Genomic DNA, 105,222 nt, shown 5'->3' with positions numbered 1-105,222 from the left:
ACTCCATTCCGTGCCCTGCTCTAGCTGTGCAGCACCTGCCCCAGCCCTAACCCTATTCTCTCCCTCACTGTGGGGGCCTCGACCTGCCCTCCTCCCTCATGCCTCTTGCCCCCCACAGACTTACCAGCTGGACACTGCTCTCCAAGTTGCCTGGCTGCACTTCTGGCCACAAGCATGCTGCAGCTGCACACATGCATTTGGCTGTGACATGGGGCCATCCCAGGGCCAGTCATAGTACCAGCCCGCCTACCCATCAGGGCAGACCACCCCAATTCACCCACCACGCTTTGATGTAAAAATATCAGTTGTAAAATATGGGAGGCTGCTCATTTAATGCCATGATGCCTAGGGCATTACATACAGCTTCAGCTTTTCCTTAACCATGTCCCATACCTCACAGATGGCACTTGGCCTCTGGCCCAAGTTTGGCCTCATGTCCCCCCAACTCATGCACACATGCTCTGGGCTTCCTGCCTCTCATTAGGCTCCTAGCCCTTCTCACTCTACCCCTCTCTGGGGCCACTACTCTGGCTCCTCACTGGGGCTGCAGGTGTCTGTCAACATACCTGGACCCCACTCTCAGCCTATGGCCCACTCAGGCATATGTAGACATACCTGTACCTCACTCTCCTGGCCCCCCACTAAGCCTCACTTGTTCAGGCTTTGGGCCTTCCTGGTCCTTGCATTGTCACCCAAGCCTTGGGCCTCAGACCCTCCTGGCCTCCATGTTGTTGCCCAAGCCTGTTGCTTTTCTGTCAGGATGTGCTCCCTTAGCCTTTCCCCTCCATAGGGTCACCCACAAGGGAGCAGGGGCTGAGGCTTTCTGGCACCCCATACTCCCTGTTTAGTAAGAAGGCACTGGAGTAGCACTTCCCAAGGACTGCCCTGCCACTGGCAGCCACACCACACCCATTCTCCCCAGCAGGGTGTAGTTTTAGGTCATTCCCCAGGACCAATGCACACCTACCTACCCTGGTCTTATTCCCTCACTGGGCTCCTGGGTGTTGTACCTGGGCTGCTATCTCCCCTGGGCCCTCTGTTACAGCCTCCATCTCATGACTTCCTTTCACTGGGCTCATCTCTCTTTTTTTCAGATTCCTCCCATCAGGAGGCTGGGTTTCAGCTTCCCTCATTTCAGCCTATCTTCCCTTTGGCAGTGATATCTCCCACATCAAAGGGACCTTCAGCCTGTTTTCAGCTCTGGACCCACCTTCAGGCCAGTCAGGGTGCCAGATAGCTCTCTGCAGTCCTGGCCTGCCCCTCACAGCAGGCTTACTAGCCCTTCAGCCCTGGCCCCTTTGCTTTGACCAGTCAGGATTCCCTGGTATCAGTACAGCAGCAGCTGACCTTCCTACTCAGCAGCAGACCCTGCTGAGTCCCACCATAAAGCCGTCCTTTCCTGGGCTGGCTGAGAGATCTTACATGAGGCATCCCTTGGCCCACCCCTCCCAGTTTTAACCAGGGGCTTGCCTAGCCCCCATGTAAGCCTACAGCTCCAAACCCCTTCTGCAAGGCTGGCCTTAGGTCTTCCATAGGCCAGGAGCCTTGTCCCCAGGAACCTCCTCCTTCCCCATAGTTCCTACCCTGACCCCCCCCAGGTGTTGAACCCCCTTCTACCCAATGTTAACCCAGCAGCACCCTACAACAACTGCCTACTTTGCCCCTCAGGGCCCACTCTTATGCTGAGGCAATCCAATCAGGCAACCTCCTCATTGTCCTGTGACTGTCTGATTGGCTCTGCAGTCACCTGCAGGCTGCCTCACAGCCTGCTCAGGCCCTTAAAGTGGCAAGCACCCACAGGTACGCTGCCACAGTGGCATTTATTGGTGACATTATTGGCCACCTCAGCCAAAAAAGCCGATTGCAGGTAATGTTAAATTTATCAGTGCCGATACAATATGGACTGGTGTATCAATGCAACTCTATGTAGAACCGCAACACAAGGTCTTGCATTAACTGCTGTTTCAGACTTCCCTATGATGCTTTCTGTTTTGAACCCCAAGTCCCCATTTTTACATTCTACAAGTGTCCTTAAAAGTGCTGCTTCTGTAGATAAATTAGGTATAATCTTTATAAGATAACTAACCCTGCCCAAAAAATACTATATGTCAGGGCTGTCAAACTGGCAGCTTATGGGCTGCATATGGCCTGTGAGTGATTAAGTCAGGGAAGCTCAACTCCCAGCCCATAACACAGATCTGGGTCTGTGGGAAACCCAGTGGGTTGTGGCCCTGAGCACTAGATGGGCATGTTGGACAGTACAGGGCTTTAGGAAGGGGTGTGCCTAGATTGGATGTAGGCTCCTGCAATGAGGGTTGGGAGATCCTGCACATGAGAGGCAGGTACCCCATATAGTGTTGCCCAGGAGCCCTTGGTTCACCCTGGTGTAGCCTGCAGGCATGCAACCCCTGCTGAAGCAGCTTGTGAGTGTGGCTCCCTCTGGGACAGCCCAGAGAGCATTCGTCCCCCAGCCACTTAGAAGTTGGATAAACCTGTTGGGTAGCCTTGCCCCTGCCCCTGCCCCAGCCCCACTCCCTCCCTCACTATGGAGATCTCGATTTGCCCTCCCCACACCCCTTCCCTCCCCCTACGCCCCTCCTCTGCAACAGACCTATCAGCCAGGAGCTGCCCTCCAAGCTACTGGGCTACATATTGGCAATCAGATTGGTATAGGCTGATGTGACTGGTTAATAATCAGCTATTGGTATTGGCCCAAAAAATCTTTTAAAAGTGCACCCCTAGTTCTACACACCAGGAAAGCCTGTAAGAATATTAACTGATGCACAGGTTGAGAAAGAGCTTTTAAGATCTGTTTGCTTGTGAATGATTTAATCCATATATTTATGGGCAGCCAGTGGAAGTTGAAACAGATCACAATCCCCTGATAGCCTTATTTGGCAAACCTCTAAATGATTGTGCCATAAGGATTCAAAGATTGATGATAAAACTGCAGAAAGATTGATCAATTCGAAGATTGATGATAAAACATGCTTTGATGGTGACCTATACCAGGTAAATCCATGTTTACTGCAGATGCACTTTCTAGAGCAGTGCCTTTTATGAACAACACAGAGCAGACTTTGGAGAAAGAGCTGGAAACTTATATAGATCTTATTGTAATGTTACTTTCTGTAGCTATCCACCAACTGGAATAAATAATAGGGGGAACATAGAAAGACAAAACACTGGGAGCTCTTAGTGAAAACATTCCTAAAGGGTGGCCTGAAGAAAAAAAGTAGTTGTTGCTTGCTCCAGCATCAGTGACTATTAAAACAATAGACATGAACTCCTGGTGATTGATAGAATGATTTTCAAAGGCATCAAGATTATGATAGCATGACTGTGGAAAAGATACTGCAGAAAATCCATGAGAATCACTTAGGAATTGAGAAGTGTTAAAAATATACATAGGAGGTATATTGGTTGTGAATCAATCAGGACTTTGCTTTGAAATCTTTTTTAATGCCTGAAATAAAAGCCATAAAAACAGGTAGAAACAATGAAGCCACACCCACTCCCACAAAGGGTTTATGAGAAGGTAGGTACTGATGTACTTACCTGGGATGCAATAGCTTATTAATAGTTACAGTTTAATGTTTTAATATCCAGAAATTTGCACCCTGAGCATTAGAAGTAGCAAACTCTGTGAGAGACAGCATGAAGGGAATAGTTGTGAGACATGGAATTCTGAATTGTTTAGTGACAATGGGCTGCAGTTTCCAGTGCACACTTTCAACAGTTTGCCAGATTAGTTTTGTTATATGCGTCCAAATGACCCCCAGTGAAACTGATTTAGAAAAAAGTTGCTGTTGACAATAAAGAACCTCCTGGAAAAGGCCATTGGCAGCAGGAGTGATTTGTACACAGCTTTACTGATTTATCAAAGTACACTTCCGGCAAATGGCATCACTCTGGCTCAGCTGTTGATGGGGAGAAGCATCAAATCATATTTACCTATTAATGAGGCTTTGCTGACATCTCATGATGGCCAGATGGTGCAGCAGAGGAAGGCCGGCAGATGTGGAAGTGGACTTATTATTTTAACAAAAGGGCCTGTGACTTTCCAGTGCTTAATCCAGATAATAAAGTCTGCTTGAGGAATCACACTTCTAACGCTTGGGTCCTGAAGGGTATCACTGAGGAACAACTGCATCCAAGATCTTATGTAGTTCACACTGACCAAAGGATAGAGTTCAGCAAAATACAAGGGACCTAAGAGTAATACCTGAAGGTCTGGGCATACTGACAGCTGATAATGACTCTGACAATTCCCAACTGGATAACTGCTTGTTACCAGACACTGTAGAAAATGACAAGCAAAAAGAAAGCTACTCAGATGCAACTGAAAAGCTAATGCTGAGATCAGCAAAGAATAGCAACTGTCCTGACAGATTCATAAGAACTTGTTAATGTACCCAGAGACAGAGTTACTTAGCAAAGTGATGGGTAAAGACTCACTCAAAAGTGATGTACTGATAACCTCCTCTCTGTACAGCAAAAGTGCCAAACACACTTGGAGCTCCAAGCTGAAGCCAGACCATGGGTCTCTCTGCAGGCTGGGTCCAGGCCAGGCCACTGCCCCAGTGGTGGCAGGGAGTCTGGCAACATTGAGGGGTCTGGTGGTAGGGGTAGTGATGAGAAGTCCAGAGGCTACAAGGGGTCCAGTGGTGGTGACAAGGTGTCAGGGAGAGGGTTCTGCGAGCAGCGGGAACAGTCCAATGGTGGCAGAGGGTCTGGAAGAGAGGTCTGGGCATGGTACTGGCCACATCCAGTGGGGCCAAAGGCAGGCCAGGAGTCTACTGTCCGGTAAACTGCTGGTAGTCTGGTGGCCTGGATAAAGCAGTTCCATGTGCCAAATTTGGCTCATGGGCCGTATGTTTGACACCCCTGATCTGGAGCATTGCCATAGTGAAAGTATAGATTATGGAATTTGATATATGTGAATGGTTATGTCTCTGTTTAGCAGGGAAGGTGTAGTGATATGTAAATGAAAGATTAGAATTTAGAGATCATGCCTTCTAAAGGATAGTGTTGTGAGTGCGGGAATTGGGAGATAAACCCTGGGAAATGGAACAGCTGAAGCAGCTTGAAGCAGTTCTTCATGTTTAATAATAAAAGGTTTTGTTACCACCCCCTCTCCCCTTCATTTAAATTCTTGTTGTCTCAAATCCCTGAAAGACGTACACTTTTTTTTTTGCTGGCACCTTGTTTTGCATGGCCTTAAAGGGACAGCACGTTCTGTCACATGGTATTGCACACTTTGGGCTTTGGCACAGGTTACCTTAAAAATGTAATAAAGGCTTTTAAAATGAGAGCAGCCATTGGTTAAGGAGTCTTAAACTGTTATAAGTACCCTCTAAATGTTTCAAAGATGTTCTACTACAGCTGAGGTTTGCCTTTGATTCTTTTGCCCAGGTCATTCCACGGTATTGTATGTATGCTCTGCGGAAATAAAATGCCTTACTTTCATTCCTCCAGCATCTCAGGATGCACAGGTCCCAACCACGCTACCCCTTCCTGCCCATCAAAACTCTAGTGGTCCACCATGCGGAGAACAGTCCTGTCAGTACTTAATTGCAGAGACCGTGTAGTCCAGTTGCAAGGTCTCACTGCCCGGGGGCTCCACACTGAGCACAGCCACTGGGGCTCTATTCAAGCGAAATGGTGCGGCAGGGGGAAGCTTCCTTGTCTCAGCAACATGGTCTCTCTGCCTCAGGCTCCATGCTGAGTATAGAGCTGCTGGGCCTCAATCGGCTGGAGAGCATGCGGCACAGGGACCCTGGGGCCTGCAGCTGTTAAGTCCTGCAGGGAAACCCTGGGGCTAGGGAAAGGATGATTTCCCTGGCTCCAGAGTCTCATCTCCCAGGGGCTCCACACTAAGTGAAGGGCTGCCAGACTTAAGTGCATCAGGACCCTGAAGCTGGGGCAGCATTTTCCCCCTGGGTCCTGGGCCTTGTCTTACTGCCTCTCAATGGTTCCACACCTGGGGTCTGGGGGCTATCCTGTCTGAGATGATGGGGAAGCATGCTTCCTGTGCCTAATCGCCTCCAGCCTTCCATAGCCCTCATCTGGGACCAGACTTGATGGTATTTGAGGGAAAGCTGCCCCCCTCCACTTGGCAGGCCAGGGGAGCACATGGAAAAAGGGCCATTTCCCTGTATGAAACTTTCAGTTAACCTCAGGTAAAGTGAATTTAATTGAAGTTTTCCCACACTTTGCATTAAGCTTAAAGTTACAGGCAGCCCCAAGCAAAGCTAGTGGGGCTGGGATGGGCTGGGGGGCCTGAGGTCCTGTTTGGCAGGGATCTTCACTGGTAGTTGGTGTGAAGCCAGCTGCCTGAGCTCCACATACCAGCCCACTCCCTCCCAGGATGGATGGGACCATGGAGGACTTGGGAGGAAAGCTGGGGCCCCGAAACCTGCTCACCTGGAATGGGATCACTAGTGGCTCAGCAGGGTTTGGTTGCAGGCAGCTGGTTCTTGCCGGCTCTCTCCCACTCCTCCGACCAGGACAGGAACCAATGGAACCCCATGCCTCAGCAGCCCCATTTTAGTCTGCATGACCCCCTACCCTAATCCAGTCCTGGTCCCCCTAGCTTTCCCCAGAGAAAGCAAGCACTGGGGGGCTTATTGGAACAAGCTGGTGCAGGCCCAGCCAGCTTGGCTTGGCGAGGGGGGTTCTCCAGGGCCCAGACCTCTACCTTCACCCGCAATTCATTAACACATGACATAAGAGTCTTTATTGTCTTCAGTACTTTTATTTCATTTTAATTAAAATGCTTTAAATACATAAAAATGCTTTACCTCAAAGGATTTGTGCAGACCTAGGTGAGCTGATGCAACTGCGGAGAAGACAAGTACTTGAAGAAGACAGACCAACAGACTGCCTCAGTGATCTGTGCTTGCTCCGACTTTGTACAGCCTCTACACCCATGACCTACCCAAACCCAGTCATGGAAATTCATCTATGCTGATGACATCTGCTTTGGATTCCAGGTCCGGACTTTCTGAGCTAGGACACTCTCTGAACAGTGATGTTGCAAAGTTGTCTGACTACTGCAAGACATGATACCTCCAGCCAGGAGTCAGCAGGACAGTTTCCAGTGTTTTCCACCTACACGCTGCCAATGCTGCCTGGGAACTGAGCATCTACCTGAATGGCCAAAGGCTGAGGCATTCCATGAGAAGCCGATTTCCCACCAGGTTCAGAGCTGTGGAACCAGGGATACAGGTGCTAGGGAAAGAGTAGGGAGGGGTTGGCAAGCAAGCTGGTGGGCTTGCTGGAGCTGGGAGAAGTAGCAAAGACCTGCAGAGGGAAGCCCCTGTCTGAGCTGGGAAGGCTTCAGCTGCAGGGTCAGAGACCTGCAGAGGCTAGCCTCCGTGCAGGGGTGGATGTGCTGGGAGGGGGAGACAGTCCAGAGAGGGAGTGGGTTGTGAGTACACACCAATGCTGGTTTGTTTAAGGGGACACCTAATCACTAGTGTTCGCAGGAAGTGTATTTCCATACAAAAATAAAAGGGAGCCTATTGCCTGCAGCTGCTGTTCAGAGCCTGTTTCGCTGTGCTACCAGGAAGGAGACCATTTTCCCTTGAGCAGCGGAAGCCTCCTCTGCTATCTAGTGGTGGATCATAGTTATAGCTGTGCTGACATTTATTGTTATGGGAAGTGGATTGCAATTAGAAGGAAATCAATTGAGTAATGGGGGCCGGGGGAGGGGTGGGGTGGGGACTTTGGGTTATAACCAGGTCAGTGTAATTATCGAGGTTGTTTAACACAAGTGGGACCACCCAGTGTGTTGGAATTAACCACCTAATGTTGCAGTTGTAAATTTTATCCAAATAGCTGGTTTTATTATTAACTATTGTTATTATATTTTTTCTTTTATTTCCAATCCATATATAGATTATTTCTTTATTATATATAACCAATGTATTCATTGGGTTTGGAGTGAATTCCTGGGCGGTGAGGGTGAGGGACACTTCTGTCCATGGGACACCTCAGTCAACAGATTTGCTTGAGGGGGCTCCCAGGGCTACTGGCACCAGGGTTGCCAGGTGTCATCTAAATTTACAGCCCAAGGTCACTTCAAAACTAAACAATTTTTTAAAACTGAAAACAATCACATTTTTATCAATAAGTTGACATTCACACTAGGCAATGAATGCTATGGACACTAGTCCCTGCTTTAAGTTCCTAAACAGTGACAGTAATGAATGTCACTCATAACATAATGATACAGTATGTTGTTATACTTCTACTGTTTAGGTAGGCCCAGTGGGGCAGACAGGCTTTCTTTGGTTTATTGTGTGCATTGTGTACTCTCCATTTTGTTACCCACCCTGCAGGAGCTTAATAAAGAGAGAAGAATAGCTTCCCTGGCCCTGCTCATGCCTCTCACTTCCCCTCCAACCTTCCCAGCCCTGCTGGTGCCCCTCACCCTCCACCCACAGCCCCTGCTCCCCCAGCCCTTCTGGAGGCAGCCCCCAGATGCCAGGGCTATGGACGTGGGTCCGCAGCCCCCCTGTTCCCGCTCCCTCCTGTTGCTTGCTGTAGGGTTGGGCAGGGCAGCTCCCTGCTATTGCACACACTCCTGGGGGGTCCATGCCCCCCAGATCTGTGTGCGTGGCAGTCACAGGTTGTGGGCTTGGGCTTCCACTCTATTTTCCTCACCCAGGTGAACAGTGGGGCCACATGGAGAAGGTGCTTGCCTGGCACTACCTTGGCAACGTGCCCGTGCCGCTTCTTGCAGTGCAGAGCTCACAGCCTCTCTGCACGGCCCAGTGGCTGTTCCCAGCTGCAGAGGCACCCGAGGGAGGGAAGCATGGCAGCAGGGAATGGCAGCTGCTCACTGCTCCTCTCTCCACCCTGTTTCTCTGCCCCGGGCTTCTGCAGCCTGGTGGGTGCAATCCAGAATGGCTGGGGACATACAGAGAACCTGTGAACTCGCAGCTGCAAGCAGAGGCATGCACAGGAGCCCCGGGACCCAAGCACCCCCCAGCTGGGCAGCAACCCCAGCCCTGCCCAGCTCCCTCCCTAAAGAGACCTCAATCCCCCTCTTCTCCTCCCCACTTATCTGCCAGAGTTGCCCTCGAGGCTGCCTGGGGCTATGTGCACATACTGGCCATGCACGTGGCATGGTGCCCCCTGCTCACCGCTTTCCTTCTGCTTCCTCCCAGCTCCCTGCACAGGCTGGAACTCCACCAGCCTGCGGGGAGCTCATTGCCAGTGGACTTCATTATAAAGGAGCTTCGCTCCCAGAGGATTCGTTAACCAAGGTATTACTCTAACGAAAATTATGTAAAAAAAACCCCTCAGCTGAAAAAAAAGCCCCTTTAACCACATTTTCAAACTAGCCCAATTTGGACATTGACTGGCACCCTGAGGACCCAAAATCCAGCGGATCACCTGGCCTAGCGTGCCAGCATGGGTTACACTGACTGTCTGTGTCCTGTGACATGCAGTGAGCATGCTGGTTCTAAGCCTTGTGCCCTGGCTGCTGCTACTCCTCCCCATCCCAGCCAGCACAACCTCTGCTGCCCCCAACTCAACTTCCCCTCTTCCAGCCCCATCCCAATTCACTGAGACACATACAGGATTTTAATCCTTCAATTTTTTAAAAATCTTTTCCCTCTTATGTAATTTCACTGCTTTCTCTTTACTGTCTCTCCCCCTGCCCCTCTTCAAACAGTTTTTCAAGATTCCTCCGTCCCTCTACTCTCGCTGGGCTCCTGCTGGCTGTGGAGGGAGGGAAGCCACGGACCTCATGCTGGCTTCTCCATCTCAAGCTATATGCCACCCTTCCCCCTCCTCTCCCACCCCTAGGAAGGAATAGTCCTGACTCCATCCACATTCTGGCTAGTCTTGGCACCAGCAGCTAGAAGGCTGGTGACTGATGCAGGTGCAGGATCAGGCTTCACCAGGCCTCTAGCAGCAAGTCACAGACATGCAGACCTGAAACAACATGAAGCCCTCACCTGAGACTACTCTAAAAATGCCATAATTAATGACATCACAACACAGGTAACCTATGCCAGAGCCCTTTGACTGCTTCCTGACTTGCTGCTTGAATCCTGATCCTGAATCTGCAGCAATCAGCATTGAAGAGTCCAGATCCCATAGGCAGCAGGGTACTCAGTACTGTAATTCGGGGGGGAGGGTGAGGAGGAGGCACAGCAAAAAATAGCTACAGTCACAGAGGTTGCTGATCACATTGCACCAACTCCATCTGAAACAATGACATAGCTCCATTTCAACCAACACAATTAACTGCCACGCAAAGGGCCTGTAGCATACCTATCTGAGTTGTTTCGTGTCTGAGAACTGTAATTTTGGTGCCAGTCTTGAAACCCTACTGCATGAAAATCTCACGTGTGAAGTGTGCGATGCAGCCCTGCTTGAAGCCAAACATTTGCCACTGCTCAGCAGGAAGCACTTATTCATGAGGCTGCATCTCTCTGTGCAAAGGAGATCCAAACATTGTCCACAAAAAGTACATCAGCTGACACTCACCAAGGGCAATCCAAAGGGAATTCAACAAAGAAGTCACTACCTGTGAACAAGAAAATAAATTCTTCACCCCATGTAAACTCTTTCAGTACTGCCTGAATAGAAATGACACTGCCCTTCTTGGGCAGTTGATTTTAAAGTTTGGGTGGAACAGGAATCAAAGTGGGGTGTAGCTGTACCACTGCACACCCTGAAAATCCACTCTTGCACCATATGTGTTTGTGGCAACCATCAATCCTCCTGGATCATGGTGCATGCACAAAAGCTACCCAGACCTCCAATGCATATGCCTGGGCAGGAATTTTTTTTGGAGGAGTGGCGGTTCCTGCACCATCTAGACTAACTAGATGAGCTTAGGGGTCAGGGAACTCACCTGGACAGGCTGTGTACCAGACTTGCTGTCAGGATTATTTCTGTTTTTGTCAAGTGTTAATGTCACATATGATTCATAAGAAGTCCAGGCAACAGGATTCAAAACCCAGGGCTCCAACTTCCCGGATGAAGAGAGATGTAGGTTTAAATGTTTTCAGCTGGAGGAGGGCCTAAAACCCAGATTTCCTGCTTCTTGGGTGAATGCTTTGGGTTGTTATAAAGAAGGCTGATATTACCATTGGTTTTGTCTGAAAACAATTAGCTTCACTCAGTTATTCACCTAGATTATCTTTAGTTTGTATCCCACCCTCAATACTTAGTGGCCCCATTTCTTTTTTCCTTGTTCTAATCTTATTTATATGCCTTGCTACATCTCCTGTAGAGAGAGACTGGGTTAAGTTCTGCAGCAGGAGGTTTAACATTCCTTTAGTAGGTTTATCATCAATGACTATGATAGGAACATAACTGGAGAAGAGAAATGATGACTGGTAGGCTCACTTGGGGGCACTGTCCCTCAGGTGTTGTTACGTGGAGCAAAAACACCCCTTTGAATTGAAATTTGACCTCTCACAACATACTCACTCCTAAGAACTAAGGCCAAGCTCTTAAGAAATCAGGGACCATCCTTAGTCAATTAGGTAAACTGATGTCCAAAAGTACTGATCCCTGAATAGTTTTGAGTTATCCAAGATGTGTGGGAGACAGGGAGAATATCTGTGCCAGCTGGCATGATTGATGGACCAGATGCTGTTGTGCTATGCATGGCACAAAGCCTGCTGTGTAGGGATTCAATTGTTCCCCACCTTCCTTGTTATACAGATTGGACTGATATGTGTTTGCACATTCCTTTACTTCCTGTCACATATGGTTTCTAAAGAACTGTTTTAATTGACAGGATGTGCACGCATTACTAATTCTTCTGCTCAGGCCTACTGTGGTTATTTTTGCTTCACATTAAGGTTTCTTGATTGGCTTCCCTTGCTGGTATGGCTCTATGAAGGCAAAACATCAGCAGCACATTTTAGAAGCGGCACACCTATCTAGAGGGGGTTTGTTGTTACCATCTGTGGCCTGAGGTCTGTTTATCCTGCATGCAGATTTTATGTGCTTTACAGAGCTCAAAAAACCCCTGTCCTACCCCTTGCCTTCCTATTGCCACCAAAGTTTAGAGCCTAGGGAGCCAAAACTGACCCCTGCTACTCTCTTTTCCTTTTGCAATGAATAATGCTTTTGTTTATTTTACAGCTCTCCCAGGTTATCAACTACTAGCATCATGATTGTGTTTTGGAGTTCAATAAATCACATAGAGACAACACTGCTGGGTGCCTACTGCCAGTCACAGTAAGACTTGCTCACAGTTCTTGGAGATATTGCAATGGAAACAACTTGAATGGGAGCAGACTATGTTACAGAGGAAGGCTGCTAGTATGTGGCAGGGAATGGGAGGCTGTTACATATGGATGTGATAGAATTTTTACATCTTAAATCAAGACTTTTTTAAAAATACTGGCTTTAGTTCAGGGACATGGGGAAGCCTGGGAAAAGTACCTTGGCCTGTGTTGTGCAGGTGATCAGACTAGATCAGTGTTTCTCAACCCATGGGTCGCGACCTAAAAGTGGGTTGCAAGAATATATGACAGGGTCATGGATACACTTTAAAAAATGATCGACAAGCTTTAAGAATGGATTCTCCTTTAAAGGAGAAAAATGCTTGGCACGTGTGTCGGGGGTTGCTGACCCCTGCAGTAGATGGTCAGTGGATCTTTTGGGTCTTAAGCTCTGCAGTACTGCTCCAGAACAGCTGAAGACTCCATGGAGTCTTGTCGGGCCCCATTGAAGAAACCTGTGCAGCTGGGGGTGCTCAAGTGCTCACCTCTATCATAGAGGTATTTTTGGAGAGGGGGCTAGATGTTGCAGATAAACAAGAATCCTGGTTTTCTCTGATAAAAAAAAAAATCCCCAATTTTCAGATTAAAAAAGTAACCCCAAATCCACGTTTTTCCACAATCAAAATGAAACACCACTATATATACATCTATGTATTAGTGGTGTTTTACTTTAATCACAGAAAAATGTGGATTTTTCCAAAATCTGAAGACTGTTTTTTTTTTTAATCAGAGAAAACCAGGATCCCTGCTGATAAATGGGAGGGGGCTCCTTCGTGGCATTCACAGTATGCTGCTTCCATCACTTCTTGTTAACATAGCTCTTGTTTCCAGTTAATTCCCAACTCCTTCTCTTGTAGCAACCAGAGCACAAAGGGTGCTGTTACAGGTTACCTTTAAACCAGGTGTGGGCAGTTATTTCATAGATTTCATAGACATTAGGGCTGGAAGGGACCTCGGGAGATCATCGAGTCCAGCCCCCTGCCCAAAGGGCAGGAAGTCAGCTGGGGTCATAGGATCCCAGCAAGATAAGCATCCAATTTACTCTTGAAGGTGTTCAGTGTAGGTGCTTGAACCACCTCCACTGGCAGACTGTTCCAGAGCTTGGGGGCTCAGACAGTAAAGAAATTCTTCCTTATGTCCAGCCTGAAACGGTCTTGCAGGAGTTTGTGACCGTTCGACCTCGTCATCCCTTGGGGCGCTCTGGTGAACAGATGTTCCCCCAGATCCTGGTGGTCACCCCTGATAAACTTATAGGTGGCCATCAGATCACCCCTGAGCCTGCGCTTTTCCAGGCTAAAGAGTCCCGTGGCTCTCAGCCTGTCATCGTAAGATCTGTTTTCCTGACCTCCGATCATGCGCGTGGCTCTCCTCTGGACTCTCTCAAGCTTCTCCACATCCTTTTTGAATTGTGGAGCCCAAAACTGGACGCAGTACTCCAGCTGCGGGCTCACCAAGGCTGAGTACAAGCGGAGAATGACGTCCCGGGATTTGCTCGAGAAGCATCTATGGATGCACGCCAGCATTTTGGTCGCTTTACTAGCCGCAGCATCGCATTGGAGGCTCATGTTCATCTTGTGGTCAATGATGACCCCCAAGTCTTTTTCTTCTGTAGTGCTAACCAACGTAGCACTGCCGAGCCTATAAGGGTGCTGCAGGTTTTTCCTCCCAAGGTGGAGAACCTTGCATTTTTCGGTGTTAAACACCATCAGGTTCTCGTCTGCCCATTTGCTGAGCTTGTCCAGGTCAGCCTGGATCACCCGCCTATCCTCTGGCATGGATGCTTTGCCCCAAAGTTTGGTGTCATCGGCGAACTTGGCCATCCACTCCTGACTCCAATGTCCACATCATTAATGAAGATGTTGAACAGTATGGGTCCCAGGACAGAGCCTTGAGGGACCCCACTGGTCACAGGGCACCACGATGAGTGACTGCCATCAATCACAACCCTCTGGGTCCAACCACGAAGCCAATTTCCCAGCCAGCGGATCGTGGTGGAGCCAAGGCCACAACTGGCCAGTTTGGCCAAGAGGTGATCATGGGATACCAGATCAAAAGCTTTTTTGAAGTCAAGATATATGACATCAATCTCTTCTCCCTTGTCCAGGTGATAGGTCACCTGGTCATAGAAGGAAATGAGATTGGTCAAACAAGACCTACCCGCAACAAACCCGTGCTGGCTGTCCCTTAGGATGTTAGCCTGGGCCAGTCCCTCAAGGATGGCCTCCTTAATAAACTTTTCTAAGAGCTTCCCCAGGATAGAAGTCAGGCTAATGGGCCTGTAGTTAGCCGGATCCACTCTCCTCCCTTTCTTGAAGATCGGCACCACATTGGCCTTCTTCCAGTCTTCGGGCACTACACCAGAGCGCCAGGAGTTTTCAAAGACCCGTGCCAGGGGCTGGGCTATGACGCTCGCCAGCTCCTTGAGTACCCTGGGGTGCAGGTTGTCAGGGCCAGCTGACTTGAAGGTATCCAGCTTCTCAAGGTGTTCCTTCACGAGGTCAGCATTGATGGAGGGTAGGGGATCCCCCTCACCCAGATTTCCCTGTCCCATAGCAGGCATGGGCATCCCGTGTGACTGATGAAAGACTGACGCAAAGTACCTATTTAATAGGTTGGCTTTTTCCTGGGCATCAGTTGTCAGTTGCCCCATCTGGTTTAGCAGGGGTCCAACATTGCCCTTGCTTTTCCTCTGGCTCCCCACATACCTGAAAAAGGACTTTTTGTTGTCCTTGATGCCTGAAGCTAGTTGGAGTTCAGTTGCAGCCTTGGCTTTCCTGGTTTGCTCCCTGCAGGACCGGACCAGTGCGGAGTAATCCTCCTTGGAGGTGAATCCCGTCCTCCATCCTTTGTAGGCTTTCCTTTTTAGCCACAGTAGGTCCGCTAGGTCTCTGGAGAGCCAGGGGGGCTGCTGTGCCTTCTTGCTGCCTTTCCTCCGTGTTGGAATAGATTTAGCTTGTGCACTGAGGATCGCTTCCTTGAGAAGCAACCACTCTTCTTGAACTCCCATCTCTCTGGGGTCATGGTCCCTGAGGGCCTGACCGACTAGCCTCTTGAGCTTGTCAAAGTCGGCTTTTCTGAAGTCAAGGACTTCTGTGTTGCTGACTGACTTGCCAGCTTTACGGTGGATGGTGAAGGTGATCAGCTCGTGGTCGCTGTCACCCAACTTCCCATCGATCACTAGGACGCCGATTAGGTCATCCCCCGTAGCCAGTACCAGGTCAAGCAGCACTTTGCCTCTCGTTGGCCCATAGACCTCTTGTGTGCCCATAGACCAGTTATGTGGGCCGGAGGACTACTTCAAGAGTTTTGGTGGGGTGTTGTGGGGTGGAGGTGGTGGTGCTGAACCACCTTGGCATGGGGGACGGGAGGAAGCAATTGATCCTATCCAGCCTGGGCCCATCTGCCCTGCACCCACCACCAGGAGCACCAGAGTGGGTGGGCAGGATCTCCAGAGTGTGATTGGCCAGGCGGATGGGATGGGGCTGTGGGTGGGCGGGGAGCAGCATCTGAGAATGAGATGGATGGACCAGCGGGGCTGAGGACAGCATGAGGCCAGGCCCTGGGGCAGAACTGCGATCTGCTCCCCTCCTGTCCCTGCAGTGGGTGCCAATTCCACTGGCAGGGACGTGTGAGGAGCAGACTGTATTTTGGCCACCCCTGCTTTAAATTTGCATAAAGACACTTAAAACAGAAACATTCACCCATTAAAGGGTATTAACTTGTGCTAAGCACCCTCTGAATGTTTTAAAGGTATGCTACTTCAGGAGAGCATGATTTTTGATCCCTGTTACCCAGGTTGTTCCAGGGTATTGTTAGTCTACTCTGGGGTGGTAAAATGCTCTATTTTCATTCCTCCAGCATCCCAGGATGCCCCATTCATGGCCCTTCCCACTCCTTTGCTCCATGGGCAAACTTCCAGCCAACCTGAGCTCTCCTGCCCAGAGTGGTGGTGCTGGACCAAGGCCAACATCCCCTCCTGCCCCAGGGGGTGTAGCCCCAGCACATCTCTATCAATTCAAGCACCCGGGTGCAGCTCACCAATGTGCTGCTTGTTCTAGCACCCCATACAAAAAGCAACAGAAATCCTACTAACTACCTCTGTGAAGAGAATGAAAACCATTCTCAGCTAGGTCTCAGCTCTGCCCTGGTGCCCAATCTCCCTGACCCCCACAACCCAATCCCAATTCATTGAAACATGTACAAGATTTTGGTCCTTTATTTCAATTCTTCCCCCCACCCACACTCCTTTCTCTTTACGTCTCCCCCCTGCCTGTTCAGTTTCAATTATTATTTTCCCTCCCTCAAGACTATCCCCCTCCCACTGCTGGCTCCTGCAGCTGTGGAGAGAGGGAAGCCATAGCCTTCCATGGTGGTTTCTCCACTTCTGAGCTATATGCAACCCTCCACCCTCCTCTCCCAGCCCAGACGGGGAATAGAGTCCTGGCTCCTGTCCATGACTCTGCTTGCCAGGCCCTCTGATGGCAAGTTACGGTTGCACAGATCAGAGATGGCATTAAACCTTAACCTGTGACTGCTCTGAAATTATTCTCACTTTATGATGGCATAGATTTCCATGGATTTAGAATGTTTTAAAGGTAACATGTAACAGTATATGGGACTCCTCACATGATTGGAGCCTAGCCATAGAGGGCTATGCCCTGCATAGATGGGACTGGGTAGGGAAGAAAAGTGGAGGTGTAGCTCTCTATGTGAAGGAGAAGTACACCTCCTTGGAGACCATCAGCTCCAAAGAAGAATGGATTGAAACTCTCTGGGTCAAGCTGCAGTAGGGGGAGTGGGGAATAAGACTTAACTGTAGGTGTACACTACATACCACCAAACCAGGGGAGGAGCTTGATTTGGAGTTCTCTGGAGAACTGGCAGAGGCTGCACGTACATGGGACATGGTTGTCATGGGTGACTTCAATTACCCAGACATCTCTTGGGAGGAACGCTCGGCTAAGTCGGATTGGTCACGTTCCTTCCTGACCTGCATCAAAGAGCTCGTCCTGGCTCAGGAGGTGCACGGGCCAACCAGAGGTAATGTTTTCCTAGATTTGGTTCTGGCCAAAGGAGATGACCTGGTGACTGACTTAAATATAAAGGGTAGTCTGGGCAACAGAAACCATGAAACCATTATGTTCACTGTCTGTTGGAAGGCAGACAAATCAGATAGCAGGGTTGAAGTTTTGGACTTCAAAAGTGCAAATTTCAACAAGCTCAGGTCACTAGTAGGGGTAGCATTGTGGGACCAGGGACCAAAGGTGAAAGGAGTGCATGAAGCGTGGTCATTCCTTAAGGACATGATCCTTGAAGCACAAAGAAAGTTCATCCCCATGCAGAGGAAAGGTAGCAGAAGAGCTGGGAAGCCCTCTTGGCTAAACAGGGAAACCGTGGTCCTCCTCAGAAAGAAGAGGCATACAAACAATGGAAGTTTGGGACGGGCCCCAAGGAGGACTATACAGCAACAGCCCGCACTTGAAGGGAACAGATTAGGCTAAGGCAGTGACTGAACTTGAATTAGGAACGGGAATCAAGGACAACAAGAAGTCCTTCTTTAGGTACATAGGGTACAGGAGGAAAACAAATGGGAGCAGCGGCCCCCACTGAACAACTCAGGACAGCTGGTTACTGGCACTCAAAAGAAAAGTGAACTCCTGAATGACTACATTTCTTTGGTATTTCACCGGGCCAAGGGGAAAATCATGCCAGAGAGGCTACAGAATGAGCAGGGCAGGAATGACCACCTTCCTACTATTGCTGTAGAACTGGTGTGTGGCCAATTAAACAAATTAGACATATATAAGTCAGCAGGACTGGATGAATTCCATCTGAGACTGCTGAAGAAGCTGGCTGAAGTCATTGCATAACCCCTGGTGAAACTCTGCCAAAACTCATAGTGCACCAGGGAGGTCCCTGAGGGCTGGAAGAGGGCCAATGTTGTACCCATCTTCAAGAAGGGGAAGAGGGAGGACCCGGGTAACTAGAGGCCAATTAGCTTAACTTCTATCCCAGGGAAAATCCTGGAAAAATCATTAAGGGGTCTATGTGCAACAGGCTTGAAGAAGGTAGGATTCTGAATGACAGCCAGCATGGCTTTGTCTGGGGCAGGTCTGGTCTAGGGAGTAAAAGAAAGGCTCAGGGCAGCATAGAAGCTAGCAAGTTGGGCGGATTGGAACCAGATGAAGTTCAATATTGAGAAATGTAAAGTGCTCCACCTGGGGACGAACGACCCCCTTCACACCTACGGGCTTCCCAAACTGACCAGCACCATTAATGAAAGGGACATGAGGGTAATAATAGACCATGGTATGAATATGAGCAGGCAGTGCGATGCTGTAACCAGCAAGGCTAATAATACTCGGGAGTGCATCAATCGATGCGTCTCCAGCAAAACCAAGGAAGTGATTTTCCCATTCTACTCGGCATTGGTGTGACCCCAGCTGGAATACTGCATCCAGTTTTGGGCGCCACACTTTACCAAGGATGTGGTAAAGCTTGAGAGAGTCTGGAAACAGGCCATCCATATGATCAGAAGCGTACATGGCAAGCCACATAAGGAAAGGCTGAGGGACCTGGGACTCTTCAGCCTGGAAAAGAGAAGGCTGAGAGGGGACTTGGTAGCAGCTTACTGCTATACTCAGGGAGTACATCAAGGGCTCGGTGAGCAACTGTTCACCAGGGCAGCCTTGGGAAAAACCAGGAGTAATGGCCACAAACTCCTGGAAGACTGTTTTAGGCTCAACATTAGGAAAAACTTCTTCACAGTTAGTGTGTCCAGATTGTGGAATAGGCTCCCTCCAGAGGTGGTGCAATCACCTACCCTGGAAATCTTCAAGAGGAGACTACACAGTCAACTTGCTGGGGTCACCTGACCCCAGTTGTTTTTCCTACCTGGTGCAGGGGGCTGGATCCAATGATCTTCCAAGATCCCTTCCAGCCTGATAATCTATAAATCTCATCTGCCCCCTCCCCACACAAAAATATGGGGGGCATGTGACTCCCCCATGCCTTCCCACAGGAGTGCATGCAGCTGTGGGCAGCTGTCCCCCCTGCAGCCCTGCTGGCCAGGCTCTGTGGCTGTGTATTCCCACCCTGGTCCCAGGCCCCATGCACCACCCCAGATAGACAGACTCCCAGCCCTGCCCCACTCCTTTCCTCCTTCCTTCACCATGGGGGGCCTCAATCTGCCCTTCTCCCCCACTCCTCATAGACTTATCTGGAGGGTCCTGTGGGAGCTGCTCTCTACACTGCCTGACTGCATGTACATGTGCATGTGCAAACGCATTTGGCGCTCCCTGCCTGATCACCCTCTTCTCGCTCCCCCCAACCCCAAGCAGCCCCTTGCAGGCTGGAACTCTGCCAGCCTGCAAGGGGAAACCCACTGTTTCCCTGTTTTTGTCCTTTATAGGAGAAAAACCATTTTTTTCCCATGTTGAACGGAAAACCTGGATTCCTGTTTAAGTGACTCTTAATTAGCAACTTAACCCCTCTGTACTGCTGCCCTGGTCCCTATTTCTCTCTTTCATTTCCCCTCTCAGTCTTTTAACAGGTTTAGGGTTGCCTGTTACATCCCCCCACCTCTTTTTCTTTCTTTGTTAGGGGTTTTTTTTGGTGCTTTGCTTGTCCTTCTTCATACCTTCTGGAAAAAAAGTCAGTGTTCAAGTTGTCTCTCTCTGGCCTATGCTCAACCCTAAAGCAATGTGGCTGCAGGCTTAAATACCTTCTAGTGAGCCAGACATTGTCCATTTTCATTTGTTGGAGCCACTGTACAGGGGCATGATCTGTTGCCATGGTAAAGCACCTGCCCAACAGGTAATATCTTAAGGTCTCTACCACTGATTTTATAAGTACACGTTAGGGTTGTGTGAAACTTTGGGTGGAAATTCAATTGTGAGGAGATTCGACTCAATTTGGTGGCCAAATCTCTGAATCCGAATCGAATCAGGGGACCAATTAAAAGGTCTGAATCAATTCAAAGCTCTCTGAATATTCGGAAAAGATTCAGAGAGCTTTGATGATTCAGGCAGTCCCTGGTGGCTGCTGCAGCTGGACTCCGAGCTGGTAAGTAGGTGCAGGGAAGGTGGGGCTGGCCTGGGCAGGGCATCCATGGTGGAGCTGGGGGAGCAGGGGGAGAGGTCAGGGGGCTCATGCAGAGCTCCCCATGCAGTGTGGGGCATTGGGGGTAGTGATGATCACCACCTTCACCTGGCAGCACACACTGAGCTGGGTTTTTTTTTAAAAGTGCTGGGAGCTGGGGTGGGCAGGGCAGCCTAGGGCTGGGGGGATGGGCCTGGCTGATTCAGAGATTCGACTGTAGCTAAATCTCTGAATCAGATTCAGCTGAATTGATTCAGGACAGTGATTCAAGTCACTGAGGCCCGGGTGAAGGAGATTCCTTGCCCTCCATCGAAACTGACCTCGTGAAGGAACACCTCGACAGGCTGGATACCTTCAAGACAGCTGTCCCTGATGGGTTACACCCAAGGGTACTCAGGGAGCTGGCAAGCATCATAGCTCGCCCTTGGCATGGATATTTGAGAACTCCTGGCGCTCTGGTGCAGTGCCCGAAGACTGGAAGAAGGCCAATGTGGTGCCTATCTTCAAGAAAGGGAGGAAAGTGGATCTGGCGAACTACAGGCCCATCAGCCTGACCTCTATCCTGGGGGAGGTCTTGGAAGAGATTATCAAGGAGGCCATCCTTAACAGACTAGCTGAAGGCAATATCCTAAGGGATAGCCAGCACGGGTTTGTTGCGGGTAGGTCTTGCTTGACCAATCTCATTTCCTTTTACGACCAGGTGACCTATCACCTGGACAAGGGGGAAGAGATCGACGTCATATACCTCAACTTTAAAATAGCCTTCGATCTGGTATCCCACAATCACCTCTTGGCTAAACTGGCTAACTGTGGCTTTGACGTCACCACAATCCGCTGGCTGGGGAACTGGCTCCATGGTAGGACCCAGAGTGTGGTGGTCAATGGGAGTCAATCGTCTTGGTGCGCTGTGACCAGTGGGGTCCCACAAGGCTCTGTCTTGGGCCTATACTGTTTAACATCTTCATTAATGATGTAGACATTGGTGTCAGAAGCGGACTGGCCAAGGTGGCCGACGACACCAAATTCTGGGGTAAAGCATCCATACCTGAGGACAGGAGGGTAATCCGGACTCATGGGATGAGTGGACGAGAACCTGATGGTGTTCAACACCGAAAAATGCAAGGTTCTCCACCTTGGGAGGAAAATCCTGCAGCATCCTTATAGGCTTGGCAGTGCTACACTGGCTAGCACTATGGATGAAAGGGAGTTGGGGGTCATCGACCACAAGATGAACATGAGCCTTCAGCGTGATGCTGCGGCTAGTGAAGCGACCAAAACGCTGGCTTGCATCCATAGATGCTTCTCAAGCAAATCCCAGGATGTCGTTCTCCTGCTGTACTTGACCTTGGTGAGGCCGCAGCTGGAGTACTGCATCCAGTTTTGGGCTCCACAATTCAAAAGGATGTGGAGAAGCTTGAGAGGGTGCAGAGGAGAGCCACGCGCATGATCAGAGGTCAGGAAAACAGACCTTACGACGACAGGCTGAAAGCAATGGGGCTATTCAGCCTGGAAAAGCGCAGGCTCAGGGGTGATCTGGTGGCTACCTATAAGTTTATCAGAGGTGTTCACCAGGATCTGGGGGAATGACTGTTCACCAGAGCGCCCCAAGGGATGACAAGATTGAACTGTCACAAACTCCACTGTGACCAATTCAGGCTGACGTAAGAAAGAACTTCTTCACTGTCTCAGCCCCTAAGGTTTGGAATAGACTACCGCTGGAGGCAGTTCAAGCACCCACTTTGAACACCTTCAAGACACATTTGGATGCTTATCTTGCTGGGATCCTATGATCCCTGCTGACTTCCTGCCCCTGGGGCAGGGGGCTGGACTCAATGATCCTCTGGGGTCCCTTCCAGCCCAACTGTCTATGAAATCGAATTACTGTCCCCCAAATTGGCTGAGTCCAAAGTGAATACTAGCCGCTTTGCACAGGCCTAATAAACTTTCTGTCTCGATTGTAGTGTAGGTCTCTTCATGTGGGTGCAGTTTTTGGATGATAGAAAGGACAGGAAGAGTGCCCAGTAGTTTATGAGTCAAGACTGCGCCAATGGCTATATAAGAGGTATTTGTCTCTACCACAATGGTTTATTAAAAACTGGTGTGTATAGAAGAGGCAACCAACAAACAGCTTCCTTCACATCTTGGAAAACTTTCTCAGCCTCTAGTGTCCATCTCACCTTGGTTGGGGCAGCAGCTCATGTGAGTTTAGTCAAGGTATCATCAGTTCTGCAAAATTAGGTAAGAATTTCTGATAATAGTCACCCAGTCCTAAAAAAGCCCTCACTTGCTTCTTAGTAGGTGTGTGAAGTGGGCCCTATTTGATTCTGATTCAGCCCGAATCAGGGACAGTGATTTGATTCATTGACTCAGATCACACTGTCCCTGATTTGGTTCAGCCAGATCCAAATCTGAAGATATGATGCCGATTTGGAGAACGAGCAATTCGGATATAGACACAGCTTTAAAAGTTTTTTCTACATACCTTAAGGTACCAGCGCATCTTGTGGTCGCTGTGATGCTGGGGCACAAGGAGCATCCCACAGCAGTGCAGGGGGTGGGGGTAGGGGGGGCAGCTCTATAATGTCCACCACCACCCTCTCAAATGGCATTTTAATCAGTAAATTGAATGGGACATCGTTTCTTATGTGAGTATTCTGTAATTGCTTATGGTTGGGTGTTATCTTCTGACAAACTGGACATCATGCACAATATTCCCCAACCTCGTGCAATAGTCTTGGCCAATATAATCTTTCCCTGATTCTGGCTTCAGTTTTACCTCTCTCCAGGTGTCTTCCTATTGGTAACTCATGAGACATCTCCTGTAGAGCCCATCAATATCACTGTGGTACCAGCAGTTGTTCTACCTCCTCTCCTTCTATTTTTCTCTGCTCAGTTTGGTAGAGGAGGTTGTTTCTTCCTGTAAGCTGTGGGATTGTTGTCACCAGCTCTGGGCTTAGTATCCCTCTGTTGCATCAGGCCAGGTGCTTGCAAAATGTGCATTTAAATCAATCCTCCCAGCTTTGTTCTAGCTGGAAGTATCCATCCTCCAAGAGGGTGCCTATATCCAGCCTTGCTGAGGGGGTCTTTGCCATCAGAGGTTCTGGAGCCTCTTCAGCCCATCTTTCTAGGGGGTTAGCCTGGATACCCTCCTCGTGCATCTCCCATGTTTCTTCCTGGGTGATGGCCTGCAGTACTTCATGGAGCCTCAGTCAGTCACGGTCTGAGCAAGATCACTGGGTAAACAAGCTTTCGAGACACGCAGGCTAGAATTGTGCATATGTAACCACTCACCCTTGGGGCCACCCACACCTCATCATAGGGGCATGTTTCTCCATGTAAGCGTGTGATGATGGCTCATCTGTCCACACCACTCTGATCCATCCTCAGGACCAAGTTCTACTCTACCATTGTTTGGATGCATCTGGAGTCTACTACTGTCATTACCTTCTGGCCTTCTACAACCTCGATTACAGGTTTAAAAGTGCTTTTGACTTGTCTCAGGTCTCTTCCCAGCTTCACTTCACTGTAACTACAATCCGTTTTCTCCATGTCCTGGTGTATTCCCACCTTTCTTCATTGTATTATCATATGTGTTTGCACTGGCTATCTTCCTGTTTTATGCTCTGGATACATGTGGACATAAAGACCATTATACAATAGCATTCAAATTCCCACCTCAGGGTCCAATCATAGAAATATAGAAAATTAGGGTTGGAAAGGACCTCAGAAGGTCCAGTCCAACCCCTTGCTCAAAGCAGAACCATCCCGAATTAGATCATCCCAGCCAAGGCTTTGTTTAGCTGGGTCTTAAAAACCTCTAAGGATGGAGTTTCCACAACCTCTCTGGGTAACCTGTTCCAGTGCTTTACTATCCACGGCAGGCAGCAGCTGTCCAGAGCCTGGGCCAGATGCGGCAGGCAACCAGGAGGCTGCAACTGGTACAACAGGGTCCAGAGACCTGGCCTGTGGCCTCTGTGGCCAGCAGCAACTATACATGCACCTCAGGGCGCACCTGGAGCTCTTGCCCCTCAGTTCCCTGAATGAGTCAAGGTCTGCTTTTAAGTCCAGGGTCCTTACTCTGCTGCTCTTCTTCCTTCCTTTCCTCAGGATCCTGAACTCAGTCATCTTATGGTCACTGCTGCCCAAGCGGCCATCCACTTCTGTTCCCCACCATTCCCCAGGATGTCCAGCCTGCCTTTTTATATTTAGCAGTCCTCATATTCCTTGAAGATTTAGCTAAGGTGTTCTTTGCTGTTAGGGACTTTGTTCTATAGTAAGATCTGAATCTTGCACTTGTGATTCTCATGGACCTATCTTTTAAGCAGGTGTGAACATGCTCCTTGCTCCACCCTTCCAGGGAAGTGATATTTTTGGTGGGGATTACCTCTACAAGGAGAGCTGCGTGCTCCCAGCCTTCATGGTGGATCAATGGTTCTTGCCTCACATGGTCACCAAATTCTACTTGAATAAACACATTTCCTTATCAGAGTGTATTGGCCTACTACTTACACAGGTCCATGCCTTTTTTTAAGTCCCTATGGTACTTTGTAGCTATCGCTGAAATAATCTAAAGGCTTAGCAATGTGAGTCCAGGGATTATCCAGATGGATATCAAGCTTTGTAAAATTATGCTAGGAACATGCCAAAGGGGAAGGGGCAGCTGTTAGTGATTTATGTCCACTCCACTAGAATCCAGGCCAACTCCACAGGCTTCTTTTGAAGTGACTGATACCTGTACCTATTGCTCAAATCTGACCTTAGTGAAGTACTACCCAATTGTGGAGGCCACTCAAACAGATACCATGCCCACAATCCTCCAGTCACTATTAACCTAAGAGGATTTTCCTCCATAGCACTACCTATGCAATCTCCAGATGCATAGGTAATGCTATGGAGTTACCCACAAATGAGAATATGTATGCAGAGAAGTGCTGAGTAATTGAATTTCTTTTGAGAACTGTTGTGCAGATACTCATTTGAACTATACCCACTTTCCCCTCTTCCTTGGAGTCACAGACTTAATCAACTCTAGCTGAGAAGAACCTAAGGAAGTACATATTGCCCTATATTTTCTCAGCCTAGGGCCCTGTCTGCTGGGGCAGTGCTGGAATGCTCCAGATGCCACTAGGGCAAAAAAGTCTCTGGTCAAAGGCTTTGGAGGTCAGTACATTCCACAAGCAAGAATGTGTATGTAGATCAAATGTCTCAAAATTGCCCGTTACTGGGAATGAACTTTCTGTTCTTTTGCTTCCCAAGATTTCAGTTAGACCTATCATTTGAACAGCTTTTCAATAACTGCTACTGTTTCAGTACTTGTTATATGTTTATATATACCATCAATTTAATGAGGCAATTTCAGTGTGTTTGAGGGAATCTTGCAAAACAAACAAAAATAAAATAATTTAAAAAAAACAACGCAGAACAATACTGCATTATTCTTTTATCCAACAGAACTGAATAACATCTGTTTCCAGGAGGAAGTAAACATTGCCCAGGAACATGGGGTAAGTAGGTGCAACCCCTCCATTTTGTTTGAATGATAACATCTAATACAGAGCACACAAAAAGATGGTATTCAGATTCAAAAAGTCAAACATCAGTACACTAATCCTAATAATTTAAAAGCCATAAACAGAAACCTCTGCAATTGGGTATAAACAAAGGCAGGAAGAAAGTACATGTGAATGTTCTTAATATTATATTCACTGACTCGATTTAGTCACTGAATTCTCCATATTTCTATATGGAGCTCTCTCTCCAAAGAAAAGGGTAACAGAGGACTGCAGCATCTTCATGGGCAAGACACTCCTACCCTTTCTTGCACTGTAGCTTGTAGATTTCACTAAAATCCGTAAGCCTGCTGATGAAGTACAACACTATCCTTGATCAGATAGTAGGATCTGGCCCTGGAAGAATAACTCAAGGGTGCCACACAACTCTTATGTCAATGCAGGTTTGCCAGGATGGCAATGAAGGTGGAACAGTGCTAATTTTTTACATGAAAATTAATTGTCCACCTTAGTGCATAGAGCTACTGATTTACAGGGAGGGCAAGAGGAAACAAATTTAATGTTGAGCCAGTAACATGAAAATTGTGTAATAATAGCTCATAAACAAGATAAGCTTTTTCTTGAATCATATCCTGTACAGATGAGCAGCTTTGAAAGAGCCTTACAGGAAATCTGCTGATTCCTCACTTTGCAGGATATTTTGATTGTTCCTGGTTTTCTTTAAGTAATCTATGATAGAGGTTTTATGTGTGCATCTAGTCCAATGACAGGCCCTAATGGGGATTCAAGTGCTACTCCAACCCACGATACAGGAATAAATAAACATCATAAAACACATTTAATTTATACTTTTTAGAGTGTCCAGTAGAAAGCATCATCATCCCACTGCACAAATGGGGCTGAAATGTGACAGTGCAGGTGGGTGCAGAGGCTAGGTCTGGAGTCTCAGTCAGAGCACCTGTGACTACTACAGATGTGTTCCAGTTATGGCCTATTAGGACCATAGTTTCATAGCTGTATGGTCAGAAGGGACCTGAGCAGATCATCAAGTCTGACCCCCTGCCATGGGCAGGAAAGGATGCTGGGGTCAAATGAACCTGGCTAGGTGATTGTCTAGCCTCCTTCTGAAGTCCCCCAGGGTAGGAGCGAGCACCACTTCCCTTGGAAGTTGGTTCCAGATCCTAGCCTCCCTGACAGTGAAGTAGTGCCTCCTGATATCTAGCCTGAATCTACTCTCAGTCAACTTATGGCCGTTGTTCCTTGTTACTCCCAGTAGTGCTCGGGGGAACAGGGACTCTCCCATTGCCTGCTGGTCCCCCTTGCCAAGTTTACAGATGTCCACCAGACCCCCTCTCAGCCTTCTCTTGTGGAGGCTGAACATGTTCAGGTCCCGTAGCCTCTCCTGTAAGGCCTGCCCTGCTGCCCCCTGATCATGTGAGTGGCCCTCCTCTGGACCCTCTCGATGCTGTCCACATCCCTCCTGAAGTGCGGCGCCCAGAACTGGATGCAGTACTCCGACTGTGGCCTGACCAATGTCGCATAGAGGAGGAGGAGGATCACCCCCTTGGACCTGCTCGTGATGCATCTGTGGATGCATGACAAGGTGTGGTTAGCTTTTTGATTCATGCACTTTTTCTCCTCGCACAGGTATTTTCAGTGGATATGAATATTTCAGTTGTCCCTGACCAGTCTGATTTGTGCTGTGCCAGGCACTGAACAAATAAAAAACACAGATACCTAGTGCCCCAGACACCTCTCTAAGATCCAAGAAAATGTGACAGCTGAATCGACCCAAAATGGAGGAGCTGGAGGAACCAGACTGGAGAGACAAGGCATCCACACATGATTAGCCATGCACCAACACTTGGGATTATTCACACACCATTTTAGAACTAAGGCCACAGAAAACAGTGCCAGAAGAAAACTAACCCAGTTAGGCCATGGGAGCTGAAACTGAAGTTTTCCCTTCTCAGTAACTTTAAAGGGGGCCAAGCACCACTTGTGAGACCAGTTGCAGCAAACTCCACGCAAGTGGCCCATCGCTAGATGCTCCCCTAAAAGAGAGGCCTAAAAGGCCTGGTCAGTAGCATAATTTGGGGCGAGTGAGCAGGGAGCCAATCCTGGACACCAACTTAGTAGGTGTGCCAGAACTGCATCCCCCTCCCTATGCAGTCCACACTATGGCAACAGCACCATGGCATTGCTCTTGCAGCAGCACCTGGGTGCACAGACACCAAGCTTCTGCAGTAGGAACAACAGCCAGGGCAGGCATATCATGCTGCAGCTGTGAATTATTTTTGAATCCCTGGTAGAAGTCTACTGCGCAACCTGACCTCAGAACCCCTGCCTCTCCAGCACTTTGCAGAACCTCCCTGCTCTGCAATCCTGCAGAACTTGCTTAGGGTGCAAACCCTGCTTTTTATGCCTCTAGGCCTGGTTGCTGCCTTGGATCAGTTACATTGCCAGATAAAGTCATGTTGAAGTGATTTTGATAACATTTCAGAACACATACTCAGCTTCCAACAAGGGGGACTGTGTTGGATTCTTTAAGTAGCCTGATGCCACAGTGCTTTGCTTGCACTAATGCTCCAGTTGTTTCTACCTGCAGCAAAGATAAACTAATGGAATAACACTGGGAACATTTTGTCCAAAAAAGATCTTGGTGACAACATTTAGCCTATCTAGGAAAAATGTGTAATAACTGCTAATTCTGGTTATAGAAAAGAAGGATTTAAAAGGCTGCCAAAAATGACTGCTCTTAAAAAGTACAGGAATCTTGGCACTGACACCTGCATTCCATGAAATGACCTTTTAAAGACGGGTATGTTCTTTACAGTCATAATCCTGCTGGGGATGTCATGCTGGTTGTGTGTGATCTGGATAGCATTGTGTGAGGTCTGAGAACTCAAGCAGTGACTAGCTCTCTTTATCTGTCATTTTGCCCCATGCTGCTACAATTTTTGCTGCATGTAACTAACTGGGCTACAAATCTGGAAACCATTTTAAGTATGGCAGCTTAGAGTATGGCTCAAAGTTCCCTATTTTATGAGAAATAAAGTTTTGTTCCAACGTGAATATGTATCTGTCATTAAAATCAACCCAAACGCATCCTGTTCATTAGGAAACATGCACATACATACATAGGTTTTATTTTCTGTGCAGTAATAATACCAAAACCACAAATCTGGCAGGCAGCTGTCTTTTCCATCTGCAATGTGCAGAACTCAAAATTATGTTAACTTATTCAAATGGATCAATTTGTGTCTGTGTGTTGAGAAAAAGACTTCATCCTCAGTTTTTAGTAGGTTATAAACAAGAATGTGAAAGAGATGTGTACCATTACTCATGAACAAACTTGAACCCTAGAAAGATCTTTCAAAATTTCTCCCTGCTGTTTCTGCATTTGAAATGCTCTCAAGGTCAGAGAAGCTGAAGGAGTTTCAATGTATTGAAGAGAGCCGCTGGCTCTGCAGAAGCTAAATACTGACAGCAGAGCCAGTCCTCTAGTTCTATGCTTCGCTCTGTGTCTACAGCCCTCTCTGCAAACTTCATCATCAGCAGTGCCCGCTTCATGTCAATCCAGTTCTGGAAAGCGCTATGGAGGGCTTCTTCGTGGTTGAGAGGCTGGTCTATTAAATCCTTCCTGGGGCCCCAAAGAAGACACTGCAGCATCCGTTTTGCTTCTGTGATACGGATGCGTTTGATTGGATCAGCTTCCAGTAACAAATGGGCAAGCTGTTGGAGCCCCCTGGAGTAAATGGAAATGTTGGGGAGTAGGGGAAGGTCATCTTGGCTGTACTCCTGCTCCCGGAGGCAAGCCCTCACCTCAAATGGGTTAGGCTGGTGGAGGAGCTCATAGATGAGAATGCCAGTTTGAAATTCATCAAACTTCTTGTACTGAGAGGCAGAGACAATTTCTGGAGCCAGCCGAGCCTGGTTCTTTTTAATTTTGGAGTCTACTTGTCCTGGCTTTTGCTTGGCTTTCAAAAAGTTGCTGATTATGAGTCTGGGCAAGTGCTTTTCATCTTTGGTTTTATTGCAGCTAGTTGGAGATTTGCAGTGAACGAGAAGCAGGTTTTCCAGGCAAAGATCTCTGTGGATGATGCCATGGTCTTTGAGATGCTCCAGGCCATTGCAGAGCTGGAGGAGCAGGAAGCATACACGCCGCTCATACAGCTCTGGCTTAGCTTTGTGATAAGCTGTAGAATCCCTCACCAAACTGGCTGCCGTCTGGTGTGGCACCTCGCGAGTGATGACTACCACACAGTCGTGTTCGCTGGCAGGACGGCAAGGGCGGGGACCATCTGGAGAAGTGCCTTTTACTACTTCAGGAGACAGCAACATGCTGGAGGGTACAGAGGCTACAAAATGCCCACAATCCTGCTGGATGTTGAAGTGCACTGGTACAGAGGGGCTGCAGTATGAAGCAGCTGCTTTTGATTCTTGAGTCTTACATATCTGGGAAGAGAAAAAGGGACAGTTGCATAGGTTAGCATGGCTGCACACTACATGTTTAAAAGTTTTTAGGCACCTATCTGCATCTCTAAATGCCCAAATATTTAAAATACCAGGTTTGTGGCAACTATCTTCTCCATGGGTGTCTGGTGCCTCGAGTCAAGCTGCGTGGCTGCTTTTGCTGGCAGCCCCGCTCCCCACCTGCCAGCTGGCTAAACAGGGAGTGCGGCCTCACAGGGGGTGCACCAGCACTCTCAGGGGGTGCATGTGTACCCCCATGCACCCCGTATATGTTGCCCCGATCTTCTCAAGACTTCTTAACTTCTGGGACTATATTCAGACACACAACTTTCTTCTATGCCTGGTCTACTTGTAGTGAACCTTCTTTCTTCACATCTCTCTCCTTCATGTCCTTTGCTCTTTACTGATGAAGCACCGACATAGCCAGAAGAGCACACAAAAGGCTCCAGCAGCAGAACCACAAGGTGTACCTGCATAAAGGCAACTCAGGCCAGTGGCCCTCTCTCCTGGCCCTTAACACTTATGACAAAAAGAAAGATGGAGCTACAAAGTGGTTCCTGCCCCACCACTCTAAGTCAAAGTTTATGCAAATCCAATCCACACAATCTTTTTTTATTTGAAACTTTCCCATTATGACAGCACAAATAAAGGCACAAAAATAGGTTTATTACAGCAACATCCATTAGCTCCACAGATCTTACAGGCTTTTCAGCATTTCCATTATAAGCCTTTTTATTTAGGGATTTACTTACACTTGAGATGCACAAACTTGCTCGAGATTGAAGCTTAACATAAAAGGTTTCAAACCCTGGAGCAAGACACTCTTTCTTTTTGCATGTGTGCAAAACTAGACAAGAAAGCTTTGTCATCTACGGTAAATGAGTGCAGAAGTGAATAAACAGGAGGTTGAGGGCTATTTTTTTTTTATACTCCTCTGGAAATATTCTGAATCTAGAAGTTTGCAGGTCATTAACTCTGGTGACTAAGTAGTGCAGGGAAGAGCAATTCAAAGCCTATTGTGTCCTCTCTCATCTGAATAAAAATAGTCTCATGGTCCTGCACATTTATTTTGTTAAAAGATGATTTCCAGGAGCATAGCTCATAGGTATACTACAGATTAATGCAACAGATGCAAGAGAATCCTAAGCACCCCAGGTGAATATAAGCCCTTTGTTCTTTGTTATACACATATTTTTTCATTTAATACGACTGGTATAATATCTGTATTATATTATTATTATATCAGACAAAAAACTGTACCTCTCTTTTTATTACCTGTGCTTTCATGCTCCAATATGCCTGTAAGTATGCAACACTTTTTCTAAGTGACACTCATCCCAGTAATTTATTTATTTTACAGATATACCCACGATACCAGGATCTGATCTTACTGGTGTTGCTCATGCAAGCTGGGAGCACATGCGAGTGAGGCAAATTAATACAAGCTTTGATGTGGAAGAATGTGGTGAAAGTTTTCCTGTGTAACCTGCTTGGTCACATTGCTAAACTGTGTGTGGATTGCATACATTGTAAACACACAGTACACATGACAATGAAAGTTGATGGTAAGAATCTGCAGCTGGCTTTGCTCTGTGTCTTTGAATGAAGACAAACACCATGAAAGAAAGCCCATTTTGGCTGGGTTTCCCAGCAGTCATTGTGACCCTGGATCTCTCTATTCATTTTATTTTTGTGTGTGTCTGTGTGTCTAGCAAATATAAATAGCTTGGTTTAAGTTTTGGCTCAAACTTCTTGGCAGACTCTTGGATTAACTCCAATGTTCAAGCTGTTAGATTTTTTCATGTCTAATTTTAACCCTAGGGCTGTAGCCATTTTCATGACTGAAAATTAATACAATAATACACTATGCATAGAAAAGGGGCAGTTAGGTTTCCCAATTATTGCCTGTCAGTTATAATTTATTAATGAAAATGAAAGCTCACTGGAAAACTGCTGAGATATACTTTCCACTAACACTAGTGAACAGCAAAGCCCCATCTGATTGCTTTGGTTCAGTTAGTGAGACACTCTGCCAGGATCACAAAATATATGCAAATTCCACGTGAGGACACAAGTGCAGACCTGTCATGAACAAAAAAAAAGGTTGTTTTCCTCTATATAATAATCATGTCCTTATAGCAAGGAGATAACTAGGCTTAGAACCCAATCACACAATAGAAGGAACAGGAATGTCTATAGAGCTGCACGATAGATCTACCCATTAAATTAAATGGTTAAGATGTCTTAATGTTTGATTTGTCCAGAATTTTAACTGCTAATGTATCATTTTTTAAAAAATAATATATCTAAACTAAAGCTTCCTCACAGGGTTTGTAACAACTGAATCAATTAAAAGAAGCTTTCAAATTGTAACGATATTTAGTGCATGTCTACTTGGAAATTATTTATGTTCTGGTGAAAATCTACCAAGGTTTTGCCATATATTCTAACTTCCAGTCTTTACTTACACCCAGAAACAGTATTAGAATTCTAAAGAGGCAGCACTCTCTAGGAGAGAAAGCCTGTGGGTTAGATACCAAGAACTGCACCTTAATCTCAGTTCTGCTAGTGACTTGGATACTATGGCCTTTTTGCCCTGGTTTCGTCCTACATAAAACAGAGATAGAACCACCTACCCTCACAGGAGCATGGTAGAAAGTGCTCTGAACATGTAAGTGCCAAGTACTATTAGAAAACAACAATGGAGCTCTCCAAGGAGCATTCAGTATTCTGGTCGTGGTGCCAGTAATGGATAATGCAGTAAGACCTCAAGGAACGTCATTTTTGAAGGATTATCGCTCGGAAGTTAAATCTATTGTTTTTTAAATTTGCAGTTCACACTCCACAGAAGTTTATCTCCCAGAGAGGGATTCCAGTAAAGCTGTGCCAACTGACACTAGCACACAATGTGGTTTTATACAGTCGGCAGGATCTATTCTTGTTACACTGCAGTTATAAATGATTGAGCAGACAGAAAACAAAAAGGCCAGAAAGTAAAATTACCTTCACTGCATAGGTAGTGGAAGGGTCTTTTGAGCAGGTTGCACAGTAATAGATGGCATCCCCAGAAACACAGCAGGGCTTGTTGCATGTCAGCTTAAAGAGTGACCAGTTGTTCTCACTGAAACGCAGCTCATTTTTCTGATCACGCATGAAACAGTCTTCACATTTTGTGACAAGGCGGCGCAAAGATTCAGCATAGAGTGCTCCTAGTTTGGCATACACCCCCTCCTTGCTGTCAATGTTGCTGAGCAGACTGTGGAGCTGAAGGCTGGAGCCTGAGGAAACCTGGCTAGACACACTGAGCTGAGAGGACGAGAACAGCTGCACGTTTCTGTTTGGGAAGCAGGCACTGCTGCTCTTATTTGAAGTTGGTCCCCAATGGCCATTTCCTTTGCAGACTCTTTCCAGAGACTCAGCGGAGGAGAATGTGTTGCAGTTGCTTCCTAGATGAGATGGATAGCAAAATGGAGATTCTTCTCGGACACACATGTTGCTTTCAGAGTGACTGACATTCAGTCTGGGGCTTGCGGGTTTTGCTGTTCTTCTACCTGATGTGGCCTGGCCCCAGAAAAAGCCATCAGGTGATGAAACTGCTCTGCTTACTGTCTTCTTCTGTGGCAAAGGAGGTGGCTCAGTCAGTGCACCATGGGATCTACCCTCACTATTATCCTCAGGAAAAGGAGCAGAAGAAAACCCTTGGTTCCCAGAGAGAGTTGGCGACTGACTTTGTTCACACGATTGTCCTAGAAGATACAAAGGCATTAACTGAATTATGAAAAAGTGCTCCCAGCTCTCCTTTATTAGCATGGATTCTCCCGATGAGATTTTTCAAAGGTGGAGCACAGCCTAACTTCCATTACAAGTCAATGGGGATTACAGGCCTAACACCTACTTGTGCATTTAAAAATACCTTCTTCCTGTGGACTGAATACCAGGTGGTTAGAGGTAAAATCACATATTTAATAATTTGCCATACAAATGCAGAAAAGTTAGATGAAAATAATTAGAAGCTGTGATGCATGCCACACACACACACACACACACACACACACACACACACACTCTAAGTTCACACCTTCATGAGCTTCCTATAACTCTTCTCATGTGCCTCATTTGGAAATAGTAGGCTGAAAGCCTTTCTGTTCTTGCTGCAGGAGAGAAGTGGTTTTTGCTGCGAGTAGAGCATGGAGCTTGCATGTTGTGGTGAAGATTTAGGGTGAAGTTGCATATTATACATAGACCATACTAAATCTGTGGAACGTTAAACGGTATTAAAGTTAGAATATGCTATGAGCAGTCACATATTAAGGGTTAATACCATTTTTTGCCTGCATAGCTGTGATTTACCACTAGAGGGATGGCAAGCAGGGTTATTGCTAGAAGCCAGGACACCTGGGGGTTCTATTTCTAGTCTCTATCCTCTATTGGGGGAAGGGGTTGGGAAATGGAATGAATGCATCCTGTGATGCTGGAAGACTGCAAAATGTGCTCATTTTCTCTGTGGAGCAGACTGAATTTATCTTACACAAGTTAGGTAGCACAGCCCAGCACCTTACCTGAAGTGACAACTCTGAGATGCTCAGAAAGCACTTCACGTGAGTTATTAAGCTTTAACATGCGGATGCTCATGTTTTAAGTGTCCCTAGTATGGTCCAAGTGTAACATGTAATTTCACCCTTAGCTTATTATGGATGAGCAAGTCTAATCATTGAGTCAGCATCCACCCAGAAGTCCACTGCACATAATTGACTAAAGAAGAGGTAAAACTTCATGTTTGCATTGTGTGTCTGGATGTCAAGATCAACTGTGTGCCGAATGCAAGGGGACAGTGATTATAAAGGAAGAAAAGACCTCTTTTGTGTACAATTTTACTCTCATGTAGAACATGGGACTTCACTCATGGTCTTTCTGTGGTGCAGCTGATCCTAAGTGGCGACAGGTAGAGGTGCATGTGCACCCCCTGACCAGTCGTGCTCGCTGCTTAGGTGACAGGCAGGGGGACAGGGGAGGGCAGGCAGGAGCGCTGGCTGGGGAGCAGGAGCACCACGGTGCTCCCAGAAGCATCTGTGACCACTTTGTGATCAGCTTTGCGGGACCCCCCCGGTGAGACTGGCCACAGGAGGACCACCCCCTAGCTGCTGACTAGTTGCAGGAGGGGGGCACATGCCCCACAACCAAGGTGGCACCAGTCGCCCATGGATCCTAATGCTAATGACTTTGAATTATCTTCAGTTTAATAGCGTGGGGTGCTCTGAGAACTCTCACGGAATCATTTAGAGGCTTGTTACAAGGGATCCTGGTGGTTTCAACAGTTCAGGGAATTCTACAGTCTGTCTGGCCATGGTTCAAAGATGCAAACAAGATTACATCCAAAACCAAGGCAAGTTTCCAATTAGTTAACTATGGCAAACACTGCTTACAGAATGCCATGATTTAATTGGATTTAGACAATGGTATTTCAGAGGAAGAGGGTGATATTCTATGGTGTTATGAAAAACCACTCTGGTGCTTTTCCCTGAATTTGTATATTAGCCACCAAACAGTAGTAAAGCTGGTGTAGGATAAATATTTAAGTAATGAAATCACTTGTGAGGAGTTAAGAATGAAGTACTGAGGGATGAATGTGCAACTACAAATATTTAAACAAAACCTACTTAGTTATTAAGCTGAAACACAGCAATTTAACAGGGTAGGTGAGACTGGATAAGACAGTCTGACTCATGTTAGTGCATAATCCAAGACAGTTCTGCACCTGTATTGGATTAAGCACTATCAGAGTGGTCAAGGTGATGCACTGAACTTGTTTCAGTGCCACACATTGGAAAAAAGTTCAACTTCTGAGGGGAGGTATAGGGTTTAGTTGACTTCATTCTACTGTCAAGTTCTAAAACCCAACCCCTCCACTGACTAAGTTTACACATTCTCAAATCTATTTGTTTTATGAACTGAGTTCTGTTGGTCTGCCTGAACTGAACCATGAAAGTGCTCAGAAGAAAGGAAAACATCTTCAGAATGTAGATTTTGGCACCCAGTTCATTTCAGCCATTTGTACTTTATGAATGTTTACCTTGTTAAAACTGGTCAAGAATAAGACTAATTGTTTATCAAACAGGTGTGTGTGTGTGGGGGGGCATCTCTATCATAGCAAAAATTCCAGAAGTCATAATTTTAGAAAAATAAACAACTATGGCATGCAACACTCAAATAACCAAATGTTTTTACTAGAAATTATGATAATCAATAACCAACATTCAATGAAAATGTGGGTATTTTGAAATTACTAAATAATAGTTGAAATATGTTTAGAAGTTGTACTGTGCCACAATTTGTCTGTCTATGATAATTCATGGCAGTCTTGCTCATGGTAAAGTGAACAGCTGTATATTCTGTTCTCTATTTGAACCTGAATCTTGGGTTTCAATATTGGCATTGCAGATTGTAGATGCTGATAGCTTATCAACATATGACACCATTTCCATATTTATTAAGGACCTTTTCTATAAATAAAAACCATACTTCTATATGGCACAGGAAATAGATACCAGGATGTAATACCCTTCCTCCATAAGCTACTGGTTCAAGGTTAGCTACTAAAAAGGTTGTTACCTTTCATAGCCTTTGTCAGTCTAGGCCACGGTAGACATTGTAGTCTACACTGTAATCCCTGCTCTAACAATAGTAATGACTGGTAGCCTTCTAAACCAGGGGTACTCAACCTCTGGCCTGCAGCCCAAGCGTAACCCATGGAGCCATGGCATTCAGCCAGTTGGGAAATTTGGTGACAGGGGAGCAGTGGCAAATGGCAAGTAATGCTGCCACCCTCCCTTCTGTCAAATTCCCAAGCCCTGCAAAGCCAGGGCCAGGCTATGCTCCCTCCTCTCCCTACCTTCCACATGACCAGATCAGGATCCGCCTTGCCACCCCACATGATGGATTGGGCCAACTGGCTAGATCAGGGCTGCAGACAGATTGAGCACTGTCCATCTGGCCTGAGGTGGAAAAAAATTGGGTACCACTGTCTGAAACCAACGGAAACAAGGCAAAGGCTGAACAGATATGGAAACTTAAAATGAAGTTTCTTACTGGTAACTGGTTTCTTCAAGATGCATTCTTCACATGCACATTCTTACTTTTCAGTGGGTGTGACTACATGTTCATTAATCTGCCGTAGTAACTGCACATTAAGTTTAGTACTTGCATAACCAAGTACTAAATCAATGCACAGTAACTGGTGCTATTCCACAGTAGTACTAGTGCACTGGTTTTTACAGATGCTAATTGCACAGCAGCCTAATAGCACGCGTTTTGCCTGGCACACTACTGCGCAGTTTTATTAGGTTACTGTGCAGTTAGCATCTCGTGTAGGTGCACCCAGTGCATCGAATGCCCCTGTAGTTCAACAGAAGATTTTTTGCCTTACCAGTGTCTGTAGAGTGTGCTTTAGTTTTGCCCCTCTCCTTCCAACTCCATACCAAGAGTATGTTGACTTGGAGGTAGAGCATATGAACAGTAGTGAATACTGTCCAGCCTGCAGTCCCACGCAGCCCAATTACTAACACTGTTGCTGGGAGGGGTGTGTGTGGGAGGGGGTGTTGATCCAGTATGCAGCAGCTCATCAAAATTCCTTATGTGGTCTGTGGGCCCAAATAATTGCCCACTCCGCTTTACATCAAGGTGCAGCAGGAGAGAAAAGAGGACACCCAATAGGGGAGAACTGGAGTGGGAGAACAGACTTAGGGTGACCCCTAGGAGGTGCTGTGGCCATTCCTGGAGGCAGAGCTTGTTACAAGGTATGACTGTGGACTTGCATCCAAGACTGGTCCCCAGCCCCCCTTCCTTCGCTCTCTGTTCAGAACTAGGAAGTAACTGCTGTGAAACGCTTTCCACAGGAGATGCAAGGAAACCCTTTCTATGGCTCCCCAGTGCCAAAAAGGGAAACGACTTCTTCCTGTAGCAGATGCTCGTCAGAACAGTCCGTGAAAAGGGATGGGGAAAAGGGATTGTGAGTGGCAATCTGCTGGAAGACACTGATGGGACAGAACCTATCTTCAGTGATAAACAAGAACATTACTTGAATTTACACTGGTAGGAAGCTGCTCACCTCCAGTGAGCAGAACAGAGCATGCAAAGTCTTATCAGTTTTGACACTAAATAGTTCCATGGCTTCAAATAGCAGGTCCTCCACAATAGCTTGGATCTCCTTTGGAGAACTGTATAACCACAAAGACCTCTGCATCACCACCACTGAAGCATCTGTGTCCAGCACAACCTGTAAGGCTGTCTTTATCATTACATGGCCCTCTGTAACATCTTTTATTACTGATAGTGCAGTAGTGCTCTGAAGCCCTGACCAGCACTTGGTCCTGTAAAAGCCTATAATGAGAAGATGGCCCATGCTTTCCAAGAATGAAGCTTAAAAAAAAATGTAAAAAAGCAGAACAAGCCCAAGTTGTTCTAAACCTAAGCCAGGAGCTGAATTGGAACTGGGGCAGTACTAGAACCTAGGAAGCCTATAACTGGCTTAAAAGCGTCTGTACTTTATCCTGTTGGGTGATGTGCTGAATCTTGCCCTAACTTTCTTATGATTGAAAAGACATACTTCAGCACAAAATCCAAAGTAAGCTGGTGTTATAATATTTGCCTGAGTTAACGGACAGTCTAAAACTAAAGTTCTGAGACTAGACCCTGCTCCACTTATCTCAGTCATTTACTCTTTCAATGTAAATCATTTTAACATCCAATTAAACACACTTAGCCCATAAATGCAAACTGCCTCTCTTGTCTTCCCTACATGGCAGCCATCATTATTTGAGCACCAATCAACCACCAAAAACTCTAGCTCTCCTTTATTACCAGAATAAAGTTCCATAACCTTAGAGCAAATTCTGCAACACATTTAAGATTCAGAGGCAGTTTTAATGAGTCATATTTTAACATCACAAGGACTCATACTAACAAGAGTATCTGCCTTGTAATCTTACTTTAAAACCCTTCATTCTTTTAGCTGAAGCTGTTGCAGACTCCCCAGTTTAACTAAACCAAAGGATTGCAGGAGGCATGGGGACTTGCCAACGAATTCTAAACAAGTTCGCCTCAAAATCCATTAGATCAGTCCCTCTCTTACATTATAACAAAGTCACTTTCAAGCATTTACTTAAAACTTCCAGTTTTTTAAAGAAAATTGAAATGCCTTATTTTACTGGAGCAAAACTAGGAAAGGTCTTCCCCTTCTATTCATAACTGACAACTATACATTAAGGTGCCTAGAGTAAAAAAGTCTGATCCGCAGCATGAATTTTTCCCTTTACAGTTTTCTGGCATGTTCTCCCTCTGCTTTTTCTACCCCTAACTCAGCAACTTACAGTTTCCAGAGCACTCTCTCTAAATTTTATTGCTATAAATTGTTGTTTTTGGATAGAGAGAGCTTCCACTATATAGCGATCACTGTTTGTGAAGGAAATAGCTCTTGAGCTATACAATATGTCACTGCATGTCCAAGTTAAATGCACTTCGGAAAAAAAATTACTTGAAAGAAAATGTATTTCCTAAAATCTAAATTAATTAGGGAGGGGATATTTTTGTTTAAGAAATACCTAACCTATGCACTTAATTTCACCATAGCTCCTTTCCTTCTCAATGCATTTTATCTCCTCCCCTAAAGAGAATGTTTTCTGTTACTACTGCAATTCACTGAGGGAAGTATGCTGCATAGATAAATGATCCTGTGCATTGTACTAAGAACTGTAGCACACACAAGATCACTACAGATTGACTTCATCATCCATCAGATCTAGTTTCAGTTAGGTCTAAAAAAAATTAGCAAGAATACTTGTAAGGTGCTATACCTAGAGAAGAAAAAAAAATAAAATGAAGAAATACAGACTGAGGGATAATTGGCTAAGTAGCGGTGCTGCCAAGAAGGATCTGGGGGTTTTGGTGGAGGTATACTTTACGCAGCATGGATTAGGCCTTAGCTGTAGGATTTTGTGCACCTCTGGGCTCTGCATTTTAATAAAGATGCAGAGAAAATAGAGGATCCAGAGGTGAGCAAGATAGATAATAAAGGGACTGGGATGCAAACTGTATGAGAAAAGACTGGAAGAACCAGATGCATTTAGTCTAGAGAAAAAGACATTAAAGGGGGACATAACAGCAGTTTTTAAATATTTGAAATGCTGCCACAAAGACGGGGAAGAACAACTGTTATCCCTTGATGCAGAGGGCAGGATGCAAAGCAATGGGTTTAAATTGCAGCAAAGTAGACTTAGATTAAATCTCAGGGAAAAAAAAGCATTTGTCTGGATTAGTTTAAAAATAGCTCATCCTACATCTGTGCAAGAAAGAGAGGAGGGGTTGGACCAGATGCCCCTTGAGGTCTGCCCACTAATCTATGATCTTCATTAGGGCCAGACAGGCCAAAAATTATGCTGATCCAACTAGGCTAAGGTCATTTAGAGAGAATCAAGGAAAGTCTAAATAAAAGTTGGGAAAAGTGGATGGACCATGGACTACTATTGTGAGACAGTCTCTCATTGTGAGATCAGTAGCTTGAAATACTCCCAAGAGTCGAAGTGTAATGCTGCGAGATGGTCCAGGCTTGTTATGAGTTTGTGTGGCCAAAGAACCTCACAGTGAGTTCTGTCAGCTTGCTGCCAGTCTCAGTCTGCTGCCCATCCTGATAAAACTAAAATCAACAGAAGTGTGGCCACAGAGCCTCAACTCCTCTCTGGAGCTGGTTCTTGCCAGTCAGGGCTAAGACCTACACAGACTAAAGAGCGCAGGAAAGTTTGTTCTGTGGATACTGTGTGAAGAGGGGACTCTAAGTCTCTAGGCTATGGAAAGCCCCTTTCCCCAAGCCCCGCATTTACACACACACACACACACACACACACACACACACACACACAAAGGTACAATTACCTCCATCGCTGGCAGATCTTGTGTCAGAGTTGAGACTGTCTGAGGAGCCAGCTGTGAAGTTGACTTGGATTCCTCTGAAAGATGGTCCAAGGCTCTCTGCAGACCCATTGCTGACCGTCTCCAACTCAGGGCTACTCTTGTTCATTTTCATAGCGTGCCTAGACAGTCAAACAACAAACAGAAGCATTGAGTATTTGGAGGAGACAAAGTACTCTAGCGTTTGGAGATTCACACAAGACTGAGTCAGTGTGCTCTGTTCTTCCTGTCATAATATACATAGACAACCGTCTTTACCACAGAAAGCCCGATTTTGCACATGCGCACACATGAATTGCACTAGCTGTCTGACACAGGTATAACAAATGCAGGGTCTCTCTTGGTGAGCATGGCTTACACAGCCAGCTCAGAGGGAGGTCCCAGTTGAGCTGCCTGCACAGGGCACGTGGAATCCATGCTGATTCTCCCAGACCCAGCAATTCCCTGGTTCACTCCAGGGGTGATCACAGGGAGACAAGGTTCATTCCTATGAAACGTGCAGAGCATGCTTCATAAGTGGAATTTCTTTCTGCCTTGCTTGTCTTTATTCCAGCAGCAACTTATTTAAGGGAATATGGTGCTTTGGATATGGGCAAACGTGGGCCCCTTTGAAGGAAAAAAAAAAGTGTTATTTTGTTTTTTTCCCTTTGCACTTCAAAATAGGCTCATGGCTGTGGCCATGGGTAGTTGTGCAGTACACTGGGGCACAGGGGAATTTATAGAATCTCTGCCCTAGTCCTGCAGAGCTGGCATCAAAGTCTTTCAGCACCAGCCCTGGCATGGAAAACTTCCAACATCCACACAATGCTGCAGGGAAGGCTTCCAGTCTCAGAGCTCTGCCACAAAAAAGCTCCCCATACCAACGGCCAGTGCAAGAAGCCAAAACCAACATGAAGCAATTTTCAAGCACACTTACTCCAACAGAGGTAAACATTTACACCAAAGAGTGAGCATCTTCCTCATTCCAGTCTATGGCTCCACTCATCAGATAGAAGCAAGTCAGGGTTCCTAGATCACTTTCCTCATGGTCAGTGCAGACTGAGCTGTACATCTGAAGTCAGAATCAGTCCACGGTTGGGTGTGGATAGGACTGCTCTGCAGACAAATTCCAGAACCAGGCATTTGCCCATCATCTGAGTTTGCTTAAGAGTAAAGACCAGGCACAACTCAGTTTGGGATGTTTAGGGTGCTCACACTGATTAAAACAACATAACACCTAGCTCTTACATAGAACTTTTCAGCATTATATGTCAAAATGCTTTAGAGAGGACGTCAGTGTTCACTGTTCTTCATTTAACAGATGGGAAAACAGCTAGACCTAGAATATATTCTCTCCTACCAATTCAATATCTCTGTAACAGAATTGCTCTGGGGTCTGTCACTAAGGGCAGACACTTTGCCAGTGGTACTTAGTCGCAAGCCCCGACTCCTGACACATTTTGAAGTAACAAGTACTACATGACAAATGAAAAAATGACAAGCTGTTTTAAAGTAAGTTCTGTTATTTCCTATTTCTTTCTTAAAGATAAACAGTACCTACATATTTTCTACATTTTTTCTGGCAGACAGTAGAATGGTCTCCAATGATACTTAGTTTACAATAATGCAAACACATCTGGCTCTCTTAAAGCTTATACGTTCGGTCTTTTCCTTGACAGACAGGTGAGAGAGGATATTTGTAAGTTTTTTTGTCAAATAAAATTAAATAATAACTATTTGATAAAAGGTCAATGCCACATTTATTAAAAACAAACAAACAAACCAAAAACAGATAATGAAAAGAAAATTGATTCCAATGGTGTAAGCTATTTGAGTGGTTAAAAGCCCCATAAATCCACATTTACTAGTCAGAAAGCTGGACTGAAAGAAAAACAGCAACAAAAGACATGCATGCTTGTCCTAGCACACCATTACCATACACAGAGCTCCTCTTCTGAACTTATCAAGAAAGGGCTCCTACTGATGCAGGGGTAGGTTTTTTTACATAGCTAGTCAAAGTTAGCTGGAATTCTTTAGAAACACTGAGCACAAACAATGCGAGCTGTGTTTTATATTTTTTTAATTCTTAATTCCTTTTAGAGACTGAGGAGAGAGTAAATCCTTACTGCTCTCTTTACTCAACTACATTGACAGGAAAACCGAAGAAAAAAGCAGGAAGAAACTTCTGTCAGACTTCCTCATTTCTAACAGCATACTTGTTCTAAATATATCTATATATAGGATGTTCAGAATAAAGGAGTAAATTCATGCAGGGCATAATACCTCAGGAGACAATGGACTTAAAATGCCAGTGAATTTGCTACTTTCAGGTTGTCATAGCACTAAACCTTTCGTGTACAGTTTGATAAACTTCCTATGTATAACAATTCACAATCAAAAATTGCTTTTACAATCTTAAGTAAACTTACTGTTAAAATATCTTACAGTATCAACGTACAGTACAAAATACCTACATTTTATATACAGTTTTTACATTATAAAATCTCTCCATTACCATAACTACTACTTTCACTTGACCAGGAATTTTGGTCTTTCAGCTGGATACTATGCACATACATACGAATCAATAAAAGCACTAGAAACCTGAGCATTAATTCAGAGAAGAACTAAAGGAAAAATGTTTGAAGTGTAAACTTAAATTTTATTTCTTGATTTGCATTGACGATGAAACATTTCCACAGCCATTCTTTTAAAAGTACATTAAAGATAATGTAAAGTTCTAAATTTAAACCTAAAGTACTACTTTAGACAGTTTCAGTTGATTTAAAACAAATTATGCATAAGTACCTTACCATCCTTGTACACAAGTTCACAAGATGAAACTTTGTTCAGCAGGGTCCAAGGTCTATGCATATAGCCACACCTAATCCTTCAGAGCAATGCTGATACAACGTGGTGTTCGGAAAGACTGTTGTGGCTGTTGCCTTTGCAGAGTCCAGCATTACTGTGAAGGCACATGTGCAGAGAGCTGTCTATTTCCTCCCTGTACTTCAGTGACTTAAGTGAAATGCACTTCCTGAACAGGCATAAAACTGAAATAGAAATAGCTACTACTTAAATGACACACAGCTCTCAGTTTCAAATGTTACAGCCAGGATGGTTAGTAACATCAAGTACTATATTGAAATGTGACTATTTCACATCCCTCTCCCTTTTCTTAACCAGGGTTTGAAGAACTGCTCACCACTCACACCATTCAGTTGGTTCAGAGTAAAATATTAAAGGATTATATAGATTACTTGCTGAAAAAACACAAGGCCAAATTCTCTTATTTAGACACCATTCTCAATGAAATTAGTAAAGTGTTGTTTCCAGTTTGGTCCACAGTTTTGAAAGGATCTGAACATTCCCGGACTGTTCAGGATATGTCCATTGTACACATGGGTTTCTGCTACTGTTTCCTGGTCTATTCTTACTACTGAAGAAAAGTGGTGTGGACAACAGTTAGTATTCAGAGGTTTTAAATCCAGCCTATCAGCACTTCTCACATAAACAAGCCACAGAATGTCACCCAGTTCTAAGCATGTAAACACAACTCCCAGAAAGACATCGGATCTAAATTGAGAGTACACATGTTGAGGAAGCTGCTGTTTCCCTTGGTAAAACGTTGCAACGGTTAACTACCTGAGAAAAGCCTCCTGAAAGCCTATACCTCATCTCCAGTCACTATTATAACTTTGCTAAATTTAAGGGCATACTACAAACATGAATTCTCCTTATGCAGATAGATACTTATACATTACTATTGTGCATAGATTGGGAATGAGTCACCTTTAACCTCTGACAAGCGAATTAAACTAACAGGCTTCAAAACACCCGTGACACTTCCTTAAACACTCCTCCTTTATTTTTCAACATCATTTTTAGAAAATAGACACCAAAACTAGATATATTTTCCAGCTAGGTGGGTGCAAAGGCACCCTGTTCTTATTTGCTCTCCTCCTGTTTCTGTATCCAAGAACTGCAGGATCCCCCTTGAGCTACAGTGTTTCACTAGGAGCTCTGGTTCAGTTGGTCTCCAATGCCTCAGTCGCAGCTTTCTTTAATAGTTAAGGTTGAAAGCAGCTTCCCACAATAAATCTTAGGGTAACCCCCACACTATTCTCAACAGAACAGAGGAAATGCTTTTGAAATTTTGACACACACCTTTCTGAAAATCTGAGGCAAATCACACTTGTGGGGGAGATACAGACATATGGAGCGTTGAAAAACTTGAGTTGACATCTCTGCAGATAAACAGAGGTTTAAGTTTGCCAAGCTGGTACCTTTCACTAGCATTGCTTCCTGTAAGAGGAAATGATGAGACAGATCTGCTCTGAGTTGACCACAGCACAGACAGAAATATGAAATCAACATTATTACAATATGAAGTCACCATTATATTACACGTGCCCATCCTCATGTAAGATCACCCAGCTTCTAGAGAAGTCACAGCATGACTTCAACATGCATTTACAAATTTCCCCCTGAGATTAGCTGCACAATTCGTGTTATCTACAAAAGGATCTGTGAGGCTAATGTGAACTCAGAAGGTCAAAATTATCATCCTGCCTGCACAGTTATTTTTGGCTGGTGTTTTTAAATATTTAAAAAGGAAAAACAAAACCCACAAATCTTTCACAGAAACACAGTTGGCACAGCATATTCCCATGGACATGCGACAGCTCTGTCAGTATCTATGGGCATATTTACATTACAGAATTTCTGCTGGCACAGCCCCCTACTTGAGATACTGAATATGATGGAAAAATAAGTTTTTCTGTTAGTATAACTAAACTGCCCCAATGACTTCAGCTAAGCTGACAAAAACAATCTTTTGCTGGCAAAACTGTTTGAATGAGGGTTTTGATGGTATAGCTTGTATTTGCTTGATGGCATGATTTATAACACTCCTGGCCAAAATGGCTGTCTCCAAAATTTTACAGTGTAAAGAACTGCCTGAAAGATCATACCAAGGCCAATAACAAAGATGTTTGTAAAATAATGCAGCGAGAAAGAAGCGGAAAGAAACAAAACAGCCTCTCACTCAGCTCCAGGAAAAAGCCGATACATAAAAAAAATCATTCCCAGGAAAAAAAAAGTGGAGCTGATGCATTATAGAAAGCAAAAAAACCCCAGAATAAACAAGAGCTATATGTCTGTTCACCTTGAAATGTTCATATTTTCTGGCATATAAATATGCCAATGAATATAGTATGCGCTTTGTTTTTGGAAGACCCCAAGACTGGAAAATGATCTTATCTTGGAATATGGGTGAAAACCTTAGGTTTGAGTTCTCCAGGGCTTGGGGCCACACACCAGGGCTGAAGGACAGGGGCTGCATGCTAGGGTTGGGGACTTGGGAGACAGGGGCTACACACCAAGGCTGGAGGCCTCACACCAGGACTGAGATCTTGGGAACTGGTGGCAATGTGCTAGTGCTGGAGGCTTGGGAGCCAGGGGCCATGTGCTAGGGCCGGGGGCTGCACGCTGACCCTGACTCTATGGGCTGACCTGATTCAACCACACCAGTGCTGGGGCCACGCACAACAGGGCTGGGCTCAATCTGGCTCTGGTGGCACTATCCTTCCCATTTAAGTCACTGGAAAAAATGCGTGCAGGACATTGCAGGGGGAAGGCATCTGCTTCACTGAGAGCAAGACTGCAGGGTCTCCTCAACACAGGCCTCCTCCCTTCCAGATCAGTAGCCACCATACCCCTTTCACTCGTGGCTTGCTCTCATTCTCCTGGCCCCACATACCACCCTCTTGTGATTGCCAAGGGGGGCAGCTTCAAAAGGAAAGCCAGAGAATGGTTTCAATAATTCTTCACCTGTGTTACGGTAGTTAGAGTACTGTTTTAGGAAGTCAGGGAGATGGACAGTCAAACCCCTTCCGAGGGAGAGTGGCTCAGAACCCTGGTCTCCTGGTAAGTGCCTTAGCCACTTAGCTACTGGGGGCTAAAACACTAGAGGGCCCACTAATTATGGGTTTTGAGTCACTATGTCTTTAGGTTTAGACCGCAATGCACATCCACGGGGATTCATACACATTAGGGCTGTGCAAAACACCATCATTTCGTTTTGACGTCTGTTTCGCCGTTTTAAAGGGACAGTGTTTTGTTTCATCGTTTATGTTTGAAGCACTGTTCCATTTCATCTCATCAAAACTGTTTCGCTGTTTCGATGCATTTCGACGCTTCGCCCATAGGCTATAACAGGGAATCATGAAAATGCCTAGAACTCTGTCATTTCTTGTCTGTTTCAGATGAAAATTGCAGGGATGGTAGTCCCCCCTGAGACCATGAAGCCTGCCAAGTTTTAAGGAGATAGGTGCAGAGGTTTCTCAGAAACTGCACCTCAAACTGTTCAAAGCAAAACTCCTTATTCCTGCTGGAAGAGCAGCCTTCTCTCATATGGTGCACAGATCTGGCGGCCTACACCCTTGGGAGGGCTGCGGGGCTGTACCAGACTCCTCCTTGGGGTGTGAGCCCCCAGATCTGCGTACCACATGAGAGGATGCTGCTGCCACCACCTGGGACCGGCGCTGGGTGCAGGCTTCCCCAATGCCAGGGAAGACTGATGTTGCCGTCAGTCCCAGGAGGCAGAGACAGCCTCCTCTCATCTGGCGCACAGATCCAGGGGTCTGCAGCCCCATGGAGCTCAGCTTGGTGGCAGGGAGAGCCAGGGGTGCACTCTGCCTCTGGGCTGAGCTCCATGGGCCTGCAGAGTCGCTGGGAGTGCAGCCTGGCAATAGGAGGCGGGGAGAGCCAGGGCTACGCTCCGACTCCCACTGCTGGGCTGAGTTCTATGGGGCTGCTGCCCAGCGCAGCCCAGTTGCAGGAGGCAGGGAAAGCCAAGGCTGTGTTCCCTGCTGGGCTAAACTCCATTAGGCTGGCAAAGCCACTCAGAAAGCAGCCCTGGCTCTCCCCTGCCTCTCGGTACTGGGCTGCTTCAAAACTTTTGAAACGTTTTGAGTACCCTCATTTTGTTTCAAAACTGTTTCGAAGCTTTTTGTTTCATTTTGATTGTGCCGTTTTGAGCTCGAAATGCATCAAAAGAGCTTCAAAACAAAACGCTCAGCGAAATTTCGCACAACCCTAAAACACATAGCTAGGCACTTGTGCGACCAGCATATGCCCTACTTTATATACTTAGTCTATGCAGGTAGCATGCATGTCTGTATATATGCATCTACACTTCAAGGAAACAGAATGGCTACCTGAACGCAAGTGCTACTTACATGACTAAAAATTTGCTGCAGGAAAACAGAATGCCACTCCAAGTATAAAGAGCCTGAAGACTTGGGGGAAAAAAAACACACTAGTGGAGTTTGGAACTATTGCAGAAATGAGTTATCATACTCCTCTGGGCAAGAAAAATGTCAATCCCCATGGAGGCCAACATGTATGCAATTTCAAAGTACAGGCCTCTTTAGATGGCAAACAAGAGAAGAAACAAGAAGAAGTACACAGTTCACCTCTAGAAAGAAATCAGCTCTCCCCATGACTTGTCTGATAAAGCACAAACTTAAAAAATAATCCTGCCAGAAAAAGGACACATGAAATTCCAGATTATTTTCAGTCTGAAATGAGAAGAGGGATCAAAGCCATGCTTTAAACAGAAAACTGACCTCAACCTTTGAACTGGAAAGCCTATTATCTCACTGCAACAGAGTGCAATGCTCCCTTCTGGTTTGTTCATTTGATCTAATTTGGGCCATACCATACTGCTGCTACTGCTTTCTTCCTAAGGACTGCATTATGGTCTTATGTACCGAGCATAAGAAATAATTGCCTAGTGTCCCTGTCAAATTAGTTTAATGCTGCCTTCAGCACATATTGGCACAAAGCAGAATCAAGCTACGAAGGCAAAGTCACAAAGGCATTTGTTCTGCAGCATTTCAGAAGCCTCTGTCAAATCTGGTAAAACAATAAATTTATTTGGCTTGAAGCAGATACAATAATTCTTACACTATGTTCACAGGATGGCACAGAGTGCAAGCTATACGTTTGCCATCTCTGCAAGGGAGACTGCTTTTCTCCCACTTATTTCACCCACCACTCGCCTACAGTTCCTGGATTTCTTCTAAATGCTGAGCAAGGCTACAAATTTGTCTCCAATCAGATCATAATTCTCAAGCCGACCCAATGCTACTGCACTGTCCTACAAACTCACGGCTCTCCACAATATGCAGCTCCAATCGAGTCAATAGGAGCTGATCAAAAATTCAAGTCTGACTGTCAGCCTAACTTCAATCCCCCAAAAACCCCAAATCAAAACTGTTCCACATGCGTGTGTCAAGGACAGATCATGCCAAACTGATGCAATTTCCTACTCTAACTGGAACAATGATCTAGAAGATAAGGGGAGCAGTAGCTATGAAATATCTTGATTTTAGTAAGGGTTCTGACACAGTCTTACATACCATTCACCCAAGCAACCTCAGTGTTTATAGTGTGTATCCCACAAGCTTGGTGCACAGCTTGTTGAAAAAATTCTCTTAAAGAGTAGTTAAATAGCTCTGTCAAACTGGGAAGACACCTTAAGTGGGGTCCTACAGGGATTCATCCTAGGCCCAGTTCCAGTCAGTATTTGTATTAATGATGTGAAAGATGGAATAGATTGTATACGTATATTAAATCAGGTAGGAGGTGAGGGAGGCTGAAAGCAGGTTGGAGAACAAAAGCAAAATTCATAATGACCTCAATGAACTGTAGAAAGTCATGAGACAAAATTCAATAAGGAAAAGTATGAAGTGCTATACTTTGAAAGGAGAAGTGCACAAATATAAAAAAGTGAGGAGACATGACCAGGCTGCAAGGAAGCAAAAAAGGATCTATAGATTATGATGGACCATAAACAGAAGAATATGATTTCTCCTAATAATGTGACACTGCAAACAGGGCTAATGTTATTCTGGGGTATATTTACAGCAGTGCTGTATATAAAATATATGGAGGTTATTATTCTGTTCTAGCTAGTGCAGGTGAGGCCTCCACAGAGTGTACTGTGTCCCATTTTGGACACTGTATCTTAAGGAAAATGCAGACAAATTGGAAAGAATCCAGAGGAGAGCAACAAGAATGATGAGAGGTTCAGAAAATGTGGCCTATAAGGAAAGGTTGAAGGAATGGCCTTAATTAAAAAAAAAAATTAAGAAGGTTGGTATTCTTCCAAAGTTCAAGTTAAAAATAAAAGGGATGGTGATCAATTGTTCTCAATGTCAAGGAGGGATAAGACAAAGGCAAATCAGATTAATTTACAGCAAAAAGAAATTTAGGATGGGTACAAGGTAAAACTTTCAAATTGTTAGGGCAGTGAAACACTGGAACTGTACCGAGGGATGTTGCAGAAGAACCGGTTAGGGTCCAACATCTGTCAAAGATGGTCTAAGATAACCTCTTAAGGTTCTTTCCAGACCTATCTTTCTATAATGGATAGAAACAGGGGTGCCCTACTTGTCTCTATGTTTGCTAACTAGTGTCCCAAATGAAGGATACATCGCACCCAGCATTTCAAGAAACAATTGTATGAGAGATCACACACAGAAAAACTAGAGGTGAACCGATACACTGGTCCATATCGTATCAGCACCAATAAAAGGAAAATTTACATTATTGTGAATTGGCTTTTTTTGGCTGACATGGCCAATAATGTTGCCAATAAATGCCGTGTGCATGGGCACAGCCACAGCATGCGAAAGGCCAGGAGCACAGCCCAGCAGCTTGAAAAGCAGCATCCACAGCTGGTAAGTCTGTTGGCAGGGGAGAAGGGGGGCTGATCAGGGCCCCCACAGTGAGGGAGTGAGTAGGACTGGGGAGGGGCTGCTCAGTTGGGGTGTGGGACAGAGCCACGAGCAGCTTATCTGGGGGATGTGGGGTGGGGGTGGGGTGTGTGGCTCCTGCCACTGTGTGCACACCCAGGGGAGGCATGGGGGACATGTGCCCCCCAGATCTGTGTGCAGGGTGAGGGTGAGCTGCCTGCTGTGTGCTCAGGGCTGGGGGTGGTGGTGGGCTCTTCCTGGCAGGGTGGGGTTTGGGCCAGGGCTATGCTTAGGGCAGGTGGTGTGGGCGCTGGGAAGGTGGCTATGGTGAATTTTGGGAATGGCTGCAGCCCCCTATAGTCACCCCTATCCAGCACCGCCACTGCCTGTCCCAAGCACAGCCCCGGCCCAACCCCCCCCGCCAGGAAGAGCCTGGAGCTGGCCCTGGCCCTGAGAATGCAGCCTATTCTTGCCCTGCACATAGATCTGGGGGGCACATGCCCCCACCGTGCCTCCTCTGGGGGTGTGCACAGTGGCGGGAATTGACCCCCTCCCTCCCCGTGCCCCCCGGACCCACTCCTTCCCTCACCATGGGGGCCTCGATCTACCCCACCATGCTCCTTCCCTTCCTCCCCTTCCCCACAAACTAGCTAAATGCTGATCTCCAAGCTGACGGGCTTGCCTGTTGGCAATTGGATTGGTAGTGGTTGATACGGCTTGTTAATAATTGGCCACTGGTAGAAGCCCAAAAAATCTTTATCGGTGCACACCTAAGAAAAACAAATGTATGATTTTGCATTGCAAACAAAGCTGTGGTGGTGGGTTGCACATTACAGTAGGCACTGTTCTGTTTTCTATAAAGTTACCTTTCTTTCCTTGAAATGTTTAACGACCCTTGACATACATGGAAATAAAGCACAACTTAATGTTATGTCATTACAGAGCTATTAACACTTTTAAAATGTATATTTCCTGCTCAACATTATTACGACAAACATTTGACACTATCCTGCCCCTCACCGCAGCCATTTTCCTTTAAGACAAATCCCCCCTCCAAAATACCAGTCAGATTTTCTCACTTAATCCTCTTCTGACAAAAATGATACCCGATACAGTAGTCTGCACTCCCACTCAATCATACACATGCTATGATAGAACAATGAAATCTATCCTATTGTGTGATCAACTTGATTTTACGGAGGCAAAATTCTCCAGTGTCCCAAAACCATACCACATAATTCAGTGTTAATGTCCACCATCATAATTGGTATCAACCATCTACCTAGTAATACCATATCCACATAAACTACCAAAATCTCAGCTATACTACCTAATTAGAACAACTTTTATCTCTAAGACACCTCTAAATACAAGCAAATATTTTGGTACGAGACTCTGAAGTAACGATGGACACTGCTACAAATATTCCTGTTTTTGGATCCAATTCACAAAGGTATTTATGCACATGTTTAAATGCACTTTTAACTTTCTGATCCTGTAGCTATGGACTGATCTGGAATACAGATGCCTTTGCTAGAACTAATTTAGAGCACTGATTTCAACACTACAGGATTAAACTCTAGCGGTGCCTGTCCACAAGTGCAGAGGCTGCTCTGGCATGCTGTAATTACAGCAGGGCAGAGCAGATTTGATGAATCGAGTCTGCTGGAGAGTAGGCCTATGCAAATAGGCAGCTTTTCGATTCAGCTTCGGATCTGGCCACTTCAGATGCCAGGGATCTGATCTGGAGCTCCAGATTGGTTTCCTGCTTCGATTCGGCTGAAGCGGCTCCAAAGCTTCAGAGCTGCTTCAGAGATCCAGCCATAGGGTATAATGGGGAATCAATGAAATATATATAACTTTGCTGTTATTTTCTGATTTGGATGAAACTTGTAGGGGTGGTAGCCTCTGCTGAAAGCATAAAGCCTGCCAAGTTTCAAGAAGATAGGTGCAGGGGTTTGGGGGGAACTGAACCCGAAATTCTTGAAAGCAAAACGCATGTCACGTGTATGCATTACACCACAGGGGGATAAAAACTGCAGGGGTGGTGGCCCCTGCTGAGGCCATGAAGCCTGCCAAGTTTCAGGGAGATAGGTACAGGGGTCCTTGGGCCCTGCACCTCTAGCTACTGACAGGCAAAACTCATGACATGGGTGCTTGTGCAACTGACTGTCTTGGGGCAGCTGATTGCCTATATTGATTATTTCCTCTCCTTAGTCTGTGGTTTTGTTGGTGTTAATCCTTGCTCATTAACTCATTATCTAGTAGCTTCACCTGTCAGCAGCCAGAGGTGCAAGGCTCCAGAACCCAGAAGCCCCTGCAACTATCTCCTTGACAGCTGGCAGGCTTCATGTCTGCAGCAGGGGCTAGCAGGCCTGCAGCTTTCACCCTGCTGTGCCTTAACACACACAGTGTCACCCATGTCACAATTTTTGCTTGTCCACAGCTTGAGGTGCAGTTTCCCCAAACCCATGCACTTATCTCCTTGAAATGGGCTTTGTGGCCTCAGCACGGGCCACTACCCCTGCAGTTTTCAGCCCACTGCACCTCAACACACAGAGGGTCATCTATATCATGAGTTTTGCCTGTCAGCAGCTTGAGGTGCAGTTCCCCCAAACCCCTGCACCCATCTTCTTGAAACTGGGCAGTCTTCATGCTCTCAGCAGAGGCTACCACTCCTGCAAGTTTCATCCAAATCAGACAAAAAACAACAATCTTATAGATATTTCATTGATTCCCCATTATACCCTATGGCCAGATTGCCAAAGTGGCTCCAAAGCTTTTTTGAAATGGCTCGTAAGCTCTGAACCACTTCAGAAAGCCTAAAGAAGCCAGCGCTTTGATCCAGACAAGCTGCTTCAGCGTCCAAAGCATCCGAATCTTCTCCTGATCCAAAGCATGGTCCGAAGCCTCGCACAGCCCTACTGGAGAGACCATCAAAACCTTGCTATACTTAAGATATATAGATGACATCTTCATTACTTGGACTGAAAACCTGCAATCTCTGACTGAGTTCCATCAGAAATTTAACAATCATCACCCCTCCAATCTGACTACCTCTTGAATCCTCTAGCACCAACATCTCCTTTTTAGACACAATGATCACTTTCCAGAATGGCAAAATACAGACCATGTTATACAAGAAACTCACAGACCAATGTACATATCTGCACAGAAGGAGCATTTCCCAGCTGGCATGCTGTGCCATTTGGGGCTGGAGCCACACACCCTGCCTGGCTGGGGCCACGCCCCCCACAGCCTGCTGCTGTGGACATAGACAGACAGGGAGTGTGGCTCCAGCCAGCCAGAGGGCATGGCTCCAGCCCAAAATGCGGTTTGGCTGGCCATGCCTCCCCCCCCCCACCCCCGGCCAGTGTCCAGATGGCCATGAGCCCCCCATCTCCCCCATGCTCCGTGTTTGATGTGCCATGGTGCCTTTTTATTTAGGTAAGTGTGCCGTGGGGTGAAAATGTTTGGGAAACGCTGCCCTAAACATACCAAGAAAGCTGTGATATACAGCCAAGCCTCCAGATATCACCAAATCTGCACTGAGGAGAACACCTGGGACTGCCACCTCACAAATCTTAAAAAGGCTTTCATTCAACAAGGACACTTCTCCAAAGAGACAGATCACATATTTGAAAGAGCCACCCAGATACCACATGAAGAACTGCTGCAGCACAGAAGGAAATCCCCCATGAATAGCACACCACTGGTTATGACATACCACTCCTCCCTCAAACCTATATGGAAAATCCTCAAACAATTGCAACCCATACTAGAAGGAGACTCAATTCTTAAAGAGATCTTCCCAGAACCACCTATCCTAACCTTCAAACAAGTACTGAACCTTGCTAACCTCATCACCAGAAGCAAACCTCCTATTGCCCAAAACACACACCAAATGGATCCAGACCATGCTATGACAAGAAATGCAAAACTTGCCAACATATCTCCACCACCTCCACAATTACTACACCCCACAACGGAAATCTATCAAAGACAGGAATACCCAATTATCAGTGGGGGCACATTTCTCACAAGAAAACCACACTCTCTCCAATCTCTCAGCTCTAATTCTCAAAGGCAATTTACAAAACACATTTCATAGACAAGCTGTGACTGTCCGGCTTTGACTACCTGCTCTTGGGCAGCCCTTGCCCATGAGATGGATGTTGGGCGTTCGCTGGGCTTGCCCTTTTGATCAAGCAGGTGTCCCTTCCACAACTTGCCTTCCCCACCCTCATCTGCCACAACTTGCTGGTTACTCAGTGGTTGGGGATGGCCGTCAGATATACAGTGGCCCGCGGTTCACCCGATGGTCCTTCATGGGGCTCCGCCTCCCCTACAGGATTGATCCTTGTTGGCCTCGGCCTGCCCAGGGAGTTGTGTCCCTTCCGTTGGCCACCTGGTATGCCTGCCTGACAATGGGAATTCCATCCTCTCGGGCCTGTCTCCACTCCACCTTCCTCCTCTCCTCTTGCCCCTTCTCTTGGGGAAACAAAAAAAGGGAAAACCTCCGAGGCGCTCCCCTTGGCCCCAGTACACAGGTAGCTTACAAAGCCTCCCCTCCTCAGCCCCTTCCCAACCGGGGAAAACAAAAGGAAACGGGTCGTCCCAGTGACCCTATGCCCGAACCTGCCCCTAGGCTAAACTACGTCAGGCTTCCACCTTGCTATATTAACTTCAGGTGCCCTTTTAAATCCTCCCGCACCCTTGGAGCTCTTCACCCTCCGCCGCTGACCCGGCCAGGAAGGGTGGCGATACCCGCCTTGATCGCGGTCACTCCGGGATTCCTCTTGGTGTCCCTCCCTCCGGCGTGGGTCCCCACTCGCCCTGGTCACTCTGCCTCTCCCACCTGGGATCTTGCTGAGCCTCCCGTCTGTTCCTGGATCCTTGTTCGGGTCCGGAATCTCTGCTGCCTGCTGCCTTCCAGCCTCCGGCTCCCAGTGTTCCACTGGATTCGGTGGTGCCCGCGGTGAGGGTTTCCTCCCTTCTCGGGTTCAGCCAGGGCCCTCTCTCTCTCTCTCTTCCCCCTTCTGCGGCGTTGGCCGCCATTTTTATTCTTGCCAGCTGGCGTCTGGAGCTGACATCACCGGCCGGCCATAGCCGTATAAACAAGCAGCTGATGAGCCACGTGGGTTCTCCCTGCTGCTTCTGCTGCTCTGCGCCCCCTGTTGCAGGTAAGTGCTTACTTATACGTCCCTCCCTGGGACACAAGCCTATGAACTTCACTTCATCAACCTCCTGGATACAAAAAAAATTGTGGACTAAATATAGACAATGGATTTATGATACATTATAACCTGCCTGACATCTGACTCCCCAGGTACCTCTCCACTATTGACTTGCTACATTCATCCCCTTTCCCCTCCCCACCCAGCCTGTATCTTATCCACTGACTCCTCAATTTACAATCTTCACAGACTAGCTTTCTTGGATGCATGACAGCCTTTGGTTTCTTTACTATTCATTCCATCCAAGAAGAATACACACTGACTGTAGATGCTTCCTCAGCACGATGAAGGGTTTTTAAACCTGAAAGCTTCTTAAGAAAACATTTTCCAACTATTTAGCTGGTCTACTAAAAGATATATTTACCCAAAGAACCTCGTCTGCCTATGTCCTTAGACCAACACAGCTACAACCTACACCCCTGAAACATTTCTATTTCTCCTGTCGGGGCATAAAGTGCTCCCATTATTTGAATACGGAGACATCGGTGATTTTCCAGGGGGTGATCCTATTTCGAGAACGGGAGTAGCTTGCCTACCCAGAGGATGTAACAAGTTAGTCATAAATTGCACTTTGTTGGTCCACAGGATGAAACAGAATTCTGTGCTAAGTGCTTTGCTGAACTGAACTTTTAAATCACTTTACTCTATGAAACACACTTAGATGCACAAAAATAAGCTTTCAGGTCAGCAACTTTTAGTTCTCTGAATTCTTTCCTTTCTTTTCCTAGATATTGGAACTTTGTATTACATTAGCTAATGCAAACTCTGAAGCAGGGCATATATTTAAGATTGCTTTAAGGGCTTGGTTTTATATTTTCCCAGAAATACGATGTTACAAAAGAATGTTGATTTATGTCATTCTTTCTTGTAACTTGAATAGCTTTGTACGCCTGGAAAAATTCAATAAAAAGAAATCACAAAAAACTGTACTGCAACAAATATTTTATTTTAGCCACTTATCTAAGATCTACTTTCAGAAATCTAAATGACAAAAGATAGCCCAGGGGCAGGTTCAAAAGATGTGATGTTTCTCAAAAAACAGCATTAGATAGTCATGTAGAGCCTCTACCAGTTCATACAATCAGATACACAGTGGCTGCATTTACACGTGAGGTGGACTGCGCAGTTGTTATTGCATAGTCATTTAATACTTGCATAAGCAAGTACCAAGTAACTTTGCAATAAACAGCGTTACTGCGCAGTACTGTCACCACATTTCTTCCCCCACAAGCTACTGTGCCGTAGCTCTTTATTACTATACAGTAGTCCCACTGCACAGTTAGTGCCTGGCAACATTACTGTGTGGTAGCAACGAGTTGAGCTAGGAGCCGAGGCACAGTAGCTTGCTGCTACTGTGCTGCCGTAGTGCCTTGTGTAGACGCATCCAGTAGGATCATCCATTTGGCACTAAGTATCTGTACAGAATAATCTGATCTCTCTGCATGTTAATCTCTTTCCTGTTTTTTTTGCACCTCAGTTTTGTACCTCTCTTTCATTTTCTTTAGTAAAACACTAAACCCTCTGTCAAAAACTACAGACATCTAACAGGTAGCATTTGTGTACTCTGTTCTCATTTATTCTGTTTGTTTTACAGCACAGCTTGATAATGTGATTTGCTAAGTCCCACATCCATGTTATGTATACTATATACCTGCAACATCACATTCACTGTCCGCTAGCAGGGTTGAAGTTTTGGACTTCAAAAAAGCAAAATTTCAAGAAGCTCAGGGCAATAGTAGGGGAAGCACTGTGGGACCAGAGACTGAAGGTGAAAGGTGTGCATGAAGAGTGGTTATTCCTCAAGGATATGATCCTCAAAGCACAAAAGAAGTTAATTCCCATGTGGAGGAAACGTAGCAGAAGGGCTGGGAAGCCCTCTTGGCTTAATAGGGATATCATGGTCCTCTTGAAAAAGAAGAAAGAGGCATATAAACAGTGAAAGCTTGGGACAGTCCCCAAAGAGGACTACACAAGAATGGCCTGCACTTGTAGGGAGCAGATCAGAAAGGCTAAGGCGGCGACTGAATTTAAACTAGCAATGGGCATCAAGGACAATAAGAAGTCCTTCTTCAGGTATGTAGGGAACAGGAGGAAAACAAATGGAAGTGTGGGGCCCCTTCTTAACAACTCAGGACTGCTGGTTGCCAACACTCAGGAGAAACCCTAATTCCTGAATGACTATTTTGCTTTGGTATTTTACCGGACAAAAGGGAAAATCATGCTAGATAGGGTACAGAATAGGCATGGTGATGCTGTTGACACTGAGCTGATCACATGGTGAGTGATCAGTTAAAACAGTTAGACATTTATAAGTCAGCAGGGCCAGATAAACTTCATCCAAGAGTGCTGAAGGAGCTGGCTAAAGTCATTGCAGGACCTGTAGTGAAACTCTTCCAAAACCTGTGGCACTCAGGGGAGGTCTCTGAAGACTGGAAGAGGGCCAGTGTTGTGCCTGTCTTCAAGAAGGGGAAGAGGGAGGACCCAGGCAACTATAGGCCAGTTAGCCTAACTTCTCTCTCAGGGAAAATCCTAGAAAAATTCATTAAGGAGTCCATGTGCAATAGGCTTGCAGAAGGCATGATTCTGAATGACAGCCAGCATGGCTTTCTTGTGGGCAGGTCTTGTTTTACCAATCTCATTTCCTTCTGTGACCAGGTAACTCACCACCTGGATAAGAGAGAGGAAGTCGACATTGTGTACCTTGACTTCCAAAGGCCTTTGTATCTGGTATCCCATGATATTCTCACAGGAAAATTGAAGGATTGTGGGTTTAATTGCTCAACAGCTGGGTGGGTAAGAAGCTGGCTGCGGGATAGGACCCAGAGAGGTCTAATGAACCAATCTGTGTCATCCTGGCGAGAAGTTGCCAGTGGTGTCCGTCATGGGTCTGCACTTGGTCCAGTGCTTTTCAACATCTTTATCAATGATTTGGATGTAGGGATAAAGAGCTCACTGGCCAAGTTCGCAGATAACACCAAATTATGGGGAAGCATGGGCATGTTTAAAGATAGGCTGCAGATACAGAATTTTCCAGACCTAAGCAGGCTGGAAAATTGGGCGAATTGGAAGCAGATGAAGTTCAACATTGAGAAGTGTAAAATGCTCCATCTGGGGATGAACAATCCCTAACACATTTACAGATCTGGTGGTGCCAAACTGACTAGCACCATGACTTAAAGGGACCTAAGGGTAATAATTGACCATAGTATGAATATGAGCCATCAGTGCAATGCTACAGCTGGCAGGGCAAACAATACTCTGGTGTACATCAACCAATGCATCTCAAGCAAAACCAAGGAAGTGTTTCTTCTACTTTACTCGGTGTTGGTGAGACTGCAGCTGGAGTACTGCGTCCAGTTCTGGGTGCCGCATTTCAACAAGGACATGGAAAAGTTTGAGAGAGTCCACAGAAGGTCCATCTGTATGATCAGAGACTTGCAAGGCAAGCCATACATGGAAAAGCTGAGGGACTTGGGTCTCTTCAGCCTAAAAACGAGAAGGCTGAGAGGGGATTTGGTAGTAGCTTACCACTCTATCAAGGGAATACATCAAAGGCTTGGCAAACAACTGTTTACCAGGGCACCCTTGGGGAAAACCAGGAGTAATGGCCACAAACTCCTGGAAGACTGTTTCAGGCTTAATGCTAGGAAAAATTTCTTCACAATTAGAGAATCCAGACAGTCGAATAAACTCCCTCCAGAAGTGGTGCAATCTATCTACCCTGGAAATCTTCAAGAAGAGACTGCATGGTCACCTCACTGCGGTCACCTGACCTCAGTTGTCTTTCCTGCCTAGTGCAGGGGAACTGGACCCCTATGATCTTGTGAGGTCCCTCCCAGCCCCTTACAATTTATGAATCTACGAACATGCTTATGAGACATGTACTTGTTAGAGCATTTTGAAGATAGTATTAATTATGTTAAAACCAATTAGAGTGTTAACACCAAAAGATGCTACAGAGATAATTGGTACGTATTTTCAGGCCAGAAGGAACTGCTACGGATGCTTACTCAGCCTCCATAATCAGCTGGAAGATTTTACTCAAGCATTCTTGCAGACAAATAACTTGTGGCTGAACTACAGCATCACTTTTAGAAAGAAATATAATGATGATTTAGAGATTCCCAGTGATAGAGAATCCACTACACATTGTTAAGAATTTCAAGAGTTGATTACCCTGCAATATTCTGAAACAGTCAGAATAAAAATCTCTTCCTTGTTCAATCTCTGTTCTCATGCAGTGTCATAATTTAACCAGTTTTCCCTACAGATTCAGGTTTTATAGATGTAAATGTCTATTTTTTTTAAATAAAAAAAGCAAAACAGATAGGAAACAAAAATCAAAGAACTCAAAAAAGAAGCAAAGAAAGGCCTGTCTCCATTACCTTAGGACCATGCTGGAGAGCACTGGAGGGAAGCATGTTTTGTCTGTTCCACACATACTACATGCTGTAACACAATGGGGGCACTACATGCAGCAAGACAAATTATGCACGCATGCCACAAAGAGGTTGCTATGCCCCTTCAGGCACACATGCTGCAAGTTGGCCACCCCTGCTATAACAAGTATCCTGTTAGTGAGGTGCTGGGCACATGTCAGTGACTTGCTCTCTCAGGAGGTTGTACAGTATGTGCCCAATACTGCACTAAGTGGGCTACAACATCTGGTTTGAACAGTAGCATGCGCAGAATGGGACCAAGGGGGTGACCATGCAGTATACTTCATTATGGTGTTCCCTGGCATGTTCCTGAGGGGACAGAGGCATGCCAAAAAAGATCTAGGGGTGGAGTTGGGAAACTTTTTAGGCTGCAGCCTGAATGATAAAGTTCAGGCCGGAGGAAGTACAGGGTGCCAGGACCCAGAGGCTATCCCTGTTTCTTCTTGTGGTGGTACAGAAAAGTGACCACTGCTGAAGCCATCCACTGCTGAATGACCCCCAATCCCCATGTCTGCAAGCCAAGTTACATGGCTCTGTGGGCTGGATTTGGCCTGCAAGGTTATAGGTTGCCAACCCACGGTCCAGGGCTTCACTATATAGCTAAACAATACATCCAAAAGGCACAAACCCGGCACCTTCCTTTTGCATATCAGCTTTATAACATATCACACCTAAACGAACGATGGTTATTGCCAGTGACGGGGATGGATTACATTAGACATGACCTGTATATACACTTTCCCTCTAAAGCAGGGGCTGGCGATTTTTCAAGTCATGGGCCAGAACAATCTGGCTCCAGTCCAGCACAAGCCTGGTGGCTTCAGTAGTACATCAGGAGGGAGAGGGTTTTGCCTGGGTTGTGCCAGGCCCAGGCAGCTGGAAGCTGGGCTGGTGCTACCACTGCTCTTCCCAGCCCCCAGCTGGGGTGTGAGCACAGCTTCCAGCTGGTGGGGACCTGTGCTGGGGCCACGCTCCTAGGAGCAGCACCAGGGCCAGGAAGCTGGAGGCTGCATTTACCCAAACCTATTTCTCTCCATCCCCCTCCCTCTCCCAGCTGCAGTGTAGGCACAGCTGGAAGCTGGCCACCCCTGTTCAATTTCTTACCAGCAGGAAGCTGTAGCCAGGAAGCAGGGGACAAGAAGAAATGGCAGCAATGCAGGTGCAGCTTGCAGTTGCCCGGCCCCAGCACAGTTCCTCATTGTCTACACTACCACAGGTGCAAAGAAAGACCTTCCAGCTCCACATGTCACATACAGTAGCTCTGAGAGCTGGATCTGGCCTGTGGGCTGTATGTTCCTGATCCCTGCTGTAAAGCATCAACTACTGCCACTGTTGGAGACAGGCCTATTTGTATACAATGACCATGGACTTAGACCCACCAGGAATTAGCTCCCTCTGCCCTGCTCCAGCTGTGAGTTGCAGGGAACAGCTGCACAAACTGCCAGGCTCAGCCAGGGCCAGCTCTGGTTCTGCACAGGTTTCTCTTTCCAGCACCTCCTCCCTACCAGCAGAGAAAATGGCAGGGGAGGGAGCAGCCAGGCAGGGGAGAGGCACTTAAAGGAGGAATCTGTGTGAGACTGTCATTGACCCTATCTGACCCAGACACAGATGGAGTCCCAGAGCCTCTCCGGTCCTGCTTCTGCAGGGGCTGCAGGGAGAAGCTGCACAGGGATCCAAGCTTCACCAGGATAGTGGTGGTAGGGGGTTAGCTCCTCTTTCCAGCATCTGCTCCCAGTCAACAGGGGACACATGAGGACTGGGAGGGCAGGGAGCAGGTAGAACCTCACCTCTCTGCCACCACTGTGTCTGGGTCTCTATCCATGTCTGCATCAGATGGGGACAGCAGTAGCAGCAGTGATAGGGGGTTTCCCCATTCAAGTACCTCATCCCTGCCTGGCTCCCTAGTGTCCACAGGCTCCAGCCACTCCTCGCTCCCACTCTCTGTCTGAGGGGTGGAGTAACAAGCGTCCCTTTAAGAAATTCTAGATGTGCCCCACTCAAACAATTCCCACAGTTGAGAATAAATATGCTTGATCTTAGCCAAAAGACTAAGATCAAGTGTATTCTCAACTATACTATATTTCAGTACACATTATCATGATCTTTTTCTCGCACTGCAAGGTTAGTGTTTTTAAAGGACTGGTATTGCCTTTATTCTGTCTTAGGCATATTAAATATTCCCCCTTTTTCTGTAACATTTTAATAGTATGAATGCTCTGAACTGTTTTCTCCAAGGTACACATTAAAGCAAGTGTTTTCAGATGGTGGTGTTAGGTGCCAGCCCCTGTTGCGTCCGATTTACACTGCTCTGATAGCACAAAATGTCCCATAACCAGCATTTCTGGCCATGGAAGGACCCTTCAGTGGCAGAAGCAGAATTATAGCTCCAATGGCAGTTTGTTTTTGAGGCACCAGGGAGCAAGGCTGGTGGGCAGTTGACCTGCCCTGTGCTTTCCTGCACACTGGCCATCCCTGCCTGTCATCAAATAGTCACCTGTGGTCAGTAACAGCTGGCTTTGTTTAGACGGGCCTCTGAACAGGTTTAACAAAAGCCCAAGATTAAATCTGAGTCAAATCTGCACTGCAAAGTTTTTTCAATATTGCTATATGGACAAGGAGAATGAAAAAATCATTATATCCCCTAACCAGGATAGCTCTGCAGGCAAGCCATGCAACCATGGCTGTAGAAGAGCGCTCCTGTTATCTTAGCCTAATGCCCGTCAGTCATGGAGGTGGTGCAACTATGCCAACAGAAATTCCTTTGCTGGCATATGCCTTGTCTCCACTAGGTGGCTCTGCTGGCATAGCTCTGAGAGCAAAGGCTCTTCCAGCACAGATACACTCTTTTACAGCCTTTCCAGCACTGGGAAGACACGAATTCAGCTGGAAGTCACCTCTGCATTGTCCCAAATTGTACTGCGAGCTCCTTAGCAGCAGCCAAGGAACTAGTTTTAAACCTACAGATTAGGCTTAAGCCAAAGTGGATTTTTAGTCTTCCATGATTAAATTCTATGGTCTGACCCTTTATATAAAAAATGCTTATTACGCTTCCACATATTTAGCAGAACCACAGTTTGGCAAACACTGCACACAGATCAAGAGAGGAGGAATATAAACACGTTTACCCTATATACAGGTATTCTACATACATCTCTGCACACATGCTAACAGGCCCACACACAAGCAATAATGTGCTATGCTGTGCATGAAACATGCTCAAAGAAACAAAAGTTAAAATGGAAATGAGAACATGTACAAAGAAGGTGAACAGGTTGATATTTTTGGATTTATGAAACCTGTGAAACTGCGACCCAATCTTTTTAAGGCCATTGCAGGGGAGTTGGTAGCTGGATCTGCTCTTTGGATAGTTGGAATGGAGGGGATCAAAGCATCTACCATTCAGATACACCACAATCTTGTCTACTGTCAGAAGACACAAGTGGATAAAATGTATCACTGTTGCCTACTTTTATAACTGAAACTGATTTAAGGGATCCCAAGATGTGGGAACATATGATCATATAAATTCAACTTTCATTTTTTAAAGTTTAATTTTCTAACCCTTGTGTGTGTGAAGACAAGTTCTGAATGGGACTGAGGAGTAATGGCTGCAGTAGTCTTTGTCTGAGTACACAGGTAGTCTGTGATGACACTGAGGGGAGGAAGTTTCCCATCAGGGTCCCTGAAGTGTTAACTCCAACACACACTATTATAAGTGGCCTTTACTGGTCCTACAGCAGAAGGGGAGGAACGCAGCAGGCCCTTCAAGCACATACTTCAACAACTAGTATATTAGAATTGAAGAGCCCTCCTACCCAAGATCACCATTCCTACTAGGGTGGCAACTCTGGGAAGAAAGGAAGGAGGGCTCAGCTACCACAGGAGAACTCCAACTCCTGATAGAGAAAAGGGGCTCCATGTTACTGTTCTGTCTTTTCAGGAAGGAAACAGCCACTTACCACATCAAAGTGGGGGAGGAGAGCAATGATGGAAGGGCAGGGTCAGATAGGCTGTCACGAAGTCTAAGGCCCTGGGCTGACTTCATTAGGCTCTGCCAGCACCTCACATTTCTTGCCTCCATAAATAACTTCCTGTTTCCTACATTCCTGTAATTCTTGTGCATTCAAGTGATACTGAATGAGATGCACAACTCTCTCTTCCACAGCAACATATTTTCACAGCTTCCTATTCTGCTAAAGTCTGAACCAGACTAAGTATTCTGGAAAGAACAGAGTCATAAACCACAGTTTAATGTGATGAACAACAAGCCAACAGCCATGGACAAAAGTACACAAGGTCAGAGTCAAAATGTTTTTCTGCTGCTATATTTGATATTAAAGCAGGCTCTCTGTGGTCCCTTTCTTACCCTCCATGTCAATCTGGAGGTGCACCTGCCACAGCAAGAAGAATGTGTGACATAAGGCTTTTCTGAAAAGCTGTCCTTCCATGAATGCTCTCCTTTCTCCGACTGCTGAGGAGTTCTAAAGCTTTCTATTCTGTCCCTTTTTTTCAGAAATGCATTTGGTCTATTGTTTAGCTATTCTAAAAACTCATCTTCTCTATTATGCAAGCTGTAAGAAATCTCAAGTTCAACAATGGAATATTAAGATGCAACTGAATTTACATGACGGCAAACTAAAATTCTCTAGTAAACCAGTTTCACCACTTCCTTTGGCTTCAAAGCCTAGTAGCTGGACTTGCCTCTCTTTTTCAAACACCTTTCTTTCTCCTCTAATAAAAAATGTACTAGAAGTTATATGTCTTGTGACTTCATCATACTGGGAAGGAATGGACAAGTTATAAAATGGAAAGGTTTGTTAATCTAATTTCATCTTCTGCATACTCATTGTAAGCATCTACCTCAGCTACCAAATTGCCTGATTTACCAAGAGCCCTGGGAAGAATTCAGATTTATAAATTGTTAGGGATGGAAAGGACCTTGCAGATCATTGGGTCCAGCCTCCTTGCTCTAGGCAGGAAGACAACTGGGGTTAAGTGACCCCAGCAAGGTGACTGTTCAGTCTCCTCTTGGAAACCTCCAGGGTAGGTGACTGCACCACCTCAGGAGGGAGTTTATTCCAGCGCCTGGACACCCTGACTGTGAAGGAGTTTTTTCTGGTAATAAGCCTGAAGCAGCCTTCCGGGAGTTTGCATCCATTGGCCCTGGTCTTCATTTGAATTTTTACTGAGGGACACTTAAATGCAGAAAAATAATGTAACAAATAGTGATAGGACCAGTTATTATTGGAAGGCAGCTGACCTTTCAGAGGGATAGCTCTTTCTCATATACATTTAATATATATAACTGCTACTTTAACTTTCTTCTAATATAATTTTTGAATGCAAAAACACAGTCAAACACTCAGAAGTTAGGAAATACTGGAGTTAAGCTGGTTTGCGCAACTAGAGTTCTGTCCCTTTGCAAGTACATTTTATCAGTCTTCAATTACCTGATTACATAAAGGACCCTCTTTCCTATCTCCCCAACAACTTTTAAATGTCTACTCCAAAGCATGTAGATGCTTGAGCTTCTCAATTTTTAACATATACAAAATGATGTATTTTCTCTTAACTTTGTTCTCAGAAATGGCTAAGCCCTTTTTAGTTGAAACAATGCTGCTACTACTATTACTAAAATAGCCTAAGGGAGACACCCATTAGGCAGAATTTCAGCCCAAACAGTTAATATTTTGCAGAGTTAAAAGCAAGTAAAAAAAGTGTTGGTGAACCTTACCTAGAGGTTCTCTCTAAGAAATGTATATCGTCTAGGATTTTATAACCTGTTCTTTGGTTGGTATCTGAGTATTCCTATGCATGACAGGGCTTCTCAGTCCATGCCTGACTTAGGAAATGCTGAGTTTCCTGGGTCTTTACATCAATATAATGAAGAAAAGAGCACATAAAACAAGTGCAACCAGAAGCCCTTTTTTGTATCAACTCTAAAGGACTGTCACAACTTATCACAGCATTTGTATAGGGGCTTATAAAGATCTGGCATGATAGGAAAGAAAGCATGCAGCTGCACAGCAATTCCAGAAAGTCAGTTCTTATCAGACCATTCATATTTTAAATCAGGATAAAAAAAGAAAGGCCTCCTTCAGTTAAATACGTAACTCATAATCATCTTCAGTACAAAAATTAACATCAGAACACTTTCATACATCCAACTGTACCTGGATTGTTTCTTTGGAGGTGGAGGAGGAGGTACAAATTCCTCAATTGCCTTCTTGTCTGAAGGGAAATCAAAAGCAAAAGATGCTGATTTGCATATCCCAGGGGTGTTTTCCTGAAGACTGCAGTCTTCCATTTGATGGGCAGTGACACTGCTGGGAGCACTAGCTGGTCCATTACCCGTGTCCCTTGCCTGTGGGTAGTTTAAGAGCTCCTGCTCTTCCTCCCCTTCCTCCTCTATTCGGCATTGCCTACTCCATGCTGCAACTGTGTTTTTATGCCTTCTCTCATAGGAGGAGACTGGCAGACCCCTGCTGAGCTCCTCTGCTGACATCCCATTGATATGAGAGCAGAAAGAGGGCAAAGCCTCAAAAACACTAGTATCTGTACATTTGCTTGAAGAGAGTTGGGTGCTGGGACCATCATGATCATCACTGTCATGCAGTCCTGCCACAGGAGAGCTGACTGCAAGCATGTGCGTCTCCTCACTGCTAGCCTGGATGTTTCTGGACATTTTAGGAGGAACAGAAGGGCTCTCATTAACTAAGTACTTGCTGTCTGTTTGCTGATGAAATCTATGGCTGTCTTCACCCAGACCCATCCCAATACTTGCTTGGTGGCCTTCTCCATACCCAAAGGTTGGCGATGGTGTTGCAAAATCAGGATGAAAGGAGGCACTAAAGCATGGCCACTGGACCCCAACAGCTGAGTCTGGGCTGCTAAGAAATATTGTCTTCTTGTCATTCTCTGCATGCGCTGCCATAATTGTTATCTTTGCTGCTATTTGCGTGGTGGAATCCTCTGTTTCATTGCTCAAACGATGCATGCCATCTCTCCAGGGGCCATCAGCCTGCTCTTTGATGGGACTGTATGGAGGCCTGTCTGTCTTTGTATGTGTGTCAGAATTATTTAACTGCACCTTTTTCCTCTTGGTACTTTCAGCATAAATGGGTTCACTGTGGGCAGGTTCTGCAAGATGGGTATGCTGAAGATCTAGTTGAGCATTCTGGGGACTGCTTGAATTTTCCAAGTGGTTTCCTTTGTTAATATCCGATTCTCTAATGAGGGGATAGCATTCATTTTCCTGGGATACAGCAAGAGGATTGCTGCTGCTGTTCAGTACGTTGTCTGGTAAGACAGCAGCCTCAGATATGAGCGCTGACTTTTTTCTTTCTGAACACATATGATATTGTAGAGAGTCATGTAAATGGTGCTCCCTTTGCAAACATGAAGGTAAATTCAAAACTCTGCATTCATCTTCATTAAACTTTACTGACCTTGTCTTTTCCCTTGAATTCTCAACTGGGTCCCGTTTTCCCCAGAACCCTGTAGCTAGATTTTCACTTTTATGCCATATACCCTTATCCTCTGGACATGAAGTATCTTGTGGGACAGGACTCTTTCTGCAATAGTCCATGATTGAACAGTACTCCCCACTTTCACTTTCAAAGCCTGGAGAGCAGAAATTACCACTGCTGTCCAAGGGAAGTGTGGCTCCTTCCCTTACCTGAAAAGATGGATTTCCAGTGGAGTCCATGGTAGACATAGTGCTTCTGTCAGTGACGGAGAATGATTTGTGGCAGAAGGCCCTTTGTGCCAAAGTGCACTTTTCCTTGTTAGCAAGTATAGCTCTGTCCTCCTGTCCACTCATCTCATCCACAAAAGCCAAGCTATGGAAAGAGATATTTCTTTCCACCCTACTTTCAAGGCTATGCAGGCCCACCATGGAGTAGCCTTGAGGATGCTGAACACAGTCATTTAGTGCATCTTGAACAAAGGGCTCTCTCATAATGCTGCTCCCAAAATTGTCAAGGCATGTTCTTTGGGTTTCTCCACGCTTCATAAAGAGATGTTTTCCAGGAGACATTTGCCAGCTGACCTGTGTTGGTCAAAGATAAAAGTACATTTTCAGGGTGTGTATTAAAGAGAAAGAGAATTTAAAAAAAAGAAAAAAAGAAATGCAGCTCAGGTTCTCTCAGGTTTGTAGTTAGTTCTGTTCTGTGCCTGTGTACCTGTCCCACTAGTAACTAATTCAATCTTTGTCCTACTTTCTGTACCATTTATAATTCTTGCATTATTAACAAAGTCTATATATTGAAGAAGGCATTACATTTTCTTATTCGAGTTCTTATCTAGTAACATTTTCCACCTGACATACTGCATGTGTGTATTATATTTAGATGCAGCAAAGAGTCACCGATTTAAAAAGTGTGTATTTACAGTAGTTTTATTTCCAGGTTTTCAACCTTTTTGGGTCAACATACCCCCCAGCAGCCGGATGCCGAGCTTGGGGGGGGGGGAGAGGGGGGGGTCTTCATTTCCCCCCTAGAAGAACTGTTCCTTTAGTACATTTGCTACAACACAATTACCTCTGCGCTTTCGCCTTACAATTCCTTGTCTCTGGGTAATTCTATCAATTCACCAAAGCCTAACAGAATGGAACCTTCTTGCAGTGCTTCCAGTTAAAGGCTTCATACTAAATGGCACTGATACCAGAACATTTTGGCTGCTGGCCAAAGATCCCTTCCATTTCAAGCTAGAAGTGGCAGCAGTGAAATTTTTCCCTTCCGATATGCTAGAGGCACTAGTACTCCCCACTTTCACTTACACACGTGTAGCATGCCCAGGCATTCCAGAAGACCTTATCTTTACTCCCAATAGCAAGACCTGAAGTCATGGATTCTTTCTAACCCCTCCCACGACAGCAGTGTTTCTCAGCCTTCTTAGCCATATGGCTCCCTCCATAACTTTTCTGAATTTCGTGGGACTCCAGTTAAGAATCGTTGAGTTAGAATCTAAATTCAGAAAATATATGGAAGGGGTCTTGAGGCTAAAAACCCCTGAGAACTACTGATTAAGCTTGTGCCAGGTAAGGGTGGTGGGGGCAGGACCTAATCTTGTCACCTTCTGCTCTTTTGCTGTCTGCTCCCTCCCAATCCCCAGTCTGTACTTGAGGGAGTAAGACTAGCCCTCTCCATTGAACCTGCTCCTGTGGGGTCTCACATGCTAATGACTGTCTTTGGGGCCCCTCTCACCGCCCTTGGGAGAATGAGAGGAGCAGAGGGGATGAGCTGGACTGCACAGTAAAGTTCTGGATGTATGTCCAGAGACATGGCTGGGAATGGAGGGGACAGCAGGCATAGGGGCTGATTGCACAGTGTCAGCCATTGCAGTCCTCAGAGGAATAGCCACAGACACTGCAGGGGTAGCTGAGGGCAAGCACAGGATACCGACAGGGGGAGAAGAGCACCTATTTCCTTATGCAAGGGCCAGGCAGTGCAGCACCCTTAAAGAGATCTCACAGCACCCAACTGAGAATCAGCATCCTATGGGATAGTGGCAATTTTTCTTTTCCTCTGCTCACTAAGGGAAGAGAAGGGGAAAATCTCATGAAATGCAGAGTGTTACACATGCCTGGTAAATGATAAATTGTTGCATGCCAAAGACTTGAGATGGGAGAAACCTGCATGTAGGAGAATAAACTGTCAAAGCCCAATTTCTGCTCTCAGCAACTAAAACCAGAGTAACTGTACTGACTTTAATAGCAGAAAACTGCATTTATGCTTGTATTCCCATATGTCCTAAAAAAGGAAGTAAAGCAGAGCACTGACAGTCTAGTTAAAAGCACAAAAGCCCATTTACTCTTTGATTATAGCACAGTTGATAAGCAGCTCCAATTAATGTTTTAAGTAAATGGGAAGATAGCTGCTTACAATTTCTTGCTGGGAGCTGAAGCAGTCAGTGTTTCAAACTATGAAACTGGTGCAGGACAGACATAAAAACAGAGATAAATCAGTCACTAGAAATAGAGCTTGCCATAAGTCCATTTCTCTGAAACAAACCGCCTGTGCTTATTGATTAGCATATATGCACAACATCTAGAAGAAACTAGTCAAGGTGGTCAGACAGGTGAGTGGGACTAAAAACAATGTAAAACTCATTCACAGTATTCAGAATCCTGTACCAAATTATTTCTATCATAATTAGAATCGACTTGAATCACTCTCCAAATCCAAAAATTACTCACACTTTTTTGAAGAAAATGTTCATCTAAACTTAGTCCCATCTCTACCACTAGCCACTGTTAAATGTTCTCCTTCAGTTCATCGCCTTTAACGGTATATTAAAAAGAACTGAATGGTTGAGATTTATGAATCAGGCAGTAAAATGTTCACATTAGCCAGTTTACTGGCACAGGCTGGTAGTGATCCATTAACCAATTAAAAGTCCATTAAAATGGATGACTGTTTGGTTATCTATATGAAAATATAGTTTCCTAGCAAGCAGGTATTTAGCCATGGGAACTGCCAATTCAGTTGGCAGCCTCAGGTGTAGCAGAAAAGCCAAGGACTACATGGACTTGTAGATCCCTTCATCCTTAGAGGTGGACCTTCCAGGTCAGAACTGAGGTACACTGGCTGGGTCATGACGGGAAACATGCATGTTTAATTCATTCTGTACAAAAAATCAGAGGAATTCAGCCCTTGGGGTTGTCAGGCTAATCTCTGTTACAGGAAGGAGAAAGGTGTGTATGGAATCCACAATTTTGCAATTAAAACAGCAACAAGATGAGAATATTTTTAACCTAACAAGTTTATGAATGATTCTTTGAGAATTACACGTATAATCTAGTTCAATATTATATCATTTTAACAAGTTTTCCACCAGATTTTGCTAAGTGTTTTGCATTAGAAATTGAAAACTCTAATGTAGCCGGGCTTAAAAAACAGATAGAAAGAAGAAGAAAAAAAAATAAAGATTCTGGTTTTAAAAAAATGGATAAAGATAACTGAGGTAGGCTTAATATATTCCCATCATAACAAATATCCATATTGTTGCCAACCAAATGCAAGCCTTACATGAAAGGAACACCATAAAATACCACTCCATTAATCATTACCTGTGAAATATCTGCATTCATATTCACATCCGCCCATACGTCAGAAACATCTGAGTTTATCATCGTTGGCTTCACAGCAATTGTCGGCTTGGAGTAGGGCGAGGCAGTTACACATGTATCTTCTGAAGGTATGTTCTCAGGCTTGGCTCTAACTCCATTTCGGCTGTGCAAGGGCACGTTGCTGGCTCCCAGTTCCAGAGATGTCTGCAGTCTGTGGGAAGCTTTAGGACAAAAGCAGTTTTTGCAGGAGCCAGGCTTCCAAATGTGTTCCACAAAGTTGCTGCAGGCAGACATTTTCAAGTCTTCCAGGTTCACACTGGTGGCCCTCTGCATCTTGGGAACTGAGCTCTGCTATTCATTTTGTGTTCACTCCTTGAAGCTGGCCTTAAAGATTTGGATTATCCTATAGCTGAACTATCTGGAAAGGCAGAATTAGTCAATTATTTTACATGGGAAAATTAGAGGATTTACACTTTTATAGGAAAAAGGGTATAATTACACATACTCTACTTTTACTGCAAAAACTTGTTTACAAGGCTTCTTTCACAGCTTAGCTAAAGTCTATGCAACCACCCAAAATCTTCAACTTCTAAGCACAGTTCTAATATGAGAATGGATAGGACATCAAGCAATCAACATTCCTTCAAAAAGTAATTCATTGTTTAACAAGCACATATAACCAAACAGATTGAGTCTGAAACAAAGGTAAGAGGAACTGATAGAAACTGAATATCTTAGATATCAGTACCACAGAAAATATAGGGCTGGAAGTGACTTTAGAATGTCATTTAGTCCAAACCCCTGCTCATGGCAAGAACACTCTGACTAAGGCACCCCTGTCAAATGTCTATCTAACCTCTTCTTGAAAATTTCCAAGCATGGAGATTCCACAACTTTTCTAGGTAGCCTGTTCCAATGCTTAGCCACCCTTATAGTAAGAAAGGTTTTCCCGAGTTGAGGAGAAAGAATCCATTTCCACAACAAACTTTATTAGTATTTATTTAGATTTATATCCCACCCTATCCAAAAGGCTCATGGTGGCATATAACAAACAAACATCATGCCTATGGGAAGAAGAGAACCAATGAAGCAAAAGACATAAGTAGTTCTGTATCCTAATGCAACTGGAATCACTCTATCACCCTAAAACAGTGGGTTCCAAATTGTAGTTTGCAAATCACTGGCAGTCTAAGAAGCCATGGAGTAAGTGACCCATAACTGGCCTGCACATCACATCAGGCCCTATGGGCTTTTACCATGTATTCAGTTAAAACCTTGATGATAGGGATGCATAATGGTCATGAAAAATCCTCAGAGCTGACAGGATTTATTGATCCAAAAAGTTTGTGAACCATTTTTGTAAGACAATGGCAATTATACTGTACATGAAAGTTAAGCTGGGATTGTATGTAAGAATAATTAAAGACCATGTCTATTGCCACTGAACAAGACAGAGAAAAAGGCTGAGAGTCTGCAGTTGGCACCGATTTGAACAACTGCCAGGAGAGTTGCAAATAATAGTGTCAGTTCACTGAAATAGCTTATTGTTTGCAATGGTGAAACTGAAAACACATGGATTAACAACACTCTGTTAATGGATTACTGATAGATGAGGAATCCTTTCCCTATTTCCTTTCTAGTAATGGAATGAGAAAATTCCCCACGCGCAGAATTTTTTGCTATTTTGGGCCATTCCTTTCTTTTACTGCCAACGACAACTGATTTTGCACAACAGATGCTTGATGCTAAACCTGTACAGGAATCTTTAGAAATGGAATATTCACAAAGCAAGTAAGATTTAGATGTTGCAGGAAATCCAGAGCACTGCTAGGTGGTCATGAGATGCAAATAAAATACATATAAGGACATAATGGGGGTACAATGCATATGTCTTTCCATCTCTGGTACAAAGCCTTTTTCCCCCTACAATTTTCCAAAACAACATCTCTCCCTAGGACTCCTACTAAATGAGTGTATTCCAAGGATCAGGCCCTTGGGAAGTGGGAGACAGATTCTGGATACTAAACCAAAATCCTCCTTCTTTGTAGCATGATTCATTGCTCTCAGGGCTGAACTCTGAGCATGTGAGTTTTTACACTACTATTCAACTATACTCTGTTGCATTACAGTACATTCATCTCAACTGCTTCACTGCAGTAACATAACAATGTCACAGACAAAACACCCAAAACAAAAAACATTATTAGCTTTACAAGACTTAGGCAGCAAACTGAGGCTTCCATATCTTTAGATGAAGCTTCACAACTGCTACAAAAGATATTATCTGGTTGATTTTATCCACACCAAAACATTATTAGATTGAAAGTAACGCTGCACACACCAACCTGAATAGCACTCAAGCATTGCAGGAATAATTACTCTGGTTCTAAATGCTTGGAGATTTGGTGGCTTACCTCATGAGCTGTTGGTAGAAAAAATGATCCGTTTTGCACAGGCAATCCTCCCTAGCAATCAGTTTGCATACTAAGATCTATCTAAAGTTTTTAAACCAGAAGTCAAAATAAGATATTATTGGTAACAATTAAAACCTTAACTTTGAGGCTGAAGGTCACATCTCCATAACCGAGTACAAACAACAGTATAATTTGTAGTCCACAAACTTTTAAAAAATAGTATATTTTTGTTTTACTGTTTCCTTCAGATTCTTCAAATGGCTTGTGATTCATAATCAGGTAGATGATTGTTTTAGAACTCTGAATGTCTAAGTCAATGATTCTCAAACTGTTTAGACACAAGGCACCCCTTATTAGACCAAGGCAACCCTTGGAAAATGCCACTTCCTCATTTTTCCTCATTTCTTGACTACAGAAAACTAACAGAGCAATTTGGTTGCAAAGAACTCAAAAGATCACCAGAGGTCAGAATGTTGCTGACACTATGAACTCCTATTTGAAGTCTCTGGGTTTAATCTTGTGAATCAGGTGTAGATGTATGCAAACCGAATGGTGCTAATATTATGTGGCATCCTAAAAAAAGACCTCACAGCTGGTTCAGAACCACTGGTTTATGCAGTCAATCGGTCCAAGATTTCCCTTAATTACCAATAATTTGATGAAAAAAGCATACAAAAGGATTGAGATGGTGAGATGGTTAATATAAAGCACAAATGGTTAATAAGTTACATGGAGGATATTGGGTGCTATGACACTTGACAGGTATGTACATCACTTGCAATGCAAAAAAAAAGGCAAGAGAAGAAAAGGGGAAAAAAATCAAATTAACTGACATTCACATCAAAGTATGTAGGAAAAAAAGCCTTTTAAATTTCCATTTTCAGGTAGATAGTTTAATAACAATCACTGATAACTGCAACTGTATTTTGACTGAAATAATAAGTATACTAAGGGATATCCATGGGATAGCAACTTTATTTTCCACCCAGTGACCTTTTCTTGTGGCTCTGAATCCCAGAATCCTTTGAAGTAGTCAAAATTAATCCTTAGTTAAAAGGTAATTCCATAATACATAATAATTTGGTTGTTTTTATACTCACTGGGCCACAGAGCACCAAACTCTCCACTTAAGTCACTGCATGAACATTTTGAAATGCTGAATTTGAAAGTGTAAGCAACTCTCACATATTACATTACTGACAATTCCTCAATATTAAGAGACCCGATAAATATGCCAAGTTCAATAAAGGCAAACCTATATCAATTTATCTTGGCCACCCAGAGGGCTGGAACCCACGCTCAGATACTGGACGAACGAAGTGAAAGATAAAACAGATCTATTCCTTGAACGGCTTTGGGGTTTGACCTCAAAACTCTGAGCCAGTGCCTCTGTACCAACCGATGCCAACTCTTAACTCTGCTGACCACATTCTCCTTACAGGAATGAGCTTTCACCCCGGAAAAGGGGCGATCCCACTTGAGGGCAGCAGAAACCTGGAAGAGCAACGCTGGTGGCAGTGGGCGCGCCAGGCGTGCGAGCCGATTCTGCCCAGCCAGCCCACGAGTCTTGGCACTTTCTCCCATGTGCGGGATCCCCGCGGCCGGCGGGCACCCGAGACGCGTCTCCCTGCCCCTTCCCACCGCCCACACGTGGAGTCCCGGAGAGCTGGGAGCCGCGCGGACACGGGGGCACGGCGAGGCCCCGGGCGCGCAGGGACAAAGGCCCGCGGAGGCGAGGCGAGGCAGCGCCCCAGCGCCAACAACCCACCTTTGTCCGCCGAGCGGCGCGGCGCGGCGCGGCCGGGCCCAGCCCCGGCCCCGGGGCAGCGGCAACCGTCGGAGCCGAGGGGAGTCCCTGGTCGGGGCCGCGCGAGCCGCCGCGGCTGCAACTAAACGCGGGGCGCGCTTGTGCCCGGCGCCCCGTGTGCCGCTCCCGCTTCCCCGGCGGGAGGGCGCCACGTGCGCAGCGGGCCCGGCCCGGCGCTACCTGCCTCAGCCCCGCGCCCGGGAGCGGGCCGGGCCCCTCCGCGGATGCCGAAGGGGCGCCGCCGCCCCGCCCGCGCCAGCCGCCGGCTCAGCATTGTGTGCGGGCGGCGGGCGGGCGGGCAGCGCCGGGCTGCGGCTCCCGGCCCCGCCCCGCGCCGTGCCCCGCGGCCGCCTCCGCCCGCCACAGCCCGCGGGGCGCCCGGCTGCCCGTCCGGGAGGGCTGCACAAGCCTTAGAAGCGCCTCATGGCTAGCGTCCTTACCTGGCAGGGGAGTCACCACGTGTCTGGGGCCAGGAAGGCCGTTTTCCTTCAGCGCTCCCCGGGATAGCTGCTCTCCTGTTGTGGTTCAGGACCGCCCGAGGTGTTGGGGCTTAAAGCCCACCTGATGGACAGGGGAGGCCCCTCCCTAGCTGGCTCCTGTGGCCACGGGGCTGAGGGCAGGCGACACTTGGGGGCATCTGAACCCCGAGCCTGAGGGCTTGGGCTGGCACATAGGATGCCCGCCAAAAGCCTTTGGAAATACCTGAAGCCCCACGTGGGGGTGGAGGATGTTTGCTGGTTGTTGGGCCTCTCTCTTATGGTTCTGGACTGACTCATGGATTCGGCTGGGAACAGGAAAAATTTCTTTAAAAAAAAATTCATAGAGGACAGTCCAGTTGTCCTCTATTGATACAAAACCGAACGCCATTATGTCCTCTATTTTTCTCTTGAAAGAAAACAAGAGGACATAAAGGCGCCAGGTTTCGTATCAAGGGAGGACAGAGTAGCAGGAAACCAGAACGTCACCTATGGTGGCCACCCTCACGAATGCCACGTGTCCCTGGAGGCTGGTGAGCTCCTGCAAATGGCAGCAGCACTGTCAGCAGCAGGGGGTTGCCAAGCACCCGCAGATGGCAGCCAGCGGCAATCGTGGACTGCCCGAGGGGGAAGGGGTGGCGAGAAGCAACTGCCCACAGGCACCGCCAGCAGTATTGGCAGCACCTGTTTGCAGGGGGTACGCCGCCACCCTCAGGGGGTGCACATGCACCCATGTGCACCCCTTACATATCACCAGTGGCTACCCTACTGTCTCCCCTGTAACCCCAGCAACACCCCTGAGATGCAGCACCACAGCAGACACCCCCCAACCCCGAGTGCCCCCTGCCCACAGCCCCAACACACACACCCACAACCTTTTCTGGCACTGCTTTGCAACAATCCCACAACCAATGCCCCTCCCCAAGCCCCCTTCTCCAGCTCTTCCCCGTCTCCCACCTCTGCCCAAGAACCTGCATGGCCCTTTATGAAGCTCTCGCTACCTGCTAGCTCTCCCACATGCTCCTCCCTGATGCCCTCTTAGCACCCCTTCTGGCCCCTCCCTGACACTCCTCCAGCACCCTGGCTGCCCCCTTGCCCTATGTTCTATCAGATATGTCCTGGTGCCCCCATAAATCTTGCCCCGTAGTCCACCACATCTCCACCACACAGCCCCCTTCAACAAGCCTCCTTTATTCCTATCCATACCTTCATAGGTAAATCCTGTCTCTTAATGCTGCTACCCTTCTCCCTCAGCAATGTCCTCTGTGATGGCCACTCTACTCAGCACTCCAGCAGTTGCCCAGGAAACTCCCCTTGGCCTGGCTGGTGCATCCTATAACACTTGCCCCCATACATCCAAAATCAAAACACAAAATCATTTATTTTACTATAACCCCAAGGTCCCTGCCTTCCCACCCCACCCACCCTCAACCATCTCTCTTCACAATCACCTAAAAACAAATGGGGACCTTCTCATCCCCCCCCATGAACATCATGTGCCTCCCAAGGCGGGGGGGCGGGGCACGGCAACCACCCGCAGGTGGTCATGGCAGGGGCATGGCAAGAGCGAGCAGAGAGCTTCTACAGGTGGCTGTGGTGGTGTCGGCAGCGTGGGGAGGAGGGTGGCGAGCCCTGACCAGTGATCAGCAACCACCCGCAGATGCCTCTGGTAGTGTCGGTGATGGCCAGTGGCAATTGATGACCGCCCGCAGATGCTGCCGGCAGTTTTGGCAGTGAGGGGGAGAGGTGACAACTGGTGACTGCCCGCAGGCACCACCAGCAGTCACAGTGGCCAATCTCCGGGGGTACACATGCACCTGTGTGCACCCCCTACACGTTGCCAATGTTCCCCCCACATTTAGAGACACCCTGGCCAATGGTGTCACCCTGGTACTCCCGCTGTACCAATGTATGTGCACTCTTGAGTGCCAACCCCAAACTCAGCTCCATCCTGTCACAATCCATTCTTTACACTCATGCATGTGCACACACTCCCCCTCTCTTCTTTCAGCCTTCAGATATTTGCAAGCATACAGGCTGAACCCAACTCTCCCTCCATCCAAAACTATGACTGTCTCAGGCTCATGCCCCCTCCATTCTCCTCCCTCCCTCTCGATCACACATACTGTCAAAACATACAGGGTATAAACACACCTGTAATTGTAGTGGTTCCAACCCATGGCACCTATTGAACTCATTGCCTGAGAGAATTTCCAGTGCTGTTTGTGGTCACAGAAAATTTTGCTTTCATTGATATGTTTCTTCAGAGTGACAAAGAGAACACAGTATGACTGTCTACATTGTATTACTTGCTCAGTATTGTTGTTCATGTACCACTGAGAGTTAGGGACTGCTGTCTTGCTGGCAACAAGCTCTAGAAACCAAGCAAAGTATAAGTTCAGATGTGTCAGAGGCCGTTGCAGAACAGTCTCCAGAATGTGCACACATATGCATGTACACATGTACAAAATGTGCCTGCACTTTTGTACCAGTCTATTCTTCAAAACAATCACAGACTTTTTCTTTCTTTCTTTCAAATGTACAACACGATCCCAAACCTTCCTACACTCACTCATACTTCTCCTTTTTCCCCACTACTCCTCACTGCTTCTTTCTTTTCTCAAAGGGAGATCTTCATCCTTCATAGCTCTTCTCAACTGCTGACTCCCCCATGACACATACTCATTCCCTCTCTGTCCCCTTGCCTAGCCCACACTGGGGGTGCATCTATATGAGATGCTAAAGGCACAATAGACTAATTCTACTGCACATTAGTGGGGCAAAACCTGTGCTAATGTACTAATGTGCAGTAGAATTAGTCTACTGCTTATTAGCTTCACAAAAAAGCGTGCACCAGTGCTAATGTGCAGTAGCATTGACTATGGTGCATTAATGAACATGTAGATGTACCCTATGAGTTTTCCATTTGGAAAGCTATGAAGATCATGATCTATACATCTTAGCAGTCTGAAAACTTTGCTTGAGGCACAGATTTCAAGCCGCAGCAGCTTCTTGTGGAAAATGTTTAAGTTCTACCCAGGAGAACTTTTATAATCTTTTCTCCAGTGCCTGATGAAGGATGTTAGTGCCCAAAAGCTTGCAATTAAAGACATTTTTTTGCAAAAATCTTGCTGTTCTAATGAAAGATATCTTCTCTACTATGAGTCCTGACTGCCTTAAGTCTAAGAGAGAACCTAAAAACAAATTTCAAAATGTATATACGCTCTTTCTCCATGGAGAATCAGCTTGAAGGGCTGAATGAAGATATTTTACTATTGTACCTAATTCCTCAGCAAGAGGAGTTGGGTACCAACATGAGTGCTTGCTGGGCAGACAGTGACCATGACACCTGCAAGTTTTGGAACTCTGCCCTACCAGCACTTCCAGGGGTGCTGAATCTCCAGCTGGGTGCCATGGTGGTCCCATCCCTCTTCACTGGGGACCCCGCCTACCTGCTTCTCCCCTGGCTCATGCCAGCTGGATCCTGGCCAGGCCCACTTCAACAGATGCCTGGGCCAGACCCGTGCCCTGGTGGAATGCGCTTTTGGCTGCTTCAAGGAATGCAGGTGCACCCTCACTGCTCACCTTGAGTTCGCCAAGGACAATATCCTCATGGGTCAGTCACAGCCTGCATGCTGCATTACATCTGCAAGGCCCAGGGGGAAGCTCTTCCATGAAGCTTGGACAGAGGAGGCACAGTGGGCAGAGGACACATGGCAGCGGAAGCATCAGCTGTGGTGGCAATGCAGGGGTGGGCCCCTCCTGCTGAGGCCCCTGGGTAAGCTGCACACTCACTACCAGGGCCAGGGCACTGGGTGTGGGAGGTGCTGGCTGACCACCTTTTCCTGTACTCTACCCTGTAGCCTGCCTGGACAGCCACTCATGGACTCCCACCCCACTGCTCACCCTCAGCACCACACTCACTGCAGACAGTTCTCAGAATAACACTTTATTGCCCTCACAACAAACAGACCCCCCACTCCCCTGCTCCTCCCCAACAACAGAGCCCCTCCACCACACTCCCCACCCACCAATACAACACCCTCTTCCCCATGCAAACTATTTACAAGGTGGTTTGTGTGTGCCTTCCTGGGGTGGGTGGCTGTGGATTGGGGAAGCCCAGGGGGTGGATCCTGGAGACAGGCAGCCAGCACCCCAGCCTCTGGCTGTTCCCCTGCAGGTGCACATGCTGTGCCAAGTCCAGCAGGTGGGGGGCTCGCTCAGGGGTGATGGTGGCTGCTGGTTCCACAGCACAGGCAGTTCCCCTTCTGGCAACCAGTGGCCAGGGCCAGCAGGTGGTCCTAGCCCCACTGCAGGTAACTCTGGCTCTGAGCTTGCATGGAACTGGGGTGAGTGACAGTGCTGGGCCCAGTTGGGGGGGCTGGGTGGCAGGGGACATGGGGCAGGGGCCAAGGCAGGGGCTTCTCGCTGGTGGAAGTGATGGTGGATCTGTGCCCAGGCCCATGAGGCCTGCTGTTAGGTGGTGGGCAGCTGCCAAGGGCCAGGTAGGGTTAGGGGCAGGAGCAGGGGCAGGGCACCAAGTTTTCCACCTAAGCCGGGGGCGGGCAATTATTTCGGGTGGAGGGCCGCTTACTGAGTTTTGGCAAGCTATCGAGGGCCACATGACAGGCAGCCAGGGGTAGCCAAATATTAATTTTCTAAAAATAAAATTAATATGTGGGCCAGATAGAATGGCCTGGTGGGCTGCATCTGGCCCACCCCTGCTCTAAGCTGTGTGGTGTGTGCAGCCGTTCAGGTGCACCTGGCAGCACAGCATGAGCACGCCTGCACGACTGTGCGTGCCATACAGCTTAGGGGAAACACTGAGGCAGTGGGAGGCACAAGCGGACTGCCAGGACCAGGACAGTGGTCCAGTGCACCTGGCAGTCCTCCTGTGTGGCCTGCACTGCCTTGGCCGTGACTGCAGTCTGCTCCCACAGGGCCTCCATGTGCTCAAGCTCGAGGGCCAGGAGCTGTGCCCTAAACTCCTGGTCCACCCAGTCCCATGCCTCCTCGCACCTGTCCTGCACATCCTTGTGCCATGTAGGTGACATCCTCCATCCACCACCTGTTCTGCCAGGCAACATCCTCTGCCAACCATATCCACACATCCTCCTGCTAGTCCTACGCAGCTATTACTAGCCAGTCCAGGAGGAAGGTCTGATCCTGGGTTCTCCTCTGGTGGAGCTGGTGCATCCCTAGGTGGTGGCAACCCTGAGGCTGTATCCCAGCTGCCAACGTCAGCCTCTCTCTCACGTGCAGCTGCAGAGTCTGCAGATCCATGAGAAAGAAGCTGTTTGTAAGAGTCTGCAACATTTCTGAACAAAAATGCTCTATACCATGGGCCGTGGGGTGCCCAGCCTCAGATCGGGGGTCAGGCATGCACAGGTGCCCAGGGAACATGGTGAGTTAGCTGGGCAGGCCATGGCCCAGGTGGTTGCTGAGTGAACCACTCATCCCTGCTTGCTCCCAAGGGACTGGCAGGCTGGTGGGTGCTGGCTACAGGCAGCCTACTTCCCCTGCCCCTTTCCCAGGCTGGGACAGGCCAGGTTCCTGGCAGCACCTGCTGCCACAGCTGCTGTCCTCCCTTCTCCTCCTGCAGGTCCACCAGTTTCCTGTGCTACCGCCAAGCCCACGGTACCCATGCTTGGGGGCGCAGGGCTCCCAGATGACTGGAACAAGGAGCAGCCTGTGCCCTCTCTGCCCCCACAGGGGGCCTCCCTGGGAGGTGCCCTGGGGTCAGCTCTGCCCCTTGACCTTGCACTGGCACTACACCCTGAGCATGTCCCTGTTGCCCATGTCCCATGCACTGTGCAAAGAGATGTTTGCATGGACCAAGGGGTGCCTGAACCACTATATCCTGCTGCTGCTGGTTGCCATAGTGAGGCTGCAGCGATGTTGGGGCAGGTGCTGGCCCGGGCTCCCTGAGCTGCTGGTGGAGGCTAGGGGTGGGGAGCTTGGGGGGACAGGCTGCTGGCACACCGAGGGGCCCTCCCCAGTGACACATCACTGTGGGTGCCAGGCTAGAGCAGGGGCTCAGGCAGGCCTCATGTGCTGCTGTACACAGAACAACTGTGGCCTGGATCTCAGGGCACGACATCGCATTTAGTTGCCACATAAAGGGCATGTTCTTGTGGGCATTCCCCAACTGTTGTGGTTGGTGACAGTGACCCACTGTAGCCACAAGGCCTTGACCTTTATGCAGCACTTCAGCACCAACAGGTCATTCCTGTGCTCCTGCATCCAGCCTGCCAGTCCCTCATAGACATGGCTGACAGAGTGCCCACCCCATGTGAATTGCCACTGTACTCTGCCTTGCCCCACAGTGCTAAAATGTCTCTAGTCTCCTCCTGTGGCCAACTGGGGTCCTCGGCAGTGGCATAGAGCATTGGCCTGTGCAGGGGCAGCAGAAGCCAAGAGTCCCCCAGGCTCCCTGCTGTTGTGCCCCAGGGCTCAAAATGCCTGCAGGTTTTTAAAGGGCCAGTGGCTGGGTCTGCTATGGAGGCAGTCCAGACCTTGTGGAGGTAGCAGCTCCCAGCCCTGGGGCTGAGCTCAGGCTGGTCCCTCTAATGGCAGGACTGACTGGGAGCAAGTCTGCTCCCGGTTGGTGTCTACACATGCATTACAGGGCTCATCTACACATCCCCCTGACCCAATGGCACACAGGTCATTTCTGACCTTACTGTGCAGTAGCAATGAGCTACTGAGCAGTAGCTTGTTGCTAATGTGCAGTAGCAGCTGGACCGCCCCTGGGGAGGGGGAGGGGGAAATCAGTGTGAACGCCCTGGGCCCTGTGCTTTGGGGGACCCCACGGTAGTGATGTATAGGTCCCACTGTGGCCACCACGTGCTGCCTCTGCTGGCTCCAGCTGCTTGCTACCCAACCTCCCCCCGGCCCCCACACAGGCTGATATACCCTGGGCCCTGCACACCCCTACGGATGGCTCTGAATAGCGCCAATGTCATGGTTAGTGCCTGTCGATGCTAAGTAGCCGTAGCATATTGTGTAGATGTGCCCACTGAGTAGTAAGTACTCATGAGTTAATTTGCTGCTTGCATTTGCAGGTAGCAAATTTACTTGCAAGTAGCAAAGTTTATGGCACAGAAAGCATGTGCATGTGTAGCCATGAATGCTTACTGTGTGGTAAACTATGCTACTGCACAGTAGAGAGTCTTGTGTAGATGCACCCATTTGGAGCTCCAAGTGTTTGGTACATTTTAAATAAGGTCTGAATTAAGCCATCAAACTTTTTCTGAAACTTACCAGATAGGTGGCAGGGGTTTGCCCTCCTGCCTTACATTACTGCATCTGGGTATAAAAGAAAGGTGATGGATTTCTAAAACATGAAAAAGTTATGAGGTGGGAGACCTGGGTATGGCCTGAACTTTTGAAGAAGGCTTGTTAATACTTTAATAAGAGGAATGGGGTAAGTTCTCGTTCTATACAGAATGTGAATTTTGCTTCAGACCATGGTGGAAAGGGAACCGATTCTTTGTGCCTAGTGCTCAATTTTTATTCCTATTTTTAGGCCTTTAAGGGCATGTCTATATGGGACCACTGCAGTGAAGCACACCACACCCACTCTACGTGCGCTGTTCTCCAAAGAATATGTATGGCATCAGCCTTAGTGCAGTACTGGGTATATAGTAGTAATCTTGCTCTCATAGGAGACAGCATGGCAGGTGTTACTAGGCATGGCTACACGTCACCCTCTGGCACAGCGACATGCTACATTGCTGTAAAGCACACTATGGTGATGTAGCAATCACATGGGTCTACCTGTGTTTGGCAGCTACTTTGCCATAGCAATGCACTCCGGTAGTTTAGTGCACTGCTATGGCAACATAGTGGCTAACTCTAACCATGTAGGGTGTGCAGAGCACAGTATGGGCAGTAACTGAGCCTTAAAGAGGTACTTCCAAAAGGAAGTACTAAAGCACTGTAGCAACGTTGCCATACAGCGACATGTAGACGTGCTCGCTGTGGCTACCTACCATGATGGTATGCCTCTGAAAACACATGCCTTAAGTATTTAGAACCAAGAATCAAATCCAACTCTCCTGACTTCCAGTTTTGGGCCTCAACCATGGTTCCATTTCTCTCTCCCAGGTAACATCACTGTAATTCATTTAATATATCAAAAGATCCTTATTGTCAAATATTTTAGAAGACTATAAACACATTTTAAAAAAAGAGCTTTCTTCCATAATGTAAAGAAAAACCCTCCTATAGAAATGACGGCCATATACACACTTCTTAACATGGAAAAATTTTACCCTCTCAAGAAACATTGATCAGGATAAATTCTTCTACTCTTAGAATTTCAGTAAAATACTGTCTCTCAGTTCACCAATCTTAATGCCAACAACTACAGGAACAATCTTGCTCCCCAAACTTTCATGCTAGTTAGGTCCACTGAGTCATATTTCTCTCCTTCTTACCTTCTGTTGTTTTCAGTCCTCTCCTTCGTATTGTTTGTTTAAATAATCTTGAAATAACTGTGAGTAGCAATAAGGAAAATAGAATGGCAGTTGTAGGGTGCAAAGCCACCTAATTTAGTATACAAGAGGATTTTATGTATTTGCTTATGTAAATGACATTTCTTATTTTCTCAAGAGTATTACTCATATGTTCACAAACAGTTTATAAAAAAATCTATGTGTACTAATTTTCTTGCTAAAAATATAATGTTTTTGGCAAAAATGAAAAGCCCAAATCAGAAACCACATGGCTTCTTTAGAATTTCACAAGGTCTAGATGCCAACTCACTGAGACAAATCAGTAAATTATTTTACATAATTATTTGAATCATGGCAGAAACTCCCCCATAGTACATCTCTATATACCAGATGACTTAGGCAAATATGAGGTACTAAAAAATACTAACTTTCCTAATGTAGCAATTTTTTCTCATATCTGAAAACATATGAAACTAATAGAAATTTGACTATAATAAATAAACCTATAGCTGAAATTCTTATGGTATGGATAATGGAGCTATATGAAATTTATTAATTAAAAAAGCCAACACTTGTATCTTATGTTCATGAGCTCTTCCACCCATAGGCAGATTAATGCACAAGCCAGCTAGGCCAGGGCCTAGGGACCCCCCTCCCCTCTCTCTCTCTCTCTCTTTTTTTTTTCTTCATAAATATTTATTTATATTTTTATAAATGTGTTTCACTCAGCAGACCAAAACATACTTTGACAGTTAAACTATTTTAGTCCTGTTAAAGAGTTCATACCATGCACCAATCACCATTCCAGTGCTTCATTCATTGTTCTCTTCAGAGGGTTTGCCTCTGAAAAGTCTATGCCAGTCCCTTTCCCACCGTATGATATCTGCCATTTCTTTCTCATCATCCTCTTCTGTCTTTCTGTAATACCAGTACATTTCACACAGCCCCATTTTAATACAGTCCCTTACTATGGTGGATGAGTGTCCATTTATGAGCAGGCTCTTGGCTTTTCACAGAGCATATCTGAAGCAGGAAATGAATTGGTCAAAGCGAGCTATTGGAGCCCCTTGTTGTTTGGTCAAGGGCCCATAGAGGACCACTTCTCTGGTCAGGATTCTGAAACCTGTCATCACCGGGAGGAGTGCAAGGGTTTTCTTCCATGCCATTCTGGCGCATGGGCAGTCCCAGAAGAGGTGGTCGATTGTTTCTGCCTGCCAGCGGCAGGTCTGTCTCGGGCAGTTCAATGGACCTTTCTGCAGGGCTGGCCCACCCTATTCTGCGGAACCTGTGGCTGCAGAGAGCCCAGCAGCCAAGGGCCCCCTGCGGCCATTAACACCCCAAATCAGTGCTGTAGCAAGGGGGGTGGCTTCACATCCAGCTGCTCATCACTCACCCCGCCCCGACCTTTGGCTGCTGCTGCTGTCTTCTTCAGCCACTTGCCTCCCTCCTGCTCCCTCCCCCCGCCACTGCCACTCCTGGCTTCTTCAGCCACTTGCTATTCCCCCCGCCCCCACCGCTTTCTTCACACCAGGGGCCACAAAACTATATCTTGCAGGGGCCCCCAAAAAATTGTGGGCCAGCCCTGCCTCTCTGCCCTGCACTGTTTTTCCATTCCTGTACAGGGAGTACCCAGTGGGCTGCCTGACAGTTTAGGTCTCTGTGCTCCTTCTGCAGGTCCTTGTGGAAGATTTGCTCCCACAAGCCTGGCAGCTGTCACCAGGTAGAAAGTCCATGGGCGATATAACATCTTTTGCTCTTACCACCTCCCATATCTTGCAGTGGCCCAGCAGGGTCCCTAGGGTGGTATTGTGAAGCTTGCATTTCTCCTGGAAGCTTTTCAGGACCTTGTAGAACCATGGGGACACCATGGTCCACGGACTTCCATTGGTCACCATGTACACCTGCCACTGTCACAACAGCTGCCCTGCAAAATACTTGACAAAACTGGCTATTTTGGATTCCACCCCTGTTGCCAGTTTGCAAACCTGGCTCATATACTTGGCTCAGAGGAAGAGAAGGATGTCTGGCATTCCTCTGCCTCCAGACCATTTTGCTTTGTATAACTTGGTCCCCACCACATTCTCCCATGTGGAATTCCAAAAGACAACATTCATGGCTCTTTGGATTCTGTGAACAACTTGTTCTGAGGGAGGGAAGACTAGGGTGGTATGTAGAGGCATCAGCAGTAGCACCACTTTCATTACCACCATGCCCCACCCCACCAACTGACAAGCAGTGTGATTGCCATAGCCCCAATTTCTGCCTGGCTGTGGCCTGGTTTTTGTTTGTTTGTTTGTTTGTTTTTAATATATATTTTCCATATTCCAAGCCAGATTAGCCAAAACAAATTCCAAATCCAGAAGTCAGTCCATAACCATAAGTGGTTCTACTACTGGCAAACATCCTTCACCCCCATCTGGGGCTTCAGATGTTTCCAAAACCTTTGGTGGGCATCCTACTTGGAGGCCCAAGCTCAGAGGCTCAGGGTTCAGATGCCCCCGAGTTTTGCTTGCCCTTAGCTGTAAGGCCCCAGGGGCAAACCAGGGAGAAGTGCAATGCCATTTCCATAAAGTGGGCTTAAGGCAGGGGTGGGCAATTATTTTGGGTGGAGGGCCATTTACTCAGTTTTGGCAAGCTGTCGAGGGCCACTTGGGTAGCCCTGCCCCTTGGCTGGTGCCCCACACTACAGCTGCTTGCAGCCTGCGTGGGCTGCTTGTGCCTGCTCAGGACAGCCCCATGCGGGCTGCAAGCAGCCTCAGCAGGAAGCGCTGACCACGGGGTGGGAGAGGGGTTGCTTTTCCCTGTGCTCCACATCAGCTCCTTCTCTGCCCTTCTCCACCCCACGCTTACCTGAGGTTCCCACACTGGGGCAGCCATGTGCTGCCAGGCCAGAAGCCCCAGCTGGGGCTTCTGGCTGGCGGGGGGTGGGGCCAGGCAGGCCCTACCGTTGCAGGAGCCCACCAAGGATTCCTACTGTCCCTGGTTTCTGTCATTTTTGGCAGGAATGAAGGACAGATATATTTTAATTTTCAAAAAAATTGTATGGGCCCCACGGGCCAGATAAAATGGCCTTGCTGGCTGGATGTGGCCCACGGGCTGTATTTTGCCCACCCCTGGCTTAAGGCCAAGGCCTTCCCATGATGCAGGTAAATAGAAGGTTTACTATACATTACCTTGGCAAGTACTATCCCTGTGCCAGGAGAACAGTCTTCCCCAGGTGCAGCTAGGAAGACCACCTCAGCAGTCAGGGTGTTTCCCTTGCCAGGTAAGCATGGACTATGCTTGATCTGAGCCCTCAAGAGGCTGTGGCCTGTCTTTTTTGCAAAAATATTTATTTTTATCAATAAATAAATAAATATAACTGCACCTCCAACAGTGCCAAGTGGCCCTTGTGGTTCCCTTGGAAGCTCAAAGCACACTTAGAAAAACATTACACAGTTCACACCACACACCTGCACACCCATCCCTCTACCTGTTGCCTCCCTTGGTCACCCGAGGGAGGCTACATACCCACTACTTAGAAAAACAGTTTTGTCAAATATAAAATTATATTCTTCAATTTTGACACAATTCTCATTCAGTCACCAGAGAGCCATGGTGAGCAATACAAAGCAAAAAAGATACACTTGCATATGCATTCTGTATGTAAATAATCTGCAAATAAGCACCCCTCTCTTCCTCCACATTACTCACCACATCACTCACCAGTGAGTGAGTGAGACAGACCTGGGTCACACACCAAGGCTGGGGAAAGGAAGGTTCCTTCCCTTGGTTGGGTCACAGGAGGAACCTCCTAAGGAGGCCCCCAATCCTCATCTTGCCTAGGGCCACAAAACATCTTAATCTGCCTCTGCTTCTGCTTTGGTGAGAGGCATTCCTTGTAAAGAATTACATTTTGTAGTGTTCTTTTATAGAGCATCATAAAACAAGTAAAAACTGTATAAGAATAGAAAATAAATTTTGTATCAACATTCAGCTAAAGTTCATACTGCCTATGTAACAATATTAGCAACAGTCACATTTGAAAGATTAATTGTCCCTAGCGCAACTCTTGCAGTTTATTTGACAGGTGTGGGCAGGCCTCTGTTGAGTACATTGGTAGACAGTCCACCACACAGCTACTAAATGGGAAAGTAAGTATTTAAAGAACTAATAATGCAATGCCTACTTGTGTGAGCACTCACAGTAAATTCAATAAGATTATTCATGTGAGTGTTACTGGAACAAATTGTCTAAATGTGACTATATTGGGTGCCTGATCTGAAACACAGTAGACGGGTTGAGTTTCATTTGCATGAAGTCCTAAGCACTTGTCCTCTAAAAATTAGTTCCATTATAAGTACCTCATCTTGGGCGTTAATTTAAAAGCCAACATTCATGGTATAGGGATTTTAGGGCTAGGGACAGATATTACACATAAACCAGTTTAAGTGATCATAAACTGGTTTAAACCTGTAACAGAACAGATGTTTAGTACACATAACCCAGTTTGAAAATGGCTGAAATTGGTTTGAGATAAACCTGGTTGAATGTAGTATCAAACTAAACTGATCTGGCTCAAACTGATTTATGCAATGTCTGTCCCAGACCTCTTGCTGGTTTAAGATAAACCAGACACCCCACAGCATCCCAGCATGCTCTCTGGGCTGGGCGGGTCTCTCTGCTCCACAGCAGGGCTGGCCCCTCCCCTCTGCTCCCTGGCTCCAGCTCCAGAGACTGGGGGCTGCTTCCCCCCTCCCTTCTAATCAGGAATTCCCCCCTCCCCTCTGCCTTGCTGAGGAGGTGTCTGTGTATTAGCTAGCAGACCATGTGCTGGCTATGGTCCCTGCCGAATGGATAAGTAGAATCAACAGGCAGAATCAACAGGTAGCTCAGCGTTTCCCAACCTTTTTCACCCCGCTTACATAGCCTCCCCCATGCAAGCAGGGGGTGGGGGGGTGGCGAGCAGCTGATCACTGCAGACTGGGGCAGGGGGAGGCGACTGGCTGAATGCTGTGGAGCGGGGGGAAAGAATTGTGTGGCAAGCAGCTGAAAGCTGCAGACTGGGGGGAGGCGGAGGGGGTGGGTAGTGAGCGGTGGAATGCCATGGAGAGGCCGGAAGTGGGTGGCATGGCATTTGAATCACTAGCTGGAGTCATGCCCCCTGCCTGTCTGGCTGCTCTGACACCAGCTGGGAAATGCTGAGGTAGCTGGTAATGTCCCTCTCTTGTTTTCTTAACTGGGTGATAAACACGGTTATCAATTCCCTGCTGGGTTAAGCAGTGCTCCTGCGGGAGCCTGGCCATGCCCCCTTCAGCTCAATGCTGTGGAAGGAAGGGAGGACTGCTCTAATTACTAAAGGGGTGCCCCCCGGCTTCTAGCCCAAGCCACTGTAGGCAGGTGCCTGCATTTCTGGGATGTCTGTCTGGTTACAAAACTGATTTAGCCTAGCCAGGTTAGATTAACCTGCAAAGATTGAATCAATTCAGGCTCAGGCTTTTTGATGTCTGCCCCTAGCCTAGGTGCCTGACCTGGTCAAACTTAACTGCACTCTGGAGCAAGGAGCCTAAGACTTTGGCACTCCAAACTTAAGAGCAAAGAGCCATTTTGAACCCTAGCCCTAGTGGGATTTTCATGAGCACCCAGACAGGCAGTTCTCAAACTTTTTAGACTTAAGGCATCCCTCTATAACTTAAAACACCCTATTTCAAAAACTAATTTATTTATTACAATGAATAAAATATAATGCAACTGAAAACACATTTTTAAAGAAGACCACAACATGTCAGAATGTTTTTGGCACTATGGTTTCCTCCACAAAGTCTCTGGTTTTATCTTGTGAAACAGGTCTAGGTGTTTGCACACCTCATACTGTTAATATTGTGTGGCACTCTGCGGCATACTTAAAGGGATCTCATGGCACCTGGCTGAAAAAACACTGGGTGCATCTACACATGCATTAATGTACTTTTCCTAATGCACATTTTATTTAGTACCTCATATTTGAGGTACTAAATTTATGCACATTAGGCTATGCTTATGCTCAGTAGCACAAGTGTATGCTTTTTAGGTGACACTTAATGTTCAGTAGCCAATTCTACTGCACATTAGTATATTAGCACTGTCTTTTATATGCTGTTTTAATGAAAAGTAGAATAGGCTACTGCGTATTAAAGCACACATGTAGACACACCCACTGACTCAGACACATGAGACTTAGATACTTAAGTCACTTTGAAAAATCTTACTAGGTAATTATCTGCATCTTCAGGCATCTGAAATATAATTAAAACTATGGGCCCAAGAGCCCTTATCTAATGCAGGCTCAAGACTAATGTAGACTCTTCCGTGGGGCTATGGAAACTAGACTACATTTCTGAACTCAGATGTCACACGAAAAAGTGCTGTGGCCCACTGCTATCCAACCGGTGATATTTTATCTCGCTACAACTGTTTCTTTTTCAAATACTGCAAGATGAGAATCATGTTTAAAGAAAAAGAACATTCTGCTCCCTGCTCCCTTTGGTTGCTACATTGGTGAGAACTGTGCAAATAACAGACCCATGCTGTACAAACCAGAAATGCATTTTATGTGAGACATTCTTCCATGTGAAAGTCCAGGTTCTCATAATAATGTAAATGCAATCACATATCACATCCTGTATCTGAAACTTTTCAATTGCTAAGAAGTAGTGAAAATATTATATTTGTACAAACTGTAAATTTGAGAACCACATTTTTTTAAATTACCCAAACTATTGAAATTTGTAACCCAATCATTGCATTAATGTATTTTCCATATTTTTAAAAGAACACTTTTTACACACATATGTTAACTCTAGTGCTGAATCTGAATTTAACTACCTGACTACTCTTCATTGCTATAGTTTTGCTTCAAGCTTCAGAGGTTGGTAAGTATCTAATGAACAAAAAACCCCCATTTTATAAAAATGAAAAAAAAAAATCCTTCTCCTTTTCTCCCACCACAATTAACTCAAAGATTTGCCTGGAAAATAAAATATTTTCCAACTTTAAAAAGTAATATAAATAATCTTTGAACTAAGACTGAGCATAGCAGATTTTAGTTCAGGATACTTTTTGGTAGTGCTGAGCGTGGAAGTGGTAGTTCATATGGAACTTTCCGTATAATATATTACAGTAATTTGTTTAATGGTGAATAAGATAAATCATATCTTCTCAGGTCTTGTTTTAGTTTCAGACTTGATCATCTCTATTGTGAAGCAGCAAATCGTTCAGCCTCGAGGTCCCCTTCCATAGATCCACTGAGAATGCTTACAAGCCTGCAGGAATTGCATTTTCTTATTAGTACTCAAAGAATACAGAGCCTGGCACCTTCTTACTCATTCCCCATTACGAAGAATCCTTTTCCATAGCAGAAATGTCTAGTGACAGGTTCAACATCACTGTTTACAATATCAACGCTGCACTATTGAAATTTTTTTACACTGTGTCAATTAACCCTGCTCAAATTGGATCCGACTGAAACAATATCAGAAATTTCACTGGCACCTTCTCTCCCTTGGGGCTTAGAATAATGGTGGATTTAATGATGACAACAGAATAAGAGAACAAGCAAGCAGGGCATGTTTTCATGGTTGCATTCCCTAACACTGTCCAAGGTGGTATAGAGATGCAAAGAGTTCCTTCTCAAGCCACATAAAAAATTCTTACAGTTTGTTAAAAATCCTATTTATTCTATCCTATTCTATTCTATTTTCTGTTCCATTGCCTTCCATTTTACATACACGATGTTTGTCACCATAGTATCAGAGTGTTTCCACCATCAAGCAACATAACTAACATCTGTCACATGTAATCTGTTCTCCCATACTGTCTTAAGGGAAGAAGCTTGAGTGTCTTGCTTTGGTAAAGTTTGGGTTTTATTTAAATATATATACAAAAGGCAGTGTCATAGAAGTGTGTCTTGTGTTTGGCAAGGAAGGTGGTGAGGGCCACAATGGCCTAGGGCACTATGTTCTACAGCCATACTTCAGTCTCCAAGAAAGCTCTGTGTCCCATATAGACAAGCCTCACTCTTTCTGTAAAGAGTTTTGCAAGGCCAGAGGAGTGAAGCTCTTGATCCTGGTCTTCATCCTGGACCTGTAGCCAATCTGTTCGGCTACAACCAGATGTTGCATTTGTCCCAGGAGAAATCATATTATTCCAGGACAACATGCAAGCATTCAGATATACATATCTGTTGTCCTGGGGCAAACCCTAAACAAGTTCACAGGATAAGAACTGCTAATAGTTTGTTTTGTGATATTGTGAAGAGCATGTGAGTCCTGGGTTGTATGCCTGAATAAATGGCAGAAAAGCAGCAGTGCATTCAGCTACACGGGAACCCTGATTGGAAAGGTAGTATGCAACTGGAAGGTGATTGGAAAGGTGATCCTTCCCAGAATGTTTCTGTTCAAGGACATACAGGGTGTGTCCAGATAAGTGCGAATGCGTGTTTCCCTAGGGACAAATAGCAGTGGCAAACCTTGTGTCACTGCTACTTGTCCCTAAGGAACACCTGTTCCACATGCACTCTGGCATGCTGCAGGTTACTCCAGGTGGGGTAGGGGAGGCTGGAGCAGCAACTGTGCTGCCCCAGCAGCCTTACCTGGGGTCCTGGGAGCCTTCAGGAGCTGCAACTGTGATGCCCCTGCAGCAGGAAGCCTGGCTGGCAGCTGGAGTGTGGCTCCAGCTGGCCAGGCTCCAGTTTTGGGCAATGTGTGCTGCTCCCCTGTGCGCCACCCTGCTTTTTTTGGCATGGGTTTTTTTTGACACGGATGGGTCTGCAGAGCTACATACCACACATCCTTGCTTATCTGGACATACCCACAGAGGCACAGTTTGTCCCAGGAAAAGTGCAATGTCTGTTCATAGGCTTAGATAGCTTACTGAGCACATGGTCATAGACAAATCTAGGATTCTGACAAAGGAGGTGCAGGTGGTATGGTGCCTCTTCACATACAACACAACATTTATTTTTCTCTAGTTAAAGAGAAACCAGAAAGTAGGGGCCCAGGGCTACATTATTCAGTTTAAGATTGAAGCAAAAACAAATAACTGTATTGGAATGTACATTAATTTGCTATATAGTACCTCAGTTAAAAAATACAACAAAATAAACTAGGCCAAAAAAAGAATCAAAGTGTGTTGTTTCATTACTCCTGTAGCAATCAGAATTAAAGGCGTGTCTCTTTTTTCAGATCCTAACATAAAATCTAGCCTTCTTGAGCATCTTGACAGTGCAGTCAATGAATGCTTCACTGAAAGTTATTTCCACACCTGAGTTAATATTCACCAGAGTTAAGGTTTCCACACTTGAATTCATGTTTCTAGCTAGAGTTAAAAACTCTGCAGGGCTGTGAAGTTAAGAGCTATATTACCAGGAAACGATAACAGACAGCAGAATTGCAAAACAAAGAATAGCTTGATTAATGGAACATTGTGACTGTTAAAAAGGGGAGAGAGCTATTAGCACATGTAAAATGAAGAGTTTAAAAGGAGTCAGGTAGATTACAATGAGTGAAGTCAAGTGGCTCTCTGGCGGCTGCCTGAATACAAGTGCTGCTGCCACTGCCAGGCAGTTAGTTTTAAACTTTTGGTGGACCAGGAATCAAAGGTGGGTCCAAAAGCACCACTTCACCACCCCTAGATCCATCTCTACACATGGTAGATAAGGACCAAGAGCTTTTACTTGATTCTTTATTCTATGGGAAGCCAGTCTAGGGGGTAGAGGACAGGTGTCATGTGCTTGCATTGATTGCTCCCTGACTAGGTACATCTCATTCCTGTAGTGGGGACCACAGCAGGAAAATTCACATTGTGACCCTTGTTAGACTCTTCAAATCTATGAATCCTGCTACACACCTATCGTCTCAAAGTTATATACAAAACTTTACTAAAGCCATAGTCAGATCTATGCTGAGTCATCATAAGCATCATAAAAGATCCCTATATTAGAGCTGGCATTGATAATAATGTCTATGAATGTGGAAGGGATCTCAGTTGTTGAACAAACTGAGATTGCCAGACTAAGTGCTGATAGTGATTGCCAAGTTCTGTGTCTTCAAGAGAGACACTGAGGGACTGCGATAACCACCCCAGGATATCAGTTTGCCACTGAGAAACCACATGAACAATACAGCAGTGCAATCTTTATTAAATCTGACCTCATCATCAACCCAATAGCTATGACTGATCATGAAATTACTGACATTCTATGAATAGCTACATGTGAAATTTATATCATATCAGTCTGCAAACCACCAAACAAAACCTTTAACTTTAAAAGTCTGTCACACCTCAACCATGATAAAACATGAGTCATCGTCAGCAACTTTGATAGCATCAACTGGGCATACAACATAACCAACACGGAGAAGGAATGCGTGGAAGCGTCAGCAGAGGCACATCATTTAAGCCTTATCCATGATCCAAAGCTTCCCAATTCCTTCAGTAGTAACAGCTGGAAAAGGGACTACAACCCCAACCTGGTATTTGATAGTAACAACGTGGTTGTATTCTGTAACAAAGATATTGTGGAACCTATTTCCCACACGTGGCATAGACCAATATCTTACTCTGTTGCTATAATAACAGAGGAAAGAAGGAAGTCATGTCAGAACCTCACTGAGAATTTGGATATGACACATAATAGCAAACAAACCAAAAAAAAAGGATAATCATTTGGGAACTTACCAATGACCCAAAAAAGAAACAACAACACTACAATGTCACTGCAGATCAGATCACGCATTGGATGCATCTACATGAGATGCTAACTGCGCAGTAGCCTAATAATGCTACTCAGTAGTGTGTCACAGCACAGACAGTGCTAATACACTACTGTGCAGTATTATTAGGCTATTGCACAGTAGCACCCCTAAAAAGGCATGTACCAGTGCTACTGCACAGTACTGTTATTTACTGCGCATTAATTTAGTACTTGATAATACAAGTACTAAATTTAATACACAGTAAGTATGGCACATTAACAAATGTGAAGATGTGCCCAGTGACTCACTGAAAATGACACCAAATAAACAACCCAATGTTTGTATCAGGAGAAAAGGATACCAGGAGGTTCACCACTTTGAGACACATTTTACTATGGCTGAATTAACAACTGCATTAAATGTTCTTAAAGGTGGCAAAGCTACCAGCCTTGATGACATTCACAAAGAACAAATAAAACTCTTTGGACCAATGAAAAACCTGATTACTCCAATTGTACAATATGTGTGTAACCATGTGTAAAGTATACAAGATACTCACCAGAATCACCCCTCTAGACATCAGAGGAAGATCCAGATGTGCAGGCATGTGCAGCTTGTGGTGCCTCACACCTCTTTGCAGCACCATGACCTGCATTTCTAGCATGATAAAAAGTACCCTTCATTGCAAATTTGAAGCGCAGAGAAAAATTGCTATCGGAAAATCCTGGGAGGAAAAAAAAAATCCGCAAAAAACCCGGCGTGGTGCATGCCACAGGAATATGCACCGGCAGATATGGAGGCTTGGTCCTCCAGGGAGATGCTGGCTGCCAGCCAGGGTGTCTCCCCTCCTCTAGTTCTGCCCCAGCTCCTCCAGGAAACGGATCTGGGAGGAGTGGGGAAATGGGCATTTCCCCAACGTGGGACATTTTGCCCCGCACCAAACTCCACGTGCATGACCATGCACTGTGGCAAAAAGCTGTGGCACAAATTTGTGCTGCTGCTATTTTTGCTGTGGCAAACACATGCCCCTGCATGTGGGGATGCGCCCCCAGGAGGGCAGCAGCAAATAAAATAGAATGCACCTGGTAGATCAAAGATAAGAAGCACCCTCTACATGGCAACTCCCAGTAGATTAAAATCACAGAAAGGTTTTCTCTGTAGAATGGAGCCAGTGGATGAAACACCAACAGTCACATGAATAAAAATGTGAAGAGAGTTAGGGTGTATATCAAAACTGCCAAACATCTCTCTGGAGGCACAGAGCTTGACTGGCCAATGTGGAGAAGCTTGAACTGCCTCAGAACAGGGGTAGGTAAAACTAAAGTTAGCATGGACCTGTGGAGATACTCTAACAATGCAAACGCCAGGGCTAAGTACAGACATTTGGCGGCATTAGGGGGAAGTTATATTGGTTCAAAACAGCTGCCCAGTATCACCCACGTCAGGACGGGTGGGGCTAGCAGGGAGCTGGGAGTCCAGCAATCTGGAGGGGATTGGGGATCTGATAGGCAATGGGAGGGTAGGTGTGACCCATGGGCAGGGTAGGAGGAGCAGGTGTAACTTGCAGGGGGAGAGGGTAGTGGGCAAGTGTGACCCACAGGTGGGGTAGGGGGACAGGCATGACCCGTGGGTAAGGTTGGGGGGGCAAAAATTACCTTCGGGTGGGGGGGGGCAGGAGTGGCCCCTGAGTGGGGTGAGGGGCCAAGCATAACCCACAGGTGGGGAGGTGGGGCAGGTACAACCCACAGGGTTTTGCTGAGGTCTAGAAGTGTCTGATGGGGCCCATGGCAGGGCATGGAGGGATCAGGGGCTACTTTTATCTTCACAACCCCCTCTGGTGAACCTACACCCCCATCCTTCCTGCCCCTCCCTGCACCAGGAGGTAACTTGCTCAGCTCCAGCAGCAGCTAACACTGATAAGAGTGGCTACACCTAGAGCAACTTATGGGATGGGGGTTGAGAGAGCTAGCTGGGCTGGGGGGGGCAAAAAATAGTCAAGTGGGGGTGGGGTGTGTGAAAAGAGCAGCCCCTGGGGCATTCTGAGCCCAATTTAACCTCCCAAATGTCTGTACTTACTCTATTTGTGAATGTGGAGGAAGTTTTCAGACTGTAGAACACCTAGTGGCCTGCCCACGCTGGGGGAAATCATACACCAATGAGGATTTCACTAAGGCCTATTTTTGGACTCAAATTTGAACATGGTGACAGGACACAAGAAGAAGAGGAAGATGAGAATGAAGATCCCTACAGTTTAGCTTCAGAGATAAATGAATGCGGACAGGTCATCTTATGCCAGACGGGGGAGAGGGCTGAAGTGGAGAAGGGCTATTTTCTTAGCCAACTCCAGATGGCAGAAATTGTGAATGCTGTTATGTGAGAAGTTAGCATCAACAAGGAATCCAAGAATGCTCACATTATGAAGTAGGCTGACTAACTGTACATATGTGCCTTTAAACAGGAAATCATAATCACAATCTTTCCTCTGTCCACCAGCATCATCTCTGCCTTGCTCCGATTCTGCTTTAACCAGCTGTTCCTCATCCACAAACCGCTTTTGCCCAACGACGCTGAAAGAGAGTGGAGAGGACACTGATCCTCATGTCTCCACGAGGGCGGAAGGTGGTGGTAGAGAGGTGGTTTTCTACCACTAGCCATTAGATGCCTTCCTTCAGTAAAGATCTGATTGACCCACATTAGCAGATAGTCCTGAAAGAGTATACCCATTTTAATTATTCTGTTTTTTCTTTTATTTTCAATCCTAACAGATACTGATTTCTTTAAAAAATGTTTAGTCCTTAAAGCTACTAATAAAATTCTCTTTAAAATATAAACATACAACAATAATATGTAATCATAAGACCCCTAGCATCAACTCCATTTTTTCATCTGATACATTATTCTCCAGAGTCCTGCACTGACAGCTTATCACATGACCTGCAACAACCCTAGAGACACATTCTTTGGCTACCAGGAGAGAAAAACTTTTTCCAAGCCTTCCTTAATTACAGATTTCTGAAGTCTGCCCACTTAGTACTGCATTTAAAACCATCATATTCCTTTTTTAAAAATACCATAACATAAACAGAGATGCTGAGCACTGCACCTAGTCACAAAAAGTAGCAAACCACTGAATCTGCTTTTAAAATGTTACATCAAATTAAGATGAAGAAATGAACCATGAAAAATGAAAAATGTTCCTGCCTGGGGTAGGGGGTCGGACCTGATGATCTGTTTAGGTCCCTTCTGCCCCTAAGCACTATGAAACTATGAAACAAACATGCAAGGAGTTTCCCCAGGACAGGCTAGTGAAACAGAAAGCGATGACCATCTGTATCAATGGTGTTCCCAGGTATTATATTACTGTTTGAACCCACTCTCCAATTAACTCCAAAATGTAGTTGTCTGATTTTCAGTGCTTTCAAATGGCAAAGCTGATTTTCACAATCTGTGATTTGCATTATAATGTCCTGATGAAAAAATAGCACTAAAATGCAATTTCTACTAAGGTAGGAACACAGCAGTCCTACTTTTGGAAAGGGGATACTGAGAGGCTGACAAGTACTACGAATGGCTCTGAAAATTCTTTGTAAATACACAGTGCATATTCTTATTCAGCAAGTCTAGCATACATTGACTTGTTAAGGAACCTGATGCTGCAGAAGCCTGATCACCTCCCAGTCACAGGCTTTATGGTGCTTTAACCAGTCACTGGCAGAGCACTCTCACCTCCCTCATGTGGTGGCCCCAAGCCATGAATCCGTGCTGCACCTTTTGATTCCTCTCAGGTTGTCAGCTGAGACCTTGTAGTTCAATCAGCACTGGGGCCCAGTTTGGGATGCAGCCAAGCATTAAAACATTACTGCAACTGAGTCACTGGCAAACAGGTGACAGAATCTCCACCCACTTGCCTTGTCGGATAAGAGAGTAATGAGATTATGAGGAATCTAAAAAATATGGGTGATTTATTACATGAGATCCCGAGCTCTGTGAAGTCAGCAGGACTATTGCCATTGAGTTTCACAGGCCCCTGGAAATGGTTCACCCGTGTTGTGAACTGAGAGCAGTCGCTTCAGATATGTGCAGTCATCCTGGTTCTCAGTTCATTTCTGATAACCAAGTATATCTGCGGCATTCTTTCCCAGTTTCGCCCAAGCTTCCCATAAAGGCCGCTGGCTAGAGCTGCACGCATTTATAGCCAAAAGCTGATATACAGCTAAGATCCTTGAGACACTATTCCACAGCAGACAGCAACTCACCCACACACATCTTATACCCTGTACCTCTTTCAGGTTTCTAGGACATTTCCCTGAACAACTGTGAAGAACCAGGCTACCAAATTTTGAAATGTTGGAAATATGTACCAATGGCCAGATTTGAAAGGCCTTTGGGCATCTAACACCCATATACATCAATACCTAAATACTGGTATTTTTAAAATTTGAGATTTAAGGTCCTGGGGTGAGATTGTTTAGGTCAGTGGTTATCAGCTGGGGTTCTACAGCACCCTGGGGTGCTGTGAGATCCCATTAAGTATGCTACACTGGCTGCCCCTAATGCGAGGAGGTAAAAGCTCTGCTCCCCAGTCCAGTGATATGCACCTGGCCCAGCTACTCAGTGATGCCTGCAGCTGGTCCTCTGGAGACTGCCACGGTTGCTGCTCTCTCTTTCCTTCCCTCCACCATCTGGTAGCACCTATGTTGGCTGCCCCCACACTCCCAGCAGCGCATAAGTGTGGGGTTAGAGCTGTGCTTTGCAATGTGAGTCTTGCAGCAGCAGTCACCAGCCTGAGACCCTACAGGAGCAGCCTTAGTGGGGGCCCTTACCATCTCAGGTACAGAGTGGGGAAGAGGCATGGTGGACAGAGCACAGGAAGGTGAGGTCCTGCCCCCACTTGGCACCAGCTAGATCAGTGGTCTTGAACCTTTATAGCCTCATGGCACACATTGTCTGCTTTTCTGAAGTGAGGTTCTCGTTCAGTGGTTCTCATTTGGGGTTCCACAAAATTCAGACAAGTTATGGAAGGGTGTCTGGAGGCTAAAAAGGTTGAGAACTACTGGTTTAGCTACATCATCAACATGTTTCTCAACTTTCTTCTGACAAAGTCAACTCCTTTTGAACTTCTGCTGGATCAAAGCAGAATCCTTTCTATTACAGATTCTTAGCATGTTTTTGCTTTGTTTTGCAAAGATTATAATAACTGTTCCTAACACCTTGTGATGTAAGGGTATATGTTAACCCCATTAAATAGATGAGAGACCTGACGAGGTCATGTTTTTCTTCCCCCACTTCTCCTGTACAAGGCTGAATCCCTGCCTAACCAGCCCCAACAAGTGTTTATTAGTTTAGGGCTCCTGAACTAAGCAACCAAAAAAATACTAGTTTTTTAAAAAATTGCCTAACAGATTTGTCCAAGTCCTTGCAGAAAGTCACTGCTAGAGCCGATATACTGCCTATTTCTTCATCAAGAGAGCAGTTCTTCCATGATTTTAGAGGATGCAAGTAAAATTTGGAACTGGGTTGATGTCGCAATAGTAAATGAATTGAAGCAGCATCAGCACTGACAACACAGTTGGTTTTCTTACCAGTATCAAAACCACTCACTTAATCCATTGTATAGAGTATGCAATCCTTTGCACTTCCACAGAAAGTGTTAAGAATCAGTAAGCCACCAGCAATTAATGTAGCCACTTGGCAGAGCAGGAGAAGGGGAAAGGGGGAGAGGATGGAGGGGACTTTATCAAAGAGGAGCTCTGCTCGGCTCACTGAAGAGAAACAGTGGCGGTTAAGAAACTGTAGGATAATAGCTCTTTTGACTCGATGTTCAATTTTTGTTTTGGGATGTGATGGTGGTGGCTGGGGAGTAAAGGACATATGACAGGTCTGATGAACAAGTAGGCTTTGTACACTGAGGCTGTGGGGACACTGCAGCTGTTCCAGCATTCCTCTCCCTGGAGGGATAGGGGGCGGGAGGGTGTTGGAAGAACAGTCTACAAAAGACTGAGCAAAGGAGCACAACCAAAAATGCTTTTACTGACTGAAATACTAAATTTCCTATAAATAAACCAATGTCACCTAAGATGCTTTTTAGGGTCATGTGGTAACTCATAAGCAGGGATCCTGTTTTCCCCCAATGAAAAATTGCAAATTTCCTTAGAAAATATCAGAAATTCTCTGTTAATCACCCCCCAAATCTGTGATTAAAATGAAAGGCCCCTCACTCTCCCCCAAACCCTCCTAGCCCTGCTCATGCCCCTCATTCCCCCTATGCAGCCCCCTGGCCCTGTCTGTGTCCCTCGCTCCCCCCAAAGTCCCCCCTGCCATGCTGGTGTCCCTTGCCCCCCACCTGTGCCTTGCAGTTCCAGGTCACACCTGCCAGGCTGTGGAGGCCCTGGGGGAGGGCAGCAGGGAGGGAACCCAAGCCCGCAGTGAGCAGCACACACACACCCTTGCTCCCGCCATGTGCACAGACCTGGGGGGCACAGGTCCCCCCCTGCCCCCTCAGGAGTCCACATAGCACTGGGGAGCCGGCCCCACAGAGCTGCTCCCCATGCTGCCTGTGGCCCCATCTCACTCCCCACCAGGCCCGAAGCCCCATGCACCACCCAGCTGGGCAGCAGCCCTAGCCCCAACCCTGCCCAATTCCCTTCCTCCCAGCCCCTCAATCCCTGTTGGTGCCCCTCAATCCCCCCCAGCTCCCCCAGTAATGCTTGTGCCCCTCACTCCCCCCAACCCCACTGGTGCTGCTTGCCCCTCACCCACAGCCTCTTGGCCCCTCCAGCTCTGCCAGAGGTGGCCACCAGTTGCCAGGGTTATGGGCCCCACTGCTACCTGCCTGCTGTGGGCTTGGGCAGGTGGGGCTGGCTCCCCACCACTGCGCTACTCCTAGGGGACTGGGGGGGCATGTGCCCCCCAGATCTGTCCGTGGGGCAGCAGCTGTGGGCTTGGGCTCCCCACCCTGCTGCCGTCCCCTGGGGCCTCTTCAGCCCAGCATGTGTGACCCAGCACTGCAAGAAACAGCAAGGCCACAAGGGGAAGCTTGTTGCCACTGCAAGACCTTTGTTGCCCTGGCAAGGTGTCCCCTGCCCATGTGGTAGCAGCGAGGGGCACAACCATATGCTGCCGACCCTGCTGCTGCTGCGAGCATGAGGTGGGGGAGGTCTTGTCAGGGTAGCACAAAGCCTGCAGCAGCAACGAGCTTCCCCATGTGGCCCCGCTGTTCCCTGCAGTGCTGAGTCCCAACTGCCAAGATGTGGAGGCCCCAGGAGATGAGGGCAGCAGGACTGGAGCCTGAGCCTGCAGCAGGTAGCCTACTCCTGACTCTACCCCTCACAGGGAGTAGGGGAGCATGGGTCCCCCCTGTCTTCCCAGGAATGTTCACAGCAGCAGGGAGCTGGCTCCACTCCCCACCTCCTGCTGGAGCTCTGTGGCCATGCATTGCAGCCCCAGGCCCCAAGCCCCATGCACTGCCCGACTGTGCGGCAGCCCCAGCCCTGCCCTGCTCCTATGGGGGCCTCAATCCCCACCCTTCACTTACCTGTGAGAGCTGCTCTCCAGGCTGCCTGGCGACCATGTGCAAATACATGCACATGGCACCCCTTGCCTGCCTGCCCTCCTCCCACTCCCTCCTAGATCTTAGCAGGCTGGAACTCTGCCAGCCGGCAGAGTGCTCTTCACAAAACTGTAAAATCTGCAGGTTTCGCTATTAAAATGAGAAATCCGCGTTTTCTTCTGGTAAAGGAGAAAATCCACATGTTCCCTCATCTTCTGTAGGAAACAGAAAACCTGGATCCCTGCCCAGAAGATGCCTCAGAGGCTAGGCCATCCTTGCTGTGCTCTTGCTAGTAGTTTTCCTCTTTGAAAGGAATTTACTGTTTTAAAGCCCTTATCATTTTTGTTTTTTACTCATGTTCTCCTCCAACACAGGACTTGGAAATAAATGCTGGACATGACAGCTACATTTGACTGCGTGGCTCCATGGACCAGGTGCCTAGAATAAAATGTAACCTTTTAAATGGCTGTACAATGCTGCTTTTGTCAGCAGTACAATGACAAAATTGACAATATTACTGTGATAGCTAAACAAACAGTCACTGTCCTCCATGAGCAGCAGACCAGCATTTGCTACACTGTTGTTGTTATTTGGAAAATGGATATAATAGCCTGAGTGATCACAAGAATGATATCATTGGAGACCAAGTCCCTTGTACACCAATGGGAGAGAGTCCCATGATGACAGTCAGAGTGCATGCTTCATAAAGTAGGGCTGGATGGGACCTCCAGAGGACATCTAGTCCAACCTCCTGCCTGAGGCAGGACCATCCCGATCCAAACCATCCCATACAAACCAGAATCTAAACTCTGCACAAGATTACCCTCAACCCTGACCCAACACAGAGCTAACACTGTAATCTGCCACAGGTAAAGCAGGGGAACCACAGCATCTATAAATTGTTGTCAACGTACACTCAAGAGGTCCTGAGTAGAGGGTCATACCCCCTACTACATAGGGTAAAATTCTTTTCTGTCCCCAAATATGGCAATTGGTCTGACCCTGAGCGGAGGGGCAAGACCCTCTAGCCAGGAACCTCAGCGGCATTGGCATATCCCAGTTGAAGTCCCCAGCTTTGGCTGTAGCCAACACCTAGTGCCTCTGGAAAGACTTAAAAACACTTCCTTCACATCTCTGTGACATGGTGGGGGGAGAGGGTATGTTCCCTGGAGCGATATAAACTCCAGGAAGACTGGTTAAAGCAGGGTTGATTAGATCAAATAGAGTTAATTAGATCAATTATAGAGAAGGAATGTGACTAAGTGCTGTTGAAAAAGGACTACTTGTCAGAGGGAGGGTAGCTCACCTTCTAGTAGTTCAAGTGTAGATCTGCTCTTATTGAACTAGGCCCATGACACACTCCCAGCAGTTTCACTCAGCTTCTCCAACCCTATGCCAAACACATCACATCACACATACAACAGCTCATATGGTGTAACTTGCAACAACTGAGGCATGCTCGCAGTTCTAACTGGAAATCGATGGCCGCTGATAGGTGTTCAGTGCATCTGAAATTAGGTCCTAGCCATGGATTTAGGTGTCATTTCTCAGAACCCACCTCTGAAATGTTGGTCTGTTTCTGCAGATCTACTGCAGGGGTAGGTAAAATACAGCCCGTGGCCCAGATCCAGCCCACCAGGCCATTGTATCCAGCCTGTGGGGCCCTTAAAATTTTTGAAAATTAATATTTATCTGCTTCTGGCTGCCTGTCAAAGATGACAGGAGCAAGGGACAATAGGACCCAAGGGAAGCCGGTGGCAGGACACAGCAACCCAGCAGCAAGGCCTGCTGGGCACAACCCTCACCTCCCCAGCTCTGCCCCCCTGCCCCCACAACTGGAAGCCTCTGCTAGGGACCCAGGGGTTAATCTCCCCTCCTTATGCTGGAGAGGGAAATTCAGAGAAGAGTTGGGGGGGAGGCAGGGGAGGACCATGAGTGATCACCCCAGTCCTCAGGGCTGGGTTGGATCCTGAGGTTGTGGCCATGCAGCCAGGAACCACAGAA

The 105,222-nt window shown here is 46.3% G+C and overlaps 1 protein-coding gene across 4 annotated transcripts; it reads right to left on the bottom strand.

Annotated features, from left to right (window-relative positions):
* Nucleotides 1-25,699: 25,699 nt before the first annotated feature.
* PRAG1 (PEAK1 related, kinase-activating pseudokinase 1) lies at nt 25,700-76,362 on the bottom strand. 4 transcript variants are annotated; one of them, XM_090032026.1, is made up of 6 exons: nt 75,984-76,362; nt 71,802-72,219; nt 66,904-68,780; nt 41,276-41,433; nt 33,356-34,098; nt 25,700-30,334 (listed from the first exon to the last, which is right to left on the bottom strand). In XM_090032026.1, the coding sequence occupies exons 2-6, from the start codon at nt 72,132-72,134 to the stop codon at nt 29,297-29,299; spliced, it is 4,149 nt and encodes a 1,382-aa protein (XP_089888152.1). In that variant the 5' UTR covers nt 72,135-72,219; nt 75,984-76,362; the 3' UTR covers nt 25,700-29,296. The 4 variants fall into 4 exon arrangements, with proteins under 4 accessions (XP_089888152.1, XP_089888153.1, XP_089888154.1 ...); XM_090032027.1 differs by lacking the exons at nt 66,904-68,780; nt 71,802-72,219; nt 75,984-76,362 and adding an exon at nt 55,913-56,192; XM_090032028.1 differs by lacking the exons at nt 66,904-68,780; nt 71,802-72,219 and having other exon boundaries at nt 25,701-30,334; nt 75,984-76,360.
* Nucleotides 76,363-105,222: the final 28,860 nt, after the last annotated feature.

Source organism: Crocodylus siamensis, chromosome 2, assembly GCF_052110815.1.
Source record: "Crocodylus siamensis isolate JL-2025a chromosome 2, ASM5211081v1, whole genome shotgun sequence".
Classification (NCBI taxonomy): Eukaryota; Metazoa; Chordata; order Crocodylia; family Crocodylidae; genus Crocodylus; species Crocodylus siamensis.
This window is presented reverse-complemented; position numbering and strand designations above follow the sequence as displayed.

Bases quoted from the DNA above. Each gene is read 5' to 3' on its own strand.
- PRAG1 (XM_090032026.1), bottom strand. From the start codon at position 72,134: ATGCAGAGGGCCACCAGTGTGAACCTGGAAGACTTGAAAATGTCTGCC. The intron at 34,099-41,275 runs GTAATTGTACCT...TGTATCTTCTAG, and splicing joins AAGATCTGCCAGCGATGGAG to GACAATCGTGTGAACAAAGT. The intron at 30,335-33,355 runs GTAATTTTACTT...TTCTCTTCCCAG, and splicing joins CCACTACCTATGCAGTGAAG to ATATGTAAGACTCAAGAATC.